The sequence below is a fragment of the Sphaerodactylus townsendi genome, linkage group LG06 (genome assembly GCF_021028975.2).
Source record: "Sphaerodactylus townsendi isolate TG3544 linkage group LG06, MPM_Stown_v2.3, whole genome shotgun sequence".
NCBI classification, from domain to species: Eukaryota; Metazoa; Chordata; class Lepidosauria; order Squamata; family Sphaerodactylidae; genus Sphaerodactylus; species Sphaerodactylus townsendi.
This window is the reverse complement of record NC_059430.1, coordinates 101687664-101830552: the sequence shown is the minus strand read 5'-3', so window position 1 is coordinate 101830552 and position 142889 is coordinate 101687664. Positions and strand designations below refer to the sequence as shown.

Genomic DNA, 142889 nt, shown 5'->3' with positions numbered 1-142889 from the left:
GAGAGACTGGAGCAAAGAGCTCGAGAGGGGTGGGGTTTGGTAGGTGAATCACGTTTCCTGGGGGAAGGAGATGGTGGAGTTTGGCCTTTTGTTCTGGGGCCCAGGGAGCTAGTCAAACAGGAAGAGCTGATTTCAAATTGCAGGCTGTCTGCAGGAAGAGGCAGAAGGCTGCTGCAGGGAAACAGGCACTGCCTGGGGAAAGCACGAACTCGAGGTGCGCTAAGGCTGCCTGCTCCAGCAAACTGCGGGGAGGAGGACTCCATGGCCTGATCTTGAGCTGCCAAGATGTGTCGGCTGGGTGAGTGGGCTCCTCTTGGAGGTTAAAGGCCAAGGTGGGTGGGCAAGGCCTTGTATTTCCTTCCCCCCCAAGAGGGTCACAGCATGCCATGCACAAAGTACTCTCGGAGGAGATGCCTATCTTGAAGAAGATGCTGGAGCAATCCTGTGCCATCTGAGAGGTGCTTCAGTGTAGCCCAAGACTTTGCAAGGGATAATAACGTAAAGGTGGAAGGGGTGCCCTGCTGGATTGCCCCACTGGCCTATCCAGTCCAGCAAGTTGTTTCGCAGCATTGCTCTGGAGAACCAACAAACAAGCCATGGAGGCCAAGGCCTTCCCCCGATGCTGCTTTGTGCACTGAGATTCAGAGGTTTACTGCCTCTGGACATGGACGGTACCTTTGACAAACCTGGCTAGTGGCCATTGGTGGACTCCTCCTCCTCCATGTCGGCCTAATCCCTTTTTAATCCTGCTGCACACCTGTCCGGGCCATCCCACACAGCTTTTATAGCAGTTCGAAGAGGTTGTCTTGCTTGTGGAGATGGGCTGAGCCCATCAAAGGGCAGCAAAGGTTGTTCAGGAGGGTTTCCACTAGATACCATCACTAGCTTCTGTGCCGGGGTTGCCAGCCTCTGGGGCTGGGGCATATGTGTGGAGATCTCCCAGAATTACAACAGACCTCTGGACTGCAGAGATCAGTTCCACCGAAGAAAATGGCTACGTCAGAAGTTAGGATTGTTTAGCATCACATTCCCAGTGAGCTCCTTCCCCAGTCTCTACCCCCTTAGGCTTCCCCCCACCCCCAGATCTCCAGGAATTTCCCAACCCAGAGTTGGCAACCCCACCTGAGCCTGGTGGCAGAACTAGGCCCTGCAACAGGTCAAGGACTAACAGAAAGGGATGCTGATCAGCACATGAAGAGTGTCTTTCCCGTAGCACTCTCCAGCCTCACTCTTCTAGAACTGGAGGGGTGGGGGAATGCTTACAAGTCCCAAAGTGAGTTTTGCAAGCAGGTTGGACACCAGTCCCTCTTGTTTTAGAAACCTGGCACTGCACGTTGGTTTGAAGACTTTAAAAGTCCTGAAAACTTTCACCCTTTATTTGCCCTCACGTCTCTCAAGAGCCAGATTCTTAGGATTGCCACACTTTACAGCAGGGGTACTGCACTGTGACCCTCCAGATGTTCATAGACTATGATTCCCATCAGCAATTGGCCAGGCTGGCAGAGGATGATGGGAATTGTAGTCCATGCACACCCGGAGGGCCACAGTTGGGCCCTTTGCTTTATAACATAATATCACCAGTTCAGTTCGTGGCATGTACTGGGGATGCTCCTTAAATCTATTGGTAAATGAAATGTGTATGAACCATGTATGAACAATGCATGACTCATTAGGATTCTGAGATCTGGAGTCTAAGAATTCGGACATTAGGGAGCCTGAGGCTGTGTTCATTCACGCAAACAAGAACACAGTCTGGGGTGCAAGTCCATTGATTTTAGTGATGGGTAATATTCCTCTCTCCTCTGCTATTTGCACAAACAGAGGTACGTTTGCTCATAAACTGAAAAAGGCAAGTACTGAGTGTTCTGTTAACCTGCTGCACCCTTTGCATGGATTGGAGTGGGAGGAGAAAGAAAGGATAGGGGAGATACTTTAAATTTCCTTCAAAACAAGCCTGTTTCTTTCAAGATTAACTGCTTGTTAAAAGAGCAAAGACCGGCGGGCATTCATTGAAAATGCTGGGGGGAAGAATTAGGACTAATAAAAGGAAACACCTTCTTCACGCAACTGTGTGATTGGTGTTTGGAATATGCTGCCACAGGAGGTGGTGATGGCCACTAACCTGGATAACTTTAAAAGGGGCTTGGACAGATTTATGGAGGAGAAGTCGATCTATGGCTACCAATCTTGATCGTCCTTGATCTCAGATTGCAAAAGCCTTAGCAGACCAGGTGATCAGGAGCAGCAGCAGTAGCAGAAGGCCATTGCTTTCACATCCTGCATGTGAGCTGAGCTCCCAAAGGCACCTGGTGGGCCACTGCGAGTAGCAGAGTGCTGGACTGGTCTGATCCAGCAGGCTCTTTCTTATGTTCTTATGTTCTTAAATGCTAGCAGTGGGTGTTATTTAACTCAGATGAAATATGCTGTAATGCATGAAGGACTGCATTAAAAGGGGCTTGGACAGATTTATGGAGAAGTCGATCTATGGCTACCCATCTTGATCCTCCTTGATCTGGGATTGCAAATGCCTTAGCAGACCAAGTGCTCGGAAGCAGCAGCAGCAGAAGGCCACTGCTTTCACATCCTGCATGTGAGCTCCCAAAGGCACCTGGTGGGCCACTGCGAGTAGCAGAGTGCTGGACTAGATGGTCTCTGGTCTGATCCAGCAGGCTCTTTCTTATGTTCTTATGTTCTTAAATGCTAGCAGTGGGTGTTATTTAACTCAGATGAAATATGCTGTAATGCATGAAGGACTGCATTAAAAGGGGCTTGGACAGATTTATGGAGAAGTCGATCTATGGCTACCCATCTTGATCCTCCTTGATCTGGGATTGCAAATGCCTTAGCAGACCAAGTGCTCGGAAGCAGCAGCAGCAGAAGGCCATTGCTTTCACATCCTGCATGTGAGCTCCCAAAGGCACCTGGTGGGCCACTGCGAGTGGCAGGGTGTTGGACTAGATGGACTCTGGTCTGATCCAGCAGGCTCTTTCTTATGGACAGTCCCAATGTCGGGGAAAGTGACTTGCCCAAGTGTGACCTGGCAAGTTGGGGGGCACGTCCACTGGCCAGTTTCTCCTTCTATTCCTGGAATCAGCAGGCATAAAAACTGGAGGAATGGTGTCATGGCCATTATGAAAAATATTTGTTTGCATTGTGCTAGTGATGCGAAGATGCTTTGCGGATGAATAGAATGAAGGAAAAACCAAGAAATAAAAGACCCTGCCTCCAGACAGTGCACAATCTAAATTTTCACAGTAGGGTGCGGGATAATGACAGGAAGCACCGGAGGAATTGGAGCAGCCTAAGAAATATCCTGCAAATGCTAACATAGACTTACTTGTTGGCACAGGTTTTTGAGAAGCATCTTTACCTCTGCATGTCAGCCTGGCAGCAAAAGGAGCCTGAATTGCTTGAGCCTTCTTGTCCCGCCCGATCAGGTCACTGATGATCTGCAGACTTTGAGATGTGTTCACAAAAAGATGACCCCCCCCCCCCCCCGGGCCGGTCTTTGCTCTTTTAACAAGCAGTTAATCTTTAAAGAAACAGGCTTGTTTTAAAGGAAATTTCAGTTTGCAGAGGGCTTCCTTATAGCTCTTGAGTCAACATACTCAAAGGAACCCTATAAACCCACTGGATTGTTTGCTCTGAAACTTTCTGCCCAGATCTGTGGAAAGGCTGTTTCCTACCACTGATTCTCACAGATTGGTTACTTGATTGGAGAACAGTGGCAAGGATTCCTGCTCCCCACCCAACTGCACAACTATAGACAGCCAGCGTGGTGTAGTGGTTAAGAGCAGGTGGATTCTAATCTGGAGGACCAGGTTTGATTCCACACACCTCTACCTGAGTGGCAGAGGCTAATCTGCAGAAACAGATGTGTTTCCACACTCTGACATTCCTGCTGGGTGAGCTTGAGCTAGTCACAGTTCTTTGGAACTCTCTCAGCCCCACCTACCTCACAAGGTGTCTGTTGTGGGAAGAGGAAGGGAAAGGAGCTTGTAAGCCACCTTGAGTCTCCTTACAGGAGAGAAAGGGGGGGGGGTATAAATCCAAACTCTTCTTCTATATCACACCATGCATAATTCATTTAGCTGCCCTGGGCCTTGCTTTGGCCAGGGAGAGCAGGATATTGAGTTAAATTTATGGACTCCATTGCCATAATTTATCATGCTGATTGGCAAAGGCCTGGCTGAGGTCTGGCACACACATACTGGGGAATGCAGTGGAAGAGTGGAGCATTCTGCTGCAGACTACAGGTGATGGATTCCGGCTTGGCATGTTCCTCTCAACAAAGAACTTCCTGCAATTAGAAAGCTAGCATGGCAGAGAGACAGCTTTTGCTGCCTGTGCTGGTTTTCTATTTGTTGGGAAGTTTTAACATAGGAGAGCCTGTTCACCTGAATGTCTCAAGCATGAAGTTTAATGCTGGCAAAACAAAAGCACTCAGCTCTGGGGTTTTGTCCTTGCAGGACATCTTCTGGAAATGATGCTGCTACATGTGTAAAGCAGCTTCCTGGCATGGGCATCCGGTTTGTCTGAGGCCGTGTCATGTTTAAACCAGGCTGAAGAAGGCTTTACACAGAGATTAGGGAGATTTACGAAAGCAAAAAGGATTATGTCCAGCGTTGCCTCTCCAAGGTTGCTAGCAAAGATCTTTCTGATAGCTAACAGCTATAATAACAAAAAAGAACTGCCATGTTCAGAGGCAGTCTACCTCAGAACACCAACTGCTAAGCATAGTCATTTACATGTTTATGAATGCTGCGAGTCAGTTGCACTGCACTGGCTGCCCTGTTTTCCCACTAGCACAGGGGCTCTGCAACCTGCGGCTCTCCAGAAGTTCATGGACTACAATTCCCATCAGCCAATTGGCCATGCTGGCAGGGGCTGATGGGAATTGTAGTCCATGAACATCTGGAGAGCTGCAGGTTGCAGACCCCCTAGCACAGCTGAGGGATGTTGTCCCTACGTAGCCAGCAAAAAATCCTGTCTTTTTAATAGGACACTATTGACCAAATGCTGTAATTTACTGCCATGCCATGAAAAGCTCCAGCTGTTAATTTCCACATCGCAAGCCTGAGGGCAATACTTGTGAAGAATGGCTGTGCTCCCCCACCCCACTCTCCTCCTGCAGCCTGACAAAGACATTAACCCACTTTTCTCCTCCACCCTGGGGAAGTGCTAAAAATGCAGAAGCAGAACAGGAGGGAAGGCTGGGAATGCACAGCTATGCAAATGGCATGGGGGTTTTCCCCCCAAGAATGCATTCCTGTAGCTCTGGGTTGCATTACGCCTCACCTTTGACTCTTCTAACCTTTGGCCTCCCTGCCTTTCCCCAAATTTTTGCACCACACTCTGGAGACAGAATCAGATCTGACAACATAACAGAGGCATGGATTGTGGGAGTGGGAGACGAGGTGGGGCTGTGGTCCTCAGAAGCACAGGTGGCTCAAAAGCCACTGATTACCTTGTAAAGGACGGCAAGTTGCCTCCCCCTATATTGAGCTCTATAAAAACTCTGTCGCAAGCACGGATCTGGCATTTCACAAGACACTTGAACACTGATTGTGCCGTGTCCTCTAGATCCCTCAAATGAGGCAGACTCCGGTGTGAATGAAATCTCTTTCATTGATAGAGAATCGGTAGAGATGTGCACTGGAAAAGGATCATTGTCCAGTCTGAATTCAGGCGGAAAGGCCCCAGCAGAAGTCACCACAGCCCTTTCGCCCCACCCCAGGCCCATTAGGCCAGCAACAGTTTCTCGCAAGCAGGTGCACCTGTGCACCTCACCCCACCCCACCCAGCAGATAACTGCTATCTTAGAAGATCCTGTGGGAAGGTGACTTTGAAGCAAGCCTGCCAGCCAAAGCAGCAGAGACAGGAAAGCGAAGGTGAGCAGGCCGAGAACACTCAGAGGGACCCCAGATGCCACATCCACCACTCCCTCTTGAAGATTCACGGCAAGACCGAACACCCAGGTCTTGACAAAACCCTTATCCCAGTTATGCCAAGAATCCTGTGAAATAAATTAATCACTACTAATTAATAATAACTTTAATTATTAACATTTCTGTTACAATGAATAACAATCAACATTTGTGACTAGGGAGACGAAGGGAACGGGCTGTGGCTCAGTGGAAGAGCCCCTGCACGGCACGTGGAAGGCAGCAGGTTCAATCCCTGGCATCTCCAGTTAAAAGGACTGGGTGATGTGAAGGATTTTTACCTGAGACCTTGGAAAAGCACTGCCAGTCTGATTAGATAATAGAGGCCTTTGTGGCCAGTGGTCTGATTCAGTATAAGGTACCTCCGTGTGTGTTCACGGTTGATGTTTTACTCTTGATTTTAGCAGTGAACATCTTTTTAATATTTTTTTATATAAACCTTTAATGGCATAATTAAAACAACAGCAGCAATATACCAGCAACAATGGCAACCTCAGTGTAATGATACAATCTCCAGTACAGTTACAACCGTTTGCTGATGACAGAGCGCAAAAAGTTAGCCAGCCCTTCCAATACACTTGCAGAACCACAATCCAGCATCGTTACCACAATTGATAGATCAGTATTATCAGTGGGGGTTTTTAACCACGGGTTTAGATATTTATTCCTGGCTAAACTGTGTAACGGGCAGTGTAATATCACGTGTTGGATTGATTCTTCGTAAGCTGAACTGCAGGGACAAAATCTTTCATTGAAAGGCACTTTCTGTATTCTACCCTGAGTGGTAGCTGAAGGGAGAATATTGCACCTGGCAAGGGTCAGGGCTCGTCGCAATTTGGGTTCTAAAACCAAATGGAAATATTTGGCCATGGTATATGGTTTTAACGGTATACCCAAGTGCAAGGGAGAGCAGCGTTTATTAGCCTGCTGCATCAGGTGACTATACTCGAGATCATACAATCTCTTTTTAATATTTTTTTAATTTAATTTTTACCAGCAGTGGCGTAGTGGTTAAGAGCAGGTGTACTCTAATCTGGAGGAACTGGGTTTGATTCCCCGCTTGGCCCCTTGAGCTGTGGAGGTTTATGTGGGGAATTCAGATTAGCCTGTACACTCCAACACACGCCAGCTGGGCAACCTTGGGCTAGTCACAGTTCTTTGGAGCTCTCTCAGCCCCACCTACCTCACAGGGTATTTGTTGTGAGGGGGGAAGGGAAAGGAGTTTGTCAGCCCCTTTGAGTCTCCTTGCCGGAGAGAAAGGGGGGATATAAATCCAACTCTTCTTCTTCTTCTTCATCTGTATGCAAACATAACAGATACCACTTTTTGTTGTTGGTGGAAAGGGCCATCAAGTTGCAGCCAGCCTGTGGCAACCCCTTGAGGGGTTTCAAGGCCAGAGACTAACAGAGGTGGCTTGCTGTTGCCTGCCTCTGAGTAGCCACCTGGCACTCCCTGGGTAATCTCCAATAGAAAAACTGACAAGGGCCAACCCTGATTAGATTCTCAGACAAGGTTGGACTAGCCTGGGTGTTCCATAACCATTAGTCTACCCAGCCCAGTGTACCCTGCCCAGTCTTGTCAGATCTTGGAACCCAGGCAAGATTGGCCTTGATTAGTACTTGGATGGGAGACCATCGAGGACATCCAGGGTTGCCATGCAGAAGCAGGCAGTGGTAAACCACCTCTGAACAGCTCTTGCTCTGAAAACCCTGTGAGCTGCCGAAAGTCAGCTGCAACTCAGAAGTATTAAAAACAAAACTTTGATTAGCAGCCATGTTCCAAGGTCTGAGGCAGGGTGAGGTTTTTTCACTGGTACTTGAGATCCTTTTAATTGTTGGGTGCCAGGAACTCAACTAGGGACCTTCCAAAGGTGGAGCAAGTACTGTGTACCTCATGATGCAATATTTAGGGTTCTCCTGCCTCCCAGCTTGTGCATAAAAGGGAGGATATGAATCCACGGGAATAAGGATGCAAGCAAAAAGAATTCTGACAAGCCAATCAGTGTTCTGTGATAGCAGATCAAAAGGGTACCAGAGCCTGATGGCTCCCAGCATGGTCACCTTGAAAGATCTGACTCTCACATGTGTTTGATGCGTTCGCTTTAATATTCTGTTGGCTGTATTTTGCTTATCTATCATCTATTTCGAAAGGTTGCCTGCTCTGGGTCTTTGAATTGCATGCCACCCTGAAACAAACACAGCCCTTTATCTTCTCCAGATCATCTGGACCCCGTCAGCACTCAGAAACTCTTGATGAAAACAGGACTCATCCTGATAGTCATTGGCCACCTGAACTTCATTGCCAGTGCTCTGGTTCATGGAACGGTGCTGCGCCACATCGCCAACCCTAAGGATTCCATTTCGTTGCAGTATGCCATCTCCAACATCATTTCAGTGACGTCGGCCATGCTGGTAAACATTATTTGAATGCTGGAAGAAGGAGCAGTATGCAAGGGCTAGGTGCAGTGGTGGGATTCAGCAGGTTCGCACCACTTCGGCAGAACCGGTTGTTAAAATGGTTCTTGTAAACAACCAGTTGTTAAATTACTTGAATCACACCACCGGAACCGGTTGTTAAATTATTTGAATCCCACCACTGGCTAGGTGGTATCAAAGTCAGGGCTTAAGGTCAGTCACTGCTGGCTGGAGCCAAGGTCACACTTGCACTTGCTGTTATCTGTGTATGTTTCAGTCACTGTTCATTGCAACTTAGTGAAGTGTGCCTCTCTTGTTCTTGCCCCCACATTCAATGGAGACTAAGTTCTTGTACCTCACATTTAAATCAGGTCCAAGTACTTGAAGCAGGAAAAGTTGTAAACAGCCATATTGTTTATGTAAAGTGCCATCAAGTTGCAGACAACTTATAGCCGTGGTGGCGAACCTATGGCACTCCAGATGTTCATAGACTACAATTCCCATCAGCCACCACTGACTTATAGTGACCCCACAGGGTTTCCTAGGCAAGAGACAAGCAGAGGTGGTTTGCCATTGCCTGCCTCAGTGTAGCATCCCTGGCCTGTCTTGGTGGTCTCCCATGCAAGTACTAACTGGGGCTAGCCCTGCTGAGCTTCTGAGGTTTGGCGCAACTAGGCTAGCCTGGTCCATCTAGGTTAGGGCAGCAGCCATACTGGTTCATTCAGAATTCACAAACAAGAACACATCCATGTTATATCTTTTATAAGGACCTGCCAAAGAGCCAAAATAATTTGCAAGCTTTTGAGCCCACCAGAGCTCTTAATCAGGCTGGATTCCAAACTCTTTTAAAAAATAATCTTGGATCAGAAATAATGTTTGCAAACTTAATTTATGTGAACTTGAAGACATACGATGTGTTCTTAATGCAACATTTAGCTTGCCATAATCTTATATTTTTTCTTTCTTTTTCAACATCTGTATTTCCTTTGCAGACCATCTCTTGTGGAATAGCAGCCATTGTGCTCTCCAGATACATGTACCGGAAATCGCTGGTAAGGATCTTCATTCTTTTTCCTTTGGGGGGCAAAAAATGTCATTAGCGAGACATTTTTTTCCTGTATGTCAAGGCCATTCCAGATTTTCAATGAGCTGTTTATTGAAGCCCTTCTTTGACTTTTGACAATTTGATTTTGAGTCTGAAAGCTGGAAATCCCCTTTGTCTTTTCCCTCTATGTCTTGTTCTCTTTTGCCAAGAAGTTGCTTGTCTGAAGTTATGGGCAACTCTGTTGTCTGCCCTTTCCACAGTTGATGAAGAAGAGAAGGTTTTTATACTCCTTTTTTCTCTACTGTAAATAGTAAAGTGGCTTACAATCATCTTCCCCCACCTCCACAAGAGATACCTTGTGAGGTAGGTGGGGCTGAGGGAGTTCTGAGAAAACTGTCTGTCCCACGGTTATCCAACAGGCTTCATGTGCAGGAGTGGGGAATCAAACCTGGATCTCCAGATTCAAATCTGCTGCTCATAACCACTATATGGTGATGGAGCATACAGTTCCTCATGTTGTAAAATATTCCAGTGGCAGGAACTCAAGAAATGCAAAGAGCTCTTCAGCAGGTGGCTTCCATGTTGTGACCTCTATGTAACTATAGAATAATGTTTCAAGATTCGATAGCACTGTGCATGTGAATTTTGGGGCCATCACTGAGTGCATACCTCCAAGCAATACCTTTTACTGGAGGATCTGCACTGATGGGTTCTTTGCTCTTTACGTCTGCATCCACAAGACAGTGGTCTTTTTTGCTTTTCTTCCTTGCCGCTGTCACTGCAGACTGTGGCCCCTTCTGCACACGCAAAATAATGTGTTTTCAAACCACTTTCACAACTGTTTGCAAGTGCATTTTGCTATTCCGCACAGCTTCAAAGAGCACTGAAAGCAGTTTGAAAGTGCATTATTCTGCATGTGCGGAATGAGCCTGAGTGTAGAGTAGTTATACTGCACTTTCTTTCCCCCTAATAACTGCTATGTTCTTCCCACATGCCATCAAAGTATTTTTATTTGTATGCTGAACCTCCAGAGATTTGCTTGAAGCAGTAAACAGGTAAAGGAAAGGTAAAGGTAGCCCCCTGTGCAAGCACCAGGTCATTACTGATCCACAGGATGATGCCACATCACATCTTCACTAGGCAGACTATATTTACAGCGTGGTTTGCCACTGTCTTCCCCAGTTGTCTGCACTTTAGCCCCAGCTGGCTGGGTATTCACTTTATTGACCTTAGAAGAATGGAAGGCTGAGTCAACCTTCAGCAGTGTGTAACAGACTTCTCTCTGTGATACACCTCTGAAGACGCCAGCCACAGATGCAGGCAAAACGTTAGGAAAAAGATCTACCAGACCAAGGCCACACAGCCCGGAAAGCCCACAACAACCATTTCAGCAGGCTACCTGAAACTGTCAGGATCAAACTCAGATAATGAGCAAAGTTTGGATCGTACTACTGCAGCTTACCATTCTGTGCCATGGGACTAATTAAAACATTAACACCCAAAAAAGGAACTTGATTCCTTGACTTTCAGATTAAAAGTCTGATGTTCTATTGATTTTGCTGTCTGGGCTCAAAAGCAAAACAATGCCATAAAACCATGGCAAATAATAGAAATGATCAATATTTCACAGATGCAGAGGGCATAGCATGGAGCAACTACTGAACAGCCCAAAAATATCCATGAAGCAGACTTCAGGCTAGAAGCAAACCATAGAACAGCAGAAAAAGAGGGAGAAAGAGGACCCCCCCTTTTTAGTTAAAAGCCTGGGTAGGGGGCCAGATGTTTAAAAAGACTGTAAATGACAAACTATAGCAATAAGTCAATTGCCCATTGTAAGCGACACTATGCCAGTTATATTTGGAATCTGACGTGTTATTATACCTTAAAATCAGTGAATAGAATTTTTCAAAAGCTCTCTAATGCTACATGTGTGGAGGAGAAATGGTGGCAGGGGTCCTGAGGCAAGGATTGTGGTGCTAACGTGCATGGGACCTACAAAAATGCATTCCTTCCTGTCCTCAAAACTCTGTGGCTTTTGCCAAAAGCCCACGCAGCTGGAAGCATCACATTCGTCCTGTGTTTTAGAAAACCGCTTGCAGATAGGAAATGGGCAAAGAGAGGGGTCTGTCCATTTCTCCTTGCCCCATCTTCCAGGTCCACTGTAGCAGAGCAGAAATATACCTTTTCATAAATGTCATGGAACCCTCGAGAATCTAAGAAATAGCTATGGGATTTCCCAGCTCACAGATTCTTCCATCCTCCTGCAGAATATCCTTCCCCTGTATATTATTTCTTTAAGTGCATGGAATTGGGCAGCAGTCTCCACATCCCCCCCCCCCCCCCCCGGCCGCTGCAGATAGCCGTGCTCATTTTTGTTCCGAATGGCAGACCAAATGTTCTCTCCCTTGCAGAAATGGGTGGTGTTCTCCCTCAGCATCAGCAGCTCTTTCCTCTCCTTGTTCTGTGCGGTGGGGCTCGCCGTCTCCATCGTCCTCACTTTCGTCAACAATGGGCGCGCCCTGCTGGCCATGTGCACTTTTGCCGACGTGGACTTCATCCAGATTGTGCATGAGTGTCCCTTCGATCCCACTCGGGTCTACGTAAGTGCTGTCTGCAAGATTCCTACTACAAGAAAGCTCTTGAGGGAAGCAAATTAGAACAAGTTCCTCAGAGGGGCTGTGAGATAGCCTTCCTTTTGATAGGGTTTTCAGAAGAGTTTGGATTTTTATCCCCCTTTTCTCTCCTGTAAGGAGACTTAAAGGGGCTTACAATCTCCTTTCCCTTCCCCTGCAACAACAAACACCCTGTGAGGTGGGTGGGGCTGAGAGAGCTCCAAAGAACTGTGACTAGCCCAAGGTCACCCAGCTGGCTTGCGTTGGAATGCCCAAGCTAATTTGGTTCACCCAATAAGCCTCCACAGTGCAAGTGGCAGAGCGGTGAATCAAACCCAGTTCTCTAGATTAGAGTGCACCTGCTCTTAACCACTATACTATGCTGGCTGTCACTAAGGGATTTCCAGTAATTGTTTCAGGGTCTTGGGGGTGGGGTTTCCAAACTTCCTACCTGCAGGACCCCTTTTGATGCTAACTTATTTGCCAAGGAATCTCTCCATGCTGCAAGGGTTTCTTGGGGGCCACAGTTAAAACAGGGCACCGGTGATGCTGGATATTTATTTTTATTGTACAAAATTTATATCCCTTCTTACTGCCCTCATGAGGGCCACCAAGATGGCTAACAAATTAAAACATATGTAATGGAATCGTATTTTAAAACCATTAAACCCAACAACACAAAAACCCACCAGAGCTAAAATACATATGAAAACATAAAAACGACAATTAAAACATTGGGCAAGAAGGACTGAGGAAATGTCAGTGAACCAAAATTCTTCATTAATGGTGGAAGATGGGGACCAATGAGTCTCTCTGGGGTGAGAGTTGCAGAGTTCTGGACTCATGAAGTTGAGATTCACCACGGCTCAGGGCCGGAGCTAAGGGGAACTGCGCCCGAGGCACGCATGCGCCCTGCACCCCTGCCATGCCCCCGCTACCCCACCCCCTGTCCCCTTGGCGCTACGCCACTGCCATGGCTTCATACAGCAGGAAGGTGATGCCTTCTGGCATGGGATATGTAGCTTGATCATGGGATGGCAAGAGGTTGTGTTTTCAGTTTGGTTAGAATGGGGACAGTGGGCAAGATCATGTGCCATTGTGATTCTCTGGTTCCAAATCAGCTGGATTAGGGGTTTTGCTCAGGGGTTATTATTTGCCCTCCTCCTCTCCTGCCTCCCTGCAGAGTTCCACGCTGTGTCTTTGGGGTCTTTCGTTCCTCCTGGAGTCTATAGAAATCATCTTCAGCATCCGATGCTTCCTGATCCTGCTCCAGCTCCTGAACCTGAAGCTTTGCCGCAGAAGGGCTCGCAAGAAAAATGTAAGGCTTTCCCTCACTCTGTCCTGCTGCCTTTCTTGACCCTGGGGGCCCTGGCAGTAGGTCTTTCCAATGCCTTCCAAGCCCACTGAGATTTCCCTGTGCAATTTTCTTCTGTCCTCCAGAGTACACCCACTAGAACAAAGTTTGGTAGCCCCTTACACCTGCAAACCCCAAAGCTATTCCCTGGAAGATGGCACATTCCATTCCGTTGGGAAGACTTGACCTTGAAAACTCTGTCTCAAATATTATGGATTCATCATCCAATATTCCAATTTAGTATCATGCCCTCTGAGACCTTTAAAACACTTCTGAATAATCTGGCCTAATTTCAAATAATTAGCAATTAGCAACTGGCTTGTCATTAGCATCTCATTAATTCTGGTCTCACCTAATTTGCAAAATACAACAGAAAATGGCTTCTCCAGACATTTTGACCTCTTGATGGCACTGTGAGATCTCTTGCGTGCAGGCTGGAAAGGTGGTCACTGCCCTTCAGTGTTAGCGTGGTCAGCCTCCAGACAAGGCCTGGAGATTTCCTGGATGTGTAATTTCTCTCCAGACTACAGAAGTCTGTTCCCCTGGAGAAAATAGCTACTTTGGAGGCTGGTGCGGGTGGGGTGTTGTTCACTGCCTCCGTGTGGGTGCTGTTCTACCCCCCTCCCCCCGCTTTCTTACATGCACCACAGTGCATATGGCCTTGTGGTGACTTTCTCATGCTCAGTGCAATCCTTCTGCTTTCAAGGTAACGCTGCAGTTTGTCAAAGCTGAGAGCCGAGAAGTCTGTGAGGGCCGTGATCTCCTGAGCCGAGATCGAGTGGAGACCGTGTGGCTCTAGCACCAGCAACACCAGGCACTGACCGCCCCAGGCAGACTCTTCTGTATTGACTGCTCTTGCTCCTCTGGGTCTGGCAGGGAAGATGACCTGCATGATCTACACGTTGGATGCAGCTGCCGGCGTGGCTGGGCTAGAGGCCTGTATTTCCACATTCCCAAACCTTTTCCTGATATGATAAGTGCATGGAGGCTGGTGCTGAGAAATCTGTTCCAAGCAACTCTGTTCAAGAACAAAGGGAGCAGCTGTGCCCAGATGTGGGAACTCCCAACCTGGTTCTCAGTAAGCATCTGAAATGACTGTGCAGGCCATTGCACTGAGGACAACAACAGAAAAACCCTTTATTTTGAAGGCGTGAAAAAGAACCAAGCCCCACAATTCCCACCCTGATGCGCACTCCCAAGATGGCTGGATCGATAGCTGCAGTGCCTTTCTCCAGACAGCTGGGCCAAGGATGCTGTTGACTTTTTTGGAGGTAGAAAAGCTCCAACCAGGTGATTGTGAAAGATCTGTGGGGCAGGGGGCCCACACTGCAGTTCTGCAAGCTTCAAGCAGTAGCTGAATCAACCAACTGCAAGGGGCCAATTTTAATTGGAGTGGCTTTGGGGGAGGGGTTGAAGTTTGTTTCTGTAAGAGGGAATGGAAAAGGAAACAGCAAATCCATCCAACTTATCATTCTGATAAGAAGCGATACTTGTTTGTAAAATAGTAAAGAACCCTATGCTGCCTTCAGTATTTCAAAAGGGCATCCGTATTGAGGCTCTGGAAGCACACTCATCAATTTGCACTGAATGAGCTGATCGACTAAGTGGTAGAGGGCTGGCCAGATCAAAATCTGTAGTTGGGTGAGTGGGTGAGAAGCAACATCTTTCAGGGTACAAGGTGAGGTTTGAAGACCCCAAGCTGCTGACCCCCCCCCCCCTTTGGCTCTTGGATACTCATTTGCATGGACCACCAGTAACACTGCAAATTAATCACATATTCAGTGGAGCTGCTGCTGGGTGGTCTCCCCTGCTCAAAGTGATTGTGTGTACAGTCCCCCCTTGTAGTTCTCTATGGTTAACACTCATGCGATGTGTACTGGAATCACTCCCTGTAGACGCATAGGACACATGCACACTTAGGTGTTGTCCCTGAGCAGGACCCTTCGAGAAACCGGCATCTATAAAGAACAATCTAATTTGCTGTGATGTTTATATGTTCTTCATCACCCAAGGTTTCTACTTTCTGCTTGCTCCTCCCACCATGAGCCTGGGTAGTTAGTACTCCAACCCCAGCTCCAGAGCTAGGCCAAAGCACCCACCCCACGTTGCCAATGGAAGCTTTAAGCAGCCTGAGTACTGCCATACGGTACAAAGTTGGAGCAGGACCATGATTCAATGGCACAATGGTAGAGCCCCTCCTATGAAAGCAGGAAGTCCCAGGTTCCATTCCAGCTATCTCCAGTTTAGAAGATCAGGTGGGAGGCCTCTGCCTGAGACCTTGGAGAGCGACTCCCAGCACAGACAATACTGACCCAGATGGACTGACGGTCTGATTTACCATAAAGAAGCTTCGTGTGTTCAAGGTGTCCTCCTGCTAATACCAGGCCTGCCTCTGCACGGTCATATATGGGACAGATCTGGGTGACAGCCAGCCTGCCCTGCAGTGTCTGCTTTCTATGGAGGGCCTCTGCTTCAGAGTGCTGTCAGTTCTGCCCAGCCTCCTTGGAATCCACAGCAATCCCTGTCGACAAACACTGGCTCAGCAGTCTGGTTTATATCTCAGGAAAATGTCAGAAGCCTGCCACGCCACCCCCTGCTGTGCTGAAAGCTACACTAAAAGCCCCAATCGCAACAGCAGACTTAGCAGATTGAAACACGTGGCTTTCAAGGTAACCATTGCAGATGAATCCCTGCCTAAGGGCAGGCTTGGTGTTTATTGAATTGCACAGCATACACAAGTGCTCTGGGGTTGTTCTGCCAACTGCAATGGGAGGGAAGGCTCCCGCGGGCTACTATTTGGTGCTCTCACAAGGGAGGCGAAGGAACTAGGGCCAGCTGGAGGAGGGGTAAGGGCGCTTGGTTCCAGTCAACACCACAGCCTAAAGGTGCCCTGTTGTGCCTGTCTGTGACGTGTGGGAGGGAGGTTTTGCTATGAGTCTGCAGGACAGGCTAGGAAGTTCCCATAGCCCAAGCTAAGTTGAGCAGCCCTGAAGGGAGCCTCAGCCAGTGGTTGTGACCGAAGTCAGGGGTGAACCAGTTCCTGTTGTTGTTGTTGTCACTGGCCAAGCCTCGGCACATGGCTCCTGCTGTGGTGCCAGCACACTGGGCTGCTTCCTCCCACCCTCCAGGAACTTTCCAGGGAGGCTGATGGGCCAGTTCGTGGATCAAGCTAGAAAGCCTCTGGATCAAATCCCTCCTGAGCCCTGAACCTATTTGGTGGCCTCAGGGTTTGTGTCAGCATACCCTGAGGTGGGAGGGCTGCCAGGACCCACTGTGGCTGTTGTCCCCTGCACACTCATTTGCCAGTGCTCCACCACTCTATGCTCCTTGCCACAAGCCCTGCCAGGTGCCACTGGGGAAAGGGCAGCAGGCAGCTGTGAGTGTGGGCAGTGGGAGATCTGGTGAGCAGACAAGGGACGAACACACAAGCAAGGGGGAGACATGCAGGAGGGTGAGACGAAAGAAGGGCATGAACAAGGGGCCTGGCGGTGGGCAGAGGATGCTGGGAGCTCTCTGCTGTGCAGCCCACAAAACCTGGAACTGGCCCTGGGTAGCCTCACCAGACTGGGTCACCTCTCAGCTCCCTCTCTGTTTTAACAGTTTAGGGTAGTAGCCTGTCTTTCAGGGTGGGTGTTATGGACCACTGAGAGGTTCTGTGCGCAAAGTGCTTTGGATCCTCTGAATGCGGCGTGATGCTTCCTGCCAAACCCTTTCTAGCCCAGCAGGGACAGGGAGCGTCTCCCCATGGGTAGTGTGAAGATCATCCTTGGCTGGCAAGAAGAGGAAGTGTGGTGACCTGATAAATATTTGTCTAGCAGGAAAAGGGGTCCTGGGGAAGACCTTTCTGCCCTGGCCTTGAGTGAGTAGGGAAAAATGGTGCTGGGTGCCTCTGTGGCGCCGTCTGAGTGACGGGTGACTTGTGCCAAATGTTTGAGCCCTTCCTTTGGGTGCGGCTGGAGCCAAGCCTTCCCTTTGGATTATGTCCTGCCCCAGAAACAGAAGGACGATTTCAGCCCAGGAAACCTGGTCGGTCTGCTAGCCCCGTTGAGTTCCATTTTACTTTGACCATAACTATCAGCTAGCCAATTTTTTAGCCCGGTCCCTCACAGGATTATCTGCAGTGAAACCCCACTAACGCCAAATATATTAACTCTACACTGAACGAACAAACAAAAAGCCCCCTGCCTAAACTATAGCATTGTGTATATTTGTGCTTGTTTTAACATAATGTACTATGCCAGATGACTCCACTGGAAGCCCACTGAAACCGAGAGGCTGAGATTGGAGTAACTCTGCATAGGATTGCACGGTCAAGTCCTCTAGTCACGGGGGAGCAATCCAGAGCTGGGCACAACAGAGCACTTGGGGCCCTGCTTTTTTCTTCCCCCCCTTTCCAAGGCAGCATTCACTCGCTGAACACTGGATGTTAAATTCTGCCCTGGTGGTCAAAGACACATAGATCACAGGCAGCCGTAATTATCATGTGCTACAAACAAGGAAGCAGCTGCGGAACAAAGGAGTGTTTTGGGAAAGCAAACGGTGCCAACTCAAGAAAAAGGACCAGTCCTCCTGCTCCACTTTCCCCACTGGTGCCACTAATAACCTGAAATGGTGCAGCATTCACACAAAACTACAGTGCTGGGGAGGGGGGGGGGAGCAGAAAACTGTGGCAGTCAGAAGAAATATACTGGCAGTGCTGTTGGACGGGGAGTGTGTCCATTTCCCCTTGGGGAGGATGGAAAGATGGCCGTCTCCTCGGAGCAGGGAGGCCGTGAGCCCCGTGAGGCAGTGCTGCTGTTGTGGGAGACGGCCTCACCGTTTTCTGCGTGGACAAAGAGGTGCTCAGAACTGCGAGGCGCTGCTGGGGTCGCACTGCAGCAGCCTCACAATGGACGGGTCGCTCTTAGCACCTTTGATGAACTCTTCCAAAGAAAGTTTGCCTGAAAAGGAGAGACAGGATAGCAAAACAAATTAGTCGGCCATAAGGGCACTTGTCAGCAGGCAGGCAGCATGAGCTTAGACAGAATTGTATACAGTTCTGGGCACTACAATTCAAGAAGGACAGACAAGCTGGAATGGGTCCAGAGGAGGGCAGCAAAAATGGTCAAAGATCTGGAGTCCATGCCCTCCGAAGAGAGGCTTAGGGAGCTGGGGATGTTTAGTCTAGAGAAGCAAAGGTTAAGGGGGGATATGATAACTATGTTTAAATATTTGAAGGGATGTCATGTCGAAGAGGGAGCAAGCTTGACATCTGCTGCCTCAGAGACTAGGACTTGGAGTGATGGATTCAAGGTGCAGGAAAAGAGATTCCACCTAAACATTAGGAAGAACTTCCTGAACGTCAGGGTTGTTCAACAGTGGAATTCACTGCCTCGGAGAGTTGTGGAGTCTCCGACTTTGGAGGTTTTTAAACAGAGGCTGGATGAACATATGTCAGGAGTGCTTTGATGGTGTGTTCCTGCATGACAGGGGGTTGCACTTGATGGCCCTTGGGGTCTCTTCCAACTCTATGATTCTAGACGTGGGAGGCCACAGAAGACTTGGGGAGACGTGACCCGCCAGCCAGGGAGCTCCATGGTCCTGCATTTATGGATTTTTTCAGCTGCCAAAATTTGCCATGCCCAAGAGCTGGGCCCACAAAGGGTGTAAGTAAAACCCTGGCTTTGAAAAGAGTCACAAAACAGGGCCTAGAGACCCAGGTTCAAATCCCCACTCAGCCCCAAAATGTGTGAGATGAACGTGGGCCTGTCATTAATTCTCAGACAAACTTCCCTAATCGGGCTATTGAGCAGACAAAAATCGGAGAGGGGGGATACACAGCACCTTTGGATGAAGAGCAGGAGGAACATGTAAAAAAACCAATGTAATGATTAAGCATGCCAGTGGCTTCTGATGGTGCATTTTAATGGGTATTGCTAGATTATTGCTGTGTTACCATTGCTGTCCTTTGTTTTTTACTGTGTTTTTGTTTAACTGGCCTGTCTTTTGAGAATTTTTAAAAAAATGATATGCAGATTATAGATTTTCTAAATAAATATGGCTCATCTCATTTCCTCTCCATTCTATTCCTTTGCTGGTAAATAAGAACTGCAGGGACCAGGTGGGACAGGAACGGCCATAAAATGCAAATGCCTCTGCCCATAAGAAGCACTTTCTCAGTGGCAGACAGGATTTGTACTGAAGAAAGGGAGTTCTGACTCTTGAATGCTTTTGCCCTGGAAATCTTGTTGGTCAGTGGAAGACCTACCAAACCAGTGGATAGTTCTCAAACATTTTTAAAAATATGGCTCCATTTTCAGGCCCTGCAAGAGTCTCTTCTTACTGCAAACCTACTCCTCTGTTCTGTATTTTTAGGTCTGGAGCAGCGGTTCTCAACCTGTGGGTCACGACCCCTTTGGGGGTCGAATGACTCCTTTCACAGGGGTCACCTAAGACCATTGGAAAACACATATTTCCGATGGTCTTAGGAACCGAGACACAAATAATTTTATGGTTGGGGGTCATCACAACATGAGGTGTGGAGTGGTATTACAGTATAAAGTAAGCATAAAGTAAAGTATTAAAGGGTCGCCACATTAGGAAGGTTGAGAATCACTGGTCTAAAGGGAACTGCACGGTCCTATGGGAACTGTCCTTGGGAAAAGGTGAGGGTGGGGGACACATTATGTTAGTAGTCATGATTTTGAACTGGAACCTCCATGTACAGAAGAACTATACCTGCGCATAGCAGATGCTCAGGACAGCCAATAGAAAAAAGATATGGTCATATACACACCCAGCTGCTTTTCAATGCAGAATGTTAGACAGAAGCTCACAGGGAAATTGATTTCACCCTCTGAAATAACCTCAAATATATGAATAAGCAGCTGCTAACTATGGGCTAAGTATGACTCTGGGGTCTCCAGGTCCCATGGGATAAAAACTTCATCACTGAGTCAGGCAAGGATCTGGCCATGCAGCCCAAGCCTGGTGTGCTAGCACCCCCCCCCCCCCCCCGGCCAGCTTTGAATTCATTTATAAGCTCCCTGCTGGACAGGACGGCAACAGGCAGTTTCCCCTTCCCTCCCCCTGGCACATCCTTTAACCCCTCCCTTGTTGCCCTCCAACCATGCAGGGCCACCAGGCTGCTCCCCCCCTCCAGGATACAACCCACCAACTTTGTATTTAATCAGCATGTCTGACTGGGAGCTCATGATTTAGAGAGGAGGGGAGTGTCTTAATCCTTCTTCATTTACCGTCGTTATTGGTATCCATCTGCCGGAAGATTTTTTCTGTCCGCTTCTCGGGAGTTGACTCATCCTCTGGCATCTTCATCACTGAAGAGACCATTTTGTAGATAGCCTAAGGGGGGAGGGAACAGAAAGAAAAATGAGACATGGATCCCTCCCTCTGCAAAACCTCCACCCCAGGCAGGCCCCCAGCGATGGCCAGCAGACTCAGGAACCACACCCAGCTCCAGGCCTGGCTGGTCTCTTTCGTGAGAGGTTTGCAGCGGGTGATTCTTTATTCCCAGTTTGCTCTTCAAATGTATGAATGACGCTGGGAAACCCTCCAGATTGTACGATGTTTTATGTCTACACAACTACAGCTAAAGCCAGCTAAGAGGATGTTTCTAGAGAGCGGAAAGGCCTTTTCAGTGTAGACATTTAGGTGCTCCAGGTGTTGGTACAAGCTAACCAGAGTGGTGTAGTGGTTAAGAGCAGGTGCACTCTAATCTGGAGAACCAGGTTTGATTCCCCGCCCTGCCACTTGAGCTGTGGAGGTTTATCTGGGGAATTCAGATTAGCCTGTGCACTCCCACACATGTCAGCTGGGTGACCTTGGGCTAGTCACAGCTTTTCGGAGCTCTCTCAGCCCCACCCACCTCACAGGGTGTTTGTTGTGAGGGGGGAAGGGAAAGGAGATTGTAAGCCCCTTTGAGTGTCTTTACAGGAGAGAAAAGGGGGATATAAATCCAAACTCATCCTCTTCCTCCTCTTCCTCCTCCTTCCCTTATCTTGTCAGATCTCATTAACTAAGTAGCCCTGACTAGTATTTGGCTGGGAGACCTCCAGTGAAGTCCAGGGTTGCTTTGCAGAGGCAAAGCACCTTTGTTAGTCTCTTGCCTTGAAAACTCGATGGCACCCCCCCTCTCCCCCTCCCTCTCTCTCACGCACGCACACACACACGTGTACATTCAAGGCCTGACCTGGATAGCCCAGGTTAGCCTGACCTCATCAGATCCCATAAACTAAGTAGGTACAGCCTTGGTTAGTACTTGGATGGGAGACTACCAATTAAGTCCTCAGTTGCTATGCAAAGGCAGGCAATGGCAAACCACTCCTGAAGCCTTTTGCCTTGAGAGCCCTTAGAGGTCCTCATTAATTGGCTGCAGTTTGACAGCAAATACATATATACATTCAAATTCCAGCTGCATCCCATGCAAAATACAGGAAAATCAGCAGCTCTTGCCAAAAAGTCCTACTATTAATGGGGGTACAGGAGAGGGAGGTGACAGCCCACACACCCACTTTCCCTGGCTTACAACCGCCTCTGGACTTAGCCCTGTTCTCTGCCAGCACCCTGTGACATAAGGCTTATTAACATGGGCTGCTCAGAATTATGTACCCAGCTTGCTCTAGTCCAGGGGTGCCCAACTCTGGCACTGCCAGCAGGGGCTGATGGGAATTGCAGTCCATGAACATCTGAAGCGCCAGAGTTGGGCACCTCTGCTCTAGTCCTTCGCACGGTGAGTGCATAGAATTTCTAGAAGCGCACAGTTAATCAACTCGTCTTTGTATCCTTCCCTTGTGAAGTGTATCTGCCTCTCATTTTAAAGTCTATGGATTTAAAGATAAGCCCCCCACATCTGTTCAAAGTAACCATCTTTCCAGAACTCCAAAGCAAGCAGAACAGACTTGATTAAACAAAACAGTCTCTCTCTTTCTGTATTTTAAAGACCTGGCATGTGATTTCCCAAGAGGGTGTGTGCATTGCCTGGTTGAAGAAATTAGTAATTAACATTTACAGTATTGAGGAGAAGCTTCCAAGGGGGAAAAACAAATCCAGGAAGCAGATGAGAAACTGGCAGCACCCCCGCCCCCCTGAGTGGCATCTGCGAACCCTTGGTTCTAGCCATCCCCTCCTCCACAGTATGAATTGGTTGGATGTCTGGAAAGGAACCTCCAACTTTCTGGGCAAAGTCCAGAAGGACAGGCCAATAAGGGCAGCAGGGAGAGAAGCAGACAAACCTACAGAATGAGAAATTTCAGTGGTACAACAAAGGGGAATTCCAAATTATTACAAAAACATGTAACACTGCTCTGCTGTCAGCAGAGGGCACTGCAGAGCAGGATAGGGAGGTTACACCAACATCCTAAGAACTTGTTGCACAGGACTAAATCAAAGGACCATCTAGCCTAACATCCTGCTTCCAGCAGTGGTCAGCCAAATAGATGCCTCTGGGCTTCTGGCCATGAGGGTTTTATTTGGCTATCCTGGCCAGGAGCAATTGAGAGGAACAAACTGCCATGAATCGCCAACTTCCTCAAAACATCACCTTAAGCCCGTAGCTGTCTTCTTTTGTGTGAAAAGGCCCTTTCCCCATCTCTCCTGATTCTACTGTGAATCAGCTTCACTGAGGTATCCTGAATTCTCATATTACAAGAGAGGAAGTGAAAATAATTTCATGCTGTTCAAAATTACAAAACTCTCTTATTTTCTTGGAGTCGTATTTTCTATGAACTAAAAAGTTTACAATATCCCCTGGGTGCCTTACCACCCAGTTGATTTTGATCATGTGTGGCTTGTCCATTATATTCTACATTCCTTTTTGTCAAAATGCTTCCCCATTCTACTCCTGTATGTATCCATAGAGACAAACAGACAGGCAGGCAGACTGCTACAATGCACAGTTCCCTCTACCCTACCCCTAGGAAGTCATCCAGGTGGATTAATTTCAAACCAGAACTAACCACAAGGTGGTCACTTTATTTTAAAAGATGTTGGAATAAGTGGACATCTTACTTATGTGGCATTTTTAATGTTCACTGCTATTCCCATTTTATAGATGAGAAGAAAGACTGTAATGTGTCTAAGGTCTTTCCAGTAAACTCTCTTAGGTCCCTACCACACATACAGAATAATGCACGTTCCATCCCCTTTCAATGGACTTTGCAACTGGATTTTACTGTGCAGAATAGCAAAATCCACTTGCAAACAATTGTGAAAGTGGACTGAAAGTGCATTATTCTGTATGTGTGGAAGGGGCCTCAACTGGACAAAGATTTTAATTAGGATCAGTGTTTTCCATCTGCTAGTTTACACTGCTGGTGTCTTCAACTCACTGAGGAGTAGTTTCACATGAAATACGTAGAATGTCTCTGGGCACTTCCAAGTTTGCAAAAGAGACCTCTTTTGAGCTCAAGATCCGGGTGACCGAAGAAAGTAAATCCTCCTTGGGGCCAAGGGACAGCTACCCCCTTCTAAAGAAAATGGAAAGCAAAGAGCTGTGGTGCTGCACAGCTCCTTTGAGTTTGCAGCTGGCATCTCTTCTGCTGATCTGGGTGCTCAAGCCAAAAATGGTTTGTTTTGCTCTGATTTGCTTTTTGCAGCGGTGGTGGAAGGAATGCAACATCCCCTGTTCTTGTGACTTCCTTCACTGCCTTCTGCTAACAATCTGGTATACTTTTTTGCCTCCCACAGAGAGCCCATGATAAATAGGAGCCTTATCCAGAAGCAACCAGAATTCAGTTCTCAGTGTTGTCATGCTTGGAAGTCAAAGGCAGAGGCATCTTGGGAAAAAGCTCCCCGCACCCTGACCAAAGAACCCCCACCAAAGTAAACAGCAGTTAAAAATCCTTTGAAGCTGAAATCAAGCCTGGTTCCAGTTTTCCTTTGGGCATCAAATCCTTCTGATCCCCAGTTCTGGAAGCTGCTGGAAGTTCTGCTAACAAAGACATGGGCTTGGACCCCAGAAGGCCAGAGCCACGCCACGCCACGCCACGCCACGCCACGCCACGCCACGCCACGCCACGCCACGCCACGCCACATGCAAACAGCAGAAGAAGAGGCAAGCTGGAGAAAAGGAGAGCTTTCTGCCCTCTCTCGTTCGCTGCTCCAGCTCCACCATCAGCATCCTCGGTGCAGAGGATGGGCCGTCCACTTTTGAACACCAGTGCTATTCTTGCATCCATCTCCAGGGGCTTAAGCATGTGTTAATCAAGGGAAACTTAATGGAGTTTCAGCCATTCTGGTCACTGCAGGCAGTTCCAAGCCAGTCTGGGTCAGGCAACCTCTGTGACATTTGGCTGCCCAAGAGACTATGCTGAATGACTTGGGCGGCAGTGCAGGGAATCCATGACGGAATGATAGAAAAAGTGCAGAGAAGAGATAGAAAAAGTGAAGAAGGGCAACGAGAATGATTGAGGGATTGGAGCATCTTCCTTATGAGGAGAGCCTGCAGCGTTTGGGACTCTTTGGTTCGGAGAGAAGGCGTCTGAGCGGGGATATGATTGAGGTCTATAAAATTATGCATGGGATAGAAAATGTTGACAGAGAGACATTTTTCTCTCTTTCTCACAATACTAGAACCAGGGGGCATTCATTGAAAATTCTGGGGGGAAGAATTAGGACTAATAAAAGGAAACACTTCTTCCCGCAACATGTGATTGGTGTTTGGAATATGCTGCCACAGGAGGTGGTGATGGCCACTAACCTGGATAGCTTTAAAAGGGGCTTGGACAGATTTATGGAGGAGAAGTCGATCTATGGCTACCAATCTGGATCCTCCTTGATTTGAGATTGCAAATGCCTTAGCAGACCAGGTGCTTGGGAGCAGCAGCAGGCCATTTCTTTCACCTCCTGCATGTGAGCTCCCAAAGGCACCTGGTGGGCTACTGCGAATAGCAGAGTGCTGGACTAGATGGACTCTGGTCTGATCCAGCTGGCTTGTTCTTATGTTCTTATGATACCAGAAGCCACTTTTATAAAGGGAACTGGACTGGTAGCAGAGATGGGATCCAGCAGGTTCTCACCAGTTCCCGAGAGTGGGTTACTAATTATTTGTGTGTGCCAAGAGGGGGTTACTAATGGGGTCCGCTTTTCCATCTCCATGCCCTCGTCTCCCCGAGAGGCACACTGCCTTTGAACATGAAGGTTCCATATAGCAATTGCGACTAATCATGTAACTCCCTGAACTGGGTTAATCCCTTTCAGGTTCTGCAATTCATTGATTCTCAGCCTTTCGTACCTTTTATCTCACCAGTCTCTATCAAAGAACCTGTGTGTTTCACCATTGCTGTGTTCAGATTTGTGAGTTGGGGCATTTTCTATAACGTGATGATGATTTAGAAATGATCTGGTGCAAAAAAAATTTTGGGGGGTCGTGGTGGGTGGCTGCCCATGGGGGGGGCATCCAACTCAGGTTTTGCCCAGGGCTCAGGTTTGCTTAGGTATGCCTCTGCCCCCTTTGCTGAGGGGAGGCTGGCAAGGGAACCTGTTACTAACATTTTTGGATCCCACCACTGACTGGTAGGCTTTACCACTGTCTATGGAATGGATGATCTGTTTATTGAATTATTCTCTAGCTCTGATTGCATTGTTTTCTACTTTTGTAATGGCATTTTCTGCATTCTTTGACACATCATGGATACTTTTTTGTTGCATTGGCTCTACATTTTTAACCCTAGTCCTGTTACATTCTTTATTAGATGTCTCTTTATTAGAAAGCCAATGCGATTCTGGGTTGTATCGGTAGGAGTATAATGTCTAGATAGAGGGATGTAATTGTACCTCTCTATTCTGCATTGGTTAGACCTCACCTGGAATATTGTGTACGGTTCTGGGCAATGCAATTCAAGAAGGATATTGACAAGCTGGAACGGGTCCAGAGGAGGGCAACCAAAATGGTGAAATGTCTGGAATCCATGCCCTACGAGGAGAGACTTAGGGAGCTGGGTATGTTTAGTTTGGTGAAGAGAAGGTTAAGATAAGACATGATAGCCATGTTTAGATATTTGAAGGGATGTCATGTTGGTGAGGGAGCAAGCTTGTTTTCTGCTGCTCCATAGACCAGGACCAGGAGTAATGGGTTCAAGGTGAAGGAAAAGAGATTCCACCTAAACATCAGGAAAAACTTCCTGACAGTAAGGGCTGTTTGACAGTGGACTGCACTGCCTTGGAGTGTGGTGGAGTCTCCTTCTTTGGAGGTTTTTAAAGAGAGGCTGGTTGGCCATTTGTCAGCAGTGCTTTGATTATGTGTTCCTACATTGCAGGGGGTTGGACTTGATGGCCCTTGGGGTCTCTGCCAACTCTATGATTCTATGATTCTCCTGTTACCTCACTGCACTGTTTAGCACTGTGGAATCCTCCTTGGGCCTAAGCGAGAAAGGTGGGCTATACATAAAGTCAGTAGTAAATAAGTACATGATGTCTTGGTTGACTGTAATTATGAGTCGACAGCATACCTTGTCATTTCAAGCAGCACATGGAACGTGAGCCAGTCTATAAGGAGGCAAAAACTTTAACTGGCTACTTCAAGTGGTGGGAGGCAGGATGTCTCCTCTGAGGTATACATGTACATGAAGCTGCCTTCCACTGAATGAGACCATCCATCCATCCATCCATCCATCCATCCATCCATCCATCCATCCATCCATCCATCCATCCATCCATCCATCCATCCATCCATCCATCCATCCATCCATCCATCCATCCATCCATCCATCCATCCATCCATCCATCCATCCATCCATCCATCCATCCATCCATCCATCCATCCATCCATCCATCCATCCATCCATCCATCCATCCATCCATCCACTCATCCATCCATCCATCCATCCATCCATCCATATCCATCCATCCATCCATCCATCCATCCATCCATCCATCCATCCATCCATCCATCCATCCATCCATCCATCCATCCATCCATCCATCCATCCATCCATCCATCCATCCATCCATCCATCCATCCAGGTCACTCCTATCTATTTGGAATGGCAGCAGTTCCCCAAGGTCTGTGGTAAAGGTCTTTCTCATCACCGACTGTCTCATTATGGGCTGATTCCACATGGGCCAAAAACAGCAGTGTGAAAACGGTGTGAAAACGGTGTAAAAGGGTTTAAAACGGTGTAAAAGGGTTTATACTGTTTTCACACCATTTTCTCACTGCTGTTTTTGGCCCATGCGGAATCAGCCATGGAGATGCTGGAGACAGAATCCCTGAGCCACAGCCATTTCCTATAGATTAAAGTGACCACAGCAAAGGAGAGCAGGGTTCCTGTACCATGAGCATTTCCATACATGAAGAACAAATATAATAAGTACATGTGCAGGGAGAAAGCAGTGACTCAGGAAGGTTCCTTCCTTGTAAAAACAATCCAAGTCTTGTCACACCTCAGATTCTGGATATTTCCACATGGGTTAGCTACACTGAGGTAAATGCTTTGGGGATGCAAACCCCCACCTCTGCTTTCCCTCAGCATAGTGGAACATTTGTGTCCCTCAGGGGGTTCCCCTTGTGTTTCTCATGGCTCTTCTCTAATCTTTCTAAATATGCAGTTCTTGAGAAGTTTTGGGGAAGATCACAGCCAAGCCTACATGTCTGCTGTGTGAGTGGGGAAATTTGCATTTTCTGGTTTAGGTAGCAGCCATTTTCCCTGGTCCTGTCCCTATAGCAGCCATTTTCTTCCCCCACCACTGGGGAGGGGGGTGGCTTTTATTTTAAAATCAGCAATAGAATTTAATTATATCAATATGCCATTGTAACAAAAGATATAGGAGGCCCTGAATTCCCAGTTCATGGTGTTTTTTTTAAAAAAAACTCTCTCCCTTTCCTTGCGGATGAGATATAAGGAAAAAAACCAGATATATTCACAAGAGGCGTTAGAGACATTGTTTAAGTTAACAGCTCAGAGAACTGGTTACACTGATCATTACAACACTATATCCATATAATATTCTAGTGCAGAGAGAGAGACAGAGAGAGACAGAGAGACAGAGAGAACACCTATATATTGCAAAAGTTCTGATGACTCTTGGGAGGGGAATGGCCACCTGCACATAATCCGTAGCCGTACAAGCAGTGGTGGGATTCAGCAGGTTTGCCCCACTTCGGCAGAACCGTTTGTTAAAATGGTGCTTGTAAACAACCAGTTGTTAAATTATTTGAATCCCACTGCTGCGTACAAGCAATGAGAAAACCACAAAATCCTGCCCCCTGCAGAAGCCACTGCACTGTGTGCCTATTGGTTAGCCCTTTTTCTTTCAGCCTCCATTCCTCTGCCTATAAAATGAGAACAACAACCCCACGATGCCGTGCAGAGCTGTTGCAAAGACCTGAAAACAAAAACGGTCGACAAATGTAGGGCTATGGAGATATAGATATTCATACACACACATACCCCATTCATGCACTACAATTCCTTTAAGAGCATTGACTGTCTGAGGCCTAATTGCCCTTCAAAATAATCCATCGGGGATTGCACTTTACTCACCGACACTAGCAGGATTACAGATTCATGTTTCATTTTGCCTTATTGTGGGAAAAAATGGAATACCCATGAAGCAAGTTACTGTACACGCCCCGGCTGAGTGAGAAGAAATGCCGCAATTTGATGTAGCTGACAGGTGTCTGGATTCTCTGACATAGGGGGGATCCCAGGGAGGCAATCGGCTCAGATCTTGGATCTCTGCTAGCCTGCTTCCCTTCCAATTAGATTCCCGTGAAGACCAGCTCTGTTTCTCTGGGCATCTACAATGCTGCTGCTGGAGACCATGAAAAGGAGCAGAAGACAAGCTTTCCTCCCTTGCCTAGAAAAAGGCTGTTTAAAGCCAAAGAAGGGATGTGGGTTTCCAGTTGCCAATCTCAGTCCCAACTCCTCCTAAAAGGAAACTGTTTCCTAACTAGGCTTGCTAAATACCTGGAGGAAAAAAAACATTCTGCCCCGTTGGTGGTGGAAAGCGTTGTTGGCTCATAGCTAACATATGGTGAACCTATAGAGCTTTTCCAGCAGATGTTCACAGGTGGTTTGCCATTGCCTGCCTGCCAGAGGCTTAGCTACCAGGGGGCCAAAGGCATGGTGGTGCACATTGCACCGAGGCCTTTACACACTGAGGGGCAAAAATCCAGGTTCATTTGTGGGGCTTTTGTATTTTTTAGTGTTTTTCAGTTTTTGGCTTGCAGAAGGCGCAGCTTTTAGGCTAGCAGGACCACAATTTCAGGGATTTTTTGGGAGACTCTCCTGATGATACCACCCAAGTTAGCTGAGGTTTGGTTCAGGGGGTCCAAAGTTATGGACTCCCAAAATGGGTACCTCCATCTCCCATTGTTTCCAATGGGAGCTAATAGGAAATGGGGGCTACACCTTTGAGGGTCCATAACTTTGGACCCTCTGAACCAAACTTCACCAAACCTGGGTGGTATCATCAGAAGGGTCTCCTAAAGATACTTTGAAATGTGGGTGCTGCTAGCTTAACAATTGCACCCCTGACAGCAGGAATACCCCAAATTTTCCCAGATTCTCCTTTTAAATCCACTCCCTTCAGCATGGATTTAAAGGGAAAATCTGAGATCCCCAGTTTAAACATTGAAAGTGTTGCTGTTTCTGGGTGGGGGATAATCCACCCCGAAACAGCATCACTTTCAATGCAGTTTTAACTGGGGACCCCAGATTCTCCCTTTAAAGTGGATTTAAAAGAAGAATCTGGGCTCCCTAGCTTAAACACCACTGAAAGTGATGCCGTTTGGGGGTGGATTCCAGCATCACAGCGGCTGCCCTGGGGGGGATTTTGCACCGGGCTCCATTTTCCCTAGCTATGCCTCTGCTGCCTGCCTGTGCATCATAGCCCTGGACCTCATGACGGACTCCCACCCAAATACCAAACAGGACCAACCATGCTTTGTTTCTGAGACTGAGGCTGGGCTGTCCAGGTCAAGGTGCTGTCCTTTAACAGAGGCTTAATATGTGAAAATGTGTGGATTAAACATTTTAAAGGCATGGAGCATAACCTGATCTGGTAAATAATATCCTATTAAACCTTTGTTAAAGGGAGAGGATGTTTTTCTCCAGGATGGTGGCGACCCTACTCTTAACTCCAGCACCGTTTATAAACACAATTAACAGTTGCAACTAATGACAGATGCTGAAGCTTTCCCCACTCCTTAATTAGCACTACAACCTTTAATAGGTTTATAAGGAGACAAGCAGTAAAGCCCATTTTATGTTCAAATAAAATGGGCTCTAGAAAGGGAGTAGGAGGGAAGGGTGGATGGGGGACTGATTGGGCAGGATCTCTCTCTCTCTCTCTCTCTCTCTCTCTCTCTCTCTCACACACACACACACACACACACACACACACACACACACACACACACACACACACACACACACGAGTGGAGAGGAAGGAAGCTGGGAGCCAGAGGAAGAGATAGAGAAAGGAGAAGAGAGAAAGAAAAGATCCCAGCAGAGGCGTACTTGGCCCTTCCCCTACCCCCACACGGAAGAGAACTGGAGCTTCACCTCTCCACTCCCCCAGCCCCACTCACCAGTGCTGCTCCTGCCCAGCAAGAGGATGACTCCAGTGATCAACCCTCTCCAAGGTAAAAATTGGCCCGGCTTGGGTTGGGGGTTGGGGGGTGGGGGAGGGGGAGGGCAGACGGGGTCTGGGGAGACTGGTGAAGCTGTGCTGAGTGTGGGGCCTTGTGGCAGCTGAAGGCATGGTGGAGTGGACCAGCTGGCTGATTAGCTGGCTGACGATGAGTGTGAGTCTCTTGGGAGAGGGTGGGCAGGGCAAGCTTCGAATTTGGGGATGGGTGGGAGTCAGTGGGTGGGGGACTGGGAAGTGGAGGGAGGGTTGTAGGGCAATGGGGAGACTGCTGTCGGGTCCAGCAGGAAGAGGGACAGGCAGGTGGGTGGGGCACTGTTTGGAATGCGAGTTCATGACTCACTTCCAGCCAATGGGCACACAGGACGCACTTTGTGAGTTCTGCGCACCCACTGGTGGTAAGTGCGTTGTCCCCACGTGTTCCAACTGTAGGCAATTATGGCTAAGGATGCTCTAACTCCACCTTCAGTTGATTAATCAGGGACTCCCAGTTTTAATCATGGAAGGACAGCTGAAATGGACAGAGCCAGGAGTTCAATTTATTTATTTATTTATTTTGAGGCGACTTGACATTTTGGTACATTTTCAAATGGAGGAAGGAAACAAAGGCACATTTTCCCGGGAGCGTGGCAGGGTTTCTTTTTTAAAGTAAACAAGAAATCTACATTGTATTTAAAGATATCAACCAAAAAGGCAGATGGCATTCCTCAGTTTAAAAGTCTTCACACTGGTTAATATGTCAATATATAAATTGGACCAAACTGTCCATAGGGTTGGTGAACTTGTGCCTTATAATACACCTCTAAGATTGGGGCTGTAAAGGAAGCATAATTTCAAGCATAAAAAGGGTGCTGGGAGGTGCTGAATGTAGGGTTGTTAGGCAACTGACAGGGTTGGGTTAAGGACATGATGGGGGAATAAAGTGGGGGCTCTTGAAGAGATGGCAGGCAACGGGAGCTTGAATGGGATATCCCCTGCCCTGACTAGTTGAATGGTATGCTTAGTTGAACATCCAAGCTCTTTTTGTCACCTGGGCTAGGCAAAAGAGTCAGGTGGAAGGGAAGCTCTTGTCCATTCCCTCAACCCACCATCTCCAAAGCCTCACTGACTCCCAGATTCCCTTCAGCTGAAAGGACAGAGAAAGCCAGCTTGGAAGCATTTTATCTTTCCCCCTTTGAGCAAAGATGGTTGTCTTTGAGGAGGGAAAAAGAGTCTCTAAGCCCCATCAACTGTTTCAAGAGGCATTTGAAGGAGGCTCCTCTCTTTTTATACAAGACTAAAAACTGGAGTCAAACCAGGCTATCTGAAGAGGTGGTTCAGTTCTTTATCCTATGCTTCGGTTTATCTGCACACCGGGAGAGAGAAGGTTAAAGGTCTGACCTCTCCCTGTCATCCAGTACGCTGACAACTTTATTTGTTCCAGTCCCTGGCAGACAAACTCCTGCCTGAAAGATCTGGGATGCAATTCACACCAAGCCTCTTTCTGTCCCCAACTCCTTTTCCCCCCTCCCTCCCCTTCTGTAATAAAATGGCAGAAAACTATTTCCAGAAGTGAGCTGACTCATGAAAGGTCACGCTGGTATAAAAGTTTTTAAGGTGTCACTGGACTGTATTGTCGAAGGCTTTCACGGCCGGAATCACTTGGGTGCTGTGTGGTTTCCGGGCTGTATGGCCGTGTTCTAGCAGCATTCTCTCCTGACGTTTCGCCTGCATCTGTGGCTGGCATCTTCAGAGGATCCTCTGAAGATGCCAGCCACAGATGCAGGCGAAACGTCAGGAGAGAATGCTGCTAGAACACGGCCATACAGCCCGGAAACCACACAGCACCCAAATGTCACTGGACTTTCGTTGATTTATCTAAAGGTAACCTCAACAGCATTTGAAAGAAATACTTCTCTGGCCCAGTAGGAGCACCTGTTCTATTCATGTTTCCTTCCATTCCAAACTAATTTTGGGGGGAACCTTTTACTCTTCAACAAAAGTTTCTGGCCAAACATTGGTTCCAAACAGGCACTTTGTGTGAATGAGAAAGATTTATAAAATTATACGCAGAGTGAAGACAGTGGATAGAGAAATCTTCTCCTTTCCTAGTGTTAGAATTTTGGGGTCACCCAATGAAGTTGATGAACGGTAGATGTAGGACAAAGGAAAGTAAACATATTCAATCAATTGCTAACTAAATAATGAAATTCGCTTCATCATGTGGCCATGATGACTAAATTCACTTTGTCATGTGGATGTGACGGCTACGATGACTAAAGAAAAGCTCCCCATCCAGAGGCAGTCAACCTACCGTGTTTCCCTGAAAATAAGACAGGGTCTTATATTAATTTTTGCACCAAAAGATGCACTTATTTTCGGCGTAGGGCTTGTTTTAGGGAAAATACGGTACCTTCACAATTCATTAAGGTGGGCTCTCGACAGCCCCTTGCTTCCCCCGTCACATGTGATGCAAGCTGCATCCTCAGTGGCAGGGAGCCCCCTGCTGGATCACACCATCCTGATCTGTAACTACCAGTAGGGCTTATTTTTGGAATAGGGCTTATATCTGGGATCTGTAACCTGTGGCTCTCCAGATGTTCATGGTCTACAATTCCCATCAGCCCCGGAGAGCAGCAGGTTGCAGACCCCTGGCTTATATTTTAAGCAGCTTCCAAAAACCCTGAAAAATCACGATAGGGCTTATTTTTGGGGTAGGTCTTATTTTTGGGGAAACACGGTACGAATACCATTTTTTTATACTATGGCTCTGTACACTTGCAGAAAAAAAGTCCACCCTCCTTACTTGCACAATTTCCAGCATCTCTTCCCTGCTGATGTAGCCGTTCCCGTCCAGGTCGTACATGCTGAAGGCCCACATCAGCTTCTGCTCCAGCTTTCCCCGTGAAGTGACGCTGAGAGCAATAATGAACTCTCGAAAGTCGATGGTGCCATCGCCATTGGTGTCAAAGGTGCGGAAGACGTGCTCGGCGAACTTGGAGGCGTCGCCGTATGGGAAGAAGTTGGCGTAGATCTTCTTGAACTCCTCTACGTTGAGTATGCCGGTGGGACAGTCCTTGAGGAAGCCCTTGTACCACTCTTGAAGCTCCAGGTCAGAGAATTCCGTGTTCTCCCGGAGGTCTTGGAGCATCTCCGGTCGCAGCTTGCTGTTCTGCTTTCCCATGGTTGAGCCAGAACCTTACACTGAAACGAGGAAGCAAGGAGAGGTCAGAGCGGAACGTCCACATTCACATCCCATTTTGAGCAGACCGCGTCAGTTCGTTTACCACTTCCCCACACAAGCAAAAAAAAAGTCATTTCATTTGATCAAACTGGACTTCTAGTGCTAGAAATTTGCTTTTATTTCTTTAAAAAAAGACAAGTTCTGAATGTCAGGAGTTCAAATTCAGGGTTAGGTTTCAGATTCTGACTGCAAGAAACCATGGAAATGTGGTGGGAATATACCAACAGAAATCATCAAGAGATGAGTAAGTAAATATTACTGTCTGAATGTCATTCGTCCTTGGAGGCGGTTATGCTTCTTCAAACCCGCATCTCCATGTCAAGAGCATTCCGAGCTCTAACAATATGTGATGGAGGTTAAATAACACCAAAGGTTATCTCTCAGGAAACAGGAGTTCAGCCACAGTGTGCCTTAAAATAGACTTAAATAAAGCAACAGCTTCCCCTATGCATACGGAATATAAATATTAATTCCTTCGTGGCATTTTGTGATGTTCATTTGCCAGTAAAGCATGTCCACTGCAGTGGTATCTATTAGCTAGGTAATGTCCAGGTCTGTGCATCTCAGCTGTGCCTAAATGGTGGCAGGGGCAGGGGAGGGAGGAGGGAGTCTCCACCAGAGACAGAAATCTTCCTATTTCTGCTGAAATGACTCTTCCTCCTCTCTACCCAAATCCCCCAAATTGGTAGACACAAAGGCTGCCAAAGAACACCCTGGCAACTGGAGAGATCAGAGGCGTAGCTAGGGGAAATGGAACCCGGTGCAAAATTGGAATTTTGCTGCCCCCGTGTTCGTTTGTGTTTTTTGTATTTTTTAGTGTTTTTTTCAGTTTTTGGCCTGCAGTGGGCGTAGTTTTTAGGCTAGCAGCATCAAAATTTCAGGGTATCTTTAGGAGACTCTCCTGATGATGCCTTCCAGGTTTGGTGAAGTTTGGTTAAGGGGGTCCAAAGTTATGGACCCTCACAAAGGTATCCCCATCTACTATTAGCTCCTATTGGAAACAATGGGAGATGGGGGTCCATAACTTTGGGGGTCCCTTTGGGGGTCCATCTACTATTAGCTCCCATTGGAAACAATGGGAGATGGGGGTCTCTTTGGGGGTCCATAACTTTGGACCCCCCAAACCAAACTTCACCAAACCTGGCTGGTATCAGCAGGAGACTATGCTGATGACACCACCTAAGTTTAGTGAAGTTTGGTTCAGGGGGTCCAAAGTTATGGACTCTCAAAAGGTAGCCCCATCTACTATTAGCTCCCATTGGAAACAATGGAGGATGGGGCACCTTCTTTGGGGGTCCATAACTTTGGACCCCCTGAACCAAACCTCACCAAACTTGGCTGGTATCAGCAGGGGTGTTGCCGGACAATATCCTGAAATTTTGGTGCCACTATCCTAAAAACTGAACCCCCTGCCGGCTGACAAATAAAAACACAAAAATATCAAAAATACATTTTTGCTGCCCCAGGGGCGTGCCCGGTGTGATGCGCACCCCCTGTCCCGTGGTAGCTACGCTACTGGGAGAGAGGCATGTGGGCATCAACTGGGAACTTGGGGGAGTGAAAGAAAGCAAGGGTGGCCAACCTCTCCTTCCCAAGGATCCTCGCTGTAAGGAGGGGGTGGAGCCACAACACTGATGATCCTCAGCCTATTAGACCCCAGAAGCTGCAAGTCTGCCCTGTCTAAGGTCTGGCACTAGCACTTCTCATTTGGAGAAACAGCAGCCAAGTTTGTGTGTTAGCTATTTAGGAATTGCACCTTCCCTTCTCTCCTGTGTGCATGGGTGCACAAACCTAATGTGCCCAGCAGCCTCAAAAGCTGTACCTTCCCCTCCTCTCAGCGACACAAACACCCATCTGAGCTTATCCCCTTCCATCTATGGTGTGTGGGAATCACATGACCAAAAGATAGTTCTTTGGTCACTCTTTTTGTGGACTGCGGGTCAAAACTCCTGAAGACCTCAGGAAAGGTTTTCCAATCACCACTGGGAGGGAGGCAGGGATGGTTGTGCAGTGTGGCACAGGACTTGTGGCTGTTGCAACACCACACAAAGCCTTGTAATCTTACCAGGTCTCCTTCAGTGACAAGGACTGTGCAAAAAAGAGTCAACTGCCATCTCTGGAGATTCCCACCCCCACACGCCTGGGGCGCACATGCTTCTAAACCCCATTAAGGAGTTTACACCAATGCCGTTCTAACTTTGCCTTCCATCTTCCTCTCAAAAAGCTTGCTCTACCCTCAGGCTTATTTTGAGGGGGGAAATCATGTCTGGAGCAAGTGTGATGGAGAAATAAGTAAGACAGCATCTCCGATCATTTGCAAAGTGGCATTTCACACGTTCCACGGCTGAGGGACTCCAACCAACAGCCTCTTTCTTACACATCTGAAGCAATGGGCCAAAGAAGAGAAGAAGAAGAGTTTGGATTTATATCCCCCCCTTCTCTCCTGCAGGAGACTCAAAGGGGCTTACAATCTCCTTGCCCTTCCCCCCTCACAACAAACACCCTGTGAGGTAGGTGGGGCTGAGAGAGATCTGAGAAGCTGTGACTAGCCCAAGGTCACCCAACTGGCGTGTGTGGGAGTGTACAGGCTAATCTGAATTCCCCAGATAAGCCTCCAGAGCTCAGGCAGCAGAGCTGAGAATCAAACCCAGTTCCTCCAGATTAGATACACGAGCTCTTAACCTCCTATGCCACTGCTGCTCTCAAAGAAGGAAGGGATCCACCTGCAGCCCCTCAGATACCCATAGTGGCTCTTCCCTTAGATTTGTACAGCCCTTGGAAGAAACGAGGCCTCCACTCAGGAGGAACAAAGAGCAATATTCTTATTCTGGTGAGACAGCTTGTTCTCAGCTGTGGGGTTATCAAAAGAAAATGATAAGAATGAAAAATCCATACGAGAGCCAGATCTATTTCCACTGCTGATCAAAAACCCGATCTCCAGCCTGAAGCTATCAGATGATTCTGCCTTTTGGGGAAGGAAAAAAAAGGCTTTCCGGAGCAGACTCATTTCCTCTCCTCTTCCTCACACAGCGGCCGCTGTCCATTTTTCAGACAAATTCAGCTGCTCAAGATGAATGGCAGCGCAGATGCAATTAAGCTTGGCTGGCCCGAGCACTGGCCCACAAAGAAACAGCACCACTTGAAGACTCGGCAGCCGGCCCAAAAGCTGACTTTTCAAAGAAAGGCAATTTGCTTGAAATTCCAAAATGAGAAAGACCATGGTGCAGAGAGTCCCCTTTTGATAACGGGTGGTGCCATTCAGGCCAGGTCCAGCCCTGCGGCTTTGCCTCTGAATGCCAGTGACAAATGCTGCACGCAACGAAAGAGCCGCTGGACTGAAGGCTAAGGTTGCCAGCTCCAGGTTGGGAAATACCTGGAGGTTGTGGGGGTGGAGCCTGAGCAAGGTAGGGTTTGGGGAGGGAAGGGAAGGACTTCAATGGGGCATAATAGTCTGCCTTCCAAAGCAGCCATTTTCTCCAGATGAACTAATCTTAGTGATTACAACTGATCCTAGAGATCAGTTATAATCTCAGGAGATCTCCAGATACCGCCTGGAGGTTGGCAACTGTACTGATGACTGAGCCACGCCTCATCCCCAAGATCAGGTCCATAGGTGGCTTAAAAAAATAACCCTTCGTTGTTAATTACACTAGTTTTAATCAACTGGGTCTACATGAATTTGCACATGACAGAAAATAACAGTTCTAAAGAAAAACAGCCTGGTTTTTGGACTTAAATAGATACTGCTACATTTCCTAGTTTTCCCCAGCTAGAAGAGGCATTCCTCCTCCACTGCTCTTGCACAGGTGGGGATACCTCTTTTAAGATGCCATGTTTCACCCAAGTTTTTCAGATGTACTTCAATGAAAAAGAGTGTTTCCCCTTAATCTGCCCCACTGTTAACCTGGGGCACATCTTTAACAGTTTGATGATATGATAAATGATAAATATCACAAGCCCTAATTGTTGTAATGCTTTGCAACATAAACTTCTTTTCAGCCTTTTGTTTCTCCTATTTATTAATGATTCTCTGTCTGAAAACATGACAGCAGCAATTATAATAAAAATAAAATAAATCACATATTAAATTGCTTGAACAAAACCAACAATAAAAATAACTAAAACAAACCACTGGAAACAATAAGCAAAATCATATGGCCAAATTTTTCAACTTGCCAACAAACATCAGTATGCCATCTCAGATGTGCCAGCAAGTCTGAGGCTTAATTTCTCTCAATGGATTCAGAATCATCTTACAATCCTCATCCCAAATCCTGCTCTTTATGTTTTCACCTCTTGCACTGAGGCATGTAGCAACCAGATATAGTTTTTTCCTCCCAACTGGGGATACCTCTTTGGAATGTCCTCTCCCCAGAAGCTTGCCTGGTTCCTGAGGAGCCAGTGTGGAGTAGTGGTTAAGAGCAAGTGGATTCTAATCTGGAGAACTGGGTTTGATTCCCCACTTTTCCACCTGAGTGGCGGAGGCTTATCTGGTGAACTAGATGTGTTTCCGCACTCCTGCATTCCTGCTTGAGCTAGTCACAGTTCTTCAGAAATCTCTCAGCCCCACCTACCTCACAAGGTGTCTGTTGTGGGGAGAGGAAGGGAAAGGAGCTTGTAAGCCACCTTGACTCTCCTTAAAGGAGAGAAAGTTGGGGTATAAATCCAAACTCCTCCTCCTCTTCTTTTTCTTCTTCCTACCTCACCATTCTTTATGCACCTGTCCAAAACCTTCCTGTCCAGTCAGACTTTTAATTGAGAGGCTCCATCCTTTTCAAAGCTGTTTTTTCTAATCGTCTAGTCTGAGGATTGTTCTAGGGATAGCATTTTAGGCCGCTGAATGTCGTTCTATGAGGTTTCATACCCTGGCTGGGTTTCATGGTTTGTTCTGCAATAGATTCTTCTTGTGTTTGTTCTTTTCACTGATACCCCACCTTTCTCTATGGAAACCCAAAGCATCGTCCTTTTCTCCTCCATTTTATCTTCACAAGAACTTTATGAGGTAAGTTAGGCTGAGAGAATGTGACTGGCCCAAGGTTATCCAGGAAGATTTCGAGACAGAAAGGGGATTCAAACCTAGTTCAGAACTCTGCTAGACTGCTACTAATTAATGAATTGGTTAATTAAAATAATTTATTCTTGCCTTTATTGTTATTTATTTATTCAATTTAATAGACTGCTCTATCCCCGAAGGGCTCAGAGTAGTGTACAAGTCAGACAGGAAGCAACAAATAACAGTATACAAAAGACAAATAGAATAACATCATTAAAATCCATAAAATCCAATTAAAACAGTAGCAACAGTACAACCCACCCACAATTTGGTGGATGGCATCCGGGCCTAACCCCGGGAGGGGGCCGACAAATTGCTGAAAATAAACAGATGGTACATGGCCATCAGAGAGGGGCGGAACTCAGTGGCCAGCCCCCCCCCCCCCCAAGCCCGGTGGAACAGCTCAGATTTGCAGGCCCTGCGGAACTCGCCAAGGTCCCGCAGGGCCCTAACCGCTGGAGAAAGAGTGCTCCACCAGGCTGGGGCCAGGGCCATAAAAGCCCTGACCTGGGTAGAGGCCAGCCTCATCATAGAGGGGCGGAGGACCACCAGTACATTCGCCTCTGCCAAATGGAGAGGTTGAGTTGGGACATATGGGATAAGGCAGTCTCGAAGGTATGAGGGCCCCAGGCCGTAAAGGGCCTTAAAGGTCAGTACCAACACCTTGAAGGCGATCTGGAATTCCACTGTATGGAGAGCAGGGAAACTTACAAACATAGATAAAACACAGAGAGTAAAATACATTAAGAACATAAAAACATAATGCATTAAGAACATAAAAACAAAATTTAAAATTACTGTTCAGGACTGCTACTAGACTTTACCAAACACAGTCCTAAATAAAACCATCTTCAACTGCCTCCTAAAGATCAAAAGAGAGGGGGCAGGAGCACCTCCTTGAGGAGGTTGTTCCTTAAACTAGGGACTGAAAAGGCCCTTTCTTGAAAACCCACAACATGAGCTTCTTTGATAGATGGGACTGTCAGGAAAGTCTTTCCCTGAGATCTTAATTCCTGGGGAGACACATACAGGAGAAGACAGTCCTTCAGGTAATCTGGTCTCACTCACTCCACAAAGATACCCTATGAACAGATGAAGCTGCCTTACCCCAAAGCAGCCCACCAGTCCATAAGGTCAGTGCTGTCTACTCTAAAGGAGCAGTAACACTCAATGGTCTCAGACAAATGAGGTAAATAATGAAGTCAGCAAACAGAAATGTCTGTTTCAGTAGGAATGCAAAGACAATGCCTAGAGTGGGGCCAGAGTTGACAACTGATCTCCAGACAAAAGAGATTACTTTCCCTGGAGGAAATGGCTCCTTTGGAGGGTGGACTCTGTAGCATCACACCCTGCTGAGGTCCCTCCCCTCCTCTCCCCAAACCCTGCCCTCCTCAGGCTCCACTCCTAAAGTGCCAGTCATTTCCCAACTTGGAGTTAGCAATCCTAACACTGCTTCCCCATGCAGGCAAACCTTGACATCTGACAGCTGCCAAGTCCCCTCCTCAATACATGACTCTGCTAAAGTTAACAAGCCTTTGTCCTGCAGTAGCCCTCTTCTGAAAGGAAATACAGTCTGGCACAGTATGCAGGTAACCAACCACCAGGCCTCAGGGAAGGCAATAGGGAGCCCAGCTGCTCTCCTGGGAGTTCTTTACCCTGACCACTGCCCTGCTGACCAAAGACCCACGATTCTTTCAGCTTTGCAGGATCATAGCCAGGCACTAACAGAAACTATAGATGTCCATTGAGGAGACTTTGAACAGACAGGGAAAATGGGCCAGTTAGCTAAATAAATATGTCTTTTTAGCACTGCTTTTTAACCTGTTTCCTGAGGTATTTTTATTATAATTTGTTAGTTGTGTAGCCCTGATTGGGGAGACACATTGCAAATAAATAAAATGATCCCTGAAGTGTGTCTGTGTGTTTTTGAGAAGGTTCACCTCTCAGGGTGCTTTGGTGGGCAGCCACGCCAGGATCTGAACTGGGATCCTCTTGGGGCACTGTTTCACAGGACAAGGGCTTCCTTTCACTTCAATTATGCCAGCCAACTTAAAGGAGACCATAGAGTGAGCCTGTAAGGTACAGAAAGTATATGTAAACATGAGCCTGGCAAGCAGGCGCCACGGAGTGCGAGGGATCAGCTTGGGAGAAACATGGCGTCAGCCACAGGGCGTGGAACGTGCAAGAAAATGAGGCAAGCAGTGAATGGTAGACTCACGGACACCCCGCCCCCACCTACGTCCAGTGCTTTAGTTATAAAATGAAGCACTCCAAATCTTGGGAGGGGGGAATCAGTTTGCTGGCCCATGATCCAACCCATAAGCTACATGATCCAAAAGCTCTGCACTAGAAACCCCTGCGACACAGGGTGGTGCCACTCCCTCAAATTGTCTGCCACATTGCTAGAAATCCCAGAGCGAGACAATGTTTGGGTTCCTTGGGCAGTCAGGCCGGCCACAGTTCTCCCCAGCCGCCCTTTTCCAGCTGGGCACCTCATTCTTCAGCTGCAGTCTCTGCTCAGAGGGAGCGGTATTCTGCCCACAAAGGAACCTGCATACTGGTGCCTTTTCCATTGGCTAGGATGAGAGGTGGGCATTCAGAGAAAACAGAACCCCTCCCCCCCACAGAGGTGAGAGACAGCTTACACCGAGCCTGTGTGCCCTTTTTGGTCCATTTCTTGGAATCTGAAATGTCCGGCATTTCCAGAAAAAACCTGAAGGCACAAAAAGTTCCAAGGAGCATCACTGCTGTTGGGATGGACACAGAAGAGGGAAACCTTAACAGAGCAATTCACTGGCCTCTCTTTTTAAATCCAAACCTGCTTCTGAATTCCACTTTCCGCACATGCAGGGAAAATTATAGCTTCACCCACCTGCTGTTGTGCGTCGGTGGAAATTTCCTGGTGGCTTTTCTTCTGCTTGTCATATTGCTGTGACTGCACTGAGGGTGTGTTTAAAAGCTGCTCTTAATGACACATGTGTTTCCCTCTGCATGTTCTGATTGCACTTCAAGGCAATGCCACACCACTTGAAAGCTCCACGCTAGTGGGGGAGGGCGAGCAACACACACACCCAAAGGCGTTTTCCCATCTACCTAATCCAGTGGATTCCTAAAGACAATTAACAGACACAGCACAGCAGCTGAGGGGGCATCCCTGCCCTCTGCTCTGGGGCCTCTGACCCACAGTCCAGTTTGGAATCCCATTCAGACTGGCAACAGCCCTCCGCATTACCCACTGCCCAGACTTTTCAACTGGAGGCACAGGGGAGGGGGTTGAAGCCAGGACCTTCTGCATGCAAAATAGATGCTCTAAATAGGAGCAGCAGTGGCATAGTGGTTAAGAGCAGGTGTACTCTAATCTGGAGGAACCGGATTTGGTTCCCTGCTCTTCCACTTGAGCTGTGGAGGCTTACCTGAGGAATTCAGATTAGCTTGTACACTCCAACGCACGCCAGCTGGGTGACCTTGGGCTAGTCACAGTTCTATGGAGCTCTTTCAGCCCCACCTACTTCACAGGGTGTTTGTTGTGGGGGTGGGAAGGGAAAGGAGATTGCAAGCCCCTTTGAGTCTCCTACAGGAGAGAAAGGCAGGATATAAATCCAGCTCTTCTTCTTCCTAGTCATAATTTTCCATGTTTTCTTCAACCCATTTTTTTACAACTCAAATAAGAACACACAGTGTTCTTGCATGTTAAATGAGATTCTTCTAGAATTGGAGCAATTCCACCCCCCACAAACATACACACTGAGATTGGTGCCTCTTGAATTCCTTCCTGCACTGCCTATCAGGTTGGGCTGGCCCCAGAAGGTGCAATTACAAGGCAGGAAAAAGAGTTTTAAAGAAAACGAAACACAGAAAGATACCAGGAAGGAGGGAAATGACACCAGCAGCAGCTCTAGACAGGTTCTTACAGAGGCAGCCAAAGACAGCCACTTGGTCTTGAGAGAAGACTTCTTATTTGGACTAAAGAGAACACAAAAACCTTTACTGAGGAACTGTGGCTTAGTGGAAGAGTCTCTGCTTTGCATGCAGAAAGTTCCCGGTTCAAGACTTGGCATCTCCAGTAAAAAAAGATTAGGAAGCAGATGATGTAAAAGGCCTCCACCTGGATAGATTCAATATAAAGTAGCTTTGTGTATCCACTCCTCAAGTCATTGTTTCAGATTAATTACATCTTCTAAATTTCTCAACCGGATTGAATGGACTGCTCCAATTCAGAGCATATAAGATTTTAAAGCATCATTGAATTATTTTATCAAAGCTCTATGAAAATCTAGTTCTTGACCAGAGGCTTACCTGGACTTCCATTTCTCTCTTCATGCCTTTCTCCAACTTGTTGCCAACTCCTCAGCGCTCTAAGGCAAATGAGAAGCCCTTGGAACAGGACCAGCTTCTTTTTGTAACTTGTATGGTGCCTGGCACATATTTGACAGCAGGAACAGGAAATGAAATGACAGCTAGAATCCTTTTACCTTCTGCTGATGGGAACCAGGCCCCCAAATGCCAGCCTGATTCTCTAAAGACATTTCTGAGACCTGGATTGGCATGGGGGGCAGGGGGCTTCCATCAGCAGACAGCTGGTGGTCCTCTCTGTCATGGTTTTCCTGTTACTGCAAAGACATCTGCCTAATACAGATTCTGACTAGCTATCCCAATACTCTGACTAGCAATAGCTGTCTGCAGAAAAGGTGTCTCCTTTAGCCTTTTACCTGAGATAATTTTTACTGGTGATACTGGGGAATGAACCTGGGACCATCCATATGCACCCCAAAACAAAAAGCACAGGTCAGAGATTCCACACCAGCAATGAGGAGTGACACCCCCCCCCCCCGATCCACCTAACTGGAACGAGCCAGAGCAATTCAAAACTTGCACACCTATCACTGTGGTTGACCAACCTGAGTTATAAAGCTGAGAATTCGTTTTCCAGTAGAATTGCGTAAAACACACATGCCACATGTTTCGAGTGCAGCTCCTGTGCAAATTAAAACTGGCACTAGGGGCTCTGGGGAGGGGTCGTGTCTCAGTGGTACAGCCTCTTTTTGGCATTCCCATTGAGAACAGCGTGATATAAATGACGTGAATAAAATAAAGATACGGTGATAGCTTAGATGTCTTGGAAAGTGCAGGAGACAAAATCATGAATAGGTCTTTCAATGACTAAATCGTGATAGCTAAGTAGAACTTCCATGTCCAGAGGCAGTACCTCTCTGACTATTAGATGCTGGGGAAAAACTTCAGAGGGCATGCCTTATTTGTGGGTTTCCCTATATGGAATCTCACCAGGCGTTCTTGGAGACAGGAGGCTAGGCTAGATGGACTCTTTGTAAGATGCAAAAGGACATTCAGAACTCTAGAAGTAAATGACAATAATAATTCATTTTTAGTTCCTGGAAGATGGTCTCCAAACACCAGAAGGGCCATTTAAATGCTGACTAATAATAACCCATAGCCATTATTCACCTACAAAAGCTACCATCCTTTCCCACCTAACTCGAGCATTTTTTCAAAAAGGAAGATCATCTCAGAAATACCAAGGATATTCAGAGAGGTGGACTGATTGATTGTTTCAGTGCTTGAAATAATTTTATCGACTGTCTCATAATAGCTCTGAGCTTCTGAAGGTGAGGAATGTGTTTGGTTTTCACTGGGCAGAGAAGGCCAGACACTAACCGTGGCCACGGGAGGGCAGCAAGACACCCAGGCATTTGGATCAATAAACATGGTGGCAGGGGTAGGATCTATGTGTGTTTATTATTTATGGAGCAACCTAGCATGTGAACAAGGGAACCAAAACTTTGCCTCTTTTTCCACCTTACCATGCTACCAGAAACAATCTGGGAAGTTAAAACTACCCAGGACCATTCAGAGTTGAAATGAACCATAGAATCACAGTTGGAAGAGACCCCAAGGGCCATCAAGTCCAACCCCCTGCAATGCAGGAACACATAATTAAAGCGCTCCTGACAGATGGCCATCGAGCCTCTCTTTAAAAACTTCTGAAGAAGGAGACTCCACCACACTCCAAGGTAGTGCATTCCACTGTCGAACAGCCCTTACTGTCAGGAAGTTTTTTCTGATGTTTACGTGGAATCTCTTTTCCTTCACCTTGAACCCATTGCTCCTGGTCCTAGTCTCTGGAGCAGCAGAAAACAAGCTTACTCCCTCACCAACATGACATCCCTTCAAATATCGAAACATGGCTATCATGTCACCTCTTTAATGGTCCCTGCTGCCAACACCCCTGGGGCCCGCCTGGCCCTCTCCTGGCTGCCAACAGCCCACTGGGAGCTTTCTCAGTTACCTAAAGGGTCAGTCCACTCGTTACCTGTTCTCTTCAATGCTTTTTTCCAAACCCGTTCAGCTCTAACATTGGTTCCAGACTGGCAGAATAGCACTGAGGGGAAAAAAGGAACCGTGAGGTGAGGCACAAAAGGGGGGAGAATTTAGCACCCCTCGGTAGTGCGTTGTAGTTTGTGTTGAAAAACAAAGTACTTGGATGGGAGACCACCAATGAATATCAGGGTTGGAATACCGAGGCAGGCAATGGCAATCTACTTCTGCTTATCTCTTGCTTTGGAAACCCCGTGAGGGGTCACCATAAATCGGCTGCAACTTGATAGCACTTCACACACTCATAGAGTGCTTTGAGATTCTTCTCTTCATCAGGTTCATTTATTGTAAGGGTTATACAAACAAAACAACTCATCTGCAAATGCCACAAAAAAACAAAAACAAATTCTGGTAAAAGTACACATTTTTCTCCCCAGATATACACCATACCCATGAATTGGTACAGTTGAGCACAAATTGGAATATAACTCACAGTGCAGGGAGTCTGGATAGATGGATGCTGTCATGCAGGGCTAAGAAAAGCTGCCCTGCTGAAATACCCCCTTTTGGGTGATTCTTTGAGGTCCAGATACGGCACCTTGGGTGTGGCTCCCTCAGGCCCCACCCTGAGAGAAGAACGCAGCTGGAAAGCACAGCCTTTCTGTCGGAAGCCGCAACAGAAGTGGGTCAGCTCCCTTTTGAGAAGAGGTTTATTTTCAGGGAAGAGGAGGACAAGATTGCGGAGATGCAGCCAGAGCAACGTTGCTCGGTTCATTAATATTTCAACAACCTGTTCCAGCCCCCTCTGCCAGAATCAGCAGTCCTCGTACCCAGAATGCTTCAAACCATTTTTGTGATTCCGAGTGGGCTTGGAAAAAAGGCCCAGTTCAGCAGGGCGGCTGCGTTTTAACCGTCCCCTCAAGAGGAGATGAGAACACCCAGCTTTCCCCTTGGCACTGCCTTAGAGCAACATCTGAAAGCACCAGTCTTCTTGCTCTAGAACTGAGTGCTGGCTGGACAGCACCCTCTAGTGGACAGGCTACAGCTGGGTTCTCCGTAGAGCCAATTTCCTCTCCCCTCAAACTGAAAACAGCAAGGGGGGAAGGAGGGGGGCCAGGTTGACTTCTGGACCATGTTTCACTGGCTACCAGCTCAGCCATAATCATTCTTCTGAGAGGGCTACCTGGCTCCAGACCACACCAACAATTGCCCTTGCAAGATTTTCAACAGCCACCATTTTAACCAGTCCCAACTGACTTATTTCTTTCCCACTCCCTTTAACTAGGTTTCCCTCCCCTTTCCTTAACCTTTCCCACATAGCTTCTTTTTTACTACCAGGCCTCCCTTCCCTTCCCTTCTTCCTCTCCCACATAGCCTCTTTGTTACTACTACCACTGAACACATTCAGAATCCTAACTTTCATTAAATTGTTTCACAAGTTTCTAGCTCTGCTGATGGAAGAGCTAAAGCTCCAATACTCAAATGCTGAACGATCAGCGACGTTTCAGCACTTTAGATGCTGGCGCTACATTCCTAGGGAGACTAGGAAGTAAACATGTACGGTTTATCCAATTCGGCCTTGCAAACATCTCTTCAAAGATTATGTAACTATTCAAATGATAATGGAACTATTTGATGCCACTCCCTTTAAGCAAGATAGCTTAACAGCTAAATGCCCATTCCCTACAAGACTTCAGATCTGCAGTTATTCACTGCCTGTTGGGTTGATAGCAAGAAATCCACTTTCAGCTTTTACACCATTAATATGCCCTGCACTGATCACAAAGAATGGCCAAAAGAGATACCTAGATACCTAAGCATCTTGCTGTTTCTGCTATGGGTTCTGTTAACCCATCCTGACCTAACACCATAAATGCTTCCTAGTAAAGGGGCCCCGTAATGATTCTAATCTGGATTCCCCACTCCTCCATATGGACAGCAGACTCTAATCTGGTAAACTGGATTTGTTTTCCCACTCCTCCACATAAAGCCTGATTGGTGACCTTGGGCTAGTCACAGTTCTTGGGAGCTCTCTCAGCACCACCTACCTCTCAAGGTGTTTGTTGTGGGCAGAGGAAGGAGTTTGTAAGGTGCTTTGAGACGCCTTACAGTTGAGAAAAGCAGGATATAAATCCAAACTCTTCTTCCCTGGAAGCACTTTGGCTGTGTTTCACCTCTCCCTCCTGCTTGGGATTCCTAATAAGGGGTTGGGCAAGGAGGAGAAAGGAGCAGCCCCATGTAAGACAGGAGAGCAGGAGGGGGGTTGTGGCTGTTTGTGGGGCATATTACCCTTTTTTCTTGTGCTCACCATGAATCTGCAAGACTTGATAACAGAAGAGCCCTGATGGCAGGAACAGCGCATCCCTGCTATTTCCACCAGTGGGAGACAGATGCCTCCTGGAGCTGATATGGAGGCCACAACCCTCCCCTGCAGGATCTAGAGCAGCACTCTCCTCCCCCCTAAAACACACATGCACATGCACACGTACACTGCGGGTCCATCTCGGTGCCACATTTTGGCACTCTCTGACGGTCCCCTGATGTGAACTCCTGAGTGCAGCAATGCAGAAGAGAAACGAATACTAAATTGCTTATTCAAAGTCCACTTAATTTTTCCAGGGATAAAGCTCTGAGCCGGGTTGAGCTGGAATCCAGATCTCTTCTGAAGAAAGTTACATAAATAGCCTACCTCAGTAGAGTGTTGCGAAATGCACGTCATGTCCCTCTCCTCACCTTTGTCCGCTTCATCCATATCAAATGTCACGCTATACAGGTATGAGGCCCTTGGGGGCTCAGAGCCATTCTACGCCATACAGATGTGGATTTTTGGGACTGCTCTGAACTGCAGACTGGAGAGCTGTGTTTTGGGATGCCGCTCCATGGGAAGAAACAATAACAACCCCATGCAGAAAACTAGCAGACCAGTGAGAAAACATGGCATAATCTGCTTTGTGATGTCCTACTTTATAACACGTGAGGAAATAGGGAAGATTTAAGAAGATGACCTTCTCATCGGCAGTCTGAACTGGCACCCTACAGAAAAGCTATCAGCCAGTTCAGCATCATGTGCAAACCGCATCTCTGCTACTCCCCAGTGAACAAGAATTCTTTGCTCAAATTCTCCAAGGCAGGATGGATGGGGAAAAACATCATATTTCTAAGTGCCAGCACTGAATTGTCAGGTGTCTGGCTTTCCTTCCCTGGGGATTTCAAAAGCAGGGTACCTCCCCTCTTCCTTCAAAAAACATCTCTAATGCCATCATGTAGCCTGAAACTGCGACATGGGAGTATGGAACGCAGCAAAAGTGTTCCATACTCTTTCTGAAACAGCTTTTAGCTCCCCTACAAAGGCCAAGAGAAGATTAACCATCTATAGATGATGGAAATACTTAATCAGTGTCAGAAGCAAATTTTGAAGAAATCACAGAAGCTTTAATTGCAACTCCTGCGCAAAGATTTTTTTTCAGTCCTTCATTCAACATGAACAAGACGGGCGTAGGTGGAAGCAAAATCATACCTGCTTTATAAAAAGCTTATAATGCAACTGCAAATCAGTCTATCTGCACAGCCCTCAGCCCTGAAAACCCAGTCCCAGGGCCTTTCTGTTTTTATACAATAACAGTGGCAGAAAAGCAGTTCAAAACTTACTGGATGCAGTGAGGCGTACTTGGGAATAAACGTTCACAGATTTTTACCAAAAATAAATTGGACAGAAAACAAGGCATATGCAACTCTATGTCTTACCCCCCAAATTATCTATCCACTGAGATTAGAGGCAGGGCGGGAAGAAGGAATCTCCGCCCATATCAAGGGTAGATTCACACAAATAACCCTTTCCCCCATCCATTCCAGATGTTCGAGCTCTGAGCTTTCTTCTAATCAGCCACATACAAGATCTCAACTTTTCTGAGAGGTGCTTTGTGGTTATTTAAACATTTCACCCTGAATTCACACAACCTTTTAAAAACATGAGTGTATTAGAACTGCCTTACTGGGTTAGACCGAGAGTCAGAATCCCTTCTCCGGTGGTGGTTCAACATGGATATTTTACCCAGGGCCTTTCCTGGGTCTGTGGGAGTCAGAACTGTGAATTCCATGCTGGGACTGAGAGAGCCCAAACACATGCAGTCCTGATCTGGATTCGAACCACAGCACACAAACAGAATGAGGTCCAGCTTTTCCTTTCAAGCCATTTCCTCAACCAGAAACTGACCCGAAGAGGCAGAGGCATGTCTAGGGGAAATGTAGCCAGGTACAAAATCTGAGTTTTCTGCCCCACCCCCCATGGGCGGCCACCCTCCCCCACCACAACCAAATAACTTTTTTTGCACCAGGTCTTGAAGTCAGTGTATGGACACGGGGGAAGGAGGAGGGGTGTGTGGGACGATTTTCCACCCCCCATGTGATTAAATGGCTGCAACCCGGGGACATTTAACCCCATGTGTCCCCCTGGGCGGTACACTCCTGTGAAGAGGGGAATTGAGCGTTTCCTATCTGTCTGCGAAGATCCCCAAGAGGGACAAATAGGTAACCTGGGGACACTTCAAAACTGTGCAGAGGGAATACTGATACCCCCTCTTCCTATGTGCAGCGCTCCTGATTTGAATCAGGAAGGCAAATTAAGTCCCCAGCTCACAATACACACATTTGATTATATAAATCCTGTAGATCCAGGCCAAAATAGAGAAGGCAAAGCATTTCCTCTCTGTTCCCAGCATGTGGTACACACAATGATATTGCCTTTCTCCACGGGTCTCTATAGCTCTCATGGCTAATAGTTGTTGATGCATCTTTCCTGCATGACTCTGGTTAAATCTATTTTTTAAAAAACTATCTAGACTGGGGATCTCCATCAGCACAGGGCCTGAAACTCCAGAAATTAATGATGTGGAGCAATGCATGGGAAATACTTGTTACAGCATAACAAATCAAGAGAAAAATAACATGGGCAAGCGTGCTCGCACATTGGGGCGCAAACTTATTGCTTGTTAGCCACGCTGTAAACTGATGGTTGTCTGCTGTTTGATAAAAATTAGAACCTGGGGGGTTTAGGTGATGTTCTGGCAAAAAGGCCCAGGAAGGAGCTTGGGCTGTCTCTTTCTTACTCTCGGAGACGACAGAAGGCTGCAGACAGGCAGGTCCTACCCAAATCTGCGATTTTAAGAGGGGAAGGAATGCAGGAAGTAAAAGCAGACGCACCATCCAATTGCACAGTGCACAAGGAGGGATAAACCACCCCATTGGGAAATGCCCACTTGCCTCTCCCCACTCTTCATCTCTCGCTAGGGAACGAACACCCGGCATTCCCTGCTCCAGTTGTGTGCGTGAAAATCTGGGGGGAGGGATGTGCAAGAGAGACAGACAGACAGGAGTGGACTTTGTCTTTCCATTCCATAATGCAGTTTTAAGGACCAGTTGGGGTGTACTCAGCAGTCTCAGCATCTTTCCCGCTCTCCATTCCCTGGCAATTCCTTAAACCCCCCTATCCACCTGGCGGCATTAAGCAATGCATTCACTGAGATGACAGCCGGGAAATCCCTGACGCCTTCTCTCCCCAGGGGGTTGTGGCACCTTCCACGGAAGCTCCCGCCCATGTCTCCCCACCCCACTGCAATGCCCACATGCTATGCCCCTCCCCATCGACTGCAATCAATAAGCAACTGTCAAACAACGAATGGATAAAATGGGGGGGGGGGAGGGAGGAGAGTCGCCCGCACCCTTGCGCTTTTGGGGGACTATTCAGATTCACGGTGGAAGCCCCCGTCCACAACCCGAAATTACAGTTTACAGGCACAGAAACCCTCCCAACCAATTGCAATTCACTGCAATTGCAAAGCGTTCAATTGACAGGCAAAGGGGGGGGGGGAGTGGCAGATCTCCCCTCCTCGGTTCCAGTCGGTTCTTGCGCCTACATAGGATGACGGGCGCCCCGCTCCTTTGCGTGTCGCATGGGGTAAAGACCCCCTCCCTCAAAAATTGCAATTGCAAGTGAAAAGACACGAAGCTATATACACTTGGACGCCTGAGTGTGTGTGGCAGGAGACCTCCCTCTTCGCTTCTCTTTCTCTCCCCTCGGGAGGTGCCCTGGACTCCCCGTCCTCCTCTCCACTCATTCCCTCTCTGGAGCTGTCCTTTCCCTGGACAGAAATCCGAAGAGGGGGCTCCGCGCCCCCCTCGGCATCCCTCCCCGCCGTGCAAACTCAGGTCTCCCCCCTCCCGGGCTGCAACTTCCCTAAGAGGATCCCCGTGCGCCAACTTTGCGCCAAGCAGGACCGGCGCGGGCTGGCCCGTCCTCCCTACCTGAGCGAGCGAGCGCGCGCCTGCCTGCCTGCCCGGGCACCGTCTGGAGGCTCCCGCACCGGCTGCTGCTCCTAAGCCCGCGCCAGCTGCATCCCTTCGCCTCGCCGTCGTGCTCCTCACAGCCGCTCAATCCAGCGCGACCAGGCGCTGCTTGCCGGGGTTTAGCGAACGGGCGACAGGGGTGGGAGGGTGGGGGTTGGAAATGCAAGGCAAGGCGGGGGAGGGGAGGAGAGCGCAGCTGGCGGCGTTTGGGTCGGCGGGTATGGCCGGCCTGCCCGACGGCAGCGCTCTGCTTGACAAGCCCTGCAGAGCCTCCGATCCTCTAAAGCGGCAGGCCACCGTCGCGCCCTTTCCCGGCACACCCCTTTCCCCCGGGGCCAGGTGGTACAGTCTGGCGAGGAGCAAGGGGCGCCCAACCTTCGGGACTTCAATGGGGATTTTTCCGGGGGGCGGAGTGATTGACGGGAGATAGACGGAAATCGGGGCATCCAGTCTTGGAGCTGTTGGAAACTTGTAGCTGCAGAAGGGCTTTGTCTGAACACCCACGCCCACCTGGGATCCCCGTTTCCGTAGACAAAAAGAAACGGGGGTTCTCTTGCAACTTTGCGCCAAAGACCCGTCCGAGGACGGTCGCCAGCACAGTTGGCTGCCTTCCAAAAACCCAAGTCTCACCCGATCGCTAATCGTGACGTAGAGTACGATGCATTATAAAAGTCTCCTGGAAGCAAATAAGATCTGCGTAAGAACAGCAGCGTAGAGCAGTGCTTAAGGCTGGGGGACTCTAATCTGGAGAACTGGGTTTGATTCTTGAGTGGCAGATTTGGTGAACTGGATTTGTTTCCCCCTCCTCTGCGTAAAGCCTGCTGGATGACCCTTGCTTAGTCACAGTTCTCTCAGAACTCCCTCAGCCCCACCTACCTCTCTGTGGGGAGAGAAAGGAAAGGAGTTTGTAAGCCACCTTGAAACTCCTTACAGGAGAGAAAGGCAGGGTCATAAATCCAAATGCTTATTCTTCTTCTCTCTCTGGAAGAGCCCAGCAGGTTTCTATTTTTTTGTTTGTCCGTCTCCCCGCACCTGCTGGTTTGCCTTGCACCCTGCTTGCTATAAGAGAGCCAAAGGTCCAGTACATTGTTTAGAAGCATCACAATAGCTCCACAATATCTGACTGCTTGAAGAAGATGGCTGCGCATACACACTGCTCTATTGTTACAGATTCAGTGTCCCCCCCCAGCACATCACACCTGTTACTGCCTCCAGCTCAAATGGCTCAATATTATAGGAAAGAAACAACCTTTGACATCGCTGCTTAGTCACCTCTTCGCACCTTATAGCCGGTTTACTAATCATTCATCAATGATGACTGAATCATTCAGATCAGTATCAATTGGCACATGCACATTTCTGCTTTCCCTAATGAGAACCACACTCCTCTCCCCTTGCAGATCTTGGGATCACAATGTGATGGTGGAAAGCGCTGTCGCCTTGCAGCCAATCTATGCCAATCTCAGAGGGTTTTCGAGGCAAGGTGGTCTGCCATTGCCCACCTCTGCATAGCAACCCTGGACCTCCCACATTTCTAACACCTGGTTAGTCTTCCCATCCATGGGCAACCCTGCTTAGCTTCCACGATCTGATGAAATCCAGCTAGCTCAGCGCAGTCCAGGTCAGGGCTGCAATTACAAGAGGCTGCCAAACCCGGGCAATGAGTCCAAGTTATCAATTGGCACATGCACATTGTTATTTAAAGGATCTGTGACTGGCCAGGCATAAAGCAGAGACTGACTGGGAGTCTATGCTTGGCAAGTGCATCTCTTTAACAACCCAGACATGACCCTGGGAGGTTTGTGAGCCTTCTCTGGTGATCAAGTAGTTAGCAGGTTGCAAAAGTGGCTGCCATCTGCAACGCAACAATTGCTTATTTAGCAAGGTACAGCCAGCGTATGTTGCAAAGCTGCTTGGCATGGCATTCAAGTTGGACTCTGGACCACTTCCTCAAGATGATCTGGTGAGGGGCTTGACTTGCCTGCAAATGAGGCATTTGATGCCGATGATCATAGTTACCTGGAAGTTCATGGGATTGTCTATTTTTTTTTTTACGGGCTCTTTCTGTGATGGTCAGATCTGGCAAATATACAATGGCTTGTCAACTTCCAGTAGGGAAGCTGGCAACTAGCAGGAATTCAGTGGCATCAGGACGTGGGGGTAACATCAACGATGGCATGACACTGAATTCCTAGAAATGACTCGTGGCCACTCCTGGGTTTCCCCAGAAGAAGTGATGTCACAACATCACTGATGACTCGCCCCTTCTCCTATTATTTTTCTCTTGCTGGCTGCAGGGAAACTGACAGCCTGAAATGTGTTGTCAGATTTCCACTAGGACTGGTGGTGGACTAGGACTGGGAAGATCTGAGTTCAGATCACAGCCCTGATCACAGCTCACTGAATTACTTTGAATCAGTCATCAGTCTAACCTGCTTCACAAGTTGTTGTGAAGGTAAGGGAAACATGATGTAACCTCCCCTGAGCTCCTTGGATAATAAGGTTGCTTCTGAAATTTGCAAACTTCGTGTCACTCAGAACAGCTGAAGATCCAAGGGAGAGTGAAGTGAAATTGACACACAAATTTTGTCTGTGTGCAAGGCCAGCTGCAGAGGGTGGAGAGACCAGACCTATGCAAAATGTGAGAATAAAATAAACAAAGGGAGAATATTGTAAGGCACTTTGGGTCTGCATTGGGAGAAAAGTCAGGTATAAATCTTCTCCACACATTCCTAACTGGAAACTTAGTTCACAGGGAGAAATCCTCTTGGCTTTCCATTGACCAAAGAAGCTTGTGTGGTGGATACACAAAAGGGGGCCTTTTCAGTGGCAGCCCCCCGGTTATTGGGAGATATGCAATGAGTCCAATGAGCCCCCTTGCTCTCAACCTTTCGGAGGCAGCGTAAGACAATTTTATTCAGGACGGCATTCATTTTTTCTGCCTATCAACAATTTTATATTATTGATTTAATATTGGCGGCTGCATGTATTTTATTGCAGTTTGCATTGAAAGCAGCCTTGAGTTCCTGTAAGGTGGCTAATAAAAGTTTTGAAGAAAATAAAACTAATAATAATAAAAATAATGAATTAAAAATAAGATAGAATAAATAATGTAAAAGTCCCACTGCTGTCCCCAACAATTATGCCATTTTTCTTTGCACAAAAGGGAGATCTAATAATCTCCATGTGCAGTTCCAGCATTTCTGTACAAAAACTTCGTTCCCACCATCCTGGAGCCAGCGGTGTGCTATATATGGACAGCTTCCTCTCTGTAGAACTGGAGGCAGCCCAGCTGGGGAGATCTAATATCTGCCAGAACACACCTGATTCCCGATGAAGAGCCAAATCCCAGGGATAATCTGGAATTAGCCACAGAATCAAAATATGAGAAGCTTCAATTTGAAGCTTTGGAGGTCAAGCTCCCAGTGGGACCCTGCTTTTGAGGATGCCCGGCACTAGCTGTGACTTTGACAGATTCACTTCCTTCCTGTTGGCAGAGTCCATTCTTCTGCAGCGGTCCATTTGTTACCTACAAAAGCAGCTCTTGCCCTGCTGTTCTAATGGGAAGAAAAGGATGGGTTGAGGGAAAAAAGAAGGCTGCAGTGGAGACATGAAGAAGTCTGCCATCGGCGTCGGGGCAGCCCATGAAGGAACTGGATCCTCCAGGATCCTGCCTGTATGAACTTGGAATGATTCGGCATTCCCTTACCTTGTGTTTTTCATATTGTAGGATTGCCAGGTCCCCCTGGCCAGCAGCAGTGGATGGAGGGGGTAGAGGTGACAGATTCAGGCAGTGAAACTCTTGGAGATTTGGGGATGCAGTCTGGGGAGGAAAAGGAACTCAGTGGGGTACGTTGCCATAATGTCCACCCTCCAAAATGTCAATTTTCTCTAGGGGGACTGATCTTTATAGTCTGGAGATGAGGTGCAATTCTGAGAGATACCCGGGTCTCACCTCTAGGCTGGCATCCCTACTGAACCATGTTCAGGAGCTGTGGAATTCCTCAGAAACAGAAGCCCACCCATTAGAAGATGCATAACTGTGGACCAGAAACCCTGAAATGTTGTGTGTGCCCCCCATGACTAACCTTCTACTGCTTCGGGCAGCTGCAATGAGAACACTGGGGGATCTTCTTGAGTGTGTTCTCACTTCATGTGGGGATAAGGTGAGGACTAAGAGGCCTGGCCGGAAAGCCACAAGAGCGCACCCAAGAAAGCACAGGGATTCTTCTGCAGTTGTTGATGCGGAAAAGGTTCCCTAAGAAAGCAGGAAGTTTGAAAGCCAACCCCCCCCCCCTCACCCTTTGGATCATCTTTTCCCTTGACCATTACTCCCAGAACTCCCATTTGGCATGGTTTTAACAGTTTCACGATCACCCAGAACCTGAGGAAGTGAAAATATTTTCAGCTGCCTATTTAGGCCCCTTCCGCACATGCAGAACAATGCACATTCAATCCACTTTCACAATTCTTTGCAAGTGGATTTTGCTATTCCGCACAGTAAAATCCAGCTGCAAAGTGCATTGAAAGTGGATTGAAAGTGCATTGTTCTGCATGTGCAGAAAGTGCCTTATACTACTCTTGCCTACTCAAACTGTCGGCTGCTCTCCAGGGCCTCACAGAAGCCATTTGCATGACCTGCTATTTGATCCTTTTAATGTGAGGGATTGAACCAGGGGCCTTCTACTTGCCAAGCAAAGGCTCTTCCACTAAACCACAGCAGCTTTGCTCTCTGCAAATATAGGTGAAAACGTATAATCTTCCCATGCTGTTCCATGCGTTCTGTGTAACCCAGAAGTTTGCAAGCATTTAAATCTTTATGAGGTTCTGATTCTCCAGTGTATGGATTAACTAATCCAAAGAACTGTACTGCTCATACCATTTGGGATCAAAGTAGCCTGTTAATTAATCTGGAGGTCTCTTTCCCCCCAACAGCTCTGGAAGGGTTATCCTCCAAATGTATGGTATGGCATTCTATAAGGGTGTTGTCACAGAATTCGCCGTTATTTCTTTTATGCTGGCCTGTGGTTATAGCTGACATTCAATCCACCATGAACATTAAATATGATCACGGATGTCACGTCAACACACAGGACAGTGTTTATGGATGCACAAGGGATCAGAGACACAACTGCTACTATCCAGGCATAATGTTTCAGGCATTTCTTCTCTATACACTAAGGACAGATTGATCCAATAGAACTGCCGTGGCTTCCTCCAAAGCATCCTGGGACAGGGAAGGGCCTGTCTGTAGGGATGAGCTGCTGACCCAGCAGCACCGTAAGTAGAGCGCTGGAACACCAGCGCTCCTACGATCTTCTGGTCGCACCGCTCCCCCACTCCTCACCCCCCGATGAGTCACGGGTCATGAACTACCTGGATCACAACCACCGGGTGTCCCAGACAAAGGGACAATGGTCTTGCCCCCAGGTGAGGATTAGGCCCAGATGCTGATGCTCCTCTCCGCACGTAGCAGCCAGGTGAGATCATGCATCACATGATGATCTCTCAGTCTCCCGCTCTCCCGCTCTCCCGGATTTCCCCCCGTTCCGCCCTTCTACACGCCCCCGCTAGAATCATAATAAAAGGTGCCAGGAACCAGCACGCCGGGCTTGAGAGTCGCTTAGAACCACATCGGACACCACAAGCGGCTCCCGCTGCTGGCGCTCTCCACCAGATGTTATCACCGCGTCTCGTCTCGTTCTTGCGCTGACCTCGTGGCACGACTACACCTGTCAGTTCTAGAGAACCTCTCACAGAACTACACTTTCCAGGGGTCCCTAAAAACAGAATGTCACTATTAAACTCTTTTAAATCTGCATCAGACACAGGTGTGTGTGTGTGTGGGGGGGGGATGTCACTCACTGCAAGATTTCGTGTACAGATTTATTTCTTCAAACCCTGCTTTCACTTTTCATCCTTTCTGCAGCAAGTGAGACCACTTCTAGCACAATTTTAATTTTGCTTTGCCAACAGAGTGGCAGATTTGCCAGTGAGTACAACTTTGCCCTGGACATATTTTCTTTGCCCACAGCCAGACTCCCTCCCAATACCATCCATGCCTTCTCCCTCACACACACCCCTTCCATATTGCTAGTTCCTTCAAGTGAGAGAAAAGAAGCTTATTCACCCTCTGCATTGATGTATCAATATCTGGACATAATAATAACAAAGTGTGCTTGGAAATAACAAGTCTCTTTGTCCTCCAGTGGCAGCAGCAACAGCAGGGAGTGTTTTTTGAGGAGAGAATATCATGGTCCTCTCCTTTAGCAATGTGTGGTCCAGGGAATTGCTTTGCTATTTCATTTGTGGAATGGTTATTTTTGGAACATTAATATCGATAAAAGTACAGTTTAAAGACTAAGCCAGCAATCTTGACTACCAAGTGAAATGAGATCTGTGCCTATAAGAGTAAGTGCCTTTGAGAATAAATCAATGAGCGGTGTTAAGAGAACAGCATGCCCAGAAGAAAAACTGCATGCCCAGAAATGAGTGCCTCCTCATGTGTAAACAGAAAGCCGTGAGGAGCCCCTCCCTGCAGTCAGCCCACTGTGCAGAGAAGAGTCTCAAGGTAAGTGTTCCATACATAATGGGCCACAGAGTTGCCAACCTCCAAGCGGGGCCTGGAGATACCCCAGAATAACAACTGATCTCCATACAGCAGCAATCCTTGGAGAAAATGGCAAGCTCAGAGGGTGCATGCTGCGGCATCATATCCCATCCTCCCCAAACTCCACCTGTCTTCTCCAAACTCCACCTAGGATGTACCCCCAGATTTCCAGGAATTTCTCAACTTGGAATCGGAAACCCTGCAGGGATACCATACAACTAAATATATAGTTATTAAAAACCATTACAGTTAAACATTGGGGGATCTCTCATACAACCTTCGGCTGAAGGTGGTTCAGTATTAGTTAAGGGTGAAAGATTCAGAGCCGAGCATTGTGGGAACCGGAGAATTGCCTTAAATTTAGATTTAGAGTTTGGATTTATATCCCCCCTTTCTCTCCTACAGGAGATTCAAAGGGGCTTACAATCTCCTTGCCCTTCCCCCCTCACAACAAACACCCTGTGAGGTAGGTGGGGCTTACATATTAAAACACATAATATTTGTTTACTTTTATTTTACAAAATGTGCTCCCCTTTCTGCTGTCAAAATGGCCATTGAAGCACCTGAAGAGTAGACAGAAATTATTGTACCTGCAAAATTTGCCACCTCTGCTGCTTTTCTTCCAATCTCCATAACAAAAAAGGTGGGGGGTTGCTGAAGGCTAGCAGATACCCTCCTATCTTATTCAGCTCTGTTGAGTAAGCAATACTCCAGGCAACTGGGCAAGGGACTTCTAGTGAATTTGAGATAGATGTTTCTTTTAATTTTGTTCCTTCCAGGACGTCTGCATGTCAGAGATACCTAATATAGGCAAGCTGCCAACTTGCATATAGTTATCCCTTCCACATTGTGACTTTCCCCATCACGGTTTTGATATATTGCTGGTAATCATAAGAAATTAAATGGGAACCCTGGGGGAATTTTGTGGAAGCCACAGACAACATGTGAAGGCCAGCAGACAACACAGAAATGCATAAAATATACGTATAGTGTTGTATAATATCATCATATTTTATATTTTAATACCATAAATACAAGTTCTTTTCAAAAGCTAAAATAAAATAAAAATAAAAACTTCAGACTAATTCTCTGGTACAAAGGGTGGGCCAAAAATTTTTATGCGGATCTCCAGTTCACAGGGTGTACCACACCCCTAACTCCAGCGATGCAGAAGGGATGACTGTATAAGCAAAGATTCATTTGGCCCCTGTTCAAAATGCAATCCCTTTACAGGTCAGTTGTTAACACTACTCGAATCTCCATTTCCCAAGTTTCGTAGCCCTTTAGGATGAGAGGAGAGAGAGTAAGAACAGAAAGTATCTGGGTGAACCACCAATATGTTCTGAAGACGGTACCAGGAATCCTTTTCGGTCTTTGCATTGCCTCGAATCAAAGGCCAAAGTTGTTTAGGAGTGCTAGAAAGAGCAGATGGCATGGACAGATGGGAGGAAGAGGCATCCGTTGCTCTAAATTACACAAATAAACGATAGAGTGATTAAAATTACAGCCCCATTTTCAGTTCTGGGTAAAACCATAAACATTTAGGGGGGAAGTTCAATGGTGGGGCTGTTGAGCTTTCAGGATTTTTGCAACAGAATCACTGGAGAATTTTTTTAAAAAAAATTACCCAGCACAGACTTAGTTCTCCTAAACTCAATCCTTCTGTGTATTTTAGCTGCACACACGAGTACAGAAAGGGGCTGGGGGAGTTGAATCTGTGATATAATCATACCGCTGTTGCGCACCTACATGGTGCTTAGGAGTGTTCCAAATGTTGCCAATTGTCTCCATGATATTTTGCACAACTGAATCGTTTTAATGTTGAGGGTGGTTGAGTACATACCATCCCTCTTGCAAGTTTATAGCACAGACCCTATTTGAAATAAGTCACAATGACAACAGACTATAGAAGAAGGAGAAGGAGGAGTTTGGATTTATACCCTACCTTTCTCTCCTGTAAGGAGATTCAAGGTGGCATACAAACTCCTTTCTCTTCCTCTCCCCACAACAGACACCTTGTGAGGTAGGTGGGGCTGAGAGAGCTCAGAGAGAACTGGGACTAGCCCAAGGTCACTCAGCAGGAATGCAGGAATGTAGAAACACATCTGGTTCACCAGTTAAGCCTCTGCCACTCAGGTGGAGGAGTGGGGAATCAAATATGGTTCTCCAGATTAGAATCCACCTGCTCTTAACCACTACACCACATGTGAGAGAGGCAAACCACACATGACAGAAATAAGTAAGTACCGCTCTTATTCATAGACCCATCACCCAGAAGTTAAGAAAGAATATTCATGACGATTTTACCCTGGTCATCATCTCACAAAAGTGACTAGCACCTGCTTGTCCCATCCTTTTGCCATAAAAGAAAATATAATCCATCCGATCTCCCGGCAGTTCTAAGAACAAAGGTTATATTAGTGCAGCCTTTTGTTTATAGAAAAACATCCCTGAACCTCTGAAGGTATACCTAAAAGTTAATTTTCACATGTATGTTTAAAAGAACAGATCCTTCTTGACACACACCAGTTTTATGCCTAATAAAGGTTTTGGATTGGATTGGAAGAACAGTTCCTTTGAGGGAAAATATTAGAATAACTTTTGTGTGGAGGGATTGTCAAGCTATTTAGAAAGCTAGAAAAGTACTGTTTATCGCTGATCTTAGACCTTGTAGTAACCTTGATGAAATACCTCCATTGTCAATGACAGAATCCCCTATGTTACTAGGCTGGGCAGAGAAAGATTAATGCCCTTTCTTCTCAAGCAGGTGACACCCCCCCCCCCCGATAATTATCTTCATAGCTATTTTAATCCTCTGCAGCATGAGTGACGGCAAAATGATTGACGCAGAGCGATTTGAAAGCATCCCCATTTCCGATTTCAAAAACCTTTCCCTAAAACCATGCTAATCCCTCAGGCTGGCCTGAATTCTAGAAGGCAGAGGGAGCTTTCAGCCTGGACACATGGTCAGCCTGCAAAGCCCTCCAGAGAAAAAGAGAGAGAGAGAGAGAGAGAGAGAGAGCAGTCGTGATTATTTCACTAGAACATTTAGTAGAGCACAGATGCCCTGAGAGTGGGATTTTTTTGGGAGGGGAAGGCGGGTCCCAGGCCCCTTGGAAATATGGGGGGGTCTTAGAGAATGCACATTCAAAAAGGAAAGGAGGATGACTAGGGCAATGTAAACCTTTAAGAAGAGCAGTGCAGTTTGAAGAAGCAAATCCCGCTCAGTTCAAGGGGATTTATTCCCTCTGGTTTCTCATGCTCAGAAATTACTGGGGACTGACAACAGCCCTCTTGGGATCCCTTCAGCAGATGCAACAGCGTCTCTGCTTTCTCCCTGAGGAGGGAAATCAGCAGGTATTCCCTCAAGTTGCCATGGCAGCCACAGAAGAATTTCTCCCGATTCTGGCAGGGCAAATTTTCAAGAGAGTTGGCCTCGAGCATCATTTGCCCTTGGAAAATCCCTCTGGCAAACTCTGTGTAAATCGGCTGCAAGCCCTGCAGATGAATCAGCTACCGCCTTAACTGATTAATGGGCGTGGGATGGATTTTGGCAGGGGGCACAGGATAATTGCGCTCAATTTTCAAAGCGTTAGGAAGTGATATTGCCAAAGAGAAAGTATCAAATATGAAAGTTGACTCTTCCCCGCCCCCCCCCCCCAGGCATAATTTTTGCTGATTAAATTGTGGGATACACAAGCAAACGTGGGATCACCAAGACTACTATATTGAGGCTTTGATGATATGCAGATTTATTTAAATGGAATAAAGGAATGAAAAAGAACTGGCACATTTGCTGTGAGGTGTACCAGGCAATGGGGAAACATGGCACTCCAGGGTCACAGGAGAGAGGCTAGAAGTGGGGTGTTGCACTTAGGAACCAGGGACTGGCCAGGCAGACCTTCTCTTGCCAGGTGTGCAGAACTCAGCCAATGAAGCTCTTTGCAGTTTATACAGGTGAAACTATTTTGTGCTGAATCTAACCCTTGATCCCCCAAAGTCAGTACTGTCTACTCAGACTGGCAGTAGCTCTCTCCAGGGTCTCGGGCCAAGGTCTTTCATATCACCTACTGCCTGGTCCTTTTAACCAGAGATTGACCTAGGGACCTTCTGCAAGCAAAACTGAGGCTCTTCTTCCACAGAGCCATGGCTGTCCCCTGGACAAATGGGGCTGACTTACACTGAATCAGACCCCTGATCCCCCAAGGTATTATCTACTTGGGTTGGCAACAGCTCTCTTCAAGGTCTCAGGCAAAAACCTTTCACATCACTCACTGCCTGGTCCTTTTAACTGGAGATGCTGGGGATCGAACCTGGAACCTTCTGCATGCCAACTTCATCACAGCCACTCCCTTTACTTGGACATAAGAACAATTTTCTGTAGACCAGCTTGCTGCTAAAAGGCTGCAGGTTGGATGATTTGCAACCTTCCTGGCAGTGGTGGGATCCAAAAATTTTAGTAACAGGTGCCCATGGTGGTGGGATTCAAACTGTGGGTAGCGCCAATGGGGCTGGGCCGGGCACGACGGGGGCGTGGCCGGGCATTCCTGGGTGGGACTGTGGCAAGGACACAACCGCTGCACCGGTCCTTGGGCGGGAAACAAATGCACGCAGGCGCAGGCTTCCACGCACGCCGGTGCACCTCCTGCTAGACTGCTTCAAGTTCTGCACGCTACTGCTGAGAGGAGGGGCGTAACTAAGGCAAAAATCACGTGGCAAAATCACCAATTAGTAACCCCCTCTCGGCACACACAAATAATTAGGTAACCTACTCTTGGGAACCTGTGAGAACTTGCTGGATCCCACCTCTGCTTCCTGGCATACGTTACCCACCTTCCGAGCCGGGCGAATCTGAGGGCTAGGAAGTAAAAGTGCTTTTTATTTATTTGATGACCCTCCTTTCTCCAGGAGACTCAAAGTGAACGCTGCAGCTTCTGTTTGCTGTTTGAACCCCAGTAATGCTTGACCAGCCTGAAGATTTGAAAAACACAGATTGTTGCTTACTGGCTGCCGCACCTTTCTAAGGCTTAAGTTGAGCAGATGTAAAGAGGGACACAGCTCTGCGGAAGAGGCCAGGCTGGCAGGTGTAGAAGGCTCTATTCTTTTCTCATACACTTCTTCATAGCCAGCCCTCTTCTTCAAAGAACCATTGCTTCCTGGGGATGAGGTTGCTACTCCTTTGGAAAAGTTGGTAGTGTTTTCTCCCAGGGCGCTAGTGAACCACAAATGGCAAAGAAAGGACCATCACAGTGCAATGTAGGCTAGTCATGTCTATGTGTTCATTTGCAAAGCTGGAAAGAAGGTACACGTGGCCTTTGGGTCTCTAAAGCAACCGCCCTGGAATGCTTTTTTTAAGGATCACCCGAAACATTACAAAATAGCAAGCTCTGACTTCTGTGACATTTTCTGCTCCGTGATATTTTGGCTGGCCCTTGAGAAAAGTTTTTAAGCGGAACTATGGTTGTGTCTGGAATTTTGCTGATGATTTGCACCTTTCCTAAAAGAAAACGGGTTAAAGAAAAGATTCCTTGGACTTCTGTTTGATCAAAAGGACGAGGAAAAAAATTCCTTTGCTCTGATCCAGTACCGTTCCTACCAGGATTGTTTGCACTAGGTAGGGTTGCCAGCCTCCAGGTAGGACCTGGATCAGGACAAGCACTATTTATCACATGGAGCTCAAAGAGTAACTCCTGCTCCAAACTGGAATGTGTCTGCAGTGTGATCGAGTCACAGCTGACTTAGGACAACCCCGTAAGGGTTTCCAGGCAAGAAAGGTTCAAAGGTGGTTTGATGTTGCCTGTTTTTGCATGGGCTAAGTAAATTCTGAGAGAACTGGGTCTGGCCCAAGGTCACCAGCAGGCTTCATGCGGAGGAGTAGGGAACTGAACTCAGTTCTCCAGATTAGAGTCCGCCACTCTTAACCACTTCACCCTGCTGACTCTCAAAATTGGAGTAGCTCTGCCGAATGTTTGCTTATTGTTGCTCTGTTAATTAAGATCAGGAATGTATTTGTCCTTTGATTTAGTACGGCTAGTATTTACTTAGGATGCCCCATGCCCCCAATATTGTACCAAATCCCTCCCTATGTTCCTTTTAAATCAGGTTGCTGCCATCCTTTTCCTACTGAAAACATTCTACTCACAGTCACCTCTTTAGGTAGAAGAGAGTGAATTTCTGTCCCCTGCACAACTATGCAAACTAATCCCCCGTGTTAATCGGAATTCATGTCCAGCATGGTGTAGTGGTTAAGAACAGGTGGATTCTAATCTGGAGAACCAGGTTTGATTCCCAACTCCTCCATGCTCCACCTGAGAGGTTTATCTGGTGAACCAGATGTGTTTCCCCACACCTATATTCCAGCTGGGTGACCTTGGGCTAGTCACAGTTCATTCAGAACTCTCTCAGCCTCACCTACCTCACAAGGTGTCTGTTGTGGGGAGAGGGAGGGAAAGGAATGTGTAAGCCACCTTGAGTCTCCTTACAGCAGAGAAAGTTGGGGTATAAATCCAAACTACTACTACTCCTCACTCTCCTTCTTCTTCTAGGTAGAAGATCCTGCTTTTCTGTGCCCTGCACAACCATGCAAACGAATCCCCCATGTTAATCTGAATTCATGTCCACATGTTTGTGCGGGTGGGTGGGTTATAGCAAAGATCTCTCAGTCACAACTGATCCTCAGACAACAGAGATCAGTTCTGGAAAAAATGGCTGCTTTGAAGGTCTGTGACATCACCTCCCTGTCAAAGTCCCTCTGCACCCCAACTCTGCCTTCTCTAGGTTTCATTGCCAAAGCTTGAGGGATTTTCCAACTCAGAGTTGGCCATTCTAGTGCCCGGGTCTTAGAGACTTGCTAAGTAGCAAAGCCTCTTGAGAGCAAGTGTGGTGTAGTGGTTAAGAGCAGGTGCACTCTAATCTGGAGAACTGGGTTTGATTCCCTGCTCTGCCACTTGAGCTGTGGAGGTTTATCTGGTGAACTAGATTAATTTGTGCACTCCAACACATGCCAGCTGGGTGACCTTGGGCTAGTCACAATTCTTCGGAGCTCTCTCAGCCCCACCTACCTCACAGGGTGTTTGTTGTAAGGGGGGAAGGGAAAGGAGTTTGTAAGCTGCTTTAAGTCTCCTACAGGAGAGAAAGGGGGGATATAAATCCTCTTCTTCTTCATCCGCCTGCCCCTCCCCAGTTGTCACCCTCCCCACCATCTCATTCCAGTGTGTTATGAAGTGGATGCTCTCCAACTAAGCGCAAAGACACAGTCGAGGTAAAGGAGAGTCTGGCATTGCAGGTCCAAAACAACAGAGTGTGTGTGTTGTGGGGAGGCAGAGTTGTGGGGAGGGGAGGGAGAACGTAGGGATTAGTTGCCAAAGCCCAGATAATGAGAATCTCTGCTGCTCCAAAGCCCATTTGTATAATTTAAACCTCTAACCAGGTTTCCTGGAATACAAAGCCCATTGTGATGTCCCTGCGCTCTTGCTAAATCTAGGCAGGTAGGGGAGGGAGTAGGCGGCAGAGATTGAATTCATTTCATAATGAAGGGTGCATTCGTACGCACACATGCTCCTCTGTCTCTGAACGCCCTGGCAAGGTCAAGGTCAGAGCGGGGGGCAGGCATGGAGCCAGTTTCCTAAGACGCAATATGATTGTTCTGTCTCATCTGCAGAATTGTGGTGGTGACTGTCCTGTTTGTTGCTATATTTGTCTCTCCTTCAAGTCACTTTAGAGAGGACGTGGAATGGTATGATATAGCCCAATCTCAAAAGCTAAGCCGGGTTGGTATTTGGATGGAGACCGCCAAGGAAGGTTCTGCAGAGGGGCAACAGGATGAACCACTTCAGCATTTCCCTTGGCTTAGCAGTAGGGTTGCCACCCGCCAGGTGGTGGCTGGAGACCTCTCACTATTGCAACTGATCTCTGGGTGACCTCCACTGAAAAGTCCCTCACCTCCCTAAATCCTCCCTCCTCAGGCTCCACCCCTGAAACCTCCAGGTATTTCTTAACCCAGAATTCAAGGTGAAGGAAAAGAGATTCAAGGTGAAGGATTCAAGGTGAAGGAAAAGAGATTCCACGTAAACATTAGGAAGAACTTCCTGACCATCAGGGCTGTTTGACAGTGGAATGTATGGTGACCCCAGTGCCAAGTAGGGTCACCATACATGGTTGCAACTTGACAGCACATATGTCCATAAAAGCCACATCTATTGTTCTGAATGCTCCTCTGTATCCTGTTCTTCTTGAAGGAAAAGAACAAAAATGGGATATGTTATTGATCATACTTATGTCCTGGCTATTGTGTTGGGGCTCCTGGTGCTCTTCCATCTGAGGGACCAATTCAATTCCTCCACTCTTTGCCTATTTGGTTTCAGAGATACTGCTAGAACTGATAACCCTCAAACCATTCACTGGGGCCCCTAAATGGGCCGCCCCTCCTAAAACCCAAATGAATGAGTCAAATGGCTAGTTGTGGTCCTCAAGCAGTTATAATCAACCTCAAGACCTACCGTACCAGCATGCTCACAGTCTCAATGGCTGCAGCAAGCCCCCAGTGACTTTCTTTAGGGTCTACTTTGAACTGAATCTCAGATCAACCTCTAGATACCATTAGGCACACCCCTGCCCCACCCAGTCCTCTGAAATATGGAGATAAAGGCATACTGAGACAAAAGTGGCACCTGGGGCAACACCCCCATCCCCCACTGCGCCCCACTTACCTGAGCAGGTGGAGGAGGCTGGCAGCGGTCCCAGGCAGTCTGGCGGGACTGGTCCAAGGGGCGCCCGGCGGGCCCGTGGCAGGCTCCCAGCCCGGGTGGGGGCGCCTCTCCATGGGAGGGGCGTGGGGGCAATGTTGTGACTATTCAATTTGCAGAATTGTAAAGATAATATATGCACAGCACTTAGGAGAAAAGTTGTCTTTGAAATGAGCCATCAGGAATAATAAGTAATGACCTCTAATTCCTGCAGTCTGCAAAATCTGACTCGGGGACAACATAGAAACCGGAGCCTTCGACATTATAGCGAGCAGAAAATAAAAATGCACAGAAACCAAATATTTCAAGCATCTGTGAAGTTCCTCATGTGTACCTGAGCATTCAGACTTCCTTTTCCTCCCTGTGCTACTTAGCTTGCAGTCACAAAGCCCTAATTTACAGAATTCCTGAAGCAGAGAGAAAGACTTATTAAGCCAGCTGAGACTACGGCAGCATATACAGGCCACTTAGGGTGCTTTGCAGCTCCCTCCTGCTAGGAAAAACAGATAAAGTCCATTAAAAATGGATTTGCATCTCGCTCTGATCTTCTTTGTGACCCTGTAGGAAGGCTGTTTTCTGGTTGCCTTACCCTGATGGATGATTTTGGCCATGGGTGTAAAACTGCAGGCTGCTTTTTCCCCTCTGTGGGGTTTTTTTCTTTTTTTTGGAGGAGGGGTTTGCCAGGTTAGGCAGGCAAACTCCAGCCTCCAAAGACTCACAGGCATCAACTTTTTGAACGGAAATGCTAATCTGAGCACGGCTTGGGGAATCCTTCTCTTTTTTGCTTTCTGAACAGTGCACATCTTATGCTCTATCCCAGCAGGCAGGCAAGGAAGTGAGCCCAGACAATGTGAAAGGAATCTCAAAGCAAAGGATCAGGTCACCTGAAAAACTGGCATCTCACCAAAACCAGGGAGGAAAGGACAATTAACTCTGGCAGAGAAAGGATGCTTCCCTCTTGCCCCTGGAGGACTGGCTGGCAGTTAGGCAGGGCAGCGGGACCCGACAGGTTCTTCTTTATTCATGCACGGTGTGAAGCCTCCGCAGCCTTTCATGCGCTGGCATCAGCCGCCACAGATAGGTCACGATTAGGATTTCCTCCAGAGAGGAACGATCACGTTTCAGCACAGCAAAGAGCCTTGACGTGACATCCGAGCGCCAGTGAAACACAAAGAGCTGGGAACAGGCCACCAGCGAGTTCCTAGCAGAAGGCAGGCGTGGGATGCCAACTTGGATGGAAGCGGCCACCTCCGTGCCAGGTTCTGTTCTGGAAAGGAACTGTCTCGGGAGCACATTTGGAAGCCTGAACACAAGCAGGCCTGGACTAACACAGAAGGGCAGGGCCGCCTTACCCGCTAGGCACTTTAAGCACTGTGCCTAAAATCTACACATTTTTAGGGTCTACAAAAACAGGTTTAAGGATTTTTTTTACAGAAATTGAGAAAAGCAAAACAAAATAGAGATATTTATTTTCTCATCTACAATACTTTATTCTTTGGGGGGGGGTGGCCCCCATCCCCACCTTACCACATCCCATATTAAAATTATGAAAGAAAGATGCACAAGGGCGAAGGAACGGGAAAAATGTCCAACTTCAAGTTTTTAATGGACATGCGAGGCCCACAGAGGTCGATAAGATAGTTTTTGGAATGATGTCTGTCTGTCCTATTCCAGTTTTATTCCGTGCTCCACCTAGGGCTGCCAGTCTTCTGGGGGGATGTAGACTGTCTAGAATCGTAAATTATCTCCAAACTACAGAGATTAGTTTCCCAGGAAGAAACGGCGGCTTTGGAGGGTAGACTCTATGACAGTGGTGGCGAACCTATGGCACTCCAGATATTCATGGACTACAATTCCCATTGGCCCCTGCCAGCAGGGGATGACGGGAAATGTAGTTCATGAACATCTGGAGTCCCATAGGTTCGCCACCATGGCTCTATGGCATCACATCACTGCTGAATGCCCTTCCCAAACTTTGCCCTTCCTAGGCTCCACCTGCTCATCCCCCCAAATTTGCCAATCCGGAGTTGGCTCATCTTCATCCTGGAAAGAAGTGACTAGTGGGGTGCCACAGGGTTCTGTCCTGGGCCTAATACTATTCAATATTTTTTTATCAACGGATAATGGCATAGAGGGCATGCTAATCAAATTTGCAGATGACATCAAATTAGGAGGGGTAGCTAATACCCCAGAGTTAGAATTCAAAATGACCTGGACAGATGAGAGAGCTGGACCAAAACTAACAAAATGAATTTCAACAGAGATAAACGAAAGATACTACATTTAGGCAGAAAAAATGAAATGCACAGATATAGGATAGGTGACACCTGGCTTGACAACACTGCATGAGAAAGGGATCTGGGAGTCTTAGTAGACCATAAACTAAACATGAGTCAGCAGTGTGATGTGGCGGCCAAGAAAGCCAATGCGATTTTGGGCCGTATCAATAGGAGTATAGTGTCAAGATCGAGGGATGTAATTGTACCTCTCTTTTCTGCATTGGTTAGACCTCATCTGGAATATGGTGAACAGTTCTGGGCACTGCAATTTAAGAAGGATACTAACAAACTGGAATGGGTCCAGAGCAGGGGTAGGGAACCTGCGGCTCAAGAGCCGCATGCGGCTCTTCTGCCCTTGCACTGCGGCTCCACGAGCCGAGCCGCCAGCCCCATCCTTGCCCACCCTGCAGGCAGCAGGGAGACACATCCATGCGCTTCTCAGAATGAGCGGAGTAAAAGGTAAAAAACCCCCAATATATATAGTGTTATCTTTATTTTAAATGTCAAAAATTATTTGCGGCTCCAAGTGTCTTCTTTTCCCGTGGAAAACGGATCCAAATGGCTCTTTGAGTGTTAAAGGTTCCCTACCCCTGGTCCAGAGGAAGGCAACCAAAATGATAAAAGGTATGGAGTCCATGCCCTACGAAAAGAGGCTTAGGGAGCTGGGGAGGTTTAGTCCGGAGAAGTGAAGGTTAAAAGGTGACATGATAGTCATGTTTAAATATTTGAAGGGATTTCATGTCAAAGAGAGAGCAAGCTTGTTTTCTTCTGCTTCAGAGACTAGGACACGGAGTAATGGATTCAAGGTGAAGGAAAATAGATTCCTTCTAAACATTAGGAAGAACTTCCTGACCATCAGGGCTGTTCGACAGTGGAATTCACTGCCTCGGAGAGTTGTGGAATCTCCTTCTTTAGAGGTTTTTAAACAGAGGCTGGATGAACATATGTTGGGAGTGCTTTGATTGAGTCTTCCTGCACTGCAGGGGGTTGGACTTGATGGCCCTTGGGGTCTATTCCAGTTTTATGATTTTATGATTCTGTGATTCTAACCTTAATTCCGCCACCCACAGACACATCACATATAGTATTATTTTCTGCTGCAACCAAAACACTGGGTTTGATTCCCCACTCCTCCACCTGAGTGGCAGAGGCTTACCTGGTGAACCAGATGTGTTTCTGCATTCCTTCTAGGTGACCTTGGGCTAGTCAGAGTTCTTTGGAACTCTCTCAGCCCCAGTGTTTGTAAGTCATCTTGAGTCTTCTTACAGGAGAGAAAGGTGGGGTATAAGTGCAAACTCTTCCTCTCCAGGTGAACTGATCTCTGCTGCCTGGAGATCAGCTGTAATAGCAAGAGATTTCCAGCCACCATCTGGAAGTTGCACCCCAGCTACCCACCTGTAACAATCTGTGAAGCTTCTAATGAAAAGTGTTCAGGGACTGCAGCTCAAAACTAACCTTTACAATCCCCAAGTGCTGAAGAATTTTCACTTTCACTAACATCAGGCTGGTTTCTGGGAGCAATTCAGAATAATTATCCCACCCTGGAAGCCATAAACTGCCTGGCTACCTGAAGGACTCAATCCCATGCAATAGTGTTTATTAAGCCTAACCCTTTGACAATTAACAATGTGTTGACTTTCAAGTCCACCAGAACCATCTTGTCTCCCATCGACATGCACTGAGTTCATCTTCTGAGACCGTTCTTGCAGTGGGGAAACCTTCGCGAGTGAGATGCCAGAGGCAGAGCCTTTTCTGCTGTGGCACCATGGCTGGAGACGGCCTTCCCCCAACAGATTTGCCTGGCACCGACTTTGATTTCTCTTTGAGCATGTCATGCATTAAAGGCTTGGGCCGGTCTTTGATGTTTTAAAGTATCTTGGTTTTGGTTCTTTGCTGTGTACTGCTGTTTATCTGTTTTCAGACTATCCTGAGCTTCATTTTGATGGAATGAGGGAATGAAATTCTTTCAGAATACATCTGTTGTGCTGCCTTCCAGAACCTGCAAAGTCATTCTATCCAGCCTCCTATTGTTCAGTGTCTGCTGTTCAGTTGCATTGGAAGGTGACATAAACACAGTGAAGCTTACAGTCATGAATCCAGAAGGGGCAGAGCTTTTTCTCTTCCTATAGAAATGTACCCTTTTCATCTTCTTGGAGAAGCGATTCTCTCCCCTGCCTAGTACAATAACCACGTAGCCATTTGACCCTAAACTTCCTGTTTCTTCCCTTTCAGTAGCTTGAAGTCAGGTTGCAAAGGCAAGCCCTGAAATGACTTGAAAGCCCGGAAAGCCAATGCAATTTTGGACCGTATCAACAGGAGTATAGTGTCAAGATCGAGAGATGTAATTGTACCTCTCTATTCTGCACTGGTTAGACCTCACCTGGAATATTGTGTACAGTTCTGGGCACTGCAGTTCACAAAGGATACTGACAAGCTGGAACGGGTCAAGAGGAGGGCAACCAAAATGGTAAAAGGTCTGGAGTCCATGCCCTACAAAGAGAGACTTAGGGAGCTGGGGAGGTTTAGTCTGGAGAAGTGAAGGTTGGGATGGGGGGGACGGGACATGATAGCTATGTTTGAATATTTGAAGGGATGCCATGTCGTAGAGGGAGCAAGCTTGTTTTCTGCTGCCTCAGAGACTAGGACACGGAGTAATGGATTCAAGGTGAAAGAAAAGAGATTCCTCCTAAACATTAGGAAGAACTTCCTGACCATCAGGGCTGTTCAACAGTGCAATTCACTGCCTTGAAGAGTTGTGGAGTCTCCTTCTTCGGAGGTTTTTAAACAGAGGCTGGATGAACATATGTCGGGAGTGCTTTGATTGTGTGTTCCTCCATTGCAGGGGGTTGGACTTATTGGTCATTGGGGTCTCTTCCAACTCTATGATTCTATGACTTCTTTACCTTTAAGCAGAGGCGGAGTGAGGGGGAACTGCGCCTGGGACGCGCATGCACCCTGCGCCCCTGGCCACGGCACCATCCACCACTGCCCTGGAATGCCCCCGCCTACTCTGCTGCTCTGCCTGGGGTGTCGCGCCCCACCCGACCCCATTGGTGCTACAACACTGCCTTTAAGAGTTGCAAAGAATCCCATTGTCCTATCTGGGTGCTCCAGGCTAGCCTGATGTCGTCTGACCTTGAAAGACAAACAGTCAGCCCTGGTTAATTCTTGGATAGGAGACCTCCAAAGAAGTTGAGGGTTGCTACGCAGAGGCGGGAAATGGCAAACCATCTTTGTTCACCTTGTACCTTGGAAACCTTCCAGGGTTGCCATAAGTTGGCTACAAAGTGACACACTTTCCACCACCAAGAATCCCACTAGTGGAGGCTTTTCTAGCAAAGAGCTGCAGCAACAGAAGAAGCTATGGACACCCAGGTTCTCCCTTTTATGCAACACAGTATTCAGAAGCCGCTTCTACTAATTTTAGTCGGACTTACTGACACGGAGTGTGCTCAGGACTAGTGTCTTAAAGGGGCAGAATTGCTTTCAGAATCTGCACTTGGCTGCCCTTTGCACTATTAGAGAAAGCCAGCATGGCGTAGTGGTTAAGAGCAGGTGCATTCTAATCTGGAGAACTGGGTTTGATTCCCCACTCTGCCACTTGAGCTGTGGAGGCTTATCTGGGGAATCAGATTAGCTTGTGTACTCCAACACATGCCAGCTGGGTGACCTTGGGCTAGTCACAGTTCTTTGGAGCTCTCTCAGCCCCACCCACCTCACAGGGTGTTTGTTGTGAGGGGAAAAGGGAAAGGACATTATAAGCCCCTTTGAGTCTCCTAACAAGAGAGACGGGGGTGGGTGGTGGTGGGGTGGGGTGGGGTGGGGTGGGGTGGGGGTGGATATAAATCCAAACTCTTCTTCTTCACCTGATACCAGGTGTGGTATCTGTGGGCTGTAGCAATTTTCTTCTTCTCTTCCAAAATGTAGCTGGTTGTGCTGTTTTCTCCTGTGTAATTATGCAGTGGTTACTGTCAACTCTGGCAACAAATCTGGTAAAGCTCCTGCTCCAACTCACAATGTATTGTTATTTATTTTAGCGCATTTGTGTCCTGGATACCTACTTTGTGTACTTTCGTGCACTTTCTAGCCCACAAGTTGAATACTTCCCTTTTTGGACAGTAAGGAATTTGCATCTGGATTTGCTTTTTTAGGTGAGAGTCCTTTGCCCAGAGGGCTATTGGACAAATGCCTCAATTCTCAAAACCCTGGAATCCAGAAGGTGGGAGCCCTTTGCCCAGAAGGCTAATGGGTCAAGGCCTCAAGCTCTCAAAGCCCTGGAATCCAGGAGGTGGGAGCCCTTTGCCCAGAGGCCTAATGGATCAAGGCCTCAAGCTCTCACAGACCTGGAATCCAGGACATGGGAGCCCTTTGTCCAAATGGATCAAGGCCTCAAGCCCTCACAGCCCTGGAATCCAGCCTGGACAGACATCTCTCCAGGCCTACAGGAGCTGACCATGTGGTAGAATTTGTCAAGGACACACACAGGGTGACAACTGGAAGCTGCCAGACAGAATCAGGCCATTTGGTTCTTTGGCTAGTTGTTTATTTATCAGCTGGCAGCAGATTTCCAGGGCAGAAGACTCTTCCAACTGTGCCCTCCACCTGGAGCACCTGGGCACTGAAAATTCAAAGCAGGCATTGTACTGTGGAGCAGCAGTACATGTGTTCAAAACATTTTGTTTATCTCATCTTGGTACTTATTACAACAACCCTGTAGGGTAGGCCAATACAAGGGGATGGGGGAGAACTTGTCTAAAGCAGTACTGCTTTCTTACAATGCAGATACCAGCTATAAACAGCAGGACAGTTATGGCTTCTCTGGACAGTTCCCAACCCAGTGATGCCCCTCTTGGAGGCAGGGTACCTCAAACTGCTGGCAGACATCTGGAGCGAGGAAGGACTAAGTGGATACCTCCTCAGTGCAGCCATTCTTTTTTGCCAGCTGTGAAGGAGCAATAGAAGGCTTTATTGGAGAAAGGAAATTTGAGGGGAAGCCATTTGGTATGCATGGGGGGTAAAGCTGTACATGCCAATATAGTTAGTCTGGTTCTTTGATCACCTTGCGCCCCCCCCCCCCCCCCACACACACACTTAAAGAACACCTAGGTGAGGGTGGGGGGGGGGATAAGGAACTCCAGACTTGGCTTGCTGACTCCACTTTCTCTAAGGAAAGCGCAAATGCTCTGAGTTAAATGCAAAGACCCTTTCAGGTTTCTTGATGAATGACGGTCAGGAAGGGGATCGCCATGGCAACAGCCTCTGCTTGGGAAGGACCAGCAGCCATCAATGGGCCGCCAACTCGTTTTGTGGTTTTGCTGCCCGTCTAGCAGACATTCAGCTGGCGACCCCCCCTCCCCCTCCCCCTCCCGCCCCCTCCCGCCCCCTTCACAGGCTAAGACGTCGCTTCCATTTCACGCCACTGTTCATCAGGGCGAGATCCTCAGAGAAAAGAAGAAGATACCTGACCCCAGCCGATGGCGGACCGCATGAAGGGTTAAATGGCAGCCACACCCTCCTTTGAGCGATGTTGGCGCTCCCTCTGCTGGCTACCTAGGGAATAGTCAAAATGGGCAGCTGAAACTTTTCCTGGCATGGAAGTAAGCCGCATTTCTTTATCAAAGAGACGGCGCGTTTCCCCCACTCCAAGCAACTATGCTTTTCTTTATCACAAAGTCTAGACCCCCTCCCCAAAAGTGAGGTTGAGAAGGGGACCGGTGTGTGGTAGGGCTCTTCAGAGAGCTTGAAGCACAAAAGCAAGATAGTTATTTATTTTTAACGGGTTTTTTTAAACTACTAAACTTTCCTTCTTTTTGAGTTTTAATATTCCCCAGCACAAGTGCATTCAATACCTTCAAAAAGGGATTCAATTTAAGTTGTTCTAACAGTGGTATACTGAAAACCAAACCTGGGTGTAAAACCACCCAAAATACAAGTTTAACCAGAAATGGTTTTATGATCTGGGAATAATCAAAGTGTACAAACATACAGGTACAATAAAAACCAAAGCTGGGTGTAAAAACACCCAAAATACAAGTCTAACCAGAAATGGTTTTACTATCTGTGAATAATCAGAGTGTACAAGCATACAGGTACAATGAAACCATCTAATTTCTTTTCTAATCCCACTTTCTGTGCAAATTTACTTCATTCCATGCACATTTGCTGAGAAGTAAATCTCACTGGATGATACTTAACTGTGTGCAGGATTACACTACTCTGGATGAAGCTCTGCATAGTGGATTAATAGCAAACATAGCAATGGCTTATAGCCCAGAAGTCCTGCTTTCACCTTCCCTCCCCAAATGGTTCTTGCCAGAACAGAGATTCCCACCCTTTTTAACTTTGTAGGCCCCTTGGGAATTCTGATACAATGTAGGAAATATGCCAATGGGCACCAAGGTACCCAGCGGCACCATTTTGAGGACCCCTGCCCTTGACATTCATACAAGTGTTTCTTACTGCAGCCTCGGTAGAAGCATTCATCATTTGTTTAACGAGCAATTTCGGCTAATTTGTTGGTAAAAAATGCCAACTAGGTGGAACTAACCACCTATGGGGCAGGCCCGTAGCCACAGTGGTGCAAAAGAGGACTGAGCCCTGTCAAGCATTTGTCCTGCCCCTCCAATCTATACTAGAGTTGGTGTGAAACCCATTTCAAGTGTAAATTCTCTATGTAAAAAAAAGGGAAGGCGCTGAGGTTAAAAGGTGTGAATCCTGTCATAGATCTTCCACATGTGAATTCTCTATTCAAGGGGCTAGAACAGAATTAGTAGTTAGCAGGGTTGAAGGGTCCTAATTTTAAAGCGGCATAGGCTATCTGAAACATTTTTGCACTTTTCTAAATTTTTGTAATCCTAGACCTGTTGCATTGCTTATTAGATCCCTCATGCTATTCAGTTATGTTGCTTTACACCAAGTCTCCATCTTGAGTCTCAGGTACAACATTGGCAGATTATTAATAAAGCATGAACAAACAAACAAATAATGATGGCCTGACCACTACTGTACTCATTTGTCCCGGTCAATGAAAATTCTCCAGCTATGGGTCTGCTATGGGACCTGCGGGCATTAATACACTTCCTGAAAGATTCTACAAAATTTGAGGATTTTGTTCATCGGATCTTCCTACAATTGGCGGGCTTTGCCCTGAGGCTGCTGTTTCATTAAGTGCCAGCAGGTGGCGGCAAATCCCTTTCGCTTCTGCATTCGAGGGCACGGTGGTGTCCGAGCCGTGCCTGTCAGCCTCAGAATTACTTCGTGGGCAGGTGAGCTGAGCTACCCGGGTTGGCCTCAGTGGTGGGATCCAAAATTTTTAATAACAGGTTCCGATGGTGGTGGGATTCAAACAGTGGCGCAGCCGCACACACGCACCTCCAGTCCCTATTGGGGAGGTTGCTTTAGTAACCCCTTCTTGGCACTCAGGCAGGGAGGTTGCTTTAGTAACCCCTTCTTGGCACTCAGAAAAAATTAGTAACCACTTCTAGAGAAGTGGTGAGAACTGGTTGGATCCCACCTCTGGTTGGCCTGTACTGGGTGTTGCTTTCACAATTGTCTCTATGACCCGCCACTCACATATGCACATGGTTTTTCTTTCCCCTACATCTGACAGGCAGATCAGATGGGGGGTGGCCAGGATTACATTCTTAAGCTCCAGTTGCAAAAATCGCAGTGTGTTTTAAGGACATTTCTTACCGCAGTTCATAAAAACTGTAACTCTTGTTTACTGATGAAGGTCACACCATTTCCCTTTCAAAAGCAAAACCAGGCGACAGGCGGCATTCCGGCTGAGCCGTTTGAGATGGAACTCTGAATCATGGAGTGCCGGGTTTGAATCTTGCCTCTGCCATGGGCTCGCTGCTGGACTGCAGGCAAGCTGTGCTTTCTCAGTTTTCCTTCTCTAATATGGGAGTGACAGTACTGATCTAGGATTGTTGTAATAATCATTACAAAATGATTCTGGTGAAATTCGTTGAATGCTTGAAAGGTCTATTCAAATGTGCACTATTAATACTAAGTCCTTTTTTTCTTTTGAAAGAAGCGGAGGAGGTGGCCTGGAGGAATTGGCTGTTGGCTGTCGCATTCAAGGCAAAAGTGATTTAGTGAGTAGGTCTATTTACTGGTTGAAGCAAATCCCATCCATTAGTCACCCGGAAAGTGTTATTAGACTTTCAAGCCTTGGGGTCTGCTTCCCTTCAACTGTTTTAAGCAGAGGGGTCCTACCTCTTGTATGGCCCTGGCACCAGCAACTTGGTGCATGAATGTGTGACTTCCCATTGTTGTTTCTGAACTAGGTTATGAGCTTCCAGGCTGCTGTGTTTGAGAAGGAGAACTTTCCCAGGAAGGATTTTACTCTTCTTAACCAGCATGGTGTAGTGGTTAAGAGGTGGTGGACTCTAATCTGGAGAACAGGGTCTGATTCCCTACTCCTCCACATGAGTGGCAGACTCTTATCTGGTGAAGTGGATTTGTTTCCTTACTCTTCCACATGGGATCCTTGCTGGGTGACCAGGGGTTAGTCACAGTTCTCTCAGAACTCTCTCAGCCCCACCTACCTCAAAAGCTGTTTGTTGTGTGGAAGGGAAGAGAAGGAGTTTGTAAGATGAGACTCCTTATGGCTGAGAAAGATAGGATATAAATCCAAATTATTCTTTTTCACTGTGTGCGTTACGTGCAGTCAACTTGCTTTTCGTAGCCCTATGAATCAATGGCCTCCAAAATGTCCTACCAGTTTTGCTCAGGTCTTGCAAACTGAAGGTCAGGGCTTCTTTTATTGACTCAATCTGTCTCACTGTATGTTTTTTTGTTTTCTGCGCCTTCAACTTTTCCTAGCATTGTTGTCTTTTCCAGTGAGTCTTGTCTTCTCATTATGTGACCAAAGTACAATAACCTCCATAGTCATTTTAGCTTCTAGGGAGAATTCAGGCTTGATTCTCAGCAATGCAACAAGAAAGGTTGCTGAGACTGGTGTGACTCCCTTTTCCATGCCAACTTAAGTCACCTTACAGGGCTGAGGCAAGCAACTCTCTTCATTTGATCCGTGCCTACAGCTCCTCTGGATGTTATTTTTTCTCTCCTGCCCTCTGCCTGCCTTAGAATCCCATAGAGAATACAAGGAAGGCTCTCTTGTGTGTGTTTGCCAGAGGGAGCAGCTGGCTCAGTTAATGGCTTCTTAGAGCCCCTTCAGGAAAAGCAAGTTCTGCTTGTTTGCTATTAAAATTGGCCTCTGCCACTAGTAAGCAACAGTCTCCAGGATTTGAGCATTTTCTTCTCTTTCTCCTGTTCCCTTTAGGGCTGGTTGGGCATTTGAGTGCCCCTGAGCATTCAGCCAGCCCTTATCTGGATAAACCCACCTCTTCATTTGAAGAAGAAGAAGAAGAAGAGGAGGAGGAGGAGGAGGAGGAGGAGGAGTTTGGATTTATACCCCACCTTTCTGTCCTGTAAGGAGACTCAAGGTGGCTTACAAGCTCCTTTCCCTTCCTCTCCCCACAACAGACACCTTGTGAGGTAGGTGGGGCTGAGAGAGCTCCGAAGAACAGTGACCAGCCCAAGGTCACCCAGCAGGAATGTAGGAGTGTGGAAACACACCTGGTTCACCAGATAAGCCTCTGCCACTCAGGTGGAGGTGCGGGGAATCAAACCTGGTTCTCCAGATTAGAATCCACCTGCTTTTAACCACTACACCACACTGGCATAGCCATATCCAGGTGTCTGTTTCCCCATCATGTTAGAATGGGATACAGAGGCAATATTGGGAGACTAAAACAGGCTACCAAATGAAGCCTTCTTCAGACTCAGCACATTGTTGGGGTGTGGGGAAAAGCTGAGGCCCCTCAGCTGAGCTTAGCCACCTTCTGGATTCTCCTTTTTGGCCCTGCACAAGTGAGGTGCCAAGTTGGGAGAGCAAGAATTGACTTGTTAGACCTATGAGTTTGAATGTGCCTAAAATGAGTGTACAAAAGGTCTTCTCAATACTAGCAGAGGGCTGGCCACCTCTGGCCCTGCAGTTTGAGACTGCTATGGGAATGGATTAAGATCTACTTGGTCAGAGGCATCTCACAGTGTGAGCAAGCAGCATAGCGTGTGTGTATCTTATTTGCTCTGGTTTCTCTATCTCTCATTCAATTCCAGGTTGGGGTAGAAATCCAGGGGCAGAGTCTGGCGAGGATGGGGTTAAGTGGCTAGACAGGACCACAACAGCATATGATGCCACAGTGTGCAATCTTTTGAGTCTACCAGGATTCCTCATCAAGCTGGATGTTTCCAGATTAATTTTTGTCAGAATTTGTGTCCTGCCTTAGCTGCCTGTGAAAAAGGAAGGTTGGCGCACAAGGGTCAGTTTCTTTGTGGGGTCTCCAGAAAGTACAGAATTTACTGTTCTCCCTTTCTGGAAGGCTTAGAACAAAATTCTTGGGCTCTTTGTGATTTGGGGGCCTAGGAGAGTCATATCATGTCTTTTCAAATGCTCTTGGGATCCTGCTTGCATGGTCAAAAAGGGATTTTTTCCCCAGGGGTCTGTGCAGACTTTTGGAGGCCTGGCTGCCACCTTATTCCCATGAAAAGTTAGATCTGGGCTTACTAGTTGCAGTTTCAGAAACTGTCTCTCCAAGCTTCTGGTAGCAGGTTTAGGAATTCACCCCGCCCCTTGCTTGCCTTGGCCTGGATAGCCCAGGCTGGGTTGATCTTGTCAACTCTCAGAAGCGAATCAGGGTTGACTTTGGCTTGTACTTGGATGGAAGATCACTAAGGAATTCTAGGATTGCAGCATGATGTAATAGTTAAGAGCAGGTGGAGTCCAATCTGGAGAACCGGGTTTGATTCCCCACTCTTCCACCTGAGTGGCAGAGGCTTAACTAGTGAACCAGATGTGTTTCCGCACTCCTACATTCCTGCTGTGTGACCTTGGGCTGGTCACAGTTCTTCAGAGCTCTCTCAGTCCCACCTACATCAGAAGGTGTCTGTTGTGAGGAGAGGAAGGGAGAGGAGCTTGTAAACCACCTTGAGTCTCCTTACAGGAGATAAAGGTAGGGTATAAATCCAAACTCTTCTTCTTCATCATCATCTTTTCTTCCTTCAGTTTTCTCCAACAGGATAATGAAGTCTAAATCCTGTCCACAACAAGGGTCCCCCATTCTCTTTTTAAGGCACAGGTGTCAAACTCGTGCCCCTCCAGATGTTATGGACTACAATTCCCACCATCCCCTGCCAGCTTGATTCTGGCAGGGGATGATGGGAACTGTAGTCCATAACATCTGGAGGGCTGCGAGTTTGACACCTATGTTCTAAGGTCCAGGGCAGCTGGCACCAGACAGCACCTCCATCTTCCAGAGACTACAAGAAAAGCCCCACCCACGTCCTCATCTTTACAGCCAAGAAATTCTCTGTGGGGAAAAGCATGACAGATTTCTTGCCAAAAGATCACAGGTGGGAAACCGCATGGACAAAACCTTCCAGTTTGAATGGACCTAGTTAATCTGTATCCTGCCCTTCCTCCAAGGAATTCAAGGCAGCCCGGTGGTGGAGGACTGTGCTGTCAAGTTGAAGCTGACTTATGGCAACCCCGTAGGGTTTCCAAGGGAAGAGGCTAACAGAAGAAGAAGAAGTATTCTTAACCAGGGCTGACTCTGCTTAGCTTCTGAGATCTGTTGAGATCAGGCTACCCTGGATTAACCAGGACAGAAAGTATGCACTGAATTATGCCATTTTCCCTATCATAACAACCCTGTGAGGTAGAAGTGGTTGGGGGGGAGGACTGGCCCAGTATGGCCCAGGGAGCTACATGGGCAAGCAAGGTTTGTCAGGTCTCCCTGGCCTTAGTTTGAAACTTAAATCCCTCCACCCTTTCAGCTTCCTACCACTGCTGGCTTTTGCCTAGAAGTGTGTGAAGGCCGTCTTCTCTAATTCCCATCCCATGCAAAGCAGCCTCCCAAACAGGCCTCTGTTGCTAGACTGGGGGGGGGGGGGGAAGCCCAGCAAAGGAAAAAAACAGCTGCAACCCCACCCCACCAGGAATCAAGTTACCAACTGAGCCCCACTTCCAGGGGCCCTTTCTTTGAAGTAAAGCTGATGTCATTTCCCAAACAGAGATGTGGGATGAGGGAGGGAGAGGCGGAGGTCATGTCTTCAAGCCTTGAGCCCCCGGGAAATGCCCAGAGCGCAAGAGGAAGGAGAGGGAGAAAGCAGGCAGGCCTAGGCTACTGAGGAGATGGTGAGTCTTGGGAGAGGATGAGGGCTTGCTGTTGCAGTGCAGTAGATGCTATTGATGCCAGACCTGATTCTTTGCATTGGCACACCTGGGGCCTGGTCCCAAACAGCACAGGGAGCTTCGATATTATTAGTGTGAGCTGTTTGTTGGGAGTTGTTTGAGGCAGGGTGCATGCTGGATATGAATGCCGGACCCACAAAGATGCAAACCGAGAACCCTCTGTAATAACTTCTTTGTTTATACATAGACAGAGTGAGTAGGAGGAAAGGTGCCATGGTCTAGCCTGACCTTGTCAGATCTCTGAAGCTAAGCAGGGTCGATACTTTGATGGGGGATCACCAGGGAAGGCTTTGCAGAGGGAGGCAATGGCAAACCACCTTTTGTTCTCACTGGCTTTGAAAAACCCTTGCTGGGGTTGTGGTAAGTTGGGTTGCATCTTCCTGGCACTTGCATAAGACAGGGTGAGTGAACCGAGCCCAGACAACTACTCTTCAATAGGCAACAGCATCAGCATTGGAGTGCCCAGACCCCCTCCCCCCCACATCTGCCTCTTCTTCCTCTTTCTTTGGCTCCTGGATCCCCCTCCTGGATCCCCTTCAAGCACTTTCAACAACTAGTCTTATGACCCATCGATGGCCCTTGACTAGCAGACAGTTATAGTTAGGATAGTTAGGAAGGACTGGAGTCTCCTTCCCTTCCCACTTACTGGGGCAGGGACAATATTATCTAGCCTAGCTCCTTTTTAGAAGGGCACGTTGGTTGACCACTGACCAGCTGGCTAACGTCTCTAGTGCTGATTGACAGCTTTTCCCAGAGGCTGTATTTTCAAGAGTGGAATTGGCTGCCTGTTCCTTTTGCCCCACTGCCTGCTTACTGCTTCACCAGCCCCATTTCTCTGATCACGGAGCAGTTCTTGCCAGTTGCTGGTTTCCTTTTGTTTCCTCCATGGAAGCTCTTGGTGCATTCTTGGAGCTGGGAGGGGAGTTTTTTAACTGACAGGCGGAGTCTGCCTTGGCAGCTGGGGACAGGAGGCAGAAGGGGGGGACTGTGGGGGAATGAGCCTCTTGGCTTTTGTCCAAAGAACCTTCCTGCAAGGAGATTGCCCATGAATGAGTCGGAACATGAATTTTCATCAGAACTTTCAGTCTGGATCCAGATTTCCTTCATATATGAGGAAAGGGGGCTGTGTTTTTCTTCTCTGTGAAGAAGAAGAAGACGACGACGACGAGAAGTTTGGATTTATATCCCCCCTTTCTCTCCTGTAGGATACTCAAAGGGCTGACAATCTCCTTGCCATTCCCCCCTCACAACAAACACCCTGTGAGGTAGGTGGGGAGGAGAGAGCTCTGAGAAGCTGTGACTAGCCCAAGGTCACCCAGCTGGCGTGTGTGGGAGTGTACAGGCTAATCTGAATTCCCCAAATAAGCCTCCACAGCTCAGGCGGCAGAGCTGGGAATCAAACCCGGTTCCTCCAGATTAGATACATGAGCTCTTAACCTCCTATGCCACTGCTGCTCCTTCAGGTCACAGCCACCTCATGGTGACCCCATCCACAGGGCATTTCAGGCAACGGATAAGCAGAAGAGAAGAATTTGGATTTATATCCCCCCTTTCTCTCCTGTATGGGGACTCAAAGGGGCTTACAACAACCTCCTTTCCATCCTCCCCCCTCCTCCCATCCAACAAAAAGCCTATTAGGTGGGTGGGGCTGAGAGAGCTCCAAAGAACTGTGAGCAGCTGGCATATGTTGCAATGCACAGGCTAATTTAGTTCCCTGGATAAGCCTCCACAGCTCAAGTGCCAGAGCGGGGAATCAAACTCAGTTTTCCAGATTAGAGTGCGTCTGCTCTAAACCATAAGTCAGCTGTGACTTGAGGGTACTTTTCACCACCAGTTTTCAGAACAGCCACTTCACAAGAGCTCCAACTTTCAGTACTGCCTAATCCTGAAATCTGGGGTTTCACTGGCACCCAGAGACAGCTGTTCTCAGGGCGTGTGTCCCCCCCCCCCCCCGCTCCAAGCAGAAGGAACTGAAAGGCTCTGCTCCTCTGCTTTTATAAGTCGGGGTGGGGGGCTTGGGGCAGAGCTTACAAAAACAAAGGAGCCGAGGACAGAGCCTTCTGCTGTCCCCAGAGGGGAGGGCAGAAGGGACTGCTGGCTGCCGGCTGGTAGCCAGGAGGTGGGGGGAAAGGTTTGGGGGGCAGTGTGCTCAGGCTTCCTTGTCCCCACCCATGCCACTGATGACAGGGGTGGGGCAGAGGGGGCCAGAAGATGATGAGGCAGCAGGAAGTCCTGCTGTCTTCCTGGTCACGCGGGGGGCTATTTTACGCCCCCACGTGTCCAGATCAGTGGCACCCGGGGACAGAGGGTACCCCTTGTCCTTAGGCAGATACGCCACTGGCGCAAGTTATTCTGCCATTCTGTAAGACTTGTAGCTAGGAACTTCTCTCTGAAGTATCTGCCAGATCTTCCTGCTTGCTGCTCTCCTTCATAGAAACCTATTTCCCAGCCCTGATCTCTAGTGTGGCTTGGTTGGTTCCCATTGTTCCACTATGAGGTCCTCCTGCTTTGGACAGAACTGGCACAGTTTGGGGCCATTTAAATTGTTCTGGATCCTGCATGGAGACTACTGAAAAAAAAACTTCCTGCAGCAGATGCCTCTACCTCTGCTCCCTTGCAGATGAATCACTGGATCTTCAATTGGGGGAGGCAGGCAAACTCTCTTCATGCTGACCAAACCGTATGCTCAGCAGCTGTTTCCTGTTGGTTTGTTTACAAGACCTTGCCATCCCACTATTTAGACCATTCAGGCAGCTGTGAAATATCGCTCATTGTTCCTATAATGGGGCTTCCACACAAAGAGTTGGAACAAGCGAACAGGCTCCCTGGTTGTACACAGGGATACCAAGAGCTGTCCCCATAAAGCATCATCCAGATTCAATCCACATACCATATGAAAATCAAGTTCTAGCAGCTCACAGATGACCGACTGGATCTGGAATTCTTTGCCTCTAGTCTCTTCCACTTGGCCGGCCAGACCGCAGCAAAAGGCAACAGAGCTAGCCTAACTCCTGGGCAAACCCAGACAATGACCTGGGGTACCAGATTTTTAGGGATGTCAGAAAGGCAAGAAGAATATTGAGAGCCAGTGTGGTGTAGTGGTTAAGAGCAGGTGGATTCTAATCTGGAGAACCAGGTTTGATTCCCCACACTTCTCCACCTGAGTGGCAGAGGCTTATCTGGTGAACCAGATGTGTTTCCGCACTCCTTCATTCCTGCTGGGTGACCTTGGGCTAGTCCCAGTTCTTTTGGAACTCTCTCCACCCCACCTACCTCACAAGGTGTCTGTTGTGGGGAGAGGAAGAGAAAGGAGCTTATAAGCCACATTGAGTCTCCTTACAGGAGAGAAAGGTGGGTGTAAATCCAAATTCTTCTTCTATTGGCTTGAAGAGAAGGATGGTTGCAACTGATTGCTAGATTTTCTGGTCTTCTATAGCTGCCTTAATGGTATATTGAGGTCTTTTAAGAGCTTAACTATTTTCCCCTTGTTCATTTTGAACGTCTAGTAAGCGAAATGTTCATTCTGGACTTTCCCCTTTTATTTCTATTGAATCAAGGTGTGTATATGCTAAAGTTTGTCAGGGGCACAAAAACCTTGAGCCAGCCCTGTGGGGCCCATATGCCAGTAGGGTAGTAGTTGCAGTGGGCCAAGCCATAATTTCTCCTTAGAAACATCCTGCCAAGGCCAAACCAGAACTGTAACCGAGGGCACTTTCTGAGCCTCTTGAGAGCCACAAGTTTCAAAGCAGTCTTCAGGCACCTGATGTTTTAACCCAGTCTTGACCCCTTCATGGATAGTTCTTCGTTTGCTTTTATTTGCATCATGTATCTTGCGTTGCTTGCTTGAGCAACCTGCCCATCATTTGTCTTGCTGACTTCTTATCTATGTGGCACATTGAGCCATTTCTTTTCTCTCTCTGCGTGTTCTGGATCCTTCTTCCTTCTTACCTGCTAGCAAAACACAGAAGTGCTAAAAATGTGGCATTTGCTCAGCTTCTATACAAAAGCTTTGCTTGACGATCACTGAGACTCTAATGACGCATCTTGCAATTAATATTGGATTTATAATTCCTCAGGAAGAAAAGCGGTGGGCAGGCCCACAAGAGGATTCCCATTAGAGACCATGACAATGTATATCACTTGGCAGCCTAAATTGGCTTCAAAGCTTAATTCTCAGCTCTACCTGGGGGTGGGCGTGGATTTGTTTTTGAGTCCACTCTGGGATAGTGTTCTGACTACACGCTCAAGATGAGTTACCACTTTTAAATGGGATTCCCCCTCTCTCTCCTTACAGTTGAAAGTTTGAATTGGTTTAATCAATGGATTAATCAGCCCCAGTTTTAGTTGATTAATTTATGTAGCTAATTCATTGATGGGCTTGCTGGAAAGGCAAATCCTGTTGAAGCTTTTCTAGAACTATTTTTTGTTTGTTCTGCTGTGCCATAAGCAATAAAAAGGCCAATGTTTATATTGCCTTTTTATTAAAAAATATGGGTTGCTTTTATTTATTCGACAGTAAACTTTCGACAGTAAACTTGTTTTAGCAGATTGAAATCCCACCTTGTTGATTGGCAATGTGCAAATATATCGAATGCAACTTATTAATGCTATAAAAGGCTGAAGATTGAGTAGGTGAAAATTATTTATTAGGCTGACAGCTTCATCTTTGATATATATATATTTATAGATCATTTTGAGGCACTAATCTAAAGTCAGTGTGAATGCAGAAGCAGAGCAGAGAGAGGTAATCAGTTTATGTTGAATGTGGAGTAGAAGGAATGGAACTTTTGTGTAGGAAGTGTTAGAGGTGCTGCTATGAAGTTGTAAGAATACGAAACAGGGAGGCAGGAGTAGGCTATGGCCATTCTGATCAGATGTCTCAAAATGCTTCCACTTGTCTGCTGTGGCTCTTGTTTCTGCAGTGATGGAGCGTCCCCTGGACAATCTTCCCTGCATTTTCTTTGACTTCCCCCCACCCCCACCCCAAATCTCATTCACAGCTCCCATTCTCCACTCCACCTGCACAGGGTGCTGGAGAAACAGATTATTTATTTATTTACTTATTGATTTCACATGTATCTTGCCATTTCTCCCTCCATGGGAACCCCTATATCCATCTATATCCACCTCCTCCATGTCCTGTGCCTAACAACCCTGTGAAGCAGGTAAGGGTGAAAAAGTGTACAACTGACCCAAGGTCATTTCATGATCTTCCACGACAGAGCGGAGATTAGCACATGGGTCTCACAGATGTTAGCACGGCCCTGTGACTTCTGTGCTGAGGCGCTTCTGAGGCCCATTCAAAATGCCCAAATATATTGGACAAACCCATTCCTATGGTTTTTAACTCATCAAAATCATCCCAGGGTTTGTGGCCCCCCGTCTGGTTTCTTCAAGATGAATACCATGTTTTTTGGTGTCAAGTCACATCTGACTTATAGCAACCACGGAGGGGCTTTCAAGGCAGGAGACATTCAGAGGTGGTTTTTATTGCCTGCCCCTAATTCAGGTATTCCTTGAAGGTCTCCCATCCAAATACTTGCCAGGTCGACCCTGCTTAGCTTTTGAGATCTGATGAGATCAGTCTAGCCTGGGCTATCCAGCTCTATAGCAGCAGACAAAAATGGTTAAGTCCAGTTGCTGTGTGCATGAACATAAAAGATTGTACCAGGAATGAAACTTTGTTGGTCTTGAAGGTGCCGCCAGGCTCAAGCTTTTTTCTGCTGCTTCAAACCAACATGGCCACCCATCAGCTCTGCAGTTGTATGTCAATTCCTGACTTTTAAAAAGCCCCCCCCCCGCCCCCCCAAGTCTCAAGTAGAATGTGGAGGAAAAGGAGATGCTGGTCACAGGCAAAGAAAATGCCTTGATGTGGGCATGTCCTGAAAGAATCTTCACTTTTCCATCCATACCAATGCAAACACACACGCTGCCTATAATGTTTCTGAAAAAACAAAACCCGAATGAATGGATGCAGGATAAGGCCATTAGGATTTGGCAAAGCAAAATATCCATATAGACGTCACCTCTGAGTTTATAGTGAGGAAATCAGATGGTTCCACAACCCCCTACTTCAGATGAATGTATTTCAATTTGTTGACATCAAGATTAATTTAGATTCAAGTCCACTAGCATCTTAGACACTGGGGTGCTGTGTGGTTTCCGGGCTGTATGGCTGTGTTCTAGCAGCATTCTCTCTTGACGTTTCGGCTGCATCTGTGGTTGGCTTCTTCAGAGGATCTGATAGTAAGAAAGGAAAGCAAGTGGAGTATATATACCTGTGAGTAAAGGTCAACAGGTGAGGGCATCTGAATAGGAGTGGTCTGGCACTAACAGGATTTTTAAAGGATAAACTTTTGAGAGTCAAAGTTCCTTTCACCAGGCCAGTTAAGACCAGTCTTGTTGGCCTTTGTGTTGCTACCAACGTGGATCTTTTCTACTGTGGACCAACATGGCTACCCTCTGAAGCTACCAAGATGAATTTACTTACCCAGTAGACCCAGGCATTTTGTGTGTATCTTATGACACACTGTATAACAGACTTCTCTCTGTAATACACCTCTGAAGATGCCAGCCACAGATGCAGGCACAACATTAGGAACAAGATCTACCAGACCATGGCCACACAGCCCAGAAAACTCACAACAACCAGCTAACTAGAGTTTTCAAGGCAATAGACAAACAGGGGATGGGTGCCCTTGCCTGCCTGTGTGTAGTGACCCTGGACTTCCTTGGTGATTTCCCCTCTAAGTACGAACCAAGGCTGATCCAGCTTAACTTCTGAGATCTGATGAGCCTGAGCCATCAGAGTCAGGGCTTGGTGAGGCTTACAACACCATGAAACACCATAAAAACAAATCAGTTTTAATGAAATGATGGCAGCTTCTATATAATAAAGAACAGAGCAAGGACAGAGCAACCTAGAGACAAACGTATCAAATTTAATGTCTTGTCGAAGGCTTTCACGGCCGGAATCACTGGTGTGTTGTGGTTTTTCCGGGCTGTATGGCGGTGTTCCAGTAGCATTTTCTCCTGACGTTTCGCCTGCATCTGTGGCTTGCACTGCCAGCCACACATGCAGGTGAAACGTCAGAGAAAATGCTACTGGAACACCGCCATACAGCCCGGAAAAACCACAACACACCTATCAAATTTAACCAGGAGCCAGAAATACAGGCAGTCATGAAATTAAAATGAAACCACCACCACCACACTGCACACAACAAATCCATGCACATAAATTTATTTCAAATTACTTTTTTAAGTAATTTTTTTTTCTTTTGGCACCTGAAGCTTCTCAAGCTTGGCACGAGATGAATCACTGTGGGCAGCGAATTTTGTTGCTGCGCTGCTACGACAGGAGAGACGCTGTCTCTGGTTGCCACCCACCTTTCCACAGAAACATGGTTGTTTTTAGAGGTCTTAAGTTGCAGGCGGTTATGGGAGGGGGCATAGCACATCTGCTTGGCAGAACATCTGCTCTGCATGCAGAAGGTCCCGCATCCAATTCCTAGCATCTCCAGCTGAAAGGAGCAGGTAGCAGGTGATGTGAAATACCTCTGAGCCCCTGGAGAGCTGCTGAGTGAACAATACTGAGTGGATAGTACTTGGTGGACCAAGAGTCTGCTTCAGGATTAAGCAGTAAGGGACCCTGCAGGAGTCTTCAGTACACTATGTACACAGGTTCGTAGGAGAGCAGGCCAAACACACCTGCCCCAGACTATTTACAGCTTTGAAGGCTGCAAGAGCCAGCACTCTGAATTGTGCTTTGAAGCAAACGGATAGCTCTCTTAAAAAAACTGGCAAGAGATATTCTGCATTATAGCTGACACCAGCTAGCAGGCTTGGTGCAGCGTTTGGAACTGGCTGGAGTGTCCAAATGGTCTTCAGAGGCAGCCCCAGGCTGTGCGTGCCAGTCTATTCTTGGATAGCAAGGGGTAAATCCTGCCCCTCTCTAGGAAAGGCCACACTTGAACCACCACCAGAAGTTAACTAAAGGGCAACCTCTGGAGACATGGGTTCAACTGTATTACAAAGATGGGAGCCACCAGCCCTCCAACAAACTGGTTCCTCAATTGCTGGTTGACTGCATTGTCAAGCAAGAGCATGCAGATGAATGCAGATGGAGCTGCTTTACATGGAATCAGGCCTTTGATCCAACAAGGACAGTTTTGCCTCCTCAGACTGGCAGCAGCTCTTCAAAGCCTCGGTCACATCACCTGCTGGCAGATCCTTTATACTGGAGGAGCGGAGGATTGAACCTGGCAACTTCTACATCAGTAGTTCTCAACCTTCCTCATGCCACGACCCTTTAATACAGTTCCTCTTGTTGTGGGGACCCCCAACCCTAACATTTATCCATTTTACAGATGGAGAACACTGATGCAGAGAGTCTTAGGCGACCCCTGTGAAGGGGTCGTTCAACCCCCAAAGGGGTCGCGACCCACAGGTTGAGAACCGCTGTTCTACATGCAAAGCAGAGGCTCTTCCACTGAGCCACAACTCCTCATCTCAGTGTCGCCTTGGGTTAACCTGCAGTTTATGGGCCTTCATCCCACAAAATGTCTGCATCTGTGCAGAGATGCTCAAGAGAAAGGGGGACGCATACATATTCTAAGTCTTTTTTAAAAAAATCTTTATTCAAGACATTCCGTTCATCAGCCACAAAGGAGAGAGAGAATGCTTCTCTTTAAGTCCCTATGTAGCCCCCACAGCCATTTCAATGCTAAATGGCATGGAGGGAGGGACCCTGCAGGAGTCTTCAGTGGAAATGCCAAGGAGCAGCGTGACTGGTTCCCAGTGCAGTTTCCTGGTGCCATTTAGCCTAATAAGATGAGAGGAAGGTGCTGTGCCCCTGACACCCATCTTGGCTAGCCTGTCCAGAAAGAGACCATGGCTGACATTGGCAGGAGTTCCAGGAGAACCATAAGAGCCCCATCCCCCATCTTCTCTGTCTCCCAGTGAAGGTCACCAGATCAGGGTAAGCAAGATGGTCCCCAAACCAGGCTGGCAGCTGGATTGAAATGAGTCCCTCACCCAAGAGAGTGTTACGTTTCATGGCCACTACCCTTCTGAGCACCTTGGCCTTGTTAAGCTGCCCTCACTCTGTGCCTTTAGAGGATTGGGGGTTATCTCCACAGGGAGTCTGTCCCCTGTTTTTTCCTTTGTAGCTGGCTGAAGAGTGCAAATGAAATGGGGCCCTTTTGATTTTCTCTGCAAATTCCTTCAGATATTTGGGGTGGCTGGCTCACCTCCTTAGGGGGAAAAGTAAGACCAAGTTTGAAGAATCACAGACAAGGAATGTCTAAGAAAACCTGCCTGGTTTTGCTTGTCTGTTATTATGTAACCCAACGTCCCCTGATGTTTTGTTAACCCTTGCAGCGATTCCTTTCCCCCTCACCCCGCACAGTTACCCCCTTGGCTTTGTTACGTTCTTCCAAAAGGGTGGCAGGTGATTTTCTTTCAGCTGGGGAGGGAGAGGCTGGAGTTGCCGCTGCCCCCAGCCTGGAGTGCCTCCTTGCCTCCCTCTGCCTCTCCAGCCAATCAAGGCACAGAACACGGAAGGGAGCATCTTCCAGGAAGGAGGGCTGAGCGAAAGGATCGCGGGTCTGGCGTGTGTACGAAGGCGCGAGGAAGCGCGGTCGGCTCGCCGGTTCGAACCCGGGCGATCCCGCCTCGCAGGAGCGTCGTTCTCTCATCGAGGTTAAGGGCCGAGGGGCGCAGGGGCTGAAGACCCCCCTGTCGGATCCCGGAGCGTGAATCTCCGTGTGAGGGGAAGGGCGACGGGAGAGGGAGGGAGACGGATGTGGGCAGCAAAGAAAGGCTTCACGGGCGGCTCTTGTTGAAGGGAGGAGGAGGAAGGTTGGAGGGCTCTTCTCCCCCCACCCCCGCCGTCGCCACCGCCTCCCCAGCATCTTTCCGCTCTTTCTTTCCATGAATGGAGCTGTTCGCCTTATGGTGGAGACGGCCCGCGGGCGGCACGTTTGCGTTTTGCAGAGACTGAGCCGCTCCTCCAGCCGCCGCTGCCAGCACCAGCAGCACCAGCAGCAGCTCCGCTTCCCTCCGCCTCTGCCTTCCCGGAGCCCCGCCGCCTCCCGCCGCCGAGAAACTTTCTCCGGGCTCCTCCGGCCGAGGGACCGAGCCGGCCTGTCGGGGCCGCCGAAGGCGCTGCAGGAGGCGGCGGGAGCGGCGCCCCTTCCTGCCGCCGGAGAAGCCACCGACCCGGAGGCTGCGGCGGCGCCGGGGAGCTCTCCGTGGTGCTGAAATGCGCTCGCCCAGTCCAGCCCTGCGGGAAGGGCAGCCCCGCGTCTCCCCGGCCCTCTGATCTGTTGCCTCCGAGTCGCCAGCTCTCTCCTCCCTGCTTCCTCGATGCTGGATCGGGACCGTCGGGGCTGAACGAGCCATTCCCATGTGGATGCAGAATGGACCGCCGCTGGAGGATGGATCAATTGCTTCTTTACATCAATGCAGCCCTCCTGGTGTCTTTCAACTGGGCCAGCTTGAGCCTGGTGGATGCAGGTAAAGGGGAGAGAACAGGTTGTGGGGGGGTGGGGAGGGTGTTGTGGGAACGAGTGCTGGCATTAGTCACTGTTTGCCCCCGGCTCGCTCTGTCTGTCGGTGCTGCCGAGAATGGGTGTCGTTCATTTATTGATGAAGAAATTCTCTTGAACTTCCCAGACCTGTTGTATTCTCTTGCATCATTTGAACACCCCTACCCCCAAGTCAGTAGCTTTCCTCAGTAGCCCGTGCTGTATCCGTGAGACTTGAGGAGGTTGTGCAAGGGAAGGGGGGGATGTGCACTGGCTCTGAAGGGACAAAATAGCACCGCTGGAAATTTTGCAAAAAGGTTTGGACAAATTGGTGCAGAATAGATTTGCTAATCCACAACTGCTAGCCGCACTTAGTTCTGAGAGAGGCTTTAGGAGTACTATCCCTCCTACTAGGACAGCTCTGCCTTTGTTTTCCTCTTATTCAGCTGTGTTGGAGAACAGAAATCAATTATTCCTTCCATGATTATTCCTTCTACAGTTTAAATGATTAGTTGCTGTAATCAGCTGCCAGGGATGACATCTGGTTTGCTACTTGAAGAAGTGAAGTGTTGGACTAAATGGGCCATCATCTTAGCCAGCAGGATTCTTCCTGTGAAGACCCAGTTCTGTTTGGGATTCCTGAAACTTGAAGGAGTCCTAAGATTTTCACGTGAGATCTGGTTCAATTCCAAAGTGCTCTCTCGTGAAGTACTTTATATAGGTCAGTGTTCAGAAAAGCAAGTTCATAAAGGCAGCCTAAGTGGTTGGCAGCTGAAAACCCCACTGCTAACTCTGCCCCAAATGTCAGCAGCAGTTTCTCCCATCATTGGTCCAGAGGAAAAGGAGGCTTATGGATAAATTTGTTGTGATAACAGGACATGCAATAGGGCCCTGGCCCACCAACCTCCATCCCCTCCTCCAAGTGGACATCCCATAATGCTAACCACTGCCCAGAGTGGGAAGTAAACCATTAAACTAACACAATATGGCAAATCTTATGAACATTCCAGGTCTTTGGCATACCATTCCACTGTCACCTGACCCAGGATCCTAGGTGGATCCAGCAAATTCTGTTATGAGAACTTAGAAGGACTAGAGAGAGGCAGTCTCAGCAGACAGAGTCATGTTAACAGATTTATATCTTGAAAAAATATTGACTGGAGGTAGTGAAAGAATTGGGTTTTGATCTCCTGACTATGTCAGCATGTGGGTGTAAGTGACATTTGATAGCTGTAGACCATAAAGTCCAGCTCTGGTATTTTTTAGCAAAAGGAAAAATGTATAAAATGTTCACAGGGGAGGTATGATTTGCAGTATGCAATCTGGGACACCGCTTGAAAGATGAATATTCACAAAATAATACCTTTGGCACCTTAGGCCTTAGGCACATTAGTGACTGAACCCTTTGAGTAATAGAGACTCAGAGTAATCATCAAATTGTATGAAGGCCAAAGAAATGCACCGAAATGGTCATCTGATGGTCCTGAAACATTTTATCTGGCTCTGATCAAGCTATGGCAAAACTTTGCCCCAAATTTCATTCATACTGAGCAGAAGAAATCATAACAATTTAACATTCTCTCTCTCTCTCTCTCTCTCTCTCTCTCTCTCTCTCTCTCTCTCTCTCTGTGTGTGTGTGTGTGTGTGTGTGTGTGTGTGTGTGTGTGTGTCATTTTGTATGTAATGCTAAGCATAACCAGAAAGCCCTTTGGGCTGTCTGGCATCTATATTATTATGAAGTCAGACCAATATGTACAGCAAAGTACAACTCCAGCACTTGAGAATCTTGTCAAAAGAATGCAATAGATATTAGTATAGACAAACTGGCAATTCTTGCTGTGGCACATGAACTCTATAGTAGGGAGTTCTGAAAGAACTCCAAAGCAAGTCCCCTTTCTTCCCAAATAAAAGGCCCTTCTCTTATTACCTGTCTCAATATTTCAAGAAAAGGGGGGCAGGCCAGTCCATGACATTTATGACATTTTAACATCTTGGTCTTTCCTGAGATGTTCTGGTGGCTGCTCTAGTAGATTTCTAGTAGATTTCAGTGGATGAGAGTATCTGACACAGGAGACCCAGGTTACCTGGGTCATTTATGGGACTTAGGTGAGGCATTAGCTGTTGATTACCACAAACATAAAGAAAATTCAGGCCTGCTTGTGGATTCAAATCACAGAATGCCACATTTCTGTAAGGGATCTCTGCAAGGGGACTCTGAACATTATCTTGGGTTTCCCCCCCCTGTTTTTCAGAAGCTGTATTAATGAAATCTTTTTCAAACCAGTTCAGATTTATTAGAAGTGTCTTAAGCCAGATGTATCCAAATGCCACAAGAAATGTAGACTCCAACAGCGGGAGTCTTGTTTCCTCAAAAATCTTGAACATTCCCCTTTGAAAATTTTCTAGCTGTCATGGCTACAGTGGACATAATCAAGGGTATGTTTTGCCAGCAGAGGATTAGCCATTGAACTCACAGGGAAACTTCTGAGTGGGCTGCTGGCAGGCAGGAACAAGCAGAACCAAGTCCCAGCACGTCTGCCTGTGGGCTGGAACCTCTGAGCTCAGACTTGGCCAGTGGCACCAATGATGGCAGCGGTCCAAGATAAGGTAATAGGTTGATTGGCACCCATAGTTTGCACCATGGGACAGATCTGAGCTGAGTGGCCTGTGGCACCACAGGGGCAACTCAGCCTGGCCTGCTGCCGGCCCATTTTAGCTTCCCAACCCACCCCTGCCATTTGCAATCACAATGGTGAAGTAAACTCATATAATCTTGCAAGAATGATTACGCAAGCTAATCACATATTCAACACCAGCTTTCTTTTAAGTGCAGAATTTAGGTTTCTTTGGCATGGCTTGAAAGAGAGGAAGGTGACTGTACCTTACAGTGGATTATGGGGCCCTTTGACCGGAATTTCATTTTAGAAATATGTTGTAAAACACGGAGTGCATTTGTACAGCTGGAACTGATTTGAAGCTGGATGACTTGGTTGGAGATGTAGCTTCCTGTCTAAGATAGCATTGCACATGTGTTTTGTATGTGTGTATGTTTCTATATAGCATGGTGTAGTGATTAGAGTGCAAGATTAGGATCTGGGAGATCCAGGAACAAATTCTTACTCTGTCATGGAAGCTTGCTGGGTGGTCTTGGGTCTCTCTCTCTCTCTCTGCCTACCCTACCTCATAGGGTTGTTGTGAGACTAAAAGGGAGGATCAGAGAAGGATGGAATTACCTTGTGTCCCTATGGGGAGAAAGTTGCACTATAAATGAAGTAAATAATTTCCCCCTGTGTGGTGACCAGCATTTAATACCTAAATGAGCAGAATTTAATTCCTAAATGAGATGAGCAGAAATGAGCACTACTGTATAGTTATATATTCTGTCACAGATGCTCTTGCTTTTGATTCCAGATCTGTAGGATATGATTATGTCAGATTAAAAGAAGTCACTCTGTATATGCTCAGTGGCACTTCGTCCTGTGCTGCTGCTTTGCATGTTGCAGATAAAGAAAGTTCAGAAGCAAAGCTACAGCTGGCTCCTGGCTCCGGTTTCAGCCCTGCTTGTGAGATGTGCTGTCCCACTGACCAGCGGTTTCATTCAGGCTGCAACCATGGGCTTTGTCTACTCTCACAAAAGCATTTCTCTCTTTCACTTCTTAAAAGGAAGAGTAGCTTTTAAGATACTAGGTGAAGAGCTAGCATGCAAAACAAAACAAGGTTGCTAGGATGTCTTGTGCCGCCAAACACTGTCCTCCAGTTGAATGGGGTGACACGCTCTGTCTAGGCATGGCAGATTTTTTCTTTTTAGGGTCCATCTGCTTCTTGCAGTCTCTCTCTCTCTCACACACACATACAAACGTTAAAGGTGACTTTGGGTTTGACACGCCTGCCCTTGACTGATCTTGATGCGAAGGAACGTGGGACTCCGGAAGTGCCAGTGTCTGGGAGACACCATTGAAGATTCATGAAAGTGTCCTTAAAAGAAGGCAGGGAGAGAATATTACACACACGCCAAAGGCTTTTGCAATTCTAATCACTGTCCATTTCTCCTCTGCCATCTTTCACTTTATCCTTAGCTCACCTCAGATCTGACCGGTTGATGCTAAACAAGTAAATAGGATGAAATGAAGGGCAGTTTTAGTTGGGTCTCCTGAAGATTTGCACTTATACATCTTCCTTAATCATGTATGTGTTGCGGATTTGGATGTTGTCCAGAACTGGTCCAACACATACTGGGGGATTCCTACAGGAATGTTATATGGCATACCCCCACATAAAAAACATTATAAGCACTGGGCACAATCTCTTGGGATATTCTCTTGCTTTACAGTAAGGCCACCTCTGGAAGAAGTGGGCCTGTAGACTGGGAGGGAAAGCGGTGTAACTAGGGGTTTCCATTGATGAAGATTTGTTTGTGGTGGGGCGGGAATCTTTTGCAGGTTCTTTTGGCCTGAGGTCTTGTAGTTCCTCCATTCCCTTTAAACACTCCCCATCCATTCCCAGACTGGACCTGGATAGCCCGTGCTGACCTGATCCCATCAGATATTGGACGCTAAGCAGGGTTAGTGCATATGATGGGAGATCCCCCCCCCCCCGGAAGTCTATGGCTGCTACGCAAAGTCAGGCAGTGGCAAACCACCTCTGCTGGTCTCTTGCCTTCAAACCTTACGGGGTTGCTATGTCAGCAGCAACTTGACAGCACATTCCACTATTACCCCCATTCAATCCCATGTCCTTCCTTAAAGAAACAGACATTAAGTAAGTGTTGCATATTGCCGATGCCTCTGAACCTGAACCAAGTGCAGCTTCCTCGCATGCAGGCTCAGAGAAGAATAATGAGGCACTTTTCTGTTGTATCTTAAGCGGTAAAAGCAGTGTAGAAATACAAAAATCAAAATGTAAGAAAAATTAGAATGAAACAGATGACTGAACACCTGCAGTGAAATAATTGTTCAGAACAGTAGCCAGTGCCAAAACTGAAGCAACAGTATAGGACACCCCTCCCCCCTCCAATCAATAGTTTGTCAGAATTAACACAACCCCAGGAGAGATTAAAATGACAACAAAATAGATCAAACAATAAAACCATTAAAAGTCTCCTGAACAGAAGAGTTCTTGGAAAGCTAAATATGAAAGGCTGAAGCAAGTTTCCCAAGGAAGGAATCCCTTTTGTGTGTGAAGGGGTGGGGGGTGGGGTGAGGAGAGGAGAGAGACACATCATTGAGATGCCCTGGATAAAATTAGCTATTTTTACTTCATGTTTGAGCATGTGCAGAGCATCAGGGATGCGGGATGTCAAGAGCCACACTGGGGCTCCAGGCAAAGATTTCCTGTGTCTTTCCATGTCACCTATACTCTCAAGACATCACATTACTCTTTTGGCTCCACAGGCCTCCGAGGCTGTCCATGGTCCCCGGGATCTGGTGTTCCTAACCAGCCTTGCCTGGGAGGAAAGTCAGTTTCCTAGGTTGGCAAGGAGTGTGGCTTTGAGACTGGCTTTCTTTCTGTTTTTTTATGAACAATCCTAAGATTATAATTTCTAATGACAATGTTGTGTTTGTCTGACGATACACTAGGAAGCCATTTCTTGGTAAGGAAGCATGTTCACTCAGAGGTAAGTCCCACTGAGTTCAATTGGGAGTTATTACCAAGTAGTAGTGGACAAGATTGTCACTGTATAGACTGCTAGGAGTGCTTATCCCATTGGGACTGAGAGCTGCCTCTTATTTATCTTTTGGAGCCAAGAGGGAAGATTGCTAAACCTCTCTGACCCTTTAAACTAAGCAGATGAAGCAGCAGCAAAGGCTATACCTGCAATGGGGGGCTGCTTATAGAAATGGCTCTTGCAAATGTCCAGGGGAGTACAAGTGCCATGGCCAATATTTTGAACCTGTGAGGTAGGGCTTGTTGTCTTGGTCCAGTTGCTTAGGATTCAGGCATGGTGTCATTTGAGAAACTTGGCTGGAGAACATCTGCCTCCCTAGGCTCAAGACACGACGATCACCTTCAATCTTTCACCCCTTCCCCATTCTGCCCCTCCTAAATCCTTGTCGAAAGCATTTCAGATTCTTTGAAAGCCAGACTCCTGGCAACAGAATGGGTTCCGGAAAAGATGTCGATCTGTATTGCACGTCCATCTCTGAATCTGGGCATTCTCAGGATACTAGGAGACTGGACAAGACTCGCATCGCTTTTCTATGGCACGTCTAAACAACTTGTGACCTCCCCCCCCCCTTGACACAGCCCATCAACCATCTGTTGTGGTTAGTCCCAGGCTTGATGATGATGCTGTTTTTGCAGGCCCAAATACACAGCAATGTCAAAGCATGTATCAGGACCCCAATGGCCCAGTACATTTGGTTAGTGGACTAGATTCAGGGAAGTGTCTCACAAGCTGCGCAGCCCTGCTTGCAATGCCAAATGGCTGGGCTATGTGTATAGAAAACTGGTGCTGAGCCTGGTATTGTGGGCAGAAAGTACCCCTTGAAGCATTCCTGCAAAGGAGTTCCTAGTCCTTATGGTTGCAAAGAATGGCCTAAAAATGGTGCCATCGATGTCTGTTGAAATCTAGGAGGTGGAATAGTTTTCATGGGATTCTCATGCATCAACAGCTTCATTGTTACATCTCTGTCCCTGCCCATCAGTGCAGGTTCTAGGCTTTGGGAGGCCCTGGGCAGATAGCACTCATTTTCTGCCCCTCCTACGAGTCACTTTCCATCTACCTGTACAGAGGCATATCTAGGCAAACGGGAGCCTGGGGACAAAACGTGAGCTTGCCCCCCCCCCCAGCCCGGCCCGGCATGGCATAGGGGGCCACCCTCCTTCATGATGACCAAACAATGATTTTTTGCACCAGCTCACAAAATACCCCCCACCCCCAACAAAACATACATGGCTCTCTCCCCACTACTTTCCTAATTGTGTCATCACACCAACCCTGTGAGGTAGGCTGCTAGCCTGAGAAACAGCTCCAAACCAGTGCAAGGGGAATTAACTTTTAAGCATGTAAATCTCTCACAAGTCACCCCCCATCTGAAGGTTTACCAAACAAACGTCAGCATCATCTTCAGTTCTGCTGCTGCTGGGCTCCCTGCTCAGCTTGCCTTTTCCTGTGCCTGCTGGCGCCCGGCTGCCGGGAAGAAGGCTTCTGAGTAATGCCACACTTAATTTAAGGTGAATAAGGCATGCTGGGTCAGAGGGATGGGAGGCGGAGCTCCCCAGTCCTGCTCCTGGGAGCCCAGTGGGATTTCTCCCCCGCCCCCTGGACACTCCAGGCCACCGTACAGAGTGAGCGGGGCTATGACAGGCACTGGGAGCAGTCGGCTGCTTCAGTGCCTGCTTGCTAGGGCTTGCTCAATCACTTGCTGTGTAGGAGGATGTTTTGGCGCCCCCCATGTGACCTCAATCGATGTGCCCGGGGGCAAGGGGTACCCCATGTCCCTAGGCAAGTACTCCAGTGCCTGTGAACAGGGGTGTACCACTCAGGGGGACATATGGGGTCAAATGTCCCCAGGTTGTGGCCATTTAGTCACATGGGGGGGCAGAAAATCACCCCCACGCCCCTCCTCCTTCCCCCTGGGTCCATACACTGACTTCAATACCTGGTGCAAAAAAGACATGTTTGGTCATGGTGAGGGAGAGCAGCTGCCCATACCGGGTGTGTGTGTAAAACTCAAATTTTTACTGGGCTACATTTTCCCTAGATACTCCTCTGCTTGTGAGTGTTCCCACATGATTGTGAATCCTTCCCTTTCTCACAACACCACCTCTGCTCTCAGACACCTGCACCACAGTCATACCCTTTCCCCAGCAGCATTGGCTGATGTGTGCAGTTGTGTACCACTCCATCAACTCTAGGAAGCTGGGGGCATGGGTGGTGGACTGCTTGCAAGTGAACGGGAAGGAAAGGCATATAGACTGGAGGCAGGGGAAGCAAACAGATGTGTGTGTGTGGGGGGGGGGGGTCTGTGACAGTGGGCCTCAGCAGAAACTCTGGACCTTGAAATCTGCCCCACCTCAGGGTATACTGAAACTGGCTCTGCTGCTCATGACGAATGGAAGTAGTATACCTTATGCAAAACAAACACACATATGCAAAAGTATACAGTCACAGAATCCCACATTTCTGTCACCTTAGAGCAAAGGTTCTCAACCTGTGGGTCACGACCCCTTTGGGGGTCGAACGACCCTTTCGCAGGGGTCGCCTAAGACCATCAGAAAACACATATTCCCGATGGTCTTTGGAATCGAGACACAAATAATTTTATGGTTGGGGGTCACCACAACATGAGGAACTGTATTAAAGGGTCGCGGCATTAGAAAGGTTGAGAACCACTGCCTTAGAGCAAAATGTCCACATCTTTTAGTGTTTGCCCAGTGATGAATGAAATCTCAGTTTGGTTGCTAATAGCAGATGTTGCTCATGCGGAACATCTGCTGACGGATTCTTATGATCTATATCAACTCTAAGTGTCCACACAGACAATGAGATGCGATTCACAAATGCTTCAAAATGCTACAGCCAGCATGGTGTAGTGGTTAAGAGGAAGTGGACTCTAATCTGGAGAACTGGGTTTCTTTTCCCGCTCTTTGACATGAAGCCGGCTGGGTGACCTTGGACTAGACAAAGTTCTCTCTGAACTCACCTACGTCACAAGATGTCTGTTATGGGGAGGGGAAAGGAAGGAGTTTGAAAGCTGCTTTGAGACTCCTTATGGTTGAGAAAGTGGGGTATAAATCCAAACTCTTCTTCTTCCTGTGATGGCAACAGTCTAGGAATGACATACAGCAGTCCTAAGCTGGACACACACACACACACACACACACACACACACACACACACACACACACACACACACACACACACACACACACACACACACACACACACAGAGAGAGAGAGAGAGAGAGAGAGAGAGAGAGAGAGACTTGGGTGTACATCTTTTGACAAATGTCACAGAGTTAATTAGAGCCATGTTGTTGGTCCAGCCAAAAGAACTAAAGCCAAAAGAAAAAACAAGGATTATTGGGAGGGACAGTCAGCCGCAAGGAGAAAGAAAGTGAATCTGGCACTTTGGGGCAATTGCATTAGCAAAGTTTCCTCTCCCCCGTTTTCGTTGCCATGTTTGCCAATAATTTGTACTGCTGTCTGTTCACGGCAATTGCCAAGGTAATCTTTAAGTCATTTTAAAAGCCTGTGAATATGATTTAGCTCTGTAATAACACCAGGCCTCAGGCCCGTGTGGTCGTTCTTGGCTTGGTCCCTCATGCCACTGCAGAATGGCTGCCCATTATTCAGAGGTTAATGGAAGAGGGAAGTGAACTGTGCAGAATGCGTAAAAAAAAGGAAAGAAAAGAAAAGAATGAGTCTAAAGCTGCAGAGTTCGAGAGTGCTCAGTGGGACCTTGGGGCAAATAAAGAAGAAACCATGAACTCAGCTTTGGCTGATGTATCTTTGCAGCACAAAACTGGTGCTTTTGTACAGGGCCATCTATGAGGTTTAAAGGCTGGGATTCTCTACACAGAAATGTTGCATTTTGCCGCAAGGATTCCAGATGGCATGAAGAGAGACTGCCAGTTCCACGGCCAAATTTCCCGTGCTTCAGTTCTAGTGGACCAGTGGGTTAGAGAGCTTAGAGGGAGCAATTATCCCCTGCAGGTCTGCTTCAGACCGTTGACCTGCTGTCGTGAAGGATGGCCTCCTCCCACAATGTCCCACTCGCTACTTCAGAGCTGCTTCACAGCCCTACTTCCTGTTCCCTCTCCTTCAACGGTGAGGTGAGTGGCAACAAGAGCTGTCAACCTCCAGGTGGGACCAGGGCCAGATCTAGGTGGGTGGCCAGGGGGGCTGCCTGCCCCTTTCAACAGAGGAGGTAGGGGTGGCCGCATCTCATATATTTTAAAAGTATTTTTATAATATATGAGGGGCATCCATTTGTACTTTTGCCCCCCTTCAAAAATATAGATCCAGTCCTGGTTGGGGCCTGGAGGTCTCCTGGAATTCCAATTCATCTCCAGACTGAACAGATCTGTGCCCCTGGAGAGAATGGCTACTTTGGTAGATAAACTCTCCAACCCCCGCCCTCCTCAGGTTCCACCCCCAAATCTCCAGGAATTTCCCAAGTTGGAGCCAGCAACCCTAGACTGACAACCAGAGGCAGAGTGCTGTAGTGGTTAAGAGCAGGTGGATTCTAATCTGGAGAACTGGGTTTGATTGCCCACTCCTACACCTGAGTGGCAGAGGCTTATCTGGTGAACATTTCCTACATTCCTCCTGGGTGACCTTGGGCCAGTCACAGTTCTCTCTGAACCCTCTCAGCCCCACCTACCTCACAAGGGGTCTGTTGTGGGGAGAGGAAGGGAAAGGAGCTGGTAAGCCACCTTGAGTCTCCTTACAGGAGAGAAAGGTGGGGTATAAATCTAAAACTCTTCTTTTTCAGCAGTGGCACCTTGCCTTTGGAATGCCCTTCCCCTTGAGGCTCACCTGGCACCTACATTGCTCTCTTTTAGGTGCCAAGCCAAAAACATTTCTATTCACACAGGTTTTGAATTAAAGAGCTGATCCTTTACCACCACATGTGCAGTACATTTTGGTCTGGCAACTGCTATGCATTTTAAGCTGCCTATTTATCTATGTTATTATGTTCCATTTGGTTGTTCTACGGTGGGTTTTAAATAATAATTTTTATTATTTTATATTTTTCCCCATGTTTTATTTTGTAAGATGCTTTGGGCAGATTTCCTGGAGAGGCGACATAAAAATTCTCTTCAAAAATAAATAAATAGTGGCTGAGGGACGTTGTTCGTTCAAATCCCTTCACAGCCAAAAGCTAAATATTCATCAGAAGATGGCCATTGTTTGCTATTTTTTCAGTAATTTCCTCTCACCTATGCAAAGGAAATGTATAGTCTTTCGTATATATATTTAATTTATGCCTGAGAAAGACAACAGTGCTGTCTTAAACAGAGTTAAGACCCTTCTAAGTCCATTGATGCCAAAGAAATGGGAAAGGAGTAGCTCTCTTTAGAATGACACCAAAGATGAGCTTTGCAAGAATTTCTGTGCAAAACCAAACCAGAAATCCTTTGCCATCTTGCATGAACAGTCTTTAGGCCGCTTTCCGCGACGTAATGCGAAGCCGCCAGGTCGGGTACCATTTCGGCCCTCGACGCAATCTAACACGCTGGGACCGGCCCGCATCGACGGATGCCCTGGTACAAACGAGCCGGCAGCCGGAGCTGGAGCCGGGCGCCTGCCACCCGGCAACCAACATGTCCTCGGAACTCCGGTCAGACGCTGAAAGCCACGGGGACACGCTTCCCCTGGCCTCTTGGCGCTACCAGCTCCAGCGGTGCAGGGTAGAGGCGTGGTCCCCAGGCTCCTCGGCGCATACGCCCGGAGGCCCGGGACAAGGTAAAGATGCCGGTGGGGAAGCGTCTCGTCAGTGCCGGGTGCCTGCCGCCGCTCTACTTTCGGCAGCGGCTTCGAGGCGGCGTTTCCCCAACAAGAGCGCTTCTGAGCGCTCTGGGGAAACACCGGCTTTGCGGCGGTCGGGTGGCGCGGCTGCGATGCAGCTGCGCCGCCTGTGCGAATGGCGGCCTGGAGACTGCGTTTTTGCCGTCTCCAGGCCGCCATTAAATGCCCGTGCGGAAACGGCCTTAGTTCGCGAGAGGTCAACTGCCAGCCATTATGGCTGCAATTTGCAGCAATGGATTATTTACATACATACATAGCCTTTATTGGCATGTACGTTAATCATGAAATTACAGCACAAAATGCAGTAAAACAAACAACCAAATAAACTTATTTAAAATCATCAACTATCTCAGCTAAAATTTTTGCAACTGACTCAGATTCATCCGCATCTGAATTGTCCAGGATAAATTTTAATTTCTGTTCATCTGCTAGGGCCCCAGGGGTAGGGAACCTGCGGCTCTCCAGATGTTCAGGAACTACAATTCCCATCAGCCCCTACCAGCATGGCCAATTGGCCATGCTGACAGAGGCTGATGGGAATTGTAGTTCTGAAATCTGAGAGCCGAGGTTCCTTTGAAATTCTCTGCTAGGGCCCCAGGGTAGAACCCATGGCTCTCCAGATGTTCAGGAACTACACTCCCATCAGCCCCTACTAGTATGGCTAATTGGCCATGCTGACAGAGTTTATGGGAATCAGAAGTTCCTGAACATCTCTGGAGCCAGAGAGGTTCCTACCCCTGTGCTAGGCCCCAGGGTAGAGGGAACCTGCGGCTCTCAGATGTTCAGGAACAATTCCCATCAGCCCCTACCAGCATGGCCAATTGGCCATGCTGACGAAAACTTTGATAGGGAATTGCTGGTCCCTAGGCATCTGGAAAACGCAGGATCAATAAACTATCACATTGCTTGAGGAGTTGTGTCCAATATTTTGCCCTTATGTCCTCCTTTTTTGAGCAGCAGAACAATGTCTGTACTAACATTTCTACTTGCCCAGTAGAAGAAGAAGAAGAAGAAGAAGAAGAAGAAGAAGAAGAAGAAGAAGAAGAAGAAGAAGAAGAAGAAGAAGAGGAGGAGGAGCAGGAGCAGGAGCAGGAGGAGCAGGAGCAGGAGGAGGAGGAGCAGGAGGACATTTGGATTTATATCCCCTCTTTCTCTCCTGTAGGAAACTCAAAGGGGCTTACAATCTCCTCCCCCCCCCAACAAACACCCTGTGAGGTAGGTGGGGCTGAGAGAGCTCAGAAGAACTGTGACTAGCCCAAGGTCACCCAGCTAGGGTGTGTGGGAGTGCACAGGCTACTCTGAATTCCCCAGATAAGCCTCCACAGCTCAAGCGGCAGAGCAGGGAATCAAACCCGGTTCCTCCAGATTAGAATGCACCTGCTCTTAACCACTATGCCACTGCTGCTCCTACAAGGACAAAATCTTTCCGATTTGGGAACTCTTCGAAATCTGCCAACTAATAAGACAGAGGGGTCTAATAATTTATTTACTTCATTTACATGCTGCTTTAGTACCCAGTGGGAACCCAGATCAGCTTTTTTTTCATTCTTCTCTCTTTTCTGACAACAATCCTATCAGGTAGGTTAGGCTGAGAGTGACTGGCTTATTATTTGTCACCTGGACAGCTTCTATGGCAGAGGGGATTCAAACATGTCTCCTAGACCCCAGTCCAATCCTCTAAGCACGACACCACACTGGCTGCCAATTAACAAAGGCTCCTCTGGGAAGGAGGTTAGATGATTTTTTTTTAAAAGAAAATATTTTATATACAAGAGGAAGAGATGTGTGTGTGTGAGTGCGTGCGTGCATGCGTGTGTGTGTTTCCCAATGGCTGTGTAACCGACTTCCTTTCATCCCTTTCCCTCCTTGCTCTGTGGGTGATTTCTTTATTAATTCCTGGGCCAGTGAGGAGACAGGCCAGTCACTGAACCCGCTGTCCAAGCACAATTAACTGCTTTTACCAAACGCTTTGTTAGAAGCCAGCTATTCTGAAGTACTGATGGTCTGAATCCTTCAAACAGAACAAAACAGGCAATGATACAAAGCTAATGAATGTGGCTGGAGTAGCATCTCTATCACGAGGAAGGATATCAAAGCCCTGTGTGGAGAATCCACATTTTCACTCTGCTGAGAAAACGTGCAGGGAGACTTACCCTGTTACTCACTCTATTACAAACTGAGTTGAGGAAGCGAATGGCATCGTTTTGCTCTTTGTCTGCAATCCAAAACCAGAAAGCTCATGATAGGTCTTGTATAGCATGGTCTCTAATTCCTGCTTTCAAACCATTCGCTGCCCTTGCCTCTGTTTCCATCGCCATGTCTGTCACTGAATAGCCCTCCCTTGCTTTTTAAGTGCCCAAGGCTTGCGTTCCCATTTCTTTCTATGGCTCTGTGTACATGCCAAGTCACCTGTGCTGTTCCACCCAAATGCGCTTGTGAGATTGCACAAGATATTTCTGAGAGGAATATTTCTAAGCTTACCTGCTTGAGATATGTTTGTCGTTGAGGCATCTGGCTTATCAAAACTTCTCTTTGGTTCTTTACAGAGCAGTATAAGTGAAAGAAGTTTCAGGAAGGCAGCCATGTTGGCTTGCCATAGAAGAGCAAGATCTTTGTCCAGTAGCACCTAAAGACCAACAAGATTTCCAGGATATAAGCTTTTGAGAGTCAAAAGCTGGTATCTGGGAAAGGGAGCATTGACTCTTGAAATTTTACTGGTCTTTAAGGTGCTGTAGGCAAAAAAGACAAGCCTGGCGGGGGGGAGAGGGGGGCAGGGCATAAGGGAATGGGGTGGGGTGGGGTGGGGTGGGGTGGGAAGCCGAAAACTCAGATTTTGCACCAGGCTACATTTTTCCTAGATATGCCTCTGCAGCATGGTACACCCTGATCTCACAGGAGACCACCAAGGTAGGCTCTGCAGAGGAAAGCAATGACAAGCCATCTGTTTCTCACTTGCTTTGAAAGCCCTTGCTAGGTTACTGACCATCAGGTCACTATTCGCCACAATGCTCAGGCAGATTTCAACTGTAGGATTTACAACACAACAGAAAAAAACTATTTTACGACAAAAGTTCAAAGACAAGGGGGTATGATTTCTAGGAAGCCTTAAGTCCATTTCTCTGGGAGGATTTCAATACATGTGCAGAGTGCCTTTTCTGTGATAAATACTTATATCCACCTGATATGGGGGGGATAATGAAGCCATTTTCAGATCTTCCATTCTACCTATCAAAGCTACAAAAGAGCATCAGTGGTGTAGTGGTTAAGAGCAGGTGCATTCTAATCTGGAGGAACCTGGTTTGATTCCCCGCTCTGCCACCTGAGCTGTGGAGGCTTATCTGGGGAATTCAGATTAGCCTGTGCACTCCCATACATGCCAGCTGGGTGACCTTGGGCTAGTCACAGCTTTCCGGAGCTCTCTCAGCCCCACCTACCTCACAGGGTGTTTGTTGTGAGGGGGGAAGGACAAGGAGATTGTAAGCCCCTTTGAGTCTCCTACAGGAGAGAAAGGGGGAATATAAATCCAAACTCTTTTTCTTCCCCAGAATAAGTCCCATAGTACAAAATGGTACTTTGTAGATCTGCTTAACAGTCCAATCCAGACGTCAAGGCAGGTGGGGTCGGCACAGCAACCCTGCAGCTTTTTGGCAGCGTGGGAAGGGGAAAGCATACACCCTCCAAAGCATCCATTCTTTAAAGGGAAACTGAGCTTCACAGTCTGGAGATGAGCTGTAATTCCAGAGGGTTCCCAGATCCCATCTGGAGGCTGGAATCTCCAGTTCTAGTTGACCTCTGGAGTTCTTGAACCCCTGGATTCTCAAAACCCATTAAAACAACCCTGGTGCAAGCCGAGCCTCATGGCACCTGTGGACCTCCTCCGTTTGACCCCAGGCTGTGGCAACAGTGAGAATGAGAGTAGACTTGCCCACCTCATGGTCTCTGAAGTCCAGGTATGAGCTGAGTGGACTGTAGGCTCGGACTGGCCTGAACACTAGGCCAACCTAGGCAATCACCTGGGGCACCAGATTTTGTGGGCTGCCAAAAAAAAGCAGGGGGGGGAGAAGAGGAGCCTCCTTTTCTGGCTTGAAGGAAAGGTTGGAAGTCCAGAATCTCCATATCTGTTGATTCTGCTCTTTCATAGCTGCTGTGATGGAATTTAGAGGGCTTTTTTGAAGAGCTGACCTGTTTTTATTTTTAACCTTGCTCATTTTGAATGCTCAGGAAGTGCAATGATCCTGCTAAACATCTCGCTATTCTGTCTGTCACACTGTCCCCAAATCCTAGTTTGCCTGAGGTACCAAAAGACAAAAAACCTGGGGCTTCACCCCCACCCCCCAGGAGCCTCTTGAGAGAATGGGTGGAGCAGAGCATGAAGAATGGCAGAATGGGAGGAAGTGAAGATGAGGCCATCTGAAGAGGTGGGAGTAGCTGTGGAAAGCTTTGACTGTAAGACCTTGTATGAGCCTGGCATTTGTCCTGGACTGTGAGCGTCTGGAGTGGTGCTCATGGCACATTCCCAAAGCAAGCAACCTGGCCTTTGGTCTGAGTTCCTGACTCCTCCTTGCCAGCAAACTCATAGTACAAAATACTGCTCCCAGTTACAGATGCTGTCTTCTCACAAGGCAAATGATCCTGTAAAGCAGGGGTCCCCAAACTTTTTGGGCTTGCAGGCACTTTTGGAAAGTGTGATGGGCGCAGTCCCTAATCAGCTGCCACAAAATGGCTATTGCTGATCTGGAGATGGCTACCACAGCTAACCTTCAGTCACATAGTGAAGATTCTTGTGCTGCGATAGCAGCTGCTGCCAAAGCAACATTTTTAAAAGACTTCACAGCCAATCAAGTCTCCCTTGGTCAATCAGGAGTCTTTCTGGACAAAACCTCACATGGCCCCTCCCACTCTCTAGAAACATTTGGTGGTCACTAGGAAAGGTGCTGGAGAGTGCCAAGGTACCCATGGGCACCATGTGGAGTGCCCTGGCTGCAAAGGATTTTCCAAAAGTTCTGACATCCAGGAAATGGCCAGCCCATAACTTGCTATTTTGCACCAGCCTTTCTTAGGAATTATCTCCTTTGTGGGGCATGGAACTGGATCCCCAGCTGCTTTCAGAGGTTTTTGTTCTGGTGTTCCAGCTACACCCACCCAAAGTCTTAAGGGAAGCCTTCAGTTCAAATTCCTCCAGTCCCACTAACTGCTTGATTTCTTTTGGAGCAATTTACACTGCCCTTTCAAGAGCTAAAAGCTGACCTGAAGGGAGGGCATTGTTCTCTGAAATGGCAGAAGGACAAGAGGGGTTGGGCACAGAGCCCCATGGAGGGGCGCTGCCGCCATCCTTGCATGACTCAAGCCCTGATAGCAGAGGAGGGTCCAAAACACCACCCACTCGCTCCTTTGTGCCTTTGTGAGTGGAGCACTTTGGGGAAGCATTTCAGCCTCCACGAAGTTGGTAAGCAATTATGAGCAGCAGAGAGAGCCCTGCTGTGCCGAAGCAAAGAAAAGTCTCTGAGTGGTTTCTGAGTGTTCGCAAAAGCTTTTCATATCCACACCTCCGCTTCAGAGTGAGAGAAAAGGACCCCACAGGCCCAGGAAAGAGAGAAAGAATTAAAGAAAGGTGTGGGGGTGCATGGGAGAGGAGTTTTTGAGTTCCAGCTCCTGAGACAAGAGTGATTTTCTGGAGTTAGCCAAGGGGACTCTGAGTCCGGCCTCTCCACTTGGCAGAAAAGGTCATTGGGCAGGGAAGAGCAAGTCGTAGCCCCAGCGACATCTTGACATTTTGGTACTTCTTGAAAGTAACGGATCTTGTTTTTGGCAACTCAGGAGCAGCCTTGCAATCTCCCAAAGGGGAATTGGTCACCAGTTTCTTTAATACGCCTTGGATAAAGCAATTTTACCCTATTTACTACTACCTGGCCTGTTGCCTTTGTTTCCTACTTGGATGGCCTAGGCTAGCTTGATCTCCTCAGAGTTAAGGAATTTAGCAGGGTAAGAGCCAGTATGGTGTAGTGGTTAAGAGCAGATGGATTCTAATCTGGAGAACCAGGTTTGATTCCCCACTCCACCTGAGTGGCAGAGGCTTAACTGGTGAACCAGATGTGTTTCCACACTCCTACATTCCTGCTGGGTGACCTTGGGCTAGTCATGGTTCATTCAGAACTCTCTCAGCCCCACCTGCCCTACAAGGTGTCTGTTGTGGGGAGAGGAAGGGAAAGGAGCTTGTAAGCCCCCTTGAGTCTCCTTACAGGAGAGAAAGGTGGAGTATAAATCAAAACTCTTCTTCTAGGTAGCTAGCTCTTGAGTGGGAGACTACTAGGGAAGTCAAGGTTGCTACACAGAGGCTGATTATTGTTATAATTTATGATGTGGTCCAACTTTTAAAGCTATAATTCATTCTAGCCTGATCTTGTCAGATCTTGGAAACTATGGTTATTATAATTTAGGATGTGGTCCAACTTTAAAGTTATAACTCATTCTAGCCTGATCTTGTCAGATTTTGGAAGCCAAGCAGTTAGCTGGCTAACTCTTGGATGGGAGACTACCAAGGAAGTCCAGGGTTGCTATGCAGAAGCAGGCAATGGCAAACCACCTCTGAATGAAAAACTGTCTGGGGTCACCAGAAGTCAGCTGCAACTTGACATCAAAAAGCAAATGCCAGGAAATCCCTGGGCGATTTCCCACTGGCGATTAATCCTTACAGGACCTTAATACTGTAAGGTCACCCGAAATATCCTGGTTCCCTCAAGATTTCCTCACAGCTGAACCGTGGAACACAGATCAGTCCCGTTTCTGGCGCTCCCCCCCTTTTTTGTGGGATTTTCCTGGACCTGCTTGTATATGCACCTTTTTGAAAAAACACTCCAATGGGAGCTAATAGGAGATGGGGGCTACACATTTGAGGGTCCATAACTTTGGCCCCCATGAACCAAACTTCACCAAACCTGGGTGGTATCATCAGAAGGGTCTCCTAAAGATACTTTGAAATGTGGGTGCTGCTAGCTTAACAATTGCACCCCTGACAGCAGGCACCCCACCCTCCCCCCCAAGGGGCAGGCCTAGACATCTTCACTAGAAACATGCTGCAGTGAGGATGTTGGAACCTGGATGAAAAGGTGCCGATTCTTTTGAAACTTTTTGGTTGTATCTAGATTAAATTTTCAGTGGGAATTCGGCCCAGGTCTCAAATCTTACTTGGCTCAGGAATGTGTTGGATGACCTTACGCAAGTTGCTGTTATTAGTCTTGCATAATGTTCCTTGGTTGAGTTGATTTTTCAAGATTTAGAAAAACAAATAGGAATGCCTAAATTGCTACAATTGTTATTATAACTGTACATTGCCATCAGTTTCCAGCTTTCCTTAAAAAAAAACCCCACAAGGGGGAGATATGCAAGTACATGGAGTGAGAAGTGGTGGTTTTTGGAGGGAGGGGCCTGAGCCAAGAAATGGGCAAGAAAAACTGTGGTGTGGATGCTCTATTGCTGCTGTGAATGCCTCTGCATTTGCAACGGCAAGGAGGGCTACAAGGGGAATCCCTCCATGTGGAAACTGAGCCAAGAGTGGCAGTCAGGATGTGATATTATTCTGTCCTGCCTTTCAGGTGTCTTGTAAGGATTCATGCAGGGCGTACCACCCACTGGGACATATGGGGTCAAATGTCCCAGGGCTGTGGCCATTTAGTCACGTGGGGGGCGGAAAATCACACATTTTCAGCGGACCAGTGGAACATTGCTGTGTTCAGATTTGTGAGTTGGGGCATGTTCTATAATGTGATGGTGACTTTGAGATGACCTGGTGCAAAAAAAAATTGTTTGGTCGTGGTGGGGGAGGGGGGGGGGCGGAAAACTCGAATTTTGCACCGGGCTACATTTTCCCTAGATACGCCTCTGGATTCATGAGATGAATAAGAGAAAAATTTCATAAGTATTATCTAAATATCAACCTACAAAAGCAAAGCCAGCTTTGGAGAACCTGTGAGGGAATTCCCCACAGTCACGCAAAGACAAATATGCTATCAAATTTAAGCCTATGGATGCCTAGATTGGCAGACAGATCACAAAAAAAAATCAACTTCTGTAGTGTGTTACTGTTAGCGAGCGCTTGAGTGAACAGGACACTATGTGAGAAAGCAAAAGAGAACGGACATAGAAAGTTTGTACATACTAAGCACACCACTGAAATGTTAAAAAAAAGTCTCATTTTATTAAAATCTCAGATTATTGAAACCTCAGGTACAGTTTGGCCTGTTACCAAGCACAACTGTGTCGTGAAGCCTCTTCCAGCGTTGACTGTGCAACCTGCAGAACAGGGAACAACGTGACCTACAAAACCCTGCCTGTCTGGCTTCGGTGCAAATGCCACGGGACTCAAGCTGGTTTCAAGAGCGGCCAATGAACCTCTGGAATGCTGACGCTCCCCACGGCTGGGCAGTTTTCCACACATTTCACCCTTTGACACAGCAAACAGTGATGGGAAGCCATCTCCAGAGCTGAGGCTTCGACTCATGTGCTGGAGACTGACGTCCAAAGCTGTATCCAGTCACAGATCCTCCTCTGGTGCTGTGCTTAATTGCCTTCCTCTGCAACTCTCAAGGCAAGGAGCAGCTGCCGAACCGGCGAGGCCCATCTTGCTGGCTGTTTGGAGGAGGCTTCAGATGCCTAATTGGCAGGTGGCTCCTTTTCTAAAAAAGATGCTCCAGACAGCGCAGGAGGGAAACAAGGGTGAAAATGGACTTCTGTTCATGCTTGAGCAGGTGTTTTGAAACGGAAGCTTGCATCCCAGTGGGTTGCTGTGGATTAAGGCCACAGCTTGGCTTCCTATCTATACAGAGATTCTGTGGCTGGTGCCCAGGTGCACAATTATACTGCTGTATGATGCAGAGCGGTGGTGTGAATTCGGGGATTTCCTCTTCCCATCCTGGAGGGCTGGGAAGAAATGGATACCCTCAGGATAATGAATTGGCTAGAGCCTGGATGGGTGCTAGATAATGAATTGGCTAGAGCCTGGATGGGTCTGTAAGCACATCTACGGCCCCTTCCGCACATGCAGAATAATGCACTTTCAATTCACTTTCACAATTGTTTGCAAGTGAATTTTGCTATTTTGCATAGTGCAAAATTGAAAGTGCATTATTCTGCATGTGTGGAAGGGGCCTATGTTTTCTTAAAATTGGACCTTGAATAGTGTCATGGAGGAAGCAATTGCAAAATCACTGGCTAACAGTAAATGGGGTTTATGTTATTAACATTCCCCAGTGACTAGGAAGCTCTATGGAGGGTTGGTCCTGGTTAGCACTGTGATGGGAAAAGGCAGGGAATGAAAAACCATCTCTGCTCCTTTCTTGGTTTGAAACCCTATGGGATCACCATAAGTCAGCTGTAACTTGATGGCATTAGGAACACCAGTAGCTCCAAGCTCAGCGAGATAGCCGTGTTAGTCAGTTGCAGAAAAACAGATAAAGCCTAGTGGGTTTATTGTGGATTTCCAGCCCACTTCATCAGATGCAATCAAAATACAGCAGCCACTCAATGCCTTTATTAAGGCTGACTGCAAAATCACAAAGGAGGGTTTAAGCTTTCCTGTTCATCAGAAGTCTTCACCGATATTAAAGGACCCCATTCCTCCTTCCATAGTTGGCATGATGAAGAGACCAAGTCTGCAGTTTATTGCAAGTGTCTAAATGAATTTATTTAAATCTGTTGTGCCTCACACTCTTGAACACAAGCTCCCATGGGAAAACCAAAGGATCTTCCGCAGAAGCAATGAGGGCCCCTTCTGCACATGCAGAATAGTGCACTTTCAGTCCACTTTCACAATTGTTTGCAAGTGGATTTTGCTGTTCCACACAGTAAAATCCAGCTGCAAAGTGCATTGAAAGTGGATTGAAAGTGCATTGTTCTGCATGTGCAGAAGGGTCCCTAGTGAGACTGGGGCTTCTGTCAAAAGAGACCAGGATGTCGCAAGGCTGATGGGGGAGAAGAACAGACACAGTCCTTCTGGAACTACAAAACCCAGTAACGATTCAGATCTGCATGTAAAGCTCACTGGAACTCACAGGGGTCTCCCTTCATGTTGAGATCCTTATATTGACAAAGCTGGATGTTTCTTTTATTTCTAACAAGGGAGTTTTCACATCACATAGGGCCCCACGTAGAGAGGGAAAGCAGCATGGTATATAACCCAGTCTTGTCAGCTTTCAGAAGCTATTGAGGGTCAGGAGACTGCCAAGGAAGGCTCTGCAGAGGAAGGCAACAGAGAACCACCTCTGCTTCTCACTTGCTTCAAAAGCCCTTGCTGGGTTGCAGTACGTCAGCTGAGACTTGACAGCACGTCCGAATGTACACACGTACGTTGGGTCCCAAATACGATTCAGTTTTCAACTGCATTTTTAATGACTTGTTCTAATGACATCTGGGAATGAAAGCAGCACAGGCAGGAGGGATCAGCACAGCGGGGGAGCAGGTCTGCCCGCGTCTTCTTCAGTTTCTTCCATGGGCCCTGGCTGGAATGGGCAGTGGGGTTCATTGCAGCCGTTCAGTCTAAGGTTAAGGGGCAGAATCCCATGTTAAGGAATGCAGGGTGGTTGGCACAGGGTCTTAAGGATGGGAGCAGGCTAGAAAACGGAGGAGCATTCATAGGCAGGACAATTATGTAATGATAATGTTACAGTCACATCATAACAAAAGCAAAGAATTTCTGCTGCTCCCTGCCCCTGAATCTATCCTTTCTTAAGAGTTGTTTGGTTTTGGGGGGAAGAAATACAAGAATCCATATTCAAAAGTAATATTTTCGATGTTTTCCACCCAAAGTCTACTAATAATCAGGTTAATGTTTAATAAGTCAATAGCAGGAGCCTTCAGCTTTTTAAAGGATATTAATTAGATTCAACAATGTTTATCTTATTTATTTTTCCAATTTCTAGGCTGCCAGTCCCTAAAAAGTATGCTCTTGGCCAGGGATGTAGGTATAGATTTTTTGTAGGGGGGTTGGGGGTGGGGCCACGCCCCCACCAGCTACTGGGGGCATGGCCACACCTCCCCAAGCCCCAGACTCAGTGCTTATAAAAGCAGCTCTCCAAGGCTGGGGATGGCAGACTCCCCTGCCCTGCCCTCCCCACCACCAGCTGGGCTCCCAGCTGGCAGCCCCTTCTGCCCTCCCCTCTGGGCAAAGGCGTAGCTAGGAAAAATGAATCCCTGTGCAAAACCTGAGTTTTGCACCCACATCCCCCCTCCCCCCATGGGCAGTTCCTGTGATGCAGGAATCCACCCCCAAACAGCATCACTTTCAATGGTGTTTAAACTAGAGAGGCCAAATTCTCTTTTTAAATCCACCTTAAAGGGAGAATCTGGGTTCCCCAGTTAAAACAACATTGAAAGTGATGCTGTTTTGGTGTGGTTTATTCCCCACCCCGAAACAGCATCACTTTCAATGTTTAAACTGGGGAACTCAGATTCTCCCTTTAAATCCATGCCGAAGGGGGGTGGATTTAAAAGGAGAATCTGGGGAAACTTGTGGGGTGCCTGCTGTCAGGGGTGAAATTGTTACGATAGCAGCACCAAAATTCCACGGTATCTTTAGGAGACTCTCCTAATGATACCACCCAGGTTTGGTGAAGTTTGGTTCAGGGGGTCCAAAGTTATGGACCCTCAAATGTGTAACCCCCATCTTCTATACCTGGAAACAATGGGGGATAGGGCACTCCCTTGGGAGTCCATAACTTTGGACCCCCTGGACCAAACTACACAAAACCAGGGTAATATCAGTAAGAGACTATCCTGATGATACCTCCCAGGTTTGGTGACGTTTGGTTCAGGGGGTCCAAATTCATGGCCCCTCAAATGTGTAGCTCACATCTTCTATTAGCTCCCATTGGAAACAATGGGGAATGGGGCACCCCTTTGGGAGTCCATAACTTTGGACCCCCTGAACCAAACCTCACCAAACCTGGATGGTGTCTTCAGGAGAGTCCCCCAAAACATCCCTGAAATCTTGGTTCTTCTAGCTTAAAAAACTGCACCCCCTGCAGGCCAAAAACAAAAAACACTTTAAAATATCCAAAAAAATCACAAACGGGGGAGGGGGGGCGGAGCTTCGGACATGTAATGGGGGTTTTGAACCTGAGGGGGGAAAAAAACCCTTACCTACATCCTTGGCCAAGCTGGGATATGGCCAGGTATCTCCCTGCTGTGGCACTTGTCTCTTCAGTGCACTGTGATTGCAGTTAAAAGTGGACTCCATTGTGACTCCATGTTCACAGCAGTAAACTTCTGGATCCCAATGACAGGTGTCTCTATGCCCTGCTGTTGAGCTTCCAGAGGACCTGGTTGCCTGCTGTGTGAGACATGACGCAAGGCTAGATGGAGCACTGGACTGATCCAGCAGGGCTGTTCTTATGTTTTCATGGTGTATACCTGCAAGGTGAGCACAGGTGCTATGAAGCACAAGTAGAATGCAGCTGGTGATATGCTACAAAGCAGCTAGGGAAAATTAAAAGCAGAAGTAGCAGGAATACTACTACTTCTACTACTAAGAAGAGTTTGGATTTATATCCCACCTTTCTTTCTTGTAAAGAGACTCAAGGTGACTCCTTTCCCTTCCTCTCCCCACAACAGACACCTTGTGAGGTAGGTGGGGCTGAGAGAGTTCTGAAGTGACTAGCCCACGGTCACCCAGCAGGAACGTAGAAGTGTGGAAACACACCTGGTTAACCAGATAAGCCTCTGCCACTCGGGTGGAGGAGTGGGGAATCAAACCTGGTTCTCCAGATTAGAATCCACCTGCTGTTAACCACTACACCACACAGGCTCTCATAATGAATACGATGATTAATACAAGAGGGAGAGTCCCACCTCCACACTCTCACCTGTGGCTCCAGATTCACACCTCTTCTTGTTAGCTCCTTCCAGTGCCTCCTCTCTTGGCCACTCAATTTCTATGCTCCATTTGGGGTTTACCAAAATGCCACTCAAACTCCAGCAGCCTTTTTTTTATAGTCTGCACAGAAGTCCCCATTAACCTCTAAGGGTGGGATACTGAGGGGGTTGTGCTACCATCAGGGTATTTTTGAAACTGGAGCTTCCCCCGGCTTACCCTGGGGTTGTGGTGGAGTGGTTAAGAGTGGCAGACTCTTATCTGGAAAACTGGTTTGATTCCCCACTTCTCCACATGACTGACGGACTCTAATCTGGTGAGCTGGATCTGTTTCCCTGCTCCTACACATGAAACCTGCTGGGTGACCATGGGCTAGTTGCAGTTCTCTCAGAACTCTCTCAACCTCACTTACCTCACAAGGTGTCAGTTGTAGGCAGGGGGAGGTGATTGGAAGTTTCTTTGAGGCTCCTTAAGGTTGAGAAAAGCCGGGTATAAATCCAAACTCTTCTCTTCTGTGCATTGATTTGGCACTGTGCCCAAGTACCAGCCCTTGGCTGTTCCATGGGATGGCTTTATGGGGCTGCTTTTAGGCACTCAAAGCATTTTGCAAATGTGATCACAATAATCCTTTCTGCCACCTCTATGAGCCATCAGAGTCGGAACCTAACTCAGAATAAATAAATAAATTGTGTGCCATCACGTAACAACTGGTTTGTGGCAACCTCTCATGGGGCTTTCAAGACAAGACAAGAGCAGCGGTGGTTTGCCATTGCCTGCCTCTGCAAGCCCAGTTTCTCATCCAAGTACTAACTGTGACCAACCCTGCCTACCCCAGCTCTTGATGAGCTTCAACTAGCCAGGATATCCAGGTTGCTAGCTCAGAGTATGGCCAGCTATTTCATGTATTCATTTGTTTATTTATACCCTGCTTTTCTCCCTAATGAGGACTCAGATCAGTTTACACAATTGTTCTCTCTTCCTCTATTTACTCCTGCAACAACAAACCTGTGAGGTAGGTTGGGTTGAGACTGCATGATGGACTCAAGGTCACCTAGCAGACTGAGAATTTGAACCTGCTTGACACAATAATCTCTTCACTAAACTGGCAGCTATTGAGACTGTGGCTTAGTTGAGGTTTGAACTGAGGATTTGGATTCACATGCTCTGCCACTGGTGTTCTGGTCCAGATTTACTGAGGAGAACTTAGGGAATACCCTCTTTGATGCTATTTGGGCTGTCTGTTCCAGCATCCTGGCCAACCAGGTAACTCTGGAAGCACAACTAGTAGGGAATAAATTGCTAGAATTATAGGTGAACTGCCTGACCATTACATTGTTGTGCTTTTCATAAAAGCCAAACGTAGACCCCTCAAAGCGAGGGAAAACACCAAGGGTTCCTGCTGTCACTAACTGCGGGGCATTCGGGATCTGCAGTGCTGTAACACAGAACATGTCAATATAGAAATCTCTGCCCTGAAGGAAACATTCCCCCACTGGGGGGAGCAGCAGTGTATAATCGGCCCAGGTTTAGTGTTTAGGGGCTTAGAAAAGTTCTGAACTTTGTAGTCATTGGTCACCCACTTGCGTCTACCTGGGCCTCCACCATGTTTTCAACTATAATCAGCCAAGTGCCTTTGTAAAACACAGAAACAGGTCAGCAGTGCATCAACATTCCTCTGTTGTACTTCCTCTGAACATGGCGGTTCCATCCTGTGTTGAAGGATGGGCTTCAGTAACGATTGCTGGGGTGGAACAGGCCAGAAGGGTTTGGGGTGTGTGTGCGTGCGTGCAGCTGAGAAGCAATACTGTGGGAATGGTCAGGTGGCTGGGATGGGAATGATGGCTTGGATCCCAGAGATCTGTTTTACTCAGTGGAAACACTTTCCTGAAGTGGAAGGAACCTCCACTGGAAGGAAGTACCACGGCTAGTGGAATCGGTCCATAGGATCCAGCCCTATAGGATGCACATTCTTTGGACGCACCAGCCACCACTGTTCAGAGGTATGCTGCCTCTGAACGGAAGGACTGTGTCCGTGGTTGGGGCTAAGAGCCACTGATAGACTTAATCCTCCATGAAATTTGTCTAATCCTTTTTTTCTCAAGCCATTTTACATCTAGCAGCAGTGAATTCCATACGGTAATTGCACATCGGTGAAATGCTTGCGGCTTCCTTCTCTTGCGGGTAATGAGCTTCTCCACTCCAGTAATAAAAGAGCTCTTCCCTGCCCCCTCTTTCTGTCTCCCCGCAGACAGCCCCTCTGCTCCAGTCAATGTCACAGTCAAGCTTCTGAAGGCCAACTCAGCTGTGGTGACCTGGGATGTCCTGGAAGAGGAAGTGGTCATTGGATTTGCCATCTCCCAGCAGGTCAGCTTGCTTCCACGGCTCTATTTATCTTTGCTTCTTATGGGCCTCTCTTAGGGCAGAATCAGAAGTTCCATATTATTGCAAGGACAACGTTTGATGTGCATGGAAAAGGTCCAGTTCTTTCCTTAGTACCCTGACACCAGAGGTGTAGCAGCATAAAGTACCCTGACACCAGAGATGTAGCACCTCCAATAGAGGTGTGTGTGTGGGCACAAAAACAAGGACTTGCCTGCGGAAGGCTCCCGGCCCGGCCCTGACTGCTCCCGTCCCCCCACCTCTATAGGAGGCCACGCCTGCTTGCAGCCTCTGTTGGGGGTAGGGGGGTGGCAGCAGCCGGCCAGGGTCAGGAGCCTGCCAGGCACTCTTGGCCCAGTGCTGGTGAAAGGAAAGTGTAGGAGGCGATTTTCTGCCCCCCCCCATTACTGATTGGCAGGCGCCTGTGGACATATGACTCCATATGTCCCTGTGGATGCTCCGCCCCTGCCTGGCACCCTCTGTCCTTGTAATGACCCCTTCCTCAGAAAGTAAAATGGGAAGGGAGAGTATTTGGGCGTTGTTGGCAGGAAGTTCATTCTGAATTAGGATTACCAGCCTTCAGGTGGTTGCCTGAGATCTCCCGCTATTACAGTTCACCTGGATCTTCAGGTATTTCCCTACTTGAAGCTGGCAACCCTATTCTGAATCCAGCACATCATGCCACCAAGCCAATTTACAGGTCAATGGAAGGGGAGGGGTAATGATGACCCCCGAAGAAGGCCTTTTTTCTCTACCCCTTTTCTATCATTTGACTCCTGTCCTGCTCAGCTTTTAAAGGTGGTTTCTGCTGTTTCAGCCGTTCAGTTTCTTCCCACTGCTGCATACATTCATTTGTTCAATGCTATGATATTCCTTAAGTGTCTCCACTGATAAAAACTCTTTGATCCAGATCAACTTAAACATCGTTTTCTGGACAAGTTGTTTGTCAGAAGTGCCTCTGTAGTCTGGAGATTTTGATTGACACCCCCCCCCCCCACATACACACCCTTGACAGATGTGGCCAGGGTTGCTGAGTTTGTGACAAATACCACCTGTAAGTTAGACCCTTTCCTATAGGAGCTTGTTAAATATTGCTGGGCCAATTTAGCTCCTCCTCTCTTTGGGAATGTAAATTTGTCACTGGCTGAAGGGAATTTTTCTGAGCCCTGAATGAAGCGGTTGGGAGACCTGCTTTAAAAAAGATCTTGCTAGCTCCCAGCCCTGTTTCTGCTCTTCCATTTCTGAGCAAGGTGATCAAGTGGGTGGGGGCAGAGCAACTTTGGGCACTTCTGGATGATTCATCCACCCTTGACCCATTTCTGTTTGGCTTTTAGCCCAGTTTTGGGACTGTCACAGCTCTGGTTGCTCTATTGGATAATTTCGGACTACAAATGCACGGGGTGATTCTTCTTTAACAATTCTGCTAGAATGAGTGGCACTTGAGACTGTAGTTCATCAATTATTATGAAAGCATTTGGAAAAGGATATCTGTATATGTGGAGAGGAGGTGTTTATAAAGGTTGTCCTCTTTGTCAGAGTTTCCATAGGAGAGGATGAATCATCTACATGATTCTCCGTTCTTTCACGAATGCTTTTTTATTATATGTAAGAAGCCACTAACTAAGATTATCCATAGTTTTGATACTGGGTGTGTGTGTGGGTGTCATAGGTTATGTCAGCGTCGGGCCAAGCAGGGGTGCCGCTGAAACCTTACCTTGTGGGTTCTGTGGGGCAGAACTTGGAAGGAGTTTGCAACAACTAAATTTTTAAACAAAGTGGTTTACTTTATGACAATTATCAAACATTAACATTTAACTTAACACTTCAAGCTCCTGTTCAAGTTTCATTCCAAGTCCTTCTAATTACAGTTTGATAATGCCAAGTCCATTCTTCCTGCTGGTGGTTGGTTCATGGAGACTCCAGAGGCTTGGTGAACTGGATTCAAGATGTTGAAGGTCCCCAGAGAAACTCTCACCATTTACATACACAAAAACCCTGAAACAATAAATTCTAAAATTTACAATATAGCAAAAAAATAAACAACTCCATTCCCACTAGTTCCCAACAACATTGCAGTTACCTTAAACGAGGTGTTAAGGGCTTATAAAAATCTATCAAGGTCCCAGCCTGGTAGCCCTGCTTCCTCCAACCTCATGAGTTCTGCAGCCTTCTGCTTCTTTTCAGACTCCACCCCTTTCTGGGTCATCTCATTCTTAGCATAGGGGTTACACCGGCACTAGGTGTGGAGAATTCCTAGAGATTCAGAGCCTGGGGAGAGACCTCAGTGGGTACAATGCCATAGAGTCGACCCTCCAAGGCAGCCATTTTGTCCAGGGAAACTGATCTCTGTAGTCCGGAAGACAATTGCAAGATGTTTCTAAGCCCCATCAGGTGGACAACAACCCTAAGCCAGAGCCTGCATGCACTGGGATGAGAGGAGACCCAAGGAAACCAAATCCTGACCAAGTGGAGGGGGTGTTGGTTGGGAAGGTTGATGCTCTGGCTGGGACTGACTTGCCCCATTGCACAGGGTTTGGCTAGCATTAGCCATTTAAGGGGAAAGTTGCACCCTGCTTCCTGGGTCAGCAGGTTTGGCCCTGTTGCCCCAACCCAATGCCTGCATGGACCTCAAATTTGAGATGGGAGAGAGATTTGCGGGCAGCCTGCAGGTCAGATTTCCACTACTTTTGGCCTCTCACAAGGACAACACTTCTTGCAAGCGGTCAGGGGTCTCTCCAGCCGCCACTGCAATGCGCCCAGCCCCTTCCTCTTGCAGCGCCACTCCCAGTCAGTTGCTGTGGTGACTATGGGATTTTAAAGGTGAGCCTTTCCAGAGACCTTCTCCTATGTTGTGGCTGCCTCCAGTCAGGACTAGGGACAAACCAATCCAGTTAGAAGTTGGGGGAGGAGCCTTCTGGACACAGTCCTTTTTCATGGGTAAGCTGAATGTATCTGTTACTTGAAGGCTTCATGTTAATTTTAACCACAGACTGTCTTCTCTACTTGACCCAGCAACACTGATCTGTTCACCTGTAACCTCTGGACTACACTGCTGTAGTGTATTGTTTGTAGGGTTGCCCTTGAAGATGACCCAGAAACTTCCATTTGCACAGCACAGAATGAGGGCTGCCTGTTTGTTGAACAGAACTAGATTTTGCCCTCAACATTAAAGCAGCAGAGTTGCTTCCCAGTTGGCTTCCAAGCCTAGTTCAAGGGACTGGAGCTGCCCTTTACAGCCATTCTTGGCCTGGGCCCCACGTGGTTGAAGGACTGCCCCTCCCTGTGTGCCAACTTTGGTTGGCTGGTCAATTTTTGTTGCCAGCACCTTGGTTACAACTGTCTCACTTTGCGGCTACCCCTCAGAGAGCTTCCTCTATTGCTGTCCTTGTTCTGCAGTGTGGGCTCCCAGAGATCTTCCTCTGCATCCTTCAGGATGGGCTGTGTACTAAATGAGCTGTGTACTAGATGAGCTGATCTCTGGAGAGGTGGCACCAAAAGTTTCCAAATAAAGAAAGCAATTCTCTCCTTGAGGGCTTTTGACTGATTCTGCTATGGAGCTGAACTCCGATTGTAATCTTTGTAGGCTAATTCTTTGATGCTTAGATTAGACTGTTTGTCAATTTGCTGGGCAAACCCAGTTCCAGCATATATTGTAAGCTAGCCTGAGCCCCTAAAAGAGCAGGCCCTGACTGCTGGTGTGCTCTACTTTGTCTCCCTGCAGAAAAAGGACGTGCGCATGTTGCGCTTCATCCAGGAAGTGAACACCACGACCCGCTCATGTTCGCTGTGGGACCTGGAGGAGGACACTGAATACATTGTGCACGTGCAGTCCATCAGTATCCAAGGCCAGAGTCCGGCCAGCGAACCTGTCCACTTCAAAACTCCCCGGGAAGCTGAGAAACTGGCTTCCAAAAACAAAGGTCAGTGTGGAGGAGAGGCAATCTTGGACCTTCAACAGGACGGTGGAGGGTCTGCAGAGCTGGCTCCAGAGGATGGCAAATGGTAGCCACTGCTGTAGCTGGGCTAGGTTCAGTGGTGGGATCCAAAAATTTTAATAACAGGTTCCGATGGTGGTGGGATTCAAACAGTGGCGCTGCCGCACACACACACCTCCAGTCCCTATTGGGCAGGGAGGTTGCTTTAGTAACCCCTTCTCGGCACTCAGAAAAAATTAGTAACCACTTCTAGAGAAGTGGTGAGAACTGGTTGGATCCCACCTCTGGCTAGGTTGCCCAACTCTGGGTTGGGAAATTTCTGGGGATTTGTCGGTGGAGTTGGAGAGGGTAAAGTCTGAAGAGGGGAGGGACCTCAGCAGGATATAATGCCCTAGCAGGGGTATCCAACTGTGGCTCTTCAGATGTTCATGGACTACAATTCCCATCAGCCCCTGCAGGCATGGCCAAGTGGCCGTGCTAACAGGGGCTGAAGGGAACTGTAGTCCATGAACATCTGAAGCGCCACAGTTGGACACCCCTGCCCTAGAGTCCACCCTCCAAACCAACCATTTTCTCTAGGGGAAAGTATCTCTATCATTTGGAGATCAGTTGTAATCTGGGGGATTACCAGGTTCCACCTGAATGTTGGCAACCTTACACAAGGCCAGTTGGCACGTGTTTGCCCTTTGGGATAGAGCATCCAAGAGGGCCAGGGACAGTCTGAGGACAGCCTCATTTTGCACATCCTTGTGAGGGTGACTTTCTTGAGGGCCCTGCTCCAAAAACCTTAGAGCAGGGGTCCCCAATGTGTTCCCCATGCGTGTCCGTGATGCCCACTGACATCTTATTGTGCCTACCATGCCACATCAGGATTCCAGATGTGCCTGCGGGCTCAAAACGGTTGGGGACCTCTGCCCTAGAGGAAGCACAGGGTTTGGGGTTTGCTGAGAATCCACATGCCAAGGAAATGGTACATTTGGACTGGAACCCTATACCAGGGCTGTCTCCCTCATCACCAGCAACAGCCCCTCCCCCAGCCTATCATCCATGAATGGTCAACTTTAGAGTACCTGCCCTAGAAGGCAACATCAGGAGAAAGCATCAGTCTCTGTGCCCTGTTTGCTGGCCTTCCAAAGCAACTGTTTTAGGTACTGTGTGAAACAAGATGCTGGATTAGCTGTGGTGTATCACCAAAAAACAGTCCCCAGCTGAACTCCTCCTGCCATCCCCAGGTCCGAGGCAGCACTCTGCACTTGATCAGAGAGCTTCTGGCTCACTCCAAGATGGCGGGGCAAGCAAGCAGCGCAGCTTCCCTCCCCAGTGTACTGGACCAGAGGAGCAGCTTGCCTTATTGTGGACCTGGGCCTACCAGTGGGAGTTGCAGCCAGGAGGGCGGAGGTGGCAGCACAGAGTAGTGGCGAGCCCAGGCAGGTGCTCTGGTGGAGGGCTTTGCAGGGCACGGCGCGCTTGCAGTGCTACTTGCTGCTGCCATTTGGGCAAGGGCGCCAGCCACAGCAAACCCCTCAGCGGCAGGCACAGGTGGTCCCTGCTGCCCATCGCAGAGGAGCCAGTGAAGGAGCCAGAAGCCTGCCCTGGGGGAAAGCGTGCACCTCACCCCAGCCCAAATGCAAAGAAAGAGCAGCCGCAGCAGGCACACATCTCTGCAGCAGGCTGAATGCATCCCTGACAGCCCCCAGGACAACTTGTAGGGGGGTAGCAGTGGGAGTTCAGTGCAGGGGGGGAGGGGAGTTTGGTGAGTGGCTTGAGGCGGGGCAAGAGGGGAAGAGGGGCCAGGCCCCCAAAATGCATCCCCACATGACCCCCCTGCCCCCTAGATACACCAGTGTAGACTAGCTGGACCACTAGCCTCATCCAGCAGGGCCCTTCTGTTGTTTACCTGGTGCTTGCTGCAAACCATTGCTTTAGGGGACATCTCACCTTCACAGGATCCCAAGAGCAGTTTTGTGTGGGTCAGGCTTGGACCCAGTAATAGGGGTTGTTTGGGGGATGTGTGTGCAGAAGCTACACCTGCCATTCTTCTTGGAGGCAAATGCCATGTTTCCTTTTTACAAACAGTGCTTTCTGAGTTCTTCTGAGCCAACTCAGGTTTCCTGCAGCTACACAGCAGATGCGGGGGACAGCTGTTAAAAAAATAAAGGAGAGCCAGTTTGGACTTAGAATGCCTCTGTGTGTGTGTGTGTCGGAAGTGGGGGAGGGCTCCTGCCTTCCCTCTGGGCCATTTTTACCCGCTGAAACAGTGTTTGGGGGGACTTTCTCCTCATGCATGGAATACCCCCCCCCCCCAGCATTAAAAGGGAAATAACTCCTCTGCTGCACTGCTTTGGCATAGAAAAATGGCTTCGGGGGAAGGCAGGAGCCTTCCTTCCCTCTGCAGAGGTGTTCTTTTTATTTATTTTTTTAAAAAGGCATTCCCTGCAGCTACTGTGGGGGAACACAGGGCTGCAAACTCAACTCTTTGTAATTTGGTCCTCTGTCTACCTGGCTTCCTAACAGGAATTCTAGCTATTGGGAGTGGCATATACAATGGCTGGAGGTTGCTATGGCTACATGTCTGTTTGCCCACTGTCTCTCTGGAGCTGATTCATGCATGCAGAGGGGTGGGGGTGAAGTCTGAAGGCCTATCCCCTGTGTACCACAATCCCGATCCATCTTGGTCTCCCATGCACGTGGAAAACATCGAGTTCCCAGAACATGTCTGTGGACCACAGCACATGTAGATTTCAGATGCACATCAGAGGCTGGCTAACAAGTCTAGAAGCCTTGCTAATTTCTGCAACCTGTGGATCCTCAGCCAAACTGCAAATTTCTCCAAGAATTTCTCCTCTGCAAAGATATGAAGCCTCTGTTCACCTCCCCCAGATGCCCTGAAGGCTGGAAATGGCTCTAAATCCCGTTATCTTTGTTTTCTCCCTCCCTCCCTCCCTGTGCAGATGAAGTGACCATGAAGGAGATGGGGGAGAAAAATCAGCAGCTGCGAGCAGGGGAGATTCTCATCATTGTCGTGGTCTTGTTTATGTGGGCAGGTCAGTAGGAGTCCCTGCGCCCATGCATGTGCCGAAGGCTAAGCCGCTTCTTTTGGGTTGTAAACAGGGACTGTTGCTTTTACAGCGATCAAGAGGAATTCCTTCCCACACATGAACACAGTTCTGTTCACATGCCTGTTGTGTCCTTAATCCTAGGCATCAGAATAAGGAGGAAGCCTAGTTTTAGAACAGAGCACAGCTTCATGTCAGCTGGGGATGTTTAGTCTGGAGAAGCGAAGGTTAAGGGGGAACATGATAGCTATGTTTAAATATTTGAAGGGATGTCATGTCGTAGAGGGAGCAAGCTTGTTTTCTGCTGCCTCAGAGACTACTAGGACACGGAGTAATGGATTCAAGGTGCAGGAAAAGAGATTTCACCTAAACATTAGGGAAAACTTTCTGACGGTCAGGGCTATTTGACAGTGGAATTCACTGCCTTGGAGTGTGGTGGAGTCTCCATCTTTGGAGGTTTTTAAACAGAGGCTGGGTGAACATATGTCAGAAGTGCTTTGATTGTGTGTTCCTGCATGGCAGGGGGTTGGACTTGATGACCCTTGTGGTCTCTTCCAACTCTATGATTCTATGATTCTTCCTCTGTGGAGCCGCACTAACAATTTCCTTTTTCCCTGTTCTTGGTTGGACTCAGGCAGTCTAAAACACTGGCCCAGATTCAAAGAACAAACTTGCCACAAACAGCACAATACCTAACATGGGTTCAGTCTAGATGCCATTTCCCTGTATTCTTGAGGGCCAAGAAGCTAGGATAAAATGCGTGGAGGTGAACTGGTGATCTTATGGGATCCTTGGGTGTTCTGCATTGCCATATTCCGACCAGCAAATCTGTTCTTATTGCATCAGATGAGTGGCCTTCATGGGCTCTGGAACATTGCTCTGAAATTGGTCTACCGAATCAAAAAGGTAAAGCGCTGGTTGCAGAATCCATCTTTCTGAACGCCTTGGCAGGCATCTAATCCTTGTGACTGCAAAGTGCAGGCCCCTTCTGCACACGCAGAATAATGCATTTTCAATCCACTTCCAATTCACTTTGCAGCTGTGCGGAATAGCAAAATCCACTTGCAAACAGTTGTGAAAGAGGATTGAAAGTGCATTATTCTGCATGTGCAGACGGGGCCTGCGCGTTTTGAATGAGCTCTGCCTAAAGTCTGAGAAACTGGCAAGGTCTAAATAACATTTCCAGTAACCTTTCAGTGCACCGAAAGGAACTCCTTGCTTCTTCTCAGGGTGAGCAGAACAAGAATAAATTATGCAAAAATAGTAAAAAACCTATCAGAATAAATTCTGCTCAGTATGCATTTTGTATTAATATCACAGAAACTAGCTTTTCTTGATGCACAGTTTTGATTTTTTTTAAAGCATGGTATACATTCCATCCGTATGATTTTTTTAACCTTGCCTTTTCGTTTTCGTTTTTTTTTCTCTTGAATCCTGGGACTGAAATAACAGCTCACCACACAGCCTGTTTAATCCCGAGTGCCACAGATCTCTCTTCAACTCTGTGGCATTGGCGAATGCCCTTAACTCACCTGCCAGCTGAAAATTCACAGTCAGTGTTTTGGGCAATATTCTAAGGACCCCAGACTGTTCCCTCACCTTCTCCCCCTTCCCTCATATACCCATCCCAGGGGGACTCCTATTTTAGAATTTGAGCAAGGCACAGTGTTCACAGCAGGCCCTGTCCTTGAACTCAGGATTAACTTGCAAGGAAGTTCTGCGATTGTTGTGGTGATTATTTTGACTTCTTAATGGTCAGAGCAACTGGTGTTCCTGATGAGTGATCACATATGGTCTGAAATAGGGGTGAAGGGATGGTGTGGAGCAAGAACTTAAGTGCCCTGTTAACTTAAAATAGACTGCTGAAACAAACACTGAATCAGGTTTTTCAGGAATGCAATCTTTTACTGTGCAGAACAATAAATGATTTTCTACACAGGGTGATGCCCTAGTTACACCACAGCATCACGAAACACTATGCATTACATCCATCCCTTTTGCAGACAATTTTTTTAAAAAAATTAATACATTACATTTTAAAACTTAAACTGCCAAATGTTTTAATATTCTCCCATTATTCATTTTGAAATAACAATCTTTCTCAAGAGACAGCATAATCCTCACAGTGCTGTTAACATGTCTCTACATCCTACAGGAGCACCAAGGTCCCAAAGACATCTGTGTTATTTCTAAAGCTGACAGTTATTGCATTCCTAGATCCACAGAGAGACTTTCTCCTTATCAAGGATGGTACAGAGTTACAAAGAAGCTTATTCAATAAAAATATCAAATTAAGTACAAAGTAATTATACTTGTGCTGTGATTATACTAAGATACATTTAATGTGAGTGATCTACCTATCCTTAGAAAATTATTCCAGTATTAACATATAGAAGCATTCTTAGTGATGACAAAATGTATCATGACCTGCTCTTTCCCCTTCAACCTTTGATCTCTCTCTTTTCCTGAATACTCATGCATTCCTTCTCAGTTCATTTTTCAAGGTGATACAGACTTAAGACATATACAAATGTCATGATTTATAATATGTAAAAGCTAAAACTATGTTTTAAAAGATAAAATATCAATTTCTCTAAAATCCTCCGTTTGTATGCCTTCACCAAGCTTTTAACCTTTGACCTAGCACCAGGCTGTGTTCCCCACATCATTTCTAGTTGAGTTCATCTTTCCATTGCTGGCAAACAAAAGGAACCATCTTATATTGAACTAGCGTGGCCCGGCCATGCGTTGCTGTGGCTTATTGTGGTGAAATGGGAAAGGAACAGTAGCAGCAAATCAATTGCAGAGGCCAGCAGTACATGCTCATGCAAACATGCAGCCTGATACTGTGCGATGTCAGTGATGTGTGTGCCCGCATTCCTTGGGGGGGGGGAATGGAAAGGCACCCCTCCCACACATCTAGGCTGGCTGGTCATGATCCTTTACCTGGGAGTAAGTTTGGTTGGTGGCAATGGGTGTCGCTTCTGAGGAAAACCTCTGACGGGTGCGACGCAGCCATTCAAAGTATGTCATGGTTGCTGTACTGAGCTTACTCCTGAGTAATGCGTGCCTGGTTTTCTTAACTGTAACTGCAGTATTCAGGGGAATCTAGGTGCTCTGGCCCTCCTCCCTCCCTGGCCCTTGCAAGTCAGCTTCCTCCCTCTCTTCCCTCCCTCACTTCTCTCCCCTTGCATACCACCCTCCCCCTCCCTCCCTTCCTTTCCCCTCCGCTTAGGGTGGGTGTGGTCAGCTACTGCAAGATGCTGGGCCCTGCCCTCCCTCCCCTTGCATGCCACCCTCACTCTCTTTCTCCCCTCCCTCACTTCTCTTCCCTTGCATGCCACCCTCCCCTCCCTCCCTTCCCTTTCCCTCCGCTAGGGTGGGTGGGTTTGCATATCAAGATGTAGAGCCCCCTGCCTCCCCTCCCTTGCATGCCACAGCTCACTGTCTCCCCTCTCTCACTTCTTCTTCTTCTTGCATGCCTCTCCCCACCGCCTCCCTTTCTCTCTCCCTCCCTCTCTTTCCTTGCAGGCCACCCAGTGGTGGGATCCAAAAATTTTAGAAACAGGTTCCCATGGTGGCTGGATTCAAATCTGTATGAGCGTGAGCGCCAATGGGGCCGGGCGTGGGCACAATGGGGGCGTGGCCGGCCATCTCCAGGGCGGGCATTACTGGCTGGGCTGTGGTGTACGATGCAGCCGCTGTGCCGGTCCTTGGGTGGGGAACGACGGTCACGCTGGCTTAGGCCAAGCCACGCACGCTTGGTGCACCTCCTGCTAGGACCTGCTTCAAGTTCTGCGCGCTACTTCTGAGAGAAGGGGGCGAAACTAAGGCAAAAAAATCACGCGGACAAAATCACCAATTAGTGCAACCCCCTCTCCGCACACACAAATAATTAGTAACCTACTCTCGGGACCCTGTGAGAAACTGCTGGATCCTATCTCTGATGCCAGCCCTCCCTCTAAGTGGCCGTGGAGGTTAAGAGCTCGTATCTAATCTGAAGGGAACCAGGTTTGATTCTCCTCGCTCTGTCAGCCTGAGCTGTGGGAGGCTTATCTGGGAATTCAGAGTAGCCTGTACACTCCCCACACACTAGCCTTCAGCTGGGTGAACCTTTGGGCTAGTCACAGCTCGGAGCTCTCTCAGTCCCACCTACCTCACATAGGGTGTTTGTTGTGAGCGGGGGAAGGCAAGGGAGATTGTAAGCCCCTTTGAGTCTCCTACAGGAGAGAAAGGGGGGATATAAATCCAAACTACCTCCTCCTCCTCCTCCTCCTCCTCCTCCTCCTCCTCCCCCCCTCTCCCTCATGTGTGTATGTGTGTGTATGTGTTTCACTTCCACTCAAGTTACTGCCTATGTGCTGTTTCCACTGTTCATCTTTGGCCATCTGAGTGAACAGTCTAAGGGCACGAACATTCTAAGAGTGACAGTTACACACAGGCCCCTCCCTGTCCTTCATCAGGGAGCGCCAGGAAAAAGGCGTTTTTACCTGGGCCAGGTATGAAATTTCAGGTATGTGAACATCTGAAAACACTCTCGCCTGACTGACTATAGTGGCTGGGAATTTTCAGAGGAATTGGCCCAGCAGTTACTGAGGTACCCTGTCATCAACACATACACGGTTAGCTTTTTATATATATAGATTATATAGGTTCTCTCTGTGTGTATATTTTAAGTTTCTTTACTCTTAGTTAATTTACCATTACCTGGAATGTCATTGAATATTTATTTAACTTTAGTACTGATCTACCATTCTTGTTTTCAGAGTGAGTTACAAAATCAAGTAATAAAATAAGGGAATAAAGACCAGTTTTTAAACAATACAGTAACACTGGGTTACACATTTAGAGAGCAATGAAAGAAAGGCAGTATAATCCATCCAAGGAACAATGCAATATGAAGACATAGACAGGCTTATCTGTTTGTGAATGCCCCCTGCAACCTGTGGCTCTCCAGATGTTCCTGAACTACAATTCCCATCAGCCCCTGCCAGCATGGCCAATTGGCCATGCTGGCAGGGGCTGATGGGAATTGTAGTTCAGGAACATCTGGAGAGCCACAGGTTGCAGATCCCCACTAGACTGATGCTTTGGTGATCATTAGGGTTGCCAACTCTGAGTTGGGAAATACCTGGAGATTTTGGGGGTGAAACCTGAGGAAGGCAGGGTTTGGGGAGGGGAGGAACTTCAATGGGGTATAAAGCAGCCATTTTTTTCTAGGTGAACTAATCTTTATTACCAGGAGATCAGTTGTAATCCCAGGAGATCTCCAGCCATCACCAGGTGATTGGCAACCCTAAGATTTTGAACCACCAGGGCAAGGAGGGGAAAGCCATTTTCCTGCCTTTCAAGATTTTTTCTTCATTTTCATTGTTTATAGTCTGCCTTTTTACTACTAGTCTGGGTGAATGACACAGTGCAAGTCAATGCAATCAATCGAACAAGACATCTAGTAAGCAATATGACTAGGATTACATAAATCGCATGAGCTTTTAGCAGCTCGAGAAGGCTCTTCTTCACCCAATTCCCTCCTCCCCACCTTTTCTTTTTCCTGATTCTCATCCACTTGCAGCATTCCCTGCCCCAGACCTGCAGTGTATTCAGTTCTCATCGAAGACCATTCCTCCCATTTTTGCTTTTAGCCAGTTTACTAAATTGTACTTTCTGCACATTGGAGGATTCTCCTGAGCGTGCACACAGAGTTGGCAACCCCAATCCAAGGTTCACATTCTGAGCAATTCTGCTATTTACATATCCTGGTCTTAGTTTGCCTTTTAACTAGGTTCTGGGGCTGAAGCCGTGTCAAGAGCTCCCATCCTGACTTGCCTGGCTGAGTCCTGCCCAGTGTGAGGTAATGAAAATGGAGTTTGCGCTTGTCTGCCTTCTGTGTTCAGCGTCCCCAGCTCCATTCAGCAGCTGCTTGGGCGGCATGAAACATTTATGAAAGCAGAAAAGCTCTCCCCCTGAGGTTTGTGATCACTTTAACTGAGCGGGGAGATGACGGAGAGAGAGAGGAGGACGGGGCACTTCAGGTGAGCCGAGCACAGCAGCAAAGCAACGAGGAAACAATCTGTATCATCCATGTCCTTTTCTGGGGGAACTGTCACCTCCCTTCTCCCCGTCAGTCCTCCAGCCAAAAGATTTGCTGGTTTACCTCATGACAGGTGCACGGATTTGTGAGTGAAACCCATCCAAACTGTGTTGCTAAGATGGCCACCTCTTCTGAGAATGCAAGAGTGAGGCTACTGAACTGCCTTGTGTCGGTGGAATAGATTGTTTTCACATTAAAAAACATGTTTTAAAATGTTGGTGTGCTTTAAAATGGCCGATTAACTGTTTAAACAGTAGTCATTCTCCTCCTAGGAATAATATCAGGCCCCTCTCTCTTTTGTGTGCACCAGTCTACATGTATGGGAAAGGACTTCTAGATGGCTTTCCTAAGCACATCCCATTGTACACTGCCTCTCCTGGCAAAATTATTGTGGTATATACATATTTGAGAGCATCAGGTGAATGATCATGACAGACCGCCCCCCCCCCTGCACATTATCATTTATTTTAACATATGAGATCTCCAATTTCTTATCCACTGAACTTGCTGTTCCAGCTCCTCCTTGAATGCTGGAATGGTGAATCCAAAATTAAATATCTCAAATGGGCTAAAGGAAGGGATGCCTGAGGATTATTTACAACCTATTCACAAAAGGCACAGAGCCTTAGAGGACAGCAGTGTCCATTTTCTTGCAGTAGGGGCCACAGGGAATGTCATCCTAAATGCCCTTCCTTGGTACAGCTGTCACATTGCATTTGCAAGTGGTGGGGAGAAAGGTTGCTTATTCAAGCACACCGATGCATGGAGGCTGCTGTGGAAGATGCTGCTGTCTCTTTCATTTGTCACCAGTGCCCAGACTTTATTTCTAAGCAGAACCAAGCTAGGCAAAGGAATTTTCCATTGTTCTGCTCTTTGTATTTCCCCACTTAGCAGGCAGCTACAAGCCTTTGCCTCTATGATGGCTTGCCTTAAAGCAGCCTCAGGTCACCTGCGGGGTGAATTGTCTGGCCCCTGACCTGTCTCGCCAGTTTGAAGCAGGTTTCCATGCCAATTCTGCACACAGTTCACACGTATCTGCCTTTAGAGCCTGGAGGGTTCTCTACTATTGACTGGCTGAACTGATGTCAACGGCAACAACACTGAGTGTTCATCAATATTAGTGGTCAGAATAGGCTGTTGTGGGTTTTCCTGCCTGTGTGGTCTGGTCTGGTAGTTTTTGCTCATATTTCACCACATCTATGATTGGCATCTTTAGAGACTTGTCACATTCCATGACATGCCTTTGAAGATGCCAGCCATAGATGCCGGTGAAAACATTAAGAGCAAAAACTACCAGACTGTGTCACACAGCCAGGAAAACTCACCACAGCCAGTGGATGCCGGCGATGAAAGCCTTTGACAATACAGTTGTCAGAACTGTTTGCAGTCCAAGTTCTGAAGATGAAAAACCATAGATCATGGCAGTTTTGTGGAGCAGGCTGAGAAATATTTAGTGGTTCCAAAAAAACGGGAAATGAAGGGTCAGAGAACCTGAAGGATGACTATCGAAGAAAGGGTCTGCTGCAGGATAATGGATAAAGAAAGGGGAAGAGAAAGGTGGGATTTAATGGAAGCAAAGCTCAGCCAAAGCAAAAGGGGATTTCTCAAGAAGCATCACAATGCTTAAAGGGGGAGGGAGAGAGGCCTGCGGGAGGAATGCTAGGAAAATCAGCAGGCTGAAGATACATGAAGACAAGGGGCATGAAGGTGAAATCAAAACTGGGCCGAATTCCAGAGTCTACAGATAGGATAGGATAGGGCTGTCCACTATTGGCAGGAAGAAATGCTTGGTGGACAAGGAATAGTGGGGACAAGAGGCCAAGAGATGATAGCCCCTGAAAAGCATATTGAAGGGGACCTGGGAAGCCAGAAAGCAAAGAGAGAGGGGAAATAGGCCCCAAGACTGCAGAACTGCTTCCAGCATCTAATGTCTAATCAGAATCCAAATGTGCAAAAGTGTGATTGGGGAGCAGATTTGTTTCAGCATTAAAAGGTTGCATCAATAGCTGAGAAATTGGTTGCTGCCTGTTTATCTGTCTGATCCTTAAAAAGCAGTTCATTGATGACTTCTGTTCACGGTGGTAGGAAAAAATGTCTTTTCAGTCTGATGATAAATGAACTTTGGTGGAGTTTAGAAAAAGTGCATGATGCTCCCCCATTCATTCATTCATTCATTCATTCATTCATTCATTCATTCATTCATTCATTCACTCATTCACTCATTCACTCATTCACTCACTCACTCACTCACTCACTCACTCACTCACTCACTCACTCACTCACTCACTCACTCACTCACTTTAAAATTCTCATTGGTGATATAGTTCCCTAAGCTGAAAAGAGCTTAGGGAAGAGAATCTGCTGCTTCCTTGTCATTTGTTCCATGATAATAAGGAAGCCTCTGAGAAAAGGCCCCTAAGACCCAGTCTGTGAACAATCTAAGTAGAAGCTGCCAAATGTTCCATGGAATTTGAGCTTTTGCCTTTTGGAAAGCCGATCTTGCAATTTAACCTTTGACACTTTTTCTTCCCATCAGGGGTGATTGCCCTGTTTTGCAGGCAGTACGACATCATCAAAGATAACGAGCCAAATAATAACAAGGAGAAAGCCAAAAACATGTCTGAAAACAGCACCCCGGAGCACCAGAGTGAGGGGCTCCTGCGCAGCAAGGTGAGAAGGGAGGAGCTGATCACCCCCCCCCCCCAAAAAAAATAAAAGTTCTGGTTTTGAGCACAGCTGCAGAATATAACCCTACATGACAACTCCAAATGAAGAACTCCTAAGGAAATACACAGGCTCAGAGCAAGACATCAGGCCGTGGTGATAACTGGTAGGGTCCAGGATGCAGAGGCATGGGGGGCAGGGGGAGGGCACCTAAGGCAACACCTGCTCTGGGTACCCCTCCCACGTCCCACTTATTTTTATTTTTTTTATTTATTTTATTTTATTGAATTTCTATACTGCCCTTCCCCGAAGGGCTCAGGGCGGTGTCCATCAATATATAAAACAGTTAAAATCCATTCCGCATTTATCTCAGTTAAAACCATATATAAATTACTTACCTTAGCCAATGGGAGCTTGCCATGGGCTACCCCTTGGCCCGGCCCCATCAGGCTACTTCTGACAGCTGAAGGAGCGGCCTGGTGCGGCAAGAGGTGTGGGGAGTGATTCTCAACCCCCCACAGGGACATGCGACCCCACATGTCCCTGTAAGCGCTCCGCCCCTGCCAGGATGTACCTGGAGGTAGCCAACTCTACAAGAAGCCATCCATGGCAGTGGTCCACCAGGATCTTTGAAAGGAAACAAAGGGGAAAGTGTGGTGGCAATAGGAAACTATAAACAGCAGATAAGAAAAAACCACCCACACAATTGGCTACTGCATCAACATGTATGTAAGAGTTAGAGGAAACACAAAAGTCTGAAACAAAAGCACAACAGAAGGCAAAGGGAATATAATAACAGCATACAAGGCCACAAAATGGAATGAACTGAAATGCACAAAAGGCTGCAGGAGAACAGTAAAGTCCAGTAAGTTTAAAGAACAGCACTGCAGGGGAGGTGTTCAAAAGTTGGAGATTCTCCACTGTAATAGGATGGGATGATCTGGCTTTTCTCCCCATTTTGCAGCTCTAAGCTGCTTCATCAGCAGTGTTAGAAACGTGGGTTCAAGACCCCCTTAAAGAAAAACTTGGACAAATTGGTGAAGCAGCTGATTATTAGAGTTTTTATTGATTACAATACGTTATTGCAAGAGACGGGTATATAAGCTAGTAGGCACACCCAAGAATTACTGATTATAAGTTTTATATCCCTTTCTCTGGCTGCATTTCCCTTCCACTTTCCCCCATTGGTCAGGGGGCCAGGGGTAAACATCCTATCTCATCCACCTAAGCATATCACGTGAAGTCCTGCCCCTGTTTACATGTACCTTCGCCCTTATTCCGACGTCCCCGTCCCATATTTATGCCTGCCCTTATTTTGTTTAGTTTCCATCTGTGACCACCAATTTTTCCATTCTTATTTCTGGGATGTTGTGTGGTTTCCGGGCTGTATGACTGTGTTCTAGTAGCATTTTCTCCTGATGTTTTGCCTACATCTGTGGCTGGCATCTCTGAAAATGCCAGCCACAGTTGCAGGTGAAACGTCAGGAAAAAATGCTGCACAGATGCAGGCAAAACGTCAGGAAAAAATGCTACTACCATACAGCCCAGAAACCACACAACATCCCAGTGGTTCTGGCCGTGAAAGTCTTTGACAATAGGTTCTGGTGGGTTTTCCGTGCTGTGTGGCTGTGGTCTGGTGGATCCACCAGATCATGGCCACACAGCCCAGAAAAACCACCAGAACCAGTTGAATCCGACAGTGAAAGTCTTCGACAATACATTCTCCAACAATAGTTTGTTACTTCTGTTTCTTTGAAATGTCACCTTTAACCAATAAGGGATTAGCTGCCCCATTTTTTCCTCTCTCTATATATATGTATATAGCAAGCCCCCTTGTATCTCATTATATATATCTTTGCCCTTTTACCATGTTTTATCTACCTTTTAACATCTAAGTCTAGTGGTTCAGCATCTGTCTAACAGCTACATTTTGCAGTTTAGTTTAGGCAACATGTGAGGTTAATCTTAACCCACAGGCCCTTTACCTTTTCCTGTTTTTCAGCCAAAGGCCTGTTTTGATCTTTGCAGTTGATTTAGCTCCTTTGTCTAGGCAGAGCAAACTTTAAGCATTATAATTTTGTTAACCCTTTCACAGCCCTTAACAGTAGACACCTGAGTTTTCAATAAAAGCTTCTTATTACTAAAAGATTAGTATAATATTCCTATCGGGTTATATTAATGTAAAAGCAACATTACTTTATTTCTCACAAGCAGCACAAAAAGTTTGCACCTGCCCAATTGTGGGTTTAAACAGCCACCACAAAATTATTGTATGTAAAAAAAGAACAATAAATATCAAGTCTATAAATATCATAACTATTAACAAAAGTTACAAAAATATAGTTGTTTATTATATTCGTTATTCATGTTATTTAATATCTGTTGTTTATAGCCACCAGGATATTTCCAGTAGTTAAAGGCCCCATCTGCAAAGCATCATGGTCCTGATCCAGTACTCCCCTCCCCCCATACACACACACAATTGCTAGATCCAATCATAGATCCCCGGGTGCTTGCCCAGCTACCACTTTGTCTTGAAATGAGGCTGAAGGTGCCACAGTATATACGCCAGGTCTCCCAGCAGGACTGCAAAAGTGAACAAGTTTTGTTGTCGAGGCGTTGGGCTGGGGGTGGGGAGTGCCTAGTTATTTTCTGAGGCTGTGCGTCATCGTCATTTGCAATGGTGAAAAAAACTAACAAAAGTGGACTTTCCTTTGAACAAGGGACATGATCAATTGTATTTTTTAATCTTATATGTTTTCCTGCTAGTATCACGGCAAGGAACATGTTGCAATTTTTAGCTGACAAATGGATTAGATTAATTGTCTCAGAGGCTTTTGGGGCAATTAAACTGCTGTTCCTGCTCTGTCAGGCTTAAAAAAAATGGGGGTGGGTGCTGTCAACTCGCAAATGGAGAGCTGGCGAGCACCATCTTAAAAGAGGCTGCACCTGTTCAAAGATGGTGCTTGCAGCAACAAACACTTGCACTGTCTAGAAACTCTGAAAACGCTTTTTCTTCTGAACACTTGTGATCCATATGCAAATGTATGAAGATTTAATATGAACAGGGACAGGTGTTTCTGGCAGCAGTTGTCTCTGGTTTCTGGGAAATTTCTCTCTGGCCTCTGATGGAGGGATGGGGAGGACGTAGATTTAGGCTAGAGCTGCAACAGACCCCCCCCCCCCCCCGCCAAGGCTCTTCCACCTTTTATCAGTGGCTCCAAGATGGAAGCCACCTCTTGCTTGGGGCTACAGCAACTCTATCTCCCTACCATCCCTTTCTGACTATTTGAGCCAGCAGCATAAATCTTAGCCTCCCACAAGCCACTACTCTGCTGAGTGGTGTTCCCTCTGCCACCTTTAATCAGCCAACTGGAACACAATTAACAAAGCTGTCTTTAGTTGGGTTTTATTAAGATGTAAATTTATCTTAAATTAACAAATTGGTTAAAACGCTAATGACTGACAAAAAAATAAACAAATCTCTAAGAGGTTAGCAACTCGGATCTATCTGAAAGCAGGCCTAGAGACTCCTGATGATGACGTTTCTTTACTCATCCATTGCAGATGTAAACATGGGCTGGCACCCCTCAGCTTTTTCATGGTTGATTCAAGGCCTGTCAATTCCTCTTAACACTTTGGAGTAAAATGGATGTCGAATTTGCTTTGATTGCTGCTACATCAAACATCTGATGGTTCAGTGCCCAGTTAACCCCCTTACTGTCTTATTTCTCTCGCCTTCTTTTTCTAGTTTCCAAAAAACAAGCCCTCAGTGAACATCATTGAAGCATGACAGACTGATGGACGGACTCTATTTCTCTCCCTCCCTCCAAGATTTGGCAACTGGGGAAGTGAATGTTGTCATATTGTTGGAAGGAGACCTACCCAGCTGCTGGCTGTGGGTAGCATCCTCTCCATCTTGGTCCCGCCAGAAAAAGCCAACAAACCCAACCTAACGTCGAGAAACTCTGCAAGGACCAATAGACATAGACTATTGGTTAAGGGAGAAAGGAACATTTCCATGGAAGATGCCCATCTGGCAATTTGGAGAAGTTCCCCCAGGGTATGTGCCCACCAACCAATGTTCACCTGTTGGCATGGCTAGTAGGGGTATAGTCCTTCACTGTGACCTTCTCTGTCTTGCTTTCCCACCACATTCGTCTCTTGGGAAACGTTCCGTCTCACTGCTGATTTGCTTACCACGTACCACGACTCCACGTAAAGCAGGAGATACTGCTGTGGACTCTCAGAAAGAATATTGCTTGCCCCTTCCTTCATGACAATAAGGGAGAAAGCCCTTCTTTTGACCACAGGCCATACCAGGAACTTGAGCTGCAAATTCCACTCGAGAGTCATGCCGTTTGTGATTTTAACATAAACAACGATTTGCAGGCATTCAGTTTTATTTCTTAAAAAACCAAACAAAACAGAAGCACATGATATTCCACACCTGGGTTCTCAGGACTTCACTACCTGCTTCTCATGGGTTATTCTAAGCAGTTGCGAGTTTCCTATTTTCCACTTATGTTTAGTGTGTTGTAAGCCCCATGCCCCACTGGATAATCAACAGAGTATGCAAAAAAACAAAACAAAAACCCAGCTCTGTGGAACAGCAAGATCTGACAACTCCCAGAGACAAGAATCAAACTATCCAGTCTTTTACTCTTGGGATGTTGGAACCACATGTGCAAGACAAATCTGTATTGGTTTTGTACCACTTTGTTATGGTTTCTCCCAGAGAGTCCTGGGAATTGTAGTTTAGTAAAGTCAGAATGCTTTACTGCCAGTGCCTGCAACAGCAGCCTTGGTGGATTGAAAGTGAAAATTCAGATAGCTCAACATTTTGTTTCCTACAATGTTTCTGGAAGCTGAGAAGCAGAAAATGCAGAGTTATTAGCAGTCGCAGACAATTTCTTCTTTAAAGGCTGTGAAGGTACCCCATCTCATGGCTGCTAATGTCATGAATGAATTTTCTGTTGTGTGAAGTCATCCGGTTTGAGTAAGCTCCAGAGATGGGATGAGAAATTACCTCTTGTAGACCCCTGGTCTCTCCTTGCAGAACTACAATTTCCATATTCCCCAAGAAAGAAAGGATATCTTGTCATCTGTAGTGTTGATTTGGTCTGATTCCTTCTCTGCATTTCTTAGCAAGATTTGATACAGGCTGCTGATCAGCTGCAATTTGATTCCAGAAAACATAGTCGGTAATCTACATTCACAACAGTGTGATGTTGATAAAATGGGCAGTGTGGGGTCTCTGTGTCTCCTTAGGACACCCTGGCATCATTGGGGGCTGTCTGCTCTGCAGCTCTGCCCTGCAGTCATGTGACTAGACCTTATGGGGAGGCCAAAGCCCCAGACACAAGCCCAACGAAGGTTACGTTTCTCAAGCAGATTCTCATGCAAATTTGCGTGCAAAATTTAAAGTAAATTAAAATTTAATTCATTCCCATTTATGGAAGCTGTTGGATTCAGATATGTGTGCGCGCGCACACATGCACGCACAAAACAATGAATTGTGTCAGTATCATTGCCTTAATGATTTCATCTTTTAAAAGTATCCCTTAAAACTGAATTCTAAAAGACAAAATATGGAAATATATTTAGTTCAGTGGTTTGTACTTCTCTCTCTTGGAACAGAATTTAAATCTCACAACAACCCTGTGAGGTAGGCCAGGCTGAGATGCTGCAGCTTACCCAAGGCCGCCCAGCTATCTTCATGGCTGGGTGAATATTTGAACCCACATTTCCCACACTTGAGCCCGACGGGTGAGCTGCTGTGCCATAGTTGCTCGCAAACTTACATGTCAGATGGAAATGCTGTTTTACCACTCTTCCTCCAGAGGTGGATTAGGGGAAGGGAGTCTATACTGCATCTGCCCCCCACTAAAAGAAGGGTTAAAGCATGTCCAGATTCTTGGATTCATCATTCCTTTCTTACTGCTGTAGTTACTCTAACCACCCAATTGCTGTTTTTGATCATCTTGTCATTCCATCAAAATGACAGAAGGGAGGCCATCCCCTCCAGTTTATCAGCATTTAATGGCTGAAAGCTAGTCCCTCTGTAGTTGGTCAGCCATTGACAGACACACATGGCAGAGGCAGACACCCCCCCCCCCCCCCCACAAAAGGAATGAAGTAGATTTTTGGATGCTTCAAGCCCCTGCATCCCCAGTGGTGAGAATTGCTAATTGCAGCATCCAAACCAGGGGTCTGCAACCGGTGGCTTTCCAGATGTTCATGGACTACAATTCCCATCAGCCCCTGCCAGCATGGCCAATTGTAGTCCATGAACATCTGGAGAGCCGCAGGACACTGGTCCAAGCAGGGCTCATTGAGCAAACTTTCCCTGGACTTGGCTGGAAATAAGATGGTGAAACATCAAGCTCCAGGGTTCATCTGGCTACCTCAAATGCTTTTTGAGGCCCAATGTTTGCCAGAGGCAGCCTTGGAAACAGCAAATGTAGCACCATGAAGAAGAGAGTGAGGTGTGAGCCAGGCAAAGGGGTGGATTTTTGTCTTGAGCCCTCTGCTTGTGCTATTTAAACAGACACAGATGAGAAGATAAAGTTTTCTCCTGGCATGTAGACATAAAGGGGCGGGGGTGCGGTTTCTTGCCTAGATTTCTGCAAGTCAGTACCAGGGACAGAAAGGAGACAGACCTGTAATGAGATAACTATCCCACATCCTGTTAAGAGATCTGTACCAATCAGCTTGCCCAAACATTGTTTCCTTCTGCTAAGTAGTCACAGAGACTTCAAAAGTGACTCTTCAAGTTTCTGTGGCGACTTAGCAAAAGAAAATAATTTTTGAACAAACTAACTGGTACAGCAGGATATGAGATAGTTATCTTGCTACAGCCCCCCCCCCTGCCCTTCCCAAATCTTATCTCAGCATCAAACTCAGCGGGTGGCCTTCTGCAAGCCATTCATTCCTAGGCCACTCCTGCATCTAGAGGGTAATATGAGGATATTACTGTTCGCTTAGCATAAGGGACTGTTGTAAGGACAGCGGACGTCGCGGACGTGAAGTGCTTTGAACTCTGCAAAGTGCTGTGTAAATGCTCAGTATCGTTCTGGGATATGATGCGGCCTTGATGAAATCACGTGGCCTTCTCCTTCTCGCATGGAGTCTCCTCCTTTGGAGGTTTTTAAACAGAGGCTGGATGGCCATCTGTCAGGAGTGCTTTGACTGTGTGTTCCTGCATTGCAGGGGGTTGGTCTTGATGACCCTTGGGGTCTCTTCCAACTCTATGGTTCTACTCTGTTACGAACAGTTATACAACAGCATTACCCTTCTTGCTCCCTCCCCCTCAGCCCATCACCTTGCCTTCTTCTAGTTCAGGAGCAGCCAAGTCTGCAGGCAGACTCCGTTCCCAGTTCCGTAATGGCGCTGATCTGCTTGTTCAAAGGAATGTTGCTGCACAGATGACTAAAACAGCACTTCAAGTGTTCAAAGTGCATGAAATCCCTTTCTGGCCGGGGCCTCGGCTCAAGCTGCAGATGAGATGCCTGCGTGTGATACTGCTGTGCTGCTCTAATTCACACTGCACACCTGGCTGCACCAGAAGCAAGCAAGACATTTCCTAACCTCGCTCCCCTTTGATTCTTGCTAGAAAGGTGGCTGGAAGCAAATTGGCAGGAAGGTTCTTTTTTTGTGATAACTTAGAGCAATAAACTGTGTTTTTAAATGTACAATGAAGCTCCTTTGCGTGTAACGAGAGCAGAGCGGCAAAGGTTGGTCGCCCTTGGACTGGCCCACCAGGGCTTTTTTGGCAGGGGAAGGGGCTACCTTATCCAGATTTCTGAGGCTCACAATAGAATCAAAACTTATTTTCTCTTGAAACTGGATTATTCTGGATGCATCCTGAGTCCACTATTATACGCCTGACATTCCAAACTTTCCCTCATTGGGAGTCTACCACACATACCAACAGGTTACCTTGTTTAGAATCCTTGGGATTATATTGTTTCAGATAGCATGGGGGGATTGTATCTTTGAATACTCCAATTTTTTTAAAAAAGTCCCCTGTATTCAGACAATTAGCAGTTCCAGCATACCCTAGATCTCTCTTATATGTTTATTTTCCACA

General features: G+C 47.4%; 3 protein-coding genes across 7 annotated transcripts; 2 read left to right on the top strand and 1 right to left on the bottom strand.

Moving 5' to 3' along the window:
* The first annotated feature begins 99 nt into the window (after window positions 1–99).
* On the top strand, window positions 100–14898 carry TMEM54 (transmembrane protein 54). Its single transcript, XM_048499733.1, has 6 exons — window positions 100–298; window positions 8163–8356; window positions 9352–9411; window positions 11816–12004; window positions 13200–13334; window positions 14077–14898. The coding sequence occupies exons 1-6, from the start codon at window positions 286–288 to the stop codon at window positions 14167–14169; spliced, it is 684 nt and encodes a 227-aa protein (XP_048355690.1). The 5' UTR covers window positions 100–285; the 3' UTR covers window positions 14170–14898.
* Window positions 14488–52240, bottom strand: HPCA (hippocalcin). 3 transcript variants are annotated; one of them, XR_007244777.1, is made up of 5 exons: window positions 51869–52235; window positions 33745–34142; window positions 20606–20711; window positions 17507–18310; window positions 16713–16722 (listed from the first exon to the last, which is right to left on the bottom strand). XR_007244777.1 is itself a non-coding variant. In XM_048499732.1 (4 exons), exons 2-4 carry the CDS (start codon window positions 34120–34122, stop codon window positions 18213–18215), a joined length of 582 nt encoding a protein of 193 aa, XP_048355689.1. In that variant the 5' UTR covers window positions 34123–34148; window positions 51871–52240; the 3' UTR covers window positions 14488–18212. The 3 variants fall into 3 exon arrangements, 2 of the variants coding, with proteins under 2 accessions (XP_048355689.1, XP_048355688.1); XM_048499732.1 differs by having other exon boundaries at window positions 14488–18310; window positions 33745–34148; window positions 51871–52240; XM_048499731.1 differs by having other exon boundaries at window positions 14488–18310.
* A 29395-nt stretch (window positions 52241–81635) lies between these two features.
* Window positions 81636–142491, top strand: FNDC5 (fibronectin type III domain containing 5). Of its 3 annotated transcripts, none has more exons than XM_048500596.1 (7): window positions 81686–81748; window positions 91749–92323; window positions 118921–119036; window positions 122773–122971; window positions 125938–126030; window positions 134670–134803; window positions 138549–142491. In XM_048500596.1, the coding sequence occupies exons 2-7, from the start codon at window positions 92227–92229 to the stop codon at window positions 138588–138590; spliced, it is 681 nt and encodes a 226-aa protein (XP_048356553.1). In that variant the 5' UTR covers window positions 81686–81748; window positions 91749–92226; the 3' UTR covers window positions 138591–142491. The 3 variants fall into 3 exon arrangements, with proteins under 3 accessions (XP_048356554.1, XP_048356553.1, XP_048356551.1); XM_048500594.1 differs by having other exon boundaries at window positions 81698–81748; window positions 91345–92323; XM_048500597.1 differs by lacking the exon at window positions 91749–92323 and having other exon boundaries at window positions 81636–81748.
* Window positions 142492–142889: the final 398 nt, after the last annotated feature.

Bases quoted from the DNA above. Each gene is read 5' to 3' on its own strand.
- TMEM54 (XM_048499733.1), top strand. The intron at 8,357-9,351 runs GTAAACATTATT...TTTCCTTTGCAG, and splicing joins CAGTGACGTCGGCCATGCTG to ACCATCTCTTGTGGAATAGC. The intron at 9,412-11,815 runs GTAAGGATCTTC...TCTCCCTTGCAG, and splicing joins ACATGTACCGGAAATCGCTG to AAATGGGTGGTGTTCTCCCT.
- HPCA (XM_048499732.1), bottom strand. From the start codon at position 34,122: ATGGGAAAGCAGAACAGCAAGCTGCGACCGGAGATGCTCCAAGACCTC. The intron at 20,712-33,744 runs GTAAGGAGGGTG...CTCCCCCCTTAG, and splicing joins AGATGCTGGAAATTGTGCAA to GCTATCTACAAAATGGTCTC. The intron at 18,311-20,605 runs GTAAATGAAGAA...TCTCCTTTTCAG, and splicing joins GATGGATACCAATAACGACG to GCAAACTTTCTTTGGAAGAG.
- FNDC5 (XM_048500596.1), top strand. From the start codon at position 92,227: ATGGACCGCCGCTGGAGGATGGATCAATTGCTTCTTTACATCAATGCA. The intron at 122,972-125,937 runs GTCAGTGTGGAG...CTCCCTGTGCAG, and splicing joins ACTGGCTTCCAAAAACAAAG to ATGAAGTGACCATGAAGGAG. The intron at 134,804-138,548 runs GTGAGAAGGGAG...TTCTTTTTCTAG, and splicing joins AGGGGCTCCTGCGCAGCAAG to TTTCCAAAAAACAAGCCCTC.